At 42.5% G+C, this 144,179-nt stretch overlaps 2 protein-coding genes and 3 long non-coding RNA genes across 6 annotated transcripts; 2 read left to right on the top strand and 3 right to left on the bottom strand.

Annotated features, from left to right (window-relative positions):
- Positions 1 to 4,239: 4,239 nt before the first annotated feature.
- On the bottom strand, positions 4,240 to 4,989 carry LOC115589244 (uncharacterized). The gene is made up of 2 exons (XR_003985501.1): positions 4,582 to 4,989; positions 4,240 to 4,489 (listed from the first exon to the last, which is right to left on the bottom strand). It is a non-coding gene; the product is annotated as an uncharacterized LOC115589244 (long non-coding RNA).
- Positions 4,990 to 72,368: 67,379 nt separating this feature from the next.
- On the top strand, positions 72,369 to 73,515 carry LOC115589429 (uncharacterized). Its single transcript, XM_030430269.1, has 4 exons — positions 72,369 to 72,752; positions 72,836 to 72,974; positions 73,173 to 73,293; positions 73,369 to 73,515. Exons 1-4 carry the CDS (start codon positions 72,479 to 72,481, stop codon positions 73,513 to 73,515), a joined length of 681 nt encoding a protein of 226 aa, XP_030286129.1. The 5' UTR covers positions 72,369 to 72,478.
- Positions 73,516 to 88,097: 14,582 nt separating this feature from the next.
- LOC115590640 (uncharacterized) lies at positions 88,098 to 91,315 on the top strand. Its single transcript, XR_003985794.1, has 2 exons — positions 88,098 to 88,363; positions 90,983 to 91,315. It is a non-coding gene; the product is annotated as an uncharacterized LOC115590640 (long non-coding RNA).
- Positions 89,071 to 133,921, bottom strand: htra3b (HtrA serine peptidase 3b). 2 transcript variants are annotated; one of them, XM_030432087.1, is made up of 10 exons: positions 133,191 to 133,921; positions 120,312 to 120,411; positions 119,749 to 119,881; positions 114,249 to 114,338; positions 93,588 to 93,782; positions 93,370 to 93,402; positions 93,009 to 93,123; positions 92,870 to 92,927; positions 90,474 to 90,569; positions 89,071 to 90,358 (listed from the first exon to the last, which is right to left on the bottom strand). In XM_030432087.1, the coding sequence occupies exons 1-10, from the start codon at positions 133,603 to 133,605 to the stop codon at positions 90,190 to 90,192; spliced, it is 1,404 nt and encodes a 467-aa protein (XP_030287947.1). In that variant the 5' UTR covers positions 133,606 to 133,921; the 3' UTR covers positions 89,071 to 90,189. The 2 variants fall into 2 exon arrangements, with proteins under 2 accessions (XP_030287947.1, XP_030287948.1); XM_030432088.1 differs by lacking the exon at positions 93,588 to 93,782.
- Positions 128,930 to 133,179, bottom strand: LOC115590639 (uncharacterized). The gene is made up of 3 exons (XR_003985793.1): positions 132,348 to 133,179; positions 130,133 to 130,279; positions 128,930 to 129,430 (listed from the first exon to the last, which is right to left on the bottom strand). It is a non-coding gene; the product is annotated as an uncharacterized LOC115590639 (long non-coding RNA).
- Positions 133,922 to 144,179: the final 10,258 nt, after the last annotated feature.

The raw sequence follows: 144,179 nt of genomic DNA, 5'->3' as shown, positions 1-144,179 counted from the left end.
TGTCTGCTGCAAGGGAGAAATACAGGAATAAGGAAGGTGTAACCTGGGGGGGCTGCAAGCTGTCATTTTTCCCCGACATGACTAAAGAGACGGCGGAGAAGAGGAGAAAGTTCACAGATGCCAGGAACCGGCTGCACAATCTGGATGTGTGCTTCACCCTTGCATACCCGGCCGAATTACGCTTTACATGGAAGGGGAAAAGGATGAAGTTTACTGATCACAGAGAGGCAGTGGACTTTATCAACAAGGAGGAGACGGAGCGTCTGAGAACAGCATAGAACGACACTTGAACTTTATCCCGGTGGACTGACAGTTTGACCAACACACGGTATAAGGATCCAGATTGCATGGCTCAATATTTACAGGACATGACTCTTAGTTTAATCATTTTTTAACCTGATTTCTGAACATGTTCAAGACGCAGTGAGTATTTGACTCCGTCCAACTGGTTGGGCATCAGGTTGGTCTCTATATCGGATCGAAACTGTGTAATGACCTCAGTGGTCCTCTTTATGTTTGCATTTTAAGCCAAAAGTGACGCGGAGTGTCATAATTTACTTTTTAAGTCTATTTAGAGCCAGCAATGTCAGAACAATGAAAATGCATAGACCCACGCTGTTTTTTTTGTTTGTTTTGTTTGTTTGTTTTTTTTTTTTTTTTTTTCTGTTTGGGTTACGATCCCGAGTTATGCAAATAACATTCTAAATACCGCTGTTTGGTTTGTGCACATATGTGCGAACTACATACAGTATGTGTGTGGCATATTGTAAAAAGAGACACATATCAAATTACTTTTTGAGGGGTGGTGGGGGGGTGGGGGGGGCTTCTAATGGGGACCACCTGAGTGTGATTCATGGACCGAGTTTGCAGTGGGTCTTTCAATAATGTGAGAGAAAGGGGGGGTGGGGATGCTGTTCTATGTATGGGGTTTTTGTTTAGCTTTCTGTGTTCCGAAGGGGTTTTATACAAGGTTTTCTCCGTGTTATTAACCTGGGTTGTGACAGGCAGCGGGGTGGCACCTCCTCTCTCCTTTTTTTCTTCTTCTTTCTTTTCATTCTTCACCATCCTCTATGTGAGTTATCATTTCAGTATGGTCCATATACAAGTTATCTATTAAATTATGGCTAATTGTGTGAGGATAGTATCCTGAAATGTAAACGGGCTACAAAATCCAATGAAAAGAAAGAAATGTTTATCAAACCTTAAGTCCCAACAAACCCATATAGCTTTTTTACAGGAGACCTACTTGACTGATTCAGAGGCTGCCAAATTGAAAAGAGACTGGGTTGGTCAGATATATCACAGTTCATATACGAGTAAAAAGCATGGTGTGGCTATTCTAGTTGACAAAAAGTTAAATTTTCTCATTGTTAAAGAACAGAAGGACGAACAAGGAAGAATGATACTTGTGGAAGCTAAAATTGATGGGAAAAAAGTTAATTTATGTAACATTTATGCACCGAATATAGGAGATCCAATCTTTTTTCATGGAATAAATAATTTAATAGGGGGCATACCTGATGGGCACACAATTTTAGCAGGGGATTTCAATCAAGTCTTGGATGGGACCCTGGATGAAACCACCTTTTCTAATAATGTACCAAAAGACAGGATGGCAATTAAACTCTTGATGAAGGATCTGGGATTGATTGATATATGGAGGCTTGTCAACCCGAGAAAGAGAGAATATACATTCTATTCCCATAATCACTAATCTCACTCTAGGATAGACAATTTTTTGATTGGCAAGGATCTAGTAGAGAGCACCTCAGATTGTACAATAGGACCCATAGCACTGACTGATCATGCTGCAGTGCAGCTAGATTTAGTAATTAAATCAGACGGGGCAAGGAAAAATAGGTGGAGGCTAAATGTATCGCTACTACAGGATCCATAATTTAATAGTTTATTAGAAAATGAACTTGCTAATTTCTTTCTGGAGAACACTGGGTCAACAGATAAGTTTGGGACTGTCTGGGAAGCCTCTAAGGCTTACATAAGGGGGAAAGTTATTGCCTATTCAAGCAAGAAAATAAGAGAGCAAAAACAACGATTAAAGGATCTTGAATCTCAGCTTAAAGAATTGGAGAAATCACTGTCTGAGAAACACTCTGATCCGTTGTTGAAAAAAGTATGTGACTTAAAATTTCAAATAAAGGAATTATACAACAAAAAAGCTGAGTATGCCCTATTTAGGTTGAAAAGTAATTTTTATGAGAGTGGAGAAAAATCAGGGAAACTGTTGGCTAGACAATTACACCAAAAGGAGACCAGTTATGCTATACCAGCTGTTAAAAACGAGAAAGGTGAATTGGTGACACAAACAGGGGATATTAATAAAGTATTTGCACATTTTTATGAACAACTCTATAAATCAGAGATCAATCTGGATGTGGGTAACTATGAGACATTTTTCTCAAAAATCAACTTGCCAGAAATGTCAGGTGATCAGAGAGACTTTTTAGACAGCCCCATAATGGTGGAGGAGGTTAAAAAAGCCATTTCATCAATGAGGGTTGGAAAGTCACCTGGTCTAGATGGCTTTCCCTCAGAATATTATAATAAGTATGCTGACAAATTGGCTCCTATCCTTAAAACAGTGTATGATGAATCATTCTCATTGGGGAAACTACCAGAAACATTTAATGAAGCGCTGATCTCCTTAATTGTTAAAAAAGATAAAGATCCCACTGATCCAGGAAGCTTTAGACCTATCAGTCTGATCAATGTGGATTGTAAAATTCTGACAAAGATTTTTGCTATGAGGCTAGAGAGTGTTTTACCACACTTAATACACTCGGATCAGGTGGGATTCATTAAAGGAAGATCATCTTCAGATAATGTTAGACGCCTATTACACCTCATTCAGCTTAATCAAGATGGAAGCACCCCAATAGCTGCCTTCTCCTTAGATGCCCAAAAGGCGTTCGATAGAGTGAAGTGGGGCTTTTTGCGGCATGCACTTGGGATATTCGGGTTTGGGGAAGGTTTTATCAAATGGGTGAACATAATTATTCGGACCCCAGAGCGACAGTGATATCGAATGGACTGACCTCGCATTTCTTTGGCATAACACGTGGGACCAAACAAGGAGACCCTCTTAGTCCTCTACTTTTTTCGTTGTTCCTTGAGCCATTGGCCACTGCAATTAGGACAGATACTGATATTAAAGGGGTGTCACAAGGGGGGGAGGAACACAAACTGTTTATGTAGGCAGATGACATTTTATTACTTATCCAAGACCCTATGGTGTCCATCCCTAATGTCTTATCAATAATTGAATCATTTTCAAAATTATCTGGCTATAAAATAAATTGGAAAAAATCTGAAGGTATGCCAATATCGAGAGGGTGCAGCCAATCAGTAATCTCTACCTTCCAATTTAAGGTTATCCCATCGGGTATGAAATATCTAGGGATTAGATTATGTTCAGATCTAGAAAATATAATTTCTATGAATACAGGTCCTTTAATTCAAAAAATTAAGACAAATCTGGACAAATGGAAATTGATAAACCTCACTCTGTGGGGGAAAATTAATATTATAAAGATGGCAGTCACTCCACAATTTAATTACATCTCTATGATGATACCAGTAACGGCTGGTGGTGATTTTGGGTGGGTGGGCTAACGAATACATTACATTGATCAATACTTCACACAGCAGCAACAGTAGCATCACATCAAGTTGCAGCAACAACAGTGTATGCTTTGTTATAGAATCAGAAGCAGAATCAGAATCAGAATCACAAATACTTTAATAATCCCAGGGGGAAATTACTTGCTTATTACTTAGGAAGTGCTCTATGGCAACACTGGGGAGACATATAAGAATGGCCTGATCCCGAAAATATCTCTCTCTCTCTCTCTCTCTCTCTGGTTCACAATATTGCCATGCTTTGGCAATAGTGTGAACCAGAGAGAGAGAGAGAGAGAGGATTACAGAACAAGTATTAACAATAATAATGATAATAATAACAATAACAATGGCAACTAGACAATTCCCCGCCGGGAAATCGCGAGAGTGGGCTGTGCGCTTTGCCCCGTGACGAAAAAACTATGAAAGCTACAGCAAAAGTTGAATCCCACGTTGATAATTTGGACTTTTATCTACATTTTAAAGTTTCAATGGTGTGTCTCGGTCAAAGTATGCCAGAGATGTCGACCTTTGAAAAACAAAGATTCATTTTTTTTCCCCCAGCTCCATTGTCAACGGGAAATGAGGATTGCCAATGCTTTAATATGATACCATGATACTACAATGCAATGCTACAATGTATTCATTTCACCACCTACCATTCATTCTCAGCGTCTTCATCTATGGTCCTTGTTACAAAGGAAAACTAAACTTGGAACATAATTAATAATAATTCAACAGGCATACACTGACATCTTGTAACAGAGATAACATTTATTTTTCTCCACAAAAAAAAAAGCAGAGGCCTTCTTCCTGGAGGTCTTCATCCTGAGTCTGTGAGTTGTTGTTCTTCCTAAAATATTAAACACATTCATTTAGTCAGGTAGGTTGGAAGTGTTCTCTAAGCACTTAATCAATGAAGATACAATGTTAAATGTCCCTTACTTCTCTGCTGCTGGGTTGACGTCTTCAGTGGAGAGTGAGCTGCTGCAGTCCTCTGGCAGTCTTCTTCCTGGATCACTGTTGCTGAATTTAAAAAGAGACATGAATTAGTTTAAAATCATCGCATAAACATTTGAAGAGAAAACAATATTACTTCCCTTATTTTGCTGCAGTCCTCTGGAGGTCTTCTTCCTGGATCACTGTTGCTGAATTTAAAGAGACATGAATTAGTTTAAATCATCGCATAAACATTTGAAGAGAAAACAATATTACTTCCCTTATTTTGCTGCAGTCCTCTGGAGGTCTTCTTCCTGGATCACTGTTGGTAGATTTAAAGGACATTAATTAGTTACAGGTTCCAAAGATTGATGTAAACATTTGACAAGAAAATGTAAACATTTTACAAAAATATTACTTCCCTTATTGTTGCTGCAGTCTTCTGGAGGTCTTCTTCCTGTAGTCTGTATAAATGTTGCCAGATTTAAGACATAAATTAGTTACAGATTTCAAAGACTGATGTGAACATTTGAAGTGAAAGTTGAGAATTTCATGAAATATTACTTCCCTTATTGTTGCTGCAGTCCTCTGAGGTCTTCTTCCTGTAGTCTGTATAAATGTTGCCAGATTTAAAAGACATAAATGAGTTACAGAGTTCAAAGACTGATGTAAATATTTAAATTGAAAGTTGAGAATTTAATGAAATATTACTTCCCTTATTTTCTTCTGGGTTGTTGTCTTCGTTGGAGAGAGATCTGCTGCAGTCCTCTGGGGGTCCTTCTCACTGGATCATCCAAGAAAGACAATGACATCGTCATTGAGTTAAATCACTCAATGCAAGTGAATCACTTAAAAAAAAAAAAAAAAAAAACAAACATACTTACTTTGTGATGGACCTGGGTTTGACATGCAGCTTGGTCTGCATCTCAGCTGGACGTTCAGCTTCCTCCCTGCAACTCCTGCACTACATTGGCTAAGATTATCTTAGTTAATGTAGCTCTTACATTAGCTAAGACAATCTTAGCTAATGTAAGAGATTATCTTAGCTAATGTAGTGACAACAACCCAGCAGAAAAAAAGAAAAAGGAAAAAAAAACCCATACAATAAAAAATACAATTACATTACAAGATAAAGAATTAAAAAACTAAATAAAAATACATACAAAATAAATGATTCATTAAACATACATCCTTAAATTACATAATTGCATGATAACTTATGTAAGCTTAGCTTAGTTAATGTAATAACTTACATTAGCTTAGCTATTACATTGCAGCTTACATTATATCTTACACATGCCATTCTCATCTAAATAGATGAGAAGAACATGAGTTAAGATATTACAAACAATGTCAATAAATACATACAAATGAATATATATAAAAAAAAATGTTGAAAGGTATTTACAAAATGATTAATTACAATACATTTAACACACTGGCCCAGTTGTTCTCATCATCTCGAGAGATGATAAGAAGGACATGAAAAAAAATTGCTGACTCCATTTTAAAATAAATACACAAATATATAAATACAGATATAAAGACATTTACACAAGATTAAACTATTTCCAGCCAAGACATGCCACTTTAACAACATACATATGAAAAACAATTACATTAAGACTACACACTAAAGACTAAACAAGACTAAATCCTGAAAAAAATTGAGAGCCCATTAGTCAGTCAAAATACAATAAACTGGACTGTGGTAACTGTAATACGTTTGAAGAACACCTGATTGAAGACATTTATCAGGATGTGAAATGTAAATGTGGTCAATCAGTGTGTTCTTTTCTGTTGTCGAATTTGCTACTAATTGAGTGTAACCTCTGGACTGAAACAAATCTTTGATACTTTTTTTTCCTTTTGAAAGGAGGTCCTCATTAAAATCGCCACAAACAATGATGGGCTGGTGATTTAACATGTCCAACGAGTCCAAGAGGTTTTTCAAGTTTTGGAGAAAGACTCCCAGTTGAAAACTTGGCGGTTTGTACACAGTCGCTATTAGCACTTTGACTGGAGCCTCAATTTTAAGGACAACAAACTCCAAATCAGTGACCTGTTGCATGTACCTGCGAGGCTCTGCTTGAACAATGTCTCTACAGTACATGGCAACTCCACCTCCCTCTTTTTTGGCCATGTTCACACAGCTGTTGTAAGACAGCTGTCTGCTACGTGTGAACATGGTGTACCCCTCCAATTGAAAAATTTCAGCTACAGAGGACCCCGACAAATGTGTCTCTGTAAGGCAAAGCACATCTGCTCGTTGGAGCTCGTGATGTGCTTTGAGGTCCACCATGTGACATGGCAGACCCTGCGTGTTGTGGTGGACAATTGTCAAAACCTTTGGAGTTTGTTGTACAGATTTTAAAAGCGTTAACAATGGTCTACAGCTCTGGAAAGATGCATGAGGCATACTTTCCAGAGCTGTCTTGATCTTGGGGTCAGCGTAAATTTTTTTCTCATCAAAGTCAAGGATGGTGAGACCTTGAAGCGAGGTTGTACGGCTGAGCGCGACGTACGCCATACCAGGTTCAAAAACACGCTTCAGACACACGACCGCCGATGGCATGGTCATTCCTTGAACTTTGTGGGCCGTACAAGCAAAAGCAAATTTCATGGGGAACTGCCGGCGAACAACCCCTTTCTTGTTACTTAGGTTCTCCTCAGATCTTTCAATGTACACCGAGTTATCTGAGGGACCTAAAATTTTTTTGCGGAATCTCTGTCCTGCTGTATGATTGTCCAGCAGGAGACCAATCATCTTCACGCCTCCTGGTTCTCTGATTACAATGTTAGAAATGGTTCCAAATGTACCATTCACAAGGCCATCTTCCACATCTAAATTTCGGATCAACATAACGCGTACTCCTTGAGCAGCCATTATGTTGTCGGGCAAATCTCGCTTGTGTCCTTTAATTTCCCCAGACACAAACGTCATGCAGCCAGTTCTGGGGTCTTTTCGAAAATCACGAGCTGCAATGCCAATCGCATCCTCGTAGCAAGCAGTTACGATGTCGGCGTTGTGACGGTCTACTTCTTTGTTTGTGGCGTAGATGTGTAGAGTCAGTCCTGGACAATGCTGACTATTAGCCACTGCCTGTGTAAGCAAGAGCCTGTCTTCATCTAACAAAGGATCTTCCTTTTGCTTCACCCTGAGACGGTTCAAGAGTTCAGCAAAAGCTCGATCGTCTTTCTGTCGCATGATCTCTGTCAGGGTGACCATTTTGAAGTTATCCTTCCAGAGATCAAACTCGGTCTCCTCGTACACACACAGTGGCTTGGCTTTACCAAGGGGTGGCAGTTGATAAAAGTCACCTACAGCAAGGACAGACATGCCTCCAAATGGCTTCCGATTACCCCTGATCTGCTGAAATCGCCAATGCACGTAGGCAAATAGCTCTTTAGAGACCATGGATATCTCATCGATGATGAGAATCTCAGCGTTGGCCAGTGTTGCTCTGACTTCGTCAAGTGCATTCCCAAGACCTTGATAAGGTGGCTTCAAGGACCTTGGTAATTTGAGAATGGAGTGCAACGTGTTGCCTGATATGTTAAATGCTGCTGTACCTGTAAATGCGGTCAGCAGCACTGCGGGTTGGGACATGTCCGCGTGGTCCCGAAATCTCGGGAGCTCACGCAGAATTCTCGTTGCCTCGTGGTGAATGCACTTAATCACATGCGATTTGCCACATCCAGCCCCTCCCGACAGGAAGTAATAAAATGGTTCTGGATTGTGGCCCCAGACTTGTTCAAAGCACCACTGTCGAACACTGTAGAAAACGGAAGCCTGAGTTTCGTTCAGACTTTGGTACATTTTCCTAACAAAGTCTGGACTCAACTCTGGAGCATCTATTCTAGGCATAGAGCTACCCTTATCCTTTTTAGTGCCGAATTCTGGGACATCTTCACCGTTTTGATCTTGATCGCGAGGTTCGCATTCAGCCAGGCACTCCAGCCGGTCCACTTCAATTTCGGGCGCAAAAGAGTTCCAAGCATTCACGAGAGGACCGCACACCTGAAGCTGTTGAAACGCAGCTTCCATGTTTTTTCCTTGGCCCTCATAACGTTTTTTGTTGTGCCCCACTATTACCTCTACTCTCGTACCCCACTTCTCGCTACACCTATAAAACTCTTCATAAGTGGGGTACGCTTCATCTCTCAGATCGGCGTCGGATCGATGTGGGAGATAAAGTTTCAACAATCTTCTATAAAACTTCTCTGGAGTTTTTTCCTCTGAGAAGCGAGTAAATCTAATGATTGCTGGTTTTCCTACAGTTCGTTTTTGAATAAATCCTTGATCATTTAACAATAAAATGGCATTTGGGCTCTCCCTTTGCTGGCCGTAGAGTACCCTGTAATCCGACGCGAACTCGGCCAGACACATACGTTCAAACTCTCGAGTGAGAGGTCTGTTGACGTACTTTTCAGGCAACCCCGACATCCATACGTCCTCTGATCCGGGTTCCATTCCTACCAGTCTACTCATAGGGTGACTCATTTTCAGACCTTCCTCGTCGGTCTGAATAAACAACACGGATCGGGAGCACTTCTTGAGGCGTAAGCTGCAGGTACGGGCTACGGCCTCCTGAGCGCTGACCTCTCTGTGTTTAGAGTAGGCCTGCATAATTTGCTTCATTTCGTCGCGCTTGTTAACATCAGATTTCTTTACATCTTTGATGACGTTCTTAAGGAATTCCGTCATCTCGTGCTCCGGTTTCGCTACATATGACATCATGTACATGATGCAGCTGTAGTCGTCTATGACGTACTGGATGTCCATGTTTGTGTTCCATGCTCTAAGCAAATCAGGATTGTAGGCATTAACCCAACAATCATTTGGATGGCGCCTCAGCATCACGACATGGTTGTTTGCCAGGCGCTGCGCGGCGGAGAAGTATTGCTCATAAGTTAAGTTGCACTGGCAAAGCAAGTCTGTCAAACTGCTGAACGAAGCGCCTGGATCCATAAGCAGATCTCTAACTGGTTGGAGCGTTCGCTTAGCCAATTTTTGGTTTTCTGCAAGGGCCTTTTTCTGCTCCGCTATTTGCGCTTCGAAGTCTGCATCATCTTGATCCTCTTTTTGGTGGTAATTAATAGTGGGGGGCCTGATGATGAATGTTTTATCCATCGGTAGTTTTGGAAAGCCGAACCTGCAGGCTACATTTCCCTTCTTACAGGACTTTGAATGTTTCCTGCTGTGCACCTGTACCTCTGACACTATTTTGTGGAGTTCCGGATCTGTGTCAGGGTCGGGCATTTTGCAACTAATGTATTTATCTATAAATTCCATGATGTGACTATCGGGGTCGTCTTCAAATTTAGGTGAATCTTTAATCCAAATTAGCATGTGGATGTGCGGGCTTCCCCTGGCTTGGAACTCAACGCGATAAAAATAATCTTCTACTTCACCAATGGGTCGTGCAGGAGAGAGGATGAGGTTTGTCATGAGAGCCTCGACTCTCTTTTCAAACATGCGCATTACTGTGACGGGGTTACTTCTCAAAATGTCGCATTTTGTTTTCCAATCTAAATCTGAGAACAGCCCTTCTTCTCCCTGCTGAGCTTTGATGACCTCTATGAACTCAGGCCATCTCATCTCAGCAGCGGAGAACGTGGCAAAAAATGTTGGCTTTCCAATTTGAGCGTGCACATCTTTAAGTGTTTTGTTCCAATAGGCTGGAGTGCCTCTAAGAGGCTGCATGAACCTGGTCGCATCTTGGCTCATAATGAGCCGTTCTACCTCATCCTTGTCCTGGAGCATGACATTGTTGATGCGACGTCCGTCTTTGGTTTTCGACTTTCCTTTGCGCATTTGTATAGACATACTATTTGTTGCGAGGTGAGTCTCTGTAACAAACTGCGCAAAGAAAAGATAACTCTGGTCACTTGCAAAACGCGTGTCTGCAGCAAAGAGCCTAGAATTAAAGTAAAGGCTCGGGGACAGGGAGACAGTTCTAGCTTCGTCTAATGTGTTCTCTCCTGTCGGAAATTGTACAGGAAAAGCCATGGCCTCCAACTTAGGTATGGTGAAAAAACCAACCGGTTTGTTGCCTTGCGCGGGTGCAACACTAAATATTCCGTCGCCATATGAAAGGATTTCCTGTGCAATGTCGGGGGGCTGCATGCAAGTGTCCAGGGAGAGGCCTGGTCTCAGCTCCTCCTTATCTTCCTCATCTGCCTCTAACTGTCCCGGCTCGTTTTGGCTTTTAAGAATGTCCTCCAAATCTACATCCCTATCTTCCTCTGGGATGCTGGGATCCTCGTCGTCAATGGGCTCCTCTTCTTGTCTGGACTCCTCTTCTTCGAGCAGACAGTCAAAAGTGGCAGTCTCATCGATAAACACGTCTTTATATTCGGAATGCGTCTCTTTCAACGTTGCAAGGCCAGCTAGCACATTCTTCATATTAACGGTGTAAAAGTGCTGGTAACCTTTGTATTTGATGTGCCTTTTCAATTTCACTTGAAGCAGCTGCGCTTCTGCTCTGGGCCTCGGGAGACTATTGACGGTCGCTTCCACTTCTGATGGAACGCACACAACAGCTCCGTGGACTGCTCTCTGTTGGCCTTTTGGCAGAGCAACAATTTTTGCAAATGGCAGGATTTTTGCAATCAGCTGCCTCTCAAGCATATTAAGTACAGCCAATTTTGAGGGGATGGGCGCCAACTCCAAATTGTTTATGACTGCCATGGGTGGTATGCGTCCTCTGATAAGGTGGCTGTCGCAGGTGTAGCATATCCACTCATGCAGTCTCTCTTGTGGCACAGAGCAAGGGGTAGAGCAGTCACTGTCACAAAAGTGAATATAGTTTCCTGTCAAGCATGCTGCTGCCACTTTTGCATGTTTACTATATTTTTGCCTTTTGCATTCTTTGACCTGATTAGGAAACAGGGCTCTGTGACAAACAGTGCAAATGTATGTGGGTCCATGTCTAATGAACTCACGAAAGGCAGCTATGGCTGCTTCCATCAGCGGATTAATCTGGGGCTGGGGGTGGTGGGGCACAATTTGTCTGTATTTTCTCTTCAGTCTAAGCGCTCTCTGCATCTTGTAAAATATGCTAAAGGCAGCATTTGTGGCCAATTTGGTTGCTCTCTGCTGGTTACAACGTTGATTAAAACGACGTTTAAATTCTGTATCGTTGTGATATCTAAGATTGAAATCTTGCTTTTGTTTTTGGCTATAGTTTGGATCCGTGTTGTACCTCTGAGACATGACAAATTTTTGTCTGCTCCGAAACACTGTATTCGACTTGTATCTATCTGTAATGTGTTCCTTCTGTCTGGTGCGGAACGTGGCATCTTCCTTATATTTCTTTGTGATGCAAGTCTTCCGTTGTCTCCTGAAACTACCATCTTCCCTGTATCTTCTGGCAAGTTCTTCCTTCTTCTTGTCTTGAACATTTTCATAATAACATTTGAAGGACAGTAATAACTCGTTTCTGATGGAGACTGTCTCGGCCATATCTTTTCCTTTGGGCTTTGAGTTTTTTTCTCCTAAATTCCGGACAGCTGCTGTACTTTTTCCTTTCATATTGGGCGTTTTTCGCTGGCTCTCCGCATCGCTCTTCGTCGCTGATGCTTTGGTTGCTGCGGCTGTGAGAAGGAGGTATTTTGAGTATGCTGAAGATTTGTTTTCTGAAGATTGCCACTGGGGGATAACTGCCGTTGATTGAGCAGGCCAAAGTGGTCAGTATTACTCTGTATTTTTATTGGTGTTAGCTACCGTGTTAATGCTATTTCTGTAATCATCATAATATCTGATGTTGTTTTTTATTTGTCTAATTGAACTTCTAGTTCTACGGTGTTAATAAACATCAGTGAAGGAAAATGGAGTCTCGCTTCAAATCAATGGGTGGCATATTGTTTGTGGTCAGCTTGTCCTTCAGCTCCGATATGGAGCACGAAAAATTCTCCAGGGCCTGTCTCGTTTTGAGAGAATCTGTGGTCCGTTTCTGAAGAATGTTGTAGAGAATATCTACATGCATGAGGGCAGAGTGGAAAAAAGATAAAAAGAAAAGAAAGCTATCGTCCCCCAGAAGTGCGGACAGGCCGTGCGCTTGTTGGACTGACACGCTGTCCCAAGACTGATCATCCCGTATTTTTCCAAAGCACACTTTTAAAGTGTCCTGGTGGTCAAACACGGTGTGGACGGTGCGGCTTTTAAAGTTCCACCGTGTCTGTCCTGACGCTGGGATCCTCTTGCCACACACTTCATCCAGGACTGCAGTTCTCTTTGGGGACTTGGAGAAAAACGTCGCAAAAGCTGAGACGTTGGCAAAAAATATTCTGACGGGTGTGTGAGATGAGCAGGCCTGCATCATGATGAGGTTTAACTGGTGGGCATAGCAGTGCACAAAGTGTGCGTGAGGAAACGTTTCCTTTAACCTGGCCTGCAGGCCGGATGATGCACCGCTCATTACAGCTGCCCCGTCATATGTCTGTGCGATCATTTTGTTCTCCAACTTATATGGCTGCAGCTTCTCCAGCAGCAGTGTCTCGAGTCCCGCCGCAGTTCTGTCCACTAACGGGGAGAAAGTGAGGAATCTTTCCACCACCATGGAGGCTTCAGTGATGTACCTGAGCACAATCACGCACTGGTTTACACAGGCCACATCTGTTGTCTCGTCAGCTTGCACAGCCACAAAAGATGCCTGCGATATTTCAACCGCCAGTTTTTGTCCATAAATCTCTAACATACAGTCAAGCAACTCGTTTTGGCTGGTCTTGGATGTGTACTTTGCAACCTGTTTGTTTGACAGGTGATCGGCTAATTGGCTGTCTAAAAAAGAGAACTGGTCGACGAGGTCCAGAAACACGCCCCGCTGGAGTGAAGTGGGAGATTCGTCTGACCCCCGCAGAGCAAGCTCGTGTCCCCCACAAAATTTAATACAGTCCACAATCCTTGACAGTGAATGTCTGTTTTTTTTACCAGCTCGTTGTGTCTCTGTACAGCGATGCGGTGACCCTCATTAAGCTGACAGGCGATGTTTACTTTACCCAGCAATGACAACTTTACGGCATTTCCAATGTGGCTCGTGCTGCATTCATGTTTCCTTATTTTGTCAGACAAATGTTTCAAATCCACAATTCCTTGTTGGGTCCAAGCCGTGTCTCCTCCAAACAGCAAACATGGGAAACAGAAAAGTGAATTTCTCGCTACACTTGCCGTTAGCCAATCCGTTCGCTGAAACCATGTAACACAAAAGTTACGATTTTGCCGTTTGTCCTTTTGTGTTATTTTTACATCGTTTGGATGATGTGCTCCCAATCTCTTCACTTCTAACTTTTCCTCCAAAGACATTAAAGAACACTGATTAGAAAGTAAATAATCCACTTCGTTCATGTTCATGCTAATGCCTGCCATATTTCAGTTGCTCTCTTCATGCTCTCCAACTTCTACTACGAACTAGAACTGCGCTGTGACAGATTGAAGGTCACTGTACTGTTGCTACCCCGCTGTGATAGGTCGAAGGTCACTGTACTGTTGCTACCCCGCTGTGATAGGTCGAAGGTCACTGTACTGTTGCTACCGTGCTGTGATTGGCCGAAGGTCAGCCTTTGGGCTGAATTAATTTAGCCCAAATGGGCAGCATATTAAGGGGGCGTGACAGGGCACCTGTGAATCAAACGTCAATGGAAGCTTACCCTACTGAGTTTGGGCTGAATGAATTTAGCCCAAATGGGGGCGTGTCACGACACCTGTCAATCAAAAGTGAATGGAAGCTTGCTACTGTGCTTGGGCTGAATACATTTAGCCCATTCACAGGAAAAAACCCAAGATATATCATATATCCTGGGTTTTTTCTGCCACTTTTTGGTGCTGTTGTTGCTTTAGGTTCAGCCAAAATTTAAAACAAATATGTTCGAAGGTTTTTAATAATATTTTTTCATTTTTACTGTAGAAGGTAGGGAGGGCTTAGCCCTGTTAGCCCATACATACCAGTCGCCCCTGACCGTATTTTCAAACAATATAATCGTATGATATCAGACTTCTTATGGAACGGGAAAAAACCCAGAATTGCTTTAAGGAAACTCTGCGCCTCAAAAGATATTGGGGGGCTAGCTCTTCCAAATATGGAATTATATAACATAGCATTTGAAATGAACAAGCTAACAAATCACTGGACAGATTATGGGTCAAGCCCTAGTTGGGTTAAGATCGAGAAGGAACTTGCCGCTCCATTTAATATTGTGGAATTATTATCACAGAAGAAAACAGACAGACAGACAGAAGAAGAAAACCTAATCTTATAACACTCTCGATGGGCATGGGCAAGAGCACATAAGACCTTGGGGATTTCACAGTATAGACAGGGTTATTCTTCTATATGGAATAACCCTTAAATATGTATAGGGAGAAAGACATGCTTTTGGGGTACATGGTTAGCAAAAGGGATACGTGTTGTCAATGACCTCTACAGGGACCAGTCATTTGTATCATTTCAGGGGTCCGTTTCACAAAGCAGGTTCAACAAACTCTGAGTCTGACCCTGAACTCTGAGTTGATCTACTCTGAGATAGGAAACTCTGAGTTTTCGGTTCCAGAACAGCTGATTTGAGTTAGTTTGATCAACTCGGAGTAGTTTAACCTGGAGTTAAGCACGTGCACCACAAGTATAAAAAGACAGCATCAATGGAGCCCCGATTTGACGAGTCACCATGGCAACGGGGAAGAGGAGGGCTACGTTTTTCACTCCACTGAAATTGTAAATATTAATGCGCTCATACGGTGAGTTTGAGCACGTTTTTAGAGGGAAGTGAAACACCGCTGCAGCAGCAAAGGAGAGGGAGACGGCGTGGGAGAATATTGGTGCTCGGGTCAATGCGTAAGTTTAAATGCAGTCCTTTGCAATCACAATAATATTACAGGGGGAAACTTGAGTGGTTGCCTATTAATTTATTTCATTTAGGTGCAATCCCGCGGGGGAGAAGCGCACTTGGCTGCAGCTTAAGATGAAACATAAAAACATTGTTCAAACAGGTAAGACCTCGGCATAATCTCATGGGGGTAACTCATTTTGATCATGTTTTACATTGTAAAGTAAATATTAAGTGGCTGTTTGACTGTACAGTTGTTTTATCCCCAACATAACTGTTTTCACACACAAATGTCTTCTCATCATTAAATAATTAAGCCTATTTAAACTAACAGACTTCTACTCAGCCAACAGAAAGAAAGCAGATGCCCGTAAAACGGGTGGTGGCCCAGCACCGCCACCTCTAACGGAGGCAGAGGAGCTGAAAATGATAAAGATGGTAGTAGCCATTTCAGGGCGAGGCACACTTTTCTGACCGCTCTGCATACAGTTGCCTTGCTCAAGTGCTCTGCATCTCCGACGTTGTATAAAAAAAACTCCCATTTGCAAAAAAACGCAGCGCAACACACAATATCTGCTGGGATGTGAGAGCATGACTTCGGTTGGTAATGTTGGAAATGTAAGGACGGATCAGGTTTTGTATGTAAATAATGGACTGTGACGTGAAGCGGTACCGCTCAAAAAGATAATTGTCTGGAAATGCAAGAACATCTATGCACTGTCTGATAATCATCTCCCGACGAATATTTAATTTTCTGCGCAGTAATGCTGCACCTTCATCCACGGGATCATTATCAAAAGGACATGCCATGGTAGTGAAAATAGTCGCCACCTAATATAACTTCTAATGTAGGCCTACTGATTGATTTTTGCAATGATCAATGAGAACTATACTACGCCAAAACTCGCCTGCTGACTGAATGAATGAGGAAATCAAATACCGTGTGTGGCTGAAAGAGGGCGGAGACAGAGAGAAACTCAAGGTTTGTTGAGAGAAACCTGGTCCCGACCAGGTTAGGTTCACAGAGTATGTTACCATGGTAACTGACCGAGAGCTTAAGTTACCTCTCTCTGTGAAACAGGCTAGAGTTACCCCTCTTTATCTGGTTTGAGTTACCTCCCTTTGTGAAACGGAAAACTCAGAGTTTCCCTCATTTCAGGGTTAACAGACTCAGAGTTTTCACTAAACCTGCTTTGTGAAACGGACCCCTGGACCTTTAAAGAACAATATGATCTAACAAACAAAGGGGATTTCTGGAAGTATTTACAGTTGAGGAGCAGTGTGAGTTCTACTCTTGGATGAGAATGGGCAAAGGAGGGAGAAAATAAGGTTCAAGAATTTCTCAATTGTCGTCATACTCTGCACTCAGCCTCACTGTTGTATAGAAAAATGTCAAATGTTCAAACAAAAATGTGTGAAAGCTTGAGATTAATATGGCAAAAGGATTTTGGTGGTGAGATTGGTGAAGATGTATGGCAGGATGTGATCTCAAATGTAGGTTGGGCTACAAGGGATGCAAGGAGTAAGTTCATCCACTATAAGATCGTACATAGATATTATTTTACACCACTGAAACTGTTTAAAATGGGATTAACTCAAGACAGTAAATGCTGGAAATGTCATAAGGAGTTGGGCACATTCCTTCATGCTATATGGGACTGTCCTATGGTACTGCCCTTTTGGAAGGTGGTGCTGAAAAACCTTGAAGGATGGCTTAAACGACCTTTACCAGAATCCCCACAATTATGCCTGTTAATGGATAAGGCTCTAATGCCACCAGGCCTTACCAAAGCAGAGGTCTGGGTGACAGTAACTGGTTTTATTGTTGCAGCTTCGGCTCATACTACGCAAGTGGAAGAGCCCACATAAACCAGAACTTGTGGAATGGTTAAAACTCATGACAGAGACTGCTGCCTTTGAAAAGATGATTGCTAGGGTTAATAATGTTCCAAGTAAAATGAGTCAGATATGGGAAGTCTTTGTGAACTACATAGGGGGTGTGACGCCATAGAGGGGTGTAAGGCATGGTTGGAAGGATAGTTACATTGAATGTAATTGTATTTATGTATGCTTTGAATGTGTATGAAGCATGAGGGGTGCCGGGGTGGGGGCTGCCTTTAAGTTGTAAGATGAGTGTTTTATTTTTATCAGTGTTTTCTTTTTTTTGTCTGGTTTTCTCTTCGTCCTATCTATCTATTTCTCATGTTTTACTTAATTAAACAGACTATTAATTTATGTCATATCTGTAACATTTGAAATGTCCGTAAAGTTATGTTATATAAACAAATACAAATTTGAATGACCAAAAAAAAAAGTAAATGGGAAAATCTTCAAATCCTCTTCAAAACTCACCGCTTTCAACCTCTTCTTGTTCCTCATGCTTTGAGCTAAAGACACCTTTCAAACTCTGAAAGAGTCAGAATACCTTGAACTATTGACCATGTATTCAGCTTTTTAAAATCTTTTACAGTTTTATAATCGTCGCAGTTTTAGTTTTAAGGATTTTTAGCTCCTCTTCTGATTTTATAATGGGTGTGTAATGCGTCAGCTAGAGTGCGTGACATCATCGCTAGAGTGAAGAGCAGCTGGAAAACTGGAGAAAGAATTCTCTTCAGCTTGATTTGGATCCCAAATCTTTAACTTTACATAGACCAGGGATTCCCAAAGTGTGGTGCGCGCACCCCTGGGGGTGCGCAAGCCGCCACCAGGGGGTGCGCGAGATGAAAAATGTAATGGTGGTCTGGTGTAAAAATATTACACAGTGTCTGTGCGTTCAGACCGAAAGCGCACAAAGAGTAAAATCCACCTTGTCCACTCCACCTAAGTCGCTTAGTCACCCTGTTCGTTCTTGCTTCTAAATTTAAAGGGCCCGCGTTAAACACCACCACGCAACTACTGCTGTAGCACAGCCCATCCATTTACCGACATCGTTGATCAGGGAAAGTTACTCATTGAACAGTAACTTGATAACACACACACACACCTACACACACACACACACACACACACACACACAGCCACTGGAGAAACTGCTATTGCAGGGGTGGACTGGCCATCGGGAGTACCGGAGTTTTTTCCGGTGGGCCGATGGACGGCCGTTTTTTATTTTATTTTTATTCATTTATTTTAGAGAGTGAGAGATTGGTGAAAAAATCAAACTGAGCTTCAGTGTCTGTCCGAGGAGGAAAGCAGCAGGACCAGGCTGCCTGCTGGAGGGAGGAAGAAGTCTAGCGAGAAGCTGGAGATAAACATGCGGGGATGGGTGATCAGCAAACGGGCACGCCATGAGAGAGTGTCCCGCATGATGATCAAGGCGAAACAAATGTCCGCCACCGTGAGTGACAGCAGAGATGAGGAGTTTGCAGCGAGTGCTGGTCGGCTGAATCGTTTCCTCCGCCACAACAACTTCACTTGCAGAAAGATGCCAGAGAATTCACCGAGAAGCTGGCGAAGTGTGTGACATTTTCATCCTGGGTTTTGAGAGGAAGGAACTAAACTCCTGTCACGCATTGCCACCTAGTCCCAAATAAACGCCCTGGCTATTATTCGGTAATTTACGGTATGATAACTCTCCCGGCCGGGGACAGAGACATGCATCACAGTGCTCAGCTGCAGACACATCAGAGAGGTGACGAGTTTCGAGTCCCAATTTCTCTGGGACCGACCTGACTGAGGGACGACAGCAGAGCGAGACATTCCCATTGAATATCGCATGGCTTTTCCCCCTTTTCCACCGAGACACGTCATAGCTCATTACATAAATTTGGAGGATTTTTAATTTTTTTTTTTTACTCCCGCCACCGCCTTTTCCACCTTTCCCTCCTTGTCCACCTGGCTCCCATCCATTGCATTAATATGGGTAAGTCTTTGTCGGTATTGATATCATTGCTACAAATATAGGCCTACTGGGAATACTCACACATCCTCCTCCCCGTCTCTCTCTCTCTCTCTCTCTCTCTCCCTCTCTTGCTGCAGGCTGAGCGACTTTTGCGCCGCGCTTGAAAAGTTCCAGATGGATCCTCTTTTTTCCTCTTTAATTTAGGCCTATCTTATGATTCTGAGCCCATCCTCTTTGTTACTTATTTTGTGGATCGTGTGTAATTTTATCTCACTTGTAAAGTTTCAGATTGATCCTCGTTTTTATTTATTTATACCTGTTTCTGAGCCCATGCTCTTTAATGTTGTGGATCGTTTGTAACTTCATTGCAATTTAATTCAATGTTCTGTCGTTCTAATTTCCATAACTGTTGTGTTATGATGATGTTGATGTTAGCTCCACGGTTATTTAATACTGCTGCAATTTTTCTTTTACGCGGCTGAAAAAATAACATTTATGTCAAAATCGTGCTTTCTGTTACTGAGCCTGCGTCAGCCCGGTTGGGACGTAGAAGGGGGTGCTCCGCAAAAAAAGTTTGGGAACCGCTGACATAGACAATGTATCCATACAAAATGTAGGAAATCTTGTTGGCTTTCAGCCGATGGTCTTATTTCAGATGTAGGACTTACAGTTTTGGATTTAGAAGCCAGAGAAAGTGACAAGAACTCCCACTCCAGCAACTCCCCCATAAGCCGCAATGTTAATTTTGAGCCTACATTTCTGGAGGAGAGCAAACAGTACCTGATTTGTCTCTCGCTTTTCTGCCCTCATTTCTCACTCTACAGAAATAAAAACGACATGAGCGCGTTCAGCCATGTCTCCTCTCACTCACCATATACAGTAGATATTTGGGCAATAACCATTACAGTTTTTTCAAGAGTCAGCAAAATTTAATTTGAAACCGACAACGCCACCTAGGTATAAGAGCCTAGGACTCTTTTAAAACACACAGGTTCTTCTAAATCGGGGGGAGTAGAGTTAAAAGGCCATCCAGAGAGTAACATTCATTTAAAAAAGATTTATTACAATAAAAAGAGATGGTACCACCTAAAACAATACTAAAAATAGAAAGGAAAACCCCTGTTGTGGTGATGCCTGAACAGTCTGTAATTGTCCATAAAATACAGCGTCCCTGGTGTCACGGCGCCCGCTGCCCCCGGCATTCCCAGCGCTAACCGTTCTCGGCGTCCGCTGTCCCGGCATTGACGTCCTCAGCTTTTTCACCTTTTCAAGCTCTTTCAGCTTTTAACTTTTCACCTTTTTAGCCTTTTTTCACCATTCTTCCAGCCCTCTTAATCTGCAGATTTTCAGCTTTTTTCACCTTTTTAAGCTCTTTCAGCCCTCTTACTGTACAGCTTTTCAACTTTTTTTCACCAGTCTTACAGTTTTATGCATTTTCAGCAGTACATTCAGCAGATTTCCAAAATCACTTCAGCCTTTAGCATTCACACTGTATTTTCGCAGGAAATGCAATTTTTCTAGTTCTTTTTTAACTTTGTTAGTCATGCAACATTAATCATGAATCATGGATTATCCTGTTGAGGTTTTTGCATTATTGGCCAAGTAACGTTCGCTGTAGGCTATTATCTCCGGGACAGTGCTTCAAAGTTCAAATGAAGCAGGACTCGCGTGACTAACGGCTGTTAGCTAAAGTTGGCGACCTTTAGCCAGCTAGCTTATGGTCGATAACGTTATCTACGTTATTCGCCTTTAGCCAGCTAGCTATTGTTAGCGACCATTAGCTAGCGCGCTAAAGGCCGCTAACATAGCTAACATTAGCGACTGTTAGCTAGCGTGCTAAAGACGGCTAGCGTGCTAAAGGCCACTAGCGTTAGCTATAGATATCTATGAACGTAAGCTAGCTCATAGCTAGCTAGCTAGTGACTAACTGTTGTTAGCTAGCTAGCTACTTCAGAACCCCTCACACATTTTTTTCCATTCTGAGACACCAAAAATGAGCAGAGGTGTATTTTGTTTATTTTTGTTTACATGTTATGTGTTTACAACTTGTTTAGAGTCCTGTTGTGGTAAATTCGGTGGGCCATATTTTCCAGAAATTCCATCACTCTTTGCAGCTGTGAAGACCCTCATTTCGGACAAGGTCACAGAAAGCTCAAGCTACGAAGGTGAAAGCAAATATGAGGCCAGTGTTCAGTGTTGTGCCTGAACGCGTTCAATGAACGACCGTTCTTGAACTTGTTAATATTTTGGGCGAACGTGAACTGAACGTACTGTATTTCTGCCTGATAAACGTTATGGTGAACGCGTTCATTCTGGCGTTTGTGAACGGCGCGTTCTCACAGTTTAACTTCGTTAAAGACAGTGCCAGATTTCCACCGAGCCTTCCAGGTGAAAACCGGCTAAAACACATCGTGATCAGGTAGCGAAAAAACACCCAATCTGGCTGTTGTGTATTAAAAGGACGCTGGACGAGAGTTTTGTGCACGCAACTCGCTTTACTTTCGGTCAAAACGAAACTTAACTAGTTCAGACAGAATCAGCTGCATACCAAACATGCAGTGAGGCATTACCAAATGAACACAGATTAATTCATCCTGGACGGACATAACACTGGCAATACCAGCCACCACAGAGTTGCACCGCCGCATGCGTCATCAACATGTGAAGCATGGAGGCAAAAACAAATGAAGGCAGCAGCACTACCTCAGACTATGCCTCCACCATTAATACGCCATCTATGATTGATGATGATATGTATGATTACTTAAAACTATTTTATGAAAAGGTCAGTCATGATCCAGGTGGGAAAAATCTGACCTTTTTGTGTAAACTTTGCCCGCCAGGTTTCAAGAAGCAACTCCATACATCAACAACGTCAACAGCGAACCTGAAACGGCACATTGTACTAAAGCACCCGACGAGCCTTTCAAGGTCTGTGCAAGTGAATGAAAAATCAAAAGACAGGGCAACAGCGAGCCAAAACAGATCCTCTACCACCAAAATCACATTAACGGTGTACAGTAGCAGCTCCGTTGTCTTCATCTCCCAGCCGCAGCTGGACAACCTTCTTTGCAGTATATTGTGGGAGAGCTGCAGTTTCAGTGTTAAAACTGATAGAACAATTGCTGTCTGTGGTTCTAAATGGGCTGTGGCAATAATTTAGAAAAATAATAGCTTGCAGCAACATATTGAAAAAAAAGAACTATGAACTAGTTCATTTTTGGAACTGTGAACTTGGTTCAAAATTTTGAATTATGAAGTATGAACTGAACTTTGAACTAGTTCATGTAGAAAGTGAACTTTCCCAACACTGCCAGTGTTGCTCTACAATCACCATCTCCTTTAACTTTAACCCACATCTCCCAAACCAACATTTTTGTAATGATCAATTAAAAACATAAAACATTCTGTCACTGGTGATTTTCTTTGTTTTTATTCCTGTGTTTCTTTCCTTCTTACAATTAATTAGGTGCAACTAGGCAACTAGGGAATGATGACTCCACCGGAGTGTCTGCCCATTGTTGGGAGACTGCAAAAGCACAACCCACAGTGAAAGGAATGGCCCGCACCCTTCTCCTGAGCCTGTTCAGCATTAATGTCCTACTGAAGTCCAACCTGACGGGAGGGGTCAACAAGGTTGATCCATCTACAGAGAGACGCCAGCCGCTGGACCCTAAGAAGCTTAAAGCTTTACTCTGTAAGACTGTCAAAACATTTTTTAATGGATTAATATATTTTGCTCAAGTTATTGTAAATGGTAAAGGGTAACAAACACCTTAGAACTTAAATGTACACAACTAATAGCAAAACAGATAGATGAAGAAAAAGCTTTAACATCTTTGATATTCTTTCAGATATTAAGCAATTTCTCTATCTAGTTAGAATACATCAACCATTTTATCAGCATTAAAATGGATCCCCTGTAGTACCTTTAAAATCCCAGCACCAATTCACCTCCCATAGGCGGACGCTTGGCTACAGCAAAGTACAGTTGCTCTCACTGACCACAATGCCTCCTGGTAAACTTAAAGTGGATACAGTAGTGTAAGTAGTAATTTCCATGTGCCTTTGCGCGTGCATGTGTAAAAAGGTGTGAAAACTCACACATGCACGCTCGTAAGTGTGACCACACCTCCTGGGTGTGTGTAACCATACCTAGTGGGTGTGTGGCCACCCCTACTGGTTGACCACACCTCCTGCCTTGTTCCCTCCGACTATCTAAATTGTATATAAGCCCTAGTCATTTGGGGTCATTTCACCCTCGGATTTCTTCTGAGCAACAAGGGACCCCTTCGCAATTATGGCAAACGGTGGATGCATTGCTCTGGACGAGGTCTGTGGTGTTGATGGTATGTCGCCCTGTCAAAACCCTAATGCTGCCTTTGTGGGTGTCCGGCCGTCCAAAAAGAAGCGAGTGGTGTCCGGTTTGACTACCAGCGCTAATGCTAGCCCTGGGACGGGGTTGGAACTAGAGTATGTGGGTCTAAATGGGTATGTTTATTCTTTGAAATACCACGATGGAAGAGTCAAGATGAGTGTTGACTGTCGCTTGGACTATGGTTTTGGGGTTGATGTAGCGTCGTGTGGGATGACCACAAAAGACTGGAAACTGTTTTGCTCTGTTGTCTGCTCAGACCTTGACCAGCCTGGCTATCCGGAGACGGTTTATGTATCACAGTTGGTCAGTGCTACAGGCCCTGAGCTTTATTGGATCGTGGGCGACCGTTTTTTCCATCAGCTGGACGATTTTGTTTTTATCAGTGTGTGTGAAGACAGGAAGAGGTTGATTGCAACCAGAGGTCGTGAAGAGTGGAAAAATCAGCCGTATCCGCTCAATCTTGAGGAGCACGACTTTGGGTTCAAAAACATTTTCTTTATCCAGTGGTGTGACTGGCGGTCTCTGCAAAGTGTGTTTAGAGAAGTTGACGAAGCAATCAAACGGGACAGAATCATCAATAGTTATGAGAATATTAGAAAACATCTCGTTTTTGACGATATATCGCCTGGTATTCAAAGTGGTCTCCTGCCTGCCTAGTGTAGGCACTGCTAATAACAAATGGTAGGCAAGTTATGAAAAATTTCAGTTTAATCATACTCACAAGTACAATTGTTTGTTAATTTCTGATCTATACCTAAACGTAATGTCATTTATTTTTTCAGACTACAGTCCAGTATCTCCAAGCCTTTTACCATCACTCACCTCATCTCCCTATAATCCGGCCTTGGTTTGGCCGCCTCATGGGTCGCCTCTACCAACTACTCAACAATCACCTAATGGGTCGCCTCTACCAACTACTCAACAATCACCTCCTTGGACGCCTCACACATCTCCTCAGCAGTTTTGGCCTTGGTCGGTTTCACCGTCTCCAACAACTCAACAGGATCCGATGTTACACCCACCATCTTTATCTCCCGGTGCTCCTGCTCTGCTGGATGAAACCCCTCCATCATCTCTGGCTCCTTATGACGCGCAAGATCTGACTGTCATCCAGTCAGATAGAGTGTTGTCTAATGGCTTTATAGACAATGTAAACACTATCATCCTTCACCTGCTCAATTCAGTGTTGTATAAGTATCTGGAGGAAATCTGTTATGGTTGTCAGATCAATCACCCCAGCCAGAAACAGCATGACTGTGTGTGGGGGATCCCGGAATATTTCTACGATACCAACTTTGATCAGCTTACAGAGAGACTGTGGAATGATCGATTTATTTCGGCCATTCAAACATTCTTAACTACAAAGGGAATCTTTGTTGATGATACGAGAATCCAAGGAGCTGCTGAGGCTATACTATACGAACTGAAATCGGTAGTGAGGATCACAGACAAAATCACCAAGATGTATGACACAAAGATCGGTGACGACTATATAAAAACAGTGCAACTGTGTGTTATTAGCGACTATTGGAAGGGGGAAGATCATTGTGTTGGACTGTAACAACAACTATGGGATGTTAAATGACATGACTTATATATATATATATTTTTTTTTTCTTTTCTTTTCCTTTTTTTAAAAATTATTATTAACACTTTCTTCAACGTGTGTGTGTTTAATTTGTATTTCTAAGAAGTTTGACATTTAATTTGGCTCCAAAATAAAAGTCTTTGCAAGAAACACATATGTGTCATTCCTGTCTTATCCTTAACATGGAAAGTACGATGCATAAGATCTATTACGACCCTGCTAATCCAGGGGGTCTTGGAAGTATCAACAAGCTTCGCAATGCTGTGAGGGATTCTACGGGTGTTGCCCCCACGGTATCAGATGTGAAACACTTTTTACTGGGACAAGATGTCTATACACTTCATGCCAGAGCTACTATACATTTTCCTCGGAACAGGGTTTTGGTTAGCGGTGTTGACAAACAATTTCAAATTGATCTAGTAGATATGAGTGAATATTCTGGTGAAAACGATGGCGTGAGATTTCTGCGAATGTGTATTGATGTGTTCTCTAAATACGCGTGGGTCAGATGTCTTAAGAATAAATCAGGCATTAATGTTACAAAAGCTTTTAACAACATACTAAGTGAAGGTCGTATACCTGCAAAACTTCAAACGGACGCGGGCACAGAGTTTTATAACAAACACTTCAAACAGCTATTGGATCAGTATAATATCCAACATTTTTCAACATCAAATGAAACTAAAGCCAGTGTGGTGGAGTGTTTTAACAGAACCTTCAAGACTCGCATGTGGAGGTATCTATCGTCTGTTAATTCACGTCGATATGTGGACGTGATTCAGGACCTAACTGCTTCCTACAACAAATCTCATCACAGGTCGATAAAAATGGCCCCTAATGCTGTTAATAAACACAATGAGAAAACGGTCTTTAACAATCTATATAAGTTAAAACCTCAGAGATCGGTAGCCTTTAAATACAGTTTGGGGGATAAAGTGAGAATTTCAAAACTTTGCGGTGTGTTTAGAAAAGGTTACGAGCAAACCTTCACAGACGAATATTTTACAATAGCCGAACGTGTAGCAAGAAATCCGCCTGTGTACAGACTATGAGATTGTGGGGGTGAGCCCATGAAAGGCACATTCTATGAGCCAGAGCTTCAGCTAGTAATTATTGATAAAAACAAAACTTTCAAAATAGAAAAAACATTGATGAGAAAAAAATGAGGCCGCAAAAACATGGTCCTTGTCAAATGGCTGGGCTGGCCTGAGAAATTTAACTCGTGGATTCCTGAAAAAGATATTGTTATTGTGTGATAAAAGACATGCTCAAATGCTGACAAGCACACATATTGAACAGGTGCTCATATACATCAGAGCTATGGAGAAGAACGGCTTTTACATCACCCTCCCCAGTAATGCATCATTACATATATACCCAAATAACAAGATATGGCAATATCGGACTAAATTAGCTAAACCAATAGTTTTGAACGAGCCATATGAAGTCGGTGTTATTGAAGTCCAGTATCCCCGTGTTTGGAAAAGTTTCCTGGAAGAAGATGCTGTTGTGGACATCTATGACTCTAAAACAAAGAAAACATGTACTATATCTCTGGCGGTTGGATTTTATGATACCATACCTAGAATACTTAAGGAATTTAATGCAAAGTGCATAGTAACCCCACAAATATCACGCATGAGTCTAGTGTACAATAACATCACAAATAGAGTCATTTTTTCAGGCGCCGAAGGCTACAGTTTAACATTTAAAGGCCGTTTAGCTGTGATGTTAGGTTTCAATCCGGGGGAGGCGGCCAATATACCTGCCACCTTAAATTTAAAAAAACAGCACACTGCTCCACATCCTGGGGATATACACGCAGGAATGTATATTTATCTATAGTGATATTGTAAATTATCAACTAGTGGGGGATAGTTATGTACCACTTCTCCGATGTATAAATGTGTCAGACGAGCCAAGGCGTATGTCTACTCTGACTTATGACAAGCCGCACTACACATCGCTCTCCAAAACAGTGATTGACGATATTGAGATCTCCCAAAAAATGATTAAAACCAGTATATCCCCTTTGCATTTGGATCTGGAAAAATGACACACATTCCCTTCACTCGTGATGATGCTCGATATATGTCATATTATATGAACCAGGCAGGGGGAGAGTTACCGGGTTTTATAGGGGCTAGTACTCAATATGATAATGGGTTAGGAGGTATATTTCGTAGTCTATTTAGGATGGCTTTGCCTTTGTTAAAAAGTGGGTTCAGTCTGGCTAAACCCCATTTAAGGACTGCGGCTACAAATATAGCAGGAGACGTTGTATCGAATATTGCCAGAAATACCCTGTCAAGACATCAGGATTGGAGTGGCATGTTGGTGTACAGCAGAAGACCTCTGAAAAGGCCTCCTTCCAGACGTGGGCGTAGCCGTAGGTTAAAAAAACGTAAAACAGCGGTTAAGAAACGCAAAGCAGTCAAAAAGAAGTCAGTCACCAGGAGTTACAGAGTGCCGAACAGACGCTCCAGGACCTTGTCTAAAGACATATTCTGAGCTATAATTCTAAAAAGACAACCATGGCCCTCATTCATAATCAGTCTGAAGAATGTGTGAAGACCGAGTTGGATCTGTTCATTGTTCCCTACACACAGACATCTATTGAAAAATCTACTTATGTTGAAATCCCTCCGGTTTCCGCGATTACGGACACAGGTCCTCTGGAATTTTACATATCGGCTAGTGGGGAGGACTACCTAGACCTGAATGAATCGTATCTTTACACACGTGTGAGGATTACAAATGCAGACGGTACAAATCTGGCACCAGCAGCGGATGTTGGATTTATAAACTATCCAGGATGTACCTTATTCTCGCAGGTTGATATCATGCTGGGAGATAGGCTTATAACACAATCTTCCAACACATACCCATATCGCGGCATAATTGAATGTTTAATTAACTATGGAAAGGACACTTTGGACACACAGTTTAGCCCTGGTTTGTTTTGTAAAGACACCAGTGGCCATATGGATGCCGCATCTATAGTTGGAGTCAACACAGGATTGGCGACTAGAGGTACATATACTGGAAACAGTCGGATTCTGGAGTTAATAGCCCCGATACACGCCAATTTGTTTTTTCAAGAAAAACTGTTGGTAAACGGTGTTGATATTTCTCTGAAATTTATACGATCAAAAGATGAATTCTCTCTTATGACTACTGCAAATGCACAATTCCATGTTAAGATTATGTCAGCCAGCGTATTTGTAAAAAAGGTGTCTGTGGCCCCCACTGTGCGCTTAGCTCACAGTAGAGCTGTACAGCATACTAATGCTAAATACGCTATAGACAGAGTCGCTTTGAAGACTTTCTCCATCCCTGCTGGAACTAGAGTGTGCAACCAGGAAAATCTTTATATTGGTCAGATCCCTAAATTTGTTATTGTAGCATTCGTCGATAACGAAGGATATTGCACGAGTTCCCTTGCCACGTACAGTTAATTTGATTTGTTATTCTGTCTTTGATTCAGTTATCGAGATATCAAACAGGAGACAAGTACTGATGGATTACTATTAAGATCACGATGAAAACAATTGAATTAACTAGCATTGTTAGAAATAGAATTATTAATGGTACAGATTTCTTGGGGGTTTTAGCCTGTGATCAACTCCCTAAGCATGGTGTTTATAAATACTCTGCTATGTTAATTGTAAACACCCAGCCCTCTAACATGCCTGGTGAACACTGGCTGGCAATGTATATTACAAAAGACAGACAGGGCTATTTCTTTGACAGTTTTGGTAATTCACCTGACAAATTTCCTAAGGAGATAAACAGTTTTCTGGTAAAAAAAAACAAACTGTACAAATGTATCTTATTCTAGAAAACAGGTTCAAAACAACCTTGCTGTAACCTGTGGTCCACATTGTATCTTTTTGCTTTGTCATGCGCAAAAAGGGATGTCATATACACGGCTGTTAAATATGTATGGTATGTCGAAACAAATGTGTATTTCAATGATAAATGCTGTGTAAAACATATCACATCAAATAAATATAGAACACAATTTCATTTTAAATTGTTGTCATTTTTTATTTATACTGTAAAAAAAAAAGCATTGTTGTATAAAATTGATATAAAAACAAACAAACAAACAAAAAACAAAACAAAACAGGGGTTTATAAACACAAAACATTCATTGATGTAAAATTAAAGAGGGAAAAAAAAAAAAAAAAAAAAAAAAAAAAACACAATAATGTACCATCTGGGGTAAGAAGAGAAATTACAACCATCAAAACATTTGCACAACAAACAAGGATTTCATAACAAAAAATACATTGTACATAAGATGACCAAAAATATGATAAAAAAAATAAAAATAAAAAAAATAATAAAACAAAATAAAGTAAAATAGAATTTATCGTTATCATACAAATTACAGCATACACAAAATGGCACAAATATATAGAAAACCTAACCAAGAGGTATACCGGCTGTCTGACTCCAACCCAGGTGTCCTAAGAGGTGTGCTGGTTCTGTGTCTACTGCCAAGACTTCTCTTGGGCTTGGCTAGTGTTACGACTCATAAAACCCTCATTATCAAATGTGTCATCGACCACTTCATACTCGGTAATAGCCCGTCATACCATAGTGTTTGGGATGGCAGATAGAGGAATATTTAAACGGGCAATAGTCTTTAAAAAAGCGTTCCAGCCTATAGGTCTTGAAACATCTGAAACATTATGTGTTGCAGTGACACTTTTTCTCACCCTGACCTGTCCACGAGATCAAATTTTTTGCCCGGGCTGCAGCTTCCAAAATGTGTTCTGCATTTTTCCTGCTCCTTTTAGGCATGTGTTTTAATACCTCTTCAGCGATTAAGTCTTTTTTATCGTTGTCATCGATAGGCGGCACAAGGTCTGAAGCGTTCGGTATCGATAAAGTCAAAATGTTTTTTTCAAGCTCATTCTGTTTTGTCAACACCAGGTATCTCTGTAGAATACTTGCATATTTTTTAGCCTTTTCATATACATCAGTGTCTGGTAGGTTTAGGACATCTGTCATGGCTTTATCCAATTCATTTTGAGCCGTTTGTCTTATGGATTTGTTGTTCTGGTCATACTGTTGCGGTTGTTTTAAGGCATCCAACTGATGCTGTGGCACCAGGAACATTTTTTGTGTATGTTCCATATCACCCTCTGTTAAAAAGACTGGCTATAAATGGTATGGCAGCTCCTAGTAGCGGCAATAGAAAACCTCCAGACTGATTGATACTTTTTTTCTTTTTTAAAAGTCTGACTTTTTTGTCAGCTACTAATCTGATGACGGCTTTCTTTTTTTTCCGCTGTTTGTACTGCTTGTCAGTCAAAGGGATGTTACCGCTTAGCACGTTGAGAGCTATTTCACACAGAGCATTGATAAAGTCTGAGCTAGCTTTCCCCACTATGACCCTTCGCATACTTGGCGTTGATTTATATAACAGCTCCAACAGGCCCAAATTCCTCTGCATGCGTGACGACATGGTTACACCTTCTGCTTTTTAGAGATGTATACAACCGGGCGGTCAGACAGTAAAGCTTTTCTAAATCTTAAATGATCAGGTGTCTTGGCTTTATAATCAATAAGAAGATAACCATAAGTTGTACTGGTGGCATCATTAAAAGCCTCTAAAATTTTTTTAGAGTTACCGGGAAAAATTTGTCTGCCTATTAAGGCGACCTGGGGTCTGTTTCACAAAGCAGGTTCAACAAACTCTGAGTCTAACCCTGAACTCTGAGTTGATCTACTCTGAGATAGGAAACTCTGAGTTTTCGGTTCCAGAACAGCAGATTTGAGTTAGTTTGATCAACTCGGAGTAGTTTAACCTGGAGTTAAGCACGTGCACCACAAGTATAAAAAGACAGCATCAGTGGAGCCCCGATTCGACGAGTCACCATGACAACGGGGAAGAGGAGGGCTACGTTTTTCAACCAACTGAAATTGGAAATATTAATGCGCTCATACGGTGAGTTTGAGCACGTTTTTAGAAGGAAGTGTAACACCGCTGCAGCAGCAAAAGAGAGGGAGACGGCGTGGGAGAACATTGGTGCTCGGGTCAATGCGTAAGTTTAAACGTAGTCCTTTGCAATCACAATAATATTACAGGGGGAAACTTGAGTGGTAGCCTATTAATTTATTTCATTTAGGTGCAATCCCGCGGGGGAGAAGCGCACTTGGCAGCAACTTAAGATGAAACATAAAAACGTTAGACCTCGGCATAATATCATGGGGGTACCTCATTTTGATCATGTTTTACATTGTAAAGTAAATATTAAGTGGCTGTTTGACTGTACAGTTGTTTTCTCCCCAACATAATGCTGTTTTCACACACATAAATGTCTTCTCATCTATATCATGTTCTGTTAAATAATTAAGCCTATTTAAACTAACACAGACTTCTACTTAGCCAACAGAAAGAAAGCAGATGCCCGTAAAACGGGTGGTGGCCCAGCACCGCCACCTCTAACGGAGGCAGAGGAGCTGAAAACGATAAAGATGGGTAGTAGCCGTTTCAGGGCGAGGCACACTTTTCTGACCGCTCTGCATACAGTTGCCTTGCTCAACTGCTCTGCATCTCCGACGTTGTATGACAAACTCCCATTTGCAAAAAAACGCAGCGCAACACACAATATCTGCTGGGATGTGAGAGCATGACTTCGGTTGGTAATGTTGGAAATGTAAGGACGGATTAGGTTGTGTATGTAAATGATGGACTGTGACGTGAAACGGTACCGCTCAAAAAGATAATTGTCTGGAAATGCAAGAACATCTATGCGCGGTCTGATAATCATCTCCCGACGAATATTTAATTCTCTGCGCAGTAATGCTGCACCTTCATCCACGGGATCATTATCAAAAGGACATGCAATGGTAGTGAAAATAGTCGCCACCTAATATAATTTCTAATGAAGGCTTACTGACTGAGACTACAGACGGCAGAACTATACTACGCCAAAACTCGCCTGCTGACTGAATGAATGAGGAAATCAAATACCGTGTGTGGCTGAAAGAGGGCGGAGACAGAGAGAAACTCGAGGTTTGTTTAGAAAAACCTGGTCCCGACCAGGTTAGTTTCAGAGAGTATGTTACCATGGTAACTGACCGAGAGCTTAAGTTACCTCTCTCTGTGAAACAGGCTAGAGTTACCCCTCTTTCTCTGGTTTGAGTTACCTCCCTTTGTGAAACGGAAAACTCAGAGTTTCCCTCATTTCAGGGTTAACAGACTCAGAGTTTTCACTAAACCTGCTTTGTGAAACGGACCCCTGGTATTTATCTCTAGGGTTTTTAAACAAAACAAGGTAGTTGGTGTTCAAACTTATAGTCCGGCTGGCCTTGCCTTGAATAAACAGGTTTTGGACTAGATATATACAACTCAGGTTCCTATGATGCACGTATTTGTTGGAAACATTTTGTACTTCTAAATTCTTACTGGCATCATTCATTAAATCATCTATAATGAGCAGGTTGTTTTTCTCAGGGGGTAACAACGCATCATCACACAGAGATTCGGGTAGACCATTCACAAAATGTATGTCTCTTATCTGCAGTAGCTGATTATATAAAGGTTGCCAACAGGAGTATATGTACACAATATTGTCAATATTATGTGATATGACTGACGATGCTTTTTCGACAACATTTTTGACAAAATATGTCTTCCCACAATTTGAAGGCCCGCTCACCACCAGACTAAATGGATGTTGTAGTCTCGCATCAAATTCTTGATCTGGTCTAATAGCCATAAGGTAGAGTGGTGTAATCGCTCAATACCCTGCGTTTGTTGTAGACAACATGAATTTTTTTGTAACTGTGTCATTCTTGAGATGGAAGTGCTTTTTGTCTCTTTTAATGGTTTCAGAAACAGTCATCACGTGTGCGTCTGTATTCTGATTGGCGACAAAAGCTTGAACCAGACCCACCAGAGACTTATGGGTGACCGCCGCTGTATTTTTGGAGTTTAGTGTCACACCCTTACATTTGACCATTGTTTTGCCGCAAGCTGTGTGATAGGCATAACATTTTGGACCCCCTGACACAAATTCGGTGATATAGTCTTCTTCAGGGAGGTTACACACATCACCATCATTCAACTCATCAGTCAAATCACCCAGGTATTCAACAAAAGAAGGTACCCACCGCCGTGAAGTAAAAACAACACTGTCCGTATCACAATACAACACCCGCCGATCTAGCTTCTCCATCACATCATAAAGCATGAGGCGCGCATGAGCCGTGGTAAAGGCGCCAATAAAGACATTTACGTCTTTCGTTCTGGCTGCTTTAATGTCAGCATGACACCACTGCACCATAGCCACATCATCTGATATAAAACAAAACTGGCGCATATCATATTGATCACCGAACATAAGCTGCGTGAATCTTTGTGAATCTGTAATCAACTCACATGCCGGCAGATTATTCTGCATGCTAAATCTTCCCCACAACGAGTTCAGAAGAAGCTTGTTACAACTCCTCACTGCCTTGTTGACACAGATTTTGTCTGGGTCTAGCCAGATACCCTCCTTTTTGAAATACTCCTCAATGTGTCTCTCCGTTTCCTCAGGCGTTTTGACATGCCCTGGATAGCCGGAGGCCTCCTGTTTACATTTGAGAAATGTCTTGACATAGTCCTTGAACAATGTGTCTGTTTTGTTAGGGAAATGCCACACCTCGTCAGTGTTCACAATCTTGTATCCTTTTTCAACCGCTTTTTGAAGCTCAAACGAGACCGACACACCTGACAACTGCCTGTCTTTGTCACTGTGTGTACAGTCACGGGTTTGGTTCAACTCCTCAGCGCATGTACGACATAATGGGAACATGAGTTTTTTGTGACACCTGTAGGGTAGGACTGGATGGGATAATCCTCTCAGTGGGAGCAGATCGCACTTCACAAAACCAAAATACTTATCAATGGAATCAAAATTCCTATAGATAATCTGTCGGTGTCCAATCGGATACTGTTTTTGTGAGTTCACAGCCGGGTACAAACTAGTGAAGTCGTAATATAATAATAGTCGTAATCATCTTCTCACCATCTGACACCTTGTGATACAACTTCATTGCATTTGTACGACCCCCAAACAGAGCCTCTCGGGGGTCCAGACGTTCTGGTTTCCTGTAACTCTGTAGAAACGTTTGAACGCTTAAATCATTCTTTCTACGTTGGAGCCACTCACACTCCCACATCACTTCAACTTCATGACCATATCTAGCCTTCAAATCGTTTACCTTCAACATGAACTGGCCATAGAGCACACTGTAAGTCTCTCTGGTCACAGGATTCAAACCAGCTTGAGCATAACACTTGACACACCCGTGGTAGAAACAGCCTGCAAACTCTTAACACTTTTTTGTATCAGGTTGATAACCATCCACAAAGTATGGACCTATCTGATGTTCACCATGGTTGACAGCATGTTTTACCTCAACCTTCCGAGTGTGACTCAGATATTCAAGTCATTGTATAGACACGTCTGAATGCGCCTTATACTGACCTACGTATGCACCGTCATGCGTGAGAGCGAGTGTGTCTTTCTTCAGAAACAATGTTTTAAACACGCCCATACAACTAGATGCCAATGTGGTAAACACAAAGGGGTCAAGTTCTGTGCATTTCAGAAAAGTATCCTGATAGATACTACATCCTCTGAGTAAGACATCCACATCATTGACGCAGTACCGTTGAATCTCTTTCTCAAAGTCGAAGGTTTCTTTGCAGACGGTATTATACCAGACCATGAATGTGGTTTTTCCGCTGTCATTCATACTATCATAACCGTAGTAGTACAGTTCTGGATAGGGGCCCACATACTTCTCATTCCCCCGCGTGTTAAACTTGTGAGGGAAATAACCTTTCATCATGTCCTCAAATCCTAGTGCTGATGGTATTTTTGACAAACGCATGGGTACATCACGTCAGTTCTGGCGTAATCCCTTGTTTTACCATGTATTCTAGCAAAATATAATTGTCAAACCCTGATGCATTGTGTGCAATGAATGTGTATTCATGATATTTGGGTTTTCGATAGCGCTCCACAAACGATTCCACACAATTTAGGCCGGGGAAACAGTACATGTTTTTACCGTTAAGGTCTTTCACAAGGCAAAAATTTGCTTCATGCCTATTTTGATATCAAGTCTCAAAATCAAATACCAGGTATTTATCTGTTGGCTTTTTCTTTTTCATAGGTTGGATATAACACTGGTGGGGTGCCTTGACATCCATTATTTCTTCATTGCAGTGACGGCACCTAGCAGGTCGACATTTGTGTGTTTTACCATTTTTTCTCACTGTGTAGACACTACCATATGCCCCACAATACTTAAGCCTATCACACGGTATTGTTTCATGTGTTTTCTCCAGCATTTTGTGTTGCTCGAGACAAAAATTAGATCTGCATATATGTTTGCACTCACTACATTTCACAGTTTTGGTCAGATGTCTGTGACACGCATCTGTAAAACAGACATTGCATCTTTACAGTTTACAGCTGTGACTCAGGACTGCTTCATATGTTTCGTAACAATAATTGCATACGTATGCGGAGCCAAAGAATCCTGTCAGCTTTTCTATCAAATAATAATGACTATTCCTCAGGTATAACCAGACAGTATGTTTGTTGATCTCGTCATGTGTTTTGTAACAATCCAGACGTTTGCGACCATCTGTGTGGTGGAATATTATGATTTTTGCTTTTATCTCCCTCTCAAAAGCAGCTACTTTATCAAAGGACACACAGCTTGTGAGATTACCCATAATTTTCAGATGAACGTTTTCTGCATATGTTGATTCATTCATTGGTTGTTCAATCAATCTTTGCTCATCCGATGTTTGTTCAGGCAGTTTTTGTTTCTCCTCTTCTTTTTGATTTTTCTTAAAACGAGCAAGACAGAGGCTGAAGCACAAGTTATTGTCTCCAGTGTTGTCAGGATTGTACAGAAAACGTGTTTTCTCAGACAAAATCTTATCATACGGTATTTTATCAATACTCTTACGCCTTCCTCCGCTTCTATTTTGCACTGTTGTGACAATAAACTCCAATTCGTCATCAGACATGGACGTGTCATTACTCTGCAAAACTTGTGAAATTTCTTCCAGAAACAAATCAGCATTGTATTGATTGTCAGAATTTAAAATAGCCTGCACGTCATTGGCAAGGGATGGCCCTCTCAACACAGCGGTTAAAATACTACCGGGATGTACCCTATCTAATGCACGGTCAATCACACCAGACAACCTCTCTCTAATTCTCATAGGAGCCAACGCTGGGTTTTCAAGACTGATGTCTCTGAAATTGAGACACTGGCGCAGCTCGAAAGCGTTAAAATGAGGTATGTCACGGACTTGTATCGGCGGTCTCACCTCATCATCACCAGAGAAAACGGACCCCAACTCACGCTCAACCCCTATATTCTGTTCTACTTCTCTATCACAGCCACCACCGCCTATCTGGTTTATAGAACAAGAACAGCCAAAGCTGAGGGAATCTACATGGCTCTCTAACATAGCACTGTCAGACTGAACAGTAACATCAAATGTATCGGTAGTGTTAACAGTATCAGGCTCTGTGCTACCGCAACTAACATCAACATCATCACTGTTTATCTCAATAACTGCGTCAGCGTAAGTATCAACATTAACACATGAACACCCTCGCTAGCAATAGGCACAGCTCTCTCATCATCAGAGTCCCAATCATCGTCACTAGCGCCGTTGTCTACAACATGCCATGCTCCATCTATAAGTTTGAATTGTTTTTTAAGAGGAGGCATGTTGATTAGCAATAAACGATAAGGAGAAACAAGGTCAAATTTAATTTAAAAGTCTTTGCACCAGTGTTTCGAGCAAAATGGAAATGGATGTGTTACATGATGAGTGTTCCCTCAACAGATGCCTCACCGCTGCAAGGTCCTCTTTATGCCAACCCGGACTGTACGCTGCTTCCCTAATAATAAGCCGTGGATCACCAATGACCTGAAAGCCCTTCTTAACAAGAAGAAGAGGGCGTTCAGGTCTGGAGACAGGGAAGAACTGAGGAGAGTGCAGCATGAACTCAGGGATATGCTGAGGACCTGTAAAGACGCCTACAGGAGGAAGCTGGAGGCCAAACTCCAGCAGAACAATGTGAGGGATGTGTGGACTGGTATGAAGCAGATCACTGGGTGTAAGGTGATCGGCAGACAGTCATCGGGCAGCCTGGAGAGGGCAAACGAGCTGAACAGATTCTTCAATAGGTTCAGCTCACAGCCTTCTGTCGTCTCCATGACACCTCCAGACCCCAACACAACACACTCTCCTGTGCAGCACCTCTCCTCCTCCTCCACCTCTTCCTCCTCCACCTCCTCCTCCTCTACCTCCTCCACCTCCTCCTCCTCTACCTCCTTCTCCTCCACCTTCACCTCCTCCTCCACCTCCTCGTCCTCCACTGAAGACACCAGCAGCCTCCCCCGCATGACTGTGACTGCAGGCCAGGTTAGGAGACAGCTGGAGAGACTCCACCAGCAGAAGGCTGCAGGCCCTGACGGTATCAGCCCCAGGATCCTGAAGACATGTGCCATCCAGCTGTCTCCTGTCCTACAACACCTCTACAACCTGAACCTGGGTCAGGAGAGAATACCGGTGCTTTGGAAGACTTCCTGCCTGGTTCCTGTTCCAAAGAAGTCGACACCATCAGACCTCAATGACTATCGACCAGTGGCCCTCACATCTTACGTCATGAAGGTGCTGGAGAGACTGGTTTTGGCCAAGTTGAGGCCGCAGGTGAGAGCCCTGCTAGACCCTCTGCAATTTGCTTACCAGCCCCACTTGGGAGTTGATGACGCTGTCATCTACCTGCTGCAACGAGCCCATTCGCACCTGGATGGTGGAGGAGGTACTGTGAGAATCACATTCTTTGATTTCTCTAGTGCTTTTAACACCATTCAGCCACTGCTACTGGGGGAGAAGCTGCGGGTGATGGGTGTAGACGACACAATGATCTCCTGGGTTACTGACTACCTGACAGGCAGGCCACAGTTTGTCCGTATGGGCAGTGTTCTGTCTGATGCGGTGGTTAGTGATACAGGAGCTCCACAGGGGACTGTACTGTCTCCTTTCCTGTTCACCTTATACACCACTGACTTTCAGTACAACACCGGGTCGTGTCACATGCAAAAGTATTCTGACGACTCGGCTGTTGTTGGGTGTATAAGCGAGGGACAGGAGGAGGAGTGCAGGGCACTGGTAGACAACTTTGTGGAGTGGACTGGACAGAATCACCTGCGGCTGAACATCAGCAAGACCAGAGAGATGGTGATAGATTTCAGGAAGAAGAGGAAGACGGCTTTCCAACCTCTGTGCATTCTGGGAAAGGATGTGGAGGCGGTGGAGGATTACAAGTACCTGGGTGTTACCATCAACCACAGACTGGACTGGAGATCTAACACTGAAGCTGTTTACAAGAAGGGGATGAGCAGACTTTACTTCCTGAGGAAGCTGAGATCCTTCAACGTGTGCAGCAAGATGTTGGAGATCTTTTATCAGTCTGTGGTGGCCAGCGTACTTTTCTTTGCTGTGGTTTGTTGGGGGAGCAGCATCGGAGCCAGCGACACCAACAGACTCAACAAACTGATCAGGAAGGCTGGCTCTGTGATTGGCTGCAAACAGGACACTCTGGAGGCTGTGGTGGAGAGGAGGACACTGAAAAAACTGTTATCCATCATGGATAATCCTCTCCACCCTCTCCAACTCACACTGGTCAGACAGCGGAGCACCTTCTCTGGAAGGCTGCTTCAGCTTCGCTGTCGAAGCAACAGATACAGGAAATCTTTCCTGCCACAATCCATCACTTTATATAATAACTCTCTCACCTCTGCCTGACTGAGAACTCTGGTCTCTCTACTGTTTTGTTGCATATATTATTATTGTTATAGTATGTTTTGCATATTTTGTTTTGTTGTATATATTATTATTGTTTATTGTTTATAGCACACTGTGCACTGTATATATACACTATGTATATATTGGATTCTATTTATGTGTTTTAAGTGTTTTATTTGCTGACCCACTACTGCTGTAACAAAAATAATTTCCCAGTCTGGGATCATTAAAGTAATTCTATTCTATTCTATTTATACTGTGCTGTAGAACTAGCTAATTGTTGTACAATTTCGATTAGCTTTTCATTTTGTTTTTTTAACAAGCGTGTATTCTCACTCACAGATTTTTCCAAAACTATGTGTCGCCGTTTTAATTCTGCAAATTCGGTATTTACTGCAGCAGTCAGCTCATCAACTCTGCTATTTACAGAGGTCTGCTGATTAGCCGGCGTCTGTGTCTTAGCGCCAGCTTGTTCAACTAGACTGAGATCAGTGATGTTTAGCTCGACTCCATAATGACTCCTTAAATCAGGTAACTCAAATCCCACTGAGACAGCAATTTGCTCTGCCGAGCCACCCTGAATAGTATCTCGATGATCATCTAACACGTGTGATAAAGCCAGAGAATCACCAAATTGTAGACACGTCAAAGGAACATCGGATACACCATTCACACTGTTATTAGGACCCCCTGATGGTGACACCTGTATACCGTTGGTCGTGTTCTGTGTTTCTATTTGCTCAGATAGAACAGGCAACAAATCTGCTAATGTATGGTTAGAAGGCGTACTCGACCGAGGTGTTACATTGATGATACCGATGTCAGACACAACGTGTTCTACAACACCTGTTTGAGAAGACACGACCACAAATGCAGTTGCTGGTTGGCTCTCCTCTCTCTGTGTCGCTTTTTGTTGTACGAGCGTCTGCGCTGCCTCATCCGCTTCTCTGTGCAGCGCTACAAGATCGATCCCTGTTTCGGTCTCTTCTTCTCTTGAGGTGGAGGGTCGCGACTTCTTGGATGCCCCTAGTGGTTGCAATGCGCTGTTCACCAGCCTGCAATAATAATTTAGAAAAGCAAATATGAGAAGTAAATTACAACAACAACAAAAACAACAACAACAACAAAAATGTAATCAGCAGCAGCAGTTACATTATAATAATGATAACATCAATAACATACACAGTATCTATTAATTCAGCCTAATAGAAATAATTATCACGCACCGTGCATTATTGTCAGGCTGTATGATCTCACCCCCACAACGTTTTCGGCGCAATAATGACTTCGTTCCAAAGCCTTTAACACAAGCCAGTCTTTTGGGTTTTTATGAGGGGGCTGGAAATCTACACATGAAAGAAAAAAACAAAAAAAACAACAACAAAACAAAACAAAAAGTTATCATAACTGTAAACCCGTTGGTATATTGATCATTTCTATTCAAGCATAAAACAAAATTCTGTTTTACCACCAAGGTCTTTTAGATCCTCCTCAATGTTTCCAAGCAGCTAGCCGATCATCAAGTTTCTTTTGCTCTGCCCTGAGGATTTCACCAGGAGACTGTGTTTCTCCCTGGAAAACTATACAAAAGAAAATAAAGAAACCAATTTAAAACACATGTTAGATTTAATAAATTATGACAAATTGAAAAGACAGCATTTGGATAACCCTCAAGTAGATGCCGATCGCTACTGTCTCATAGCGGTAATCTCATACCTACATAGAACTTCAGAGAAAAGTAATGAAATGAGTTTTAATACATTAATACATTAATACATTTTCATAACTGTTTTAACAAAAATAAAAAACTGTGTTACACACTTACCTTGATTGTTAACATCCAAATTTTCGTCAGCATCCGACACAGCAAACCCAGAGTGGCCTAATAAACACAACCTTTAAAAAACAGTATGTAAAAACATTATCCTAAGATTAATAGAACCATCAAAACAATCTTATCCGGATTAGGATAATGAAATAACAAGAACTCACCATTCAGAGAATCCAAATGGTAATACGGATGAAAGTTGTCTTTTCCAAAAATATTTAAATGTAGAAATGGCTAGAAATACCAGATGTAACAAAAAAAAAAAGACCTTAGAGACAAAGCTGATACAAACCTACTAGCCTCAGCCCAGTACAGCAAGACACCAGTAGATCAGGAGAAAAAGCTAGCCATTCTTCATGGCTAGCTATATACAGGCTCGGCTAGCCACACCCCTTAAGCAGCCCCCTCCTGACCGAGCCCAGGTGTTGACAAAAGGGCCGGGTCAAAAGATGTGTTGATTTATCTAAAAAAGGTTAAAGATTAAAAAATTTTACCAAACAATGCTGTCCCGATAAACCGTATGAATACAGAATTAAACAAATTAAAACATTAGTATATATATTTATATATAAAAGCCTTTTACATAGACACCAAACATCTGTAGGGTCTATTATTGCATTCTTTATAAAAACACTGAATGATCAGAGGACTCCCATTGTATATGAGCTGAAAAGTAACTAAAACAAACTAAAGAAACTAGGGGAAAAAATCATGACTCAGGCCTTTATCAACTTTACTGTGGATAAACAGCATTTAGTGGCTAAAACAAAATCATCAGCTAGCTATTACCACACAATTCCTTTCTTTAACTAGGATCAACATGTATGTGTTTCTTATATTGAACAATACAGAGGAACACCTAAAGCTGTAATATTGATACACAGACTCAGGTATCTCAACTCACACAGAATGTGACTACACATCCTGTGAAACTTCAAAGGCTTAGGGGGTCATGTAGCCTGGGAAAAAAAAAATTTGTTCTCCCTTCACCATGCAAATAGGATACTCTTGGCGGGGTCTAATACATATGCGCAGTACATGGGGGACTTGACGGCTCCCGACGCAAAACAATACAGAGGGCTGAAGGGCAGTATGAACAGTGCGAACGATCTATCATTTGGGTCTTTCTACCAGCTATCTGTCTTTGACCCACAGACATTGTCTGATGTTATTTTCCTGTCTGACATGAAGGTGACAAACATCTTAGAAATACAAATTAAACACACACACACACACACGCACAATCAGAATTGAAAGGGTTTTCCTGACTCACATGAAGGTGCCAAACAACTTAGAAATACAAATTAAACACACACACACATACACACGACATGCTGTTCACAGGAGTGGAGGCCAAGTGAGTGTCAAAAATCACATATGGATGAAAAAATCACATATGGATGTCATAAATCACATTATCAAATTAGGACACACGCACTCATAATTTCACACCTTTCTACATGTGCACGCGCAAAGGCACATGGAAATTACTACTAGTGTAACCTCCTCGCTCTAAAAGCCCCTTGGAGAACCTTGGTTCCTTGAAAAGCCAATTCTGATTTCAGACTGAACTATTTACAGGTAACTGACTGAGGAGCGAGGACTAGGCATACAAGAAAAATATTACCAATATTGGAATCCACCTCATCTTACTTTTGCAACAATCAGAGGCTAACATTGTGGATGTCTCTCTTATTTTATCATCTTTTACAGATGCAGTTGTTCAACAACACCCAGGGGTGAAGATTCCAGACATACGGACGGCCATAAACAAAAGTATCTGTGAGTTAAGACACTAGGAGAAGAAAAAGTCCAAGGACAACTTTGAAGGACTGGCCAAGGCTGGCCAATCAGAGCGGGTCTTGATGTTAGCATGTGTCCATGACACTGCACTAAAGGATTGTTGTCCTGTTTGTTCCACTGATGACTGTTTTATTATAATGGACAGTTGTCCTATTGGAAATGTTATTGGAAGTTTTTTTGTCGATTTATTGTTGTGTTGCCATCGATTGGATCTCATAGAAATATAATATGTTTAAAAAACAAAATAATTTTATAGCCTGGAACTATGATATGGCTGATGCTCAGCTTCAGATGGAACCATGGAGACATGCCTTTAATTCTGTGTGTTCTAAAGTAAATGTCCTTTCAGCTGCTGCTTTTGAAATAAACTTATGTAGGAACATGCCCTTTGTCTCATCTTTATATCACAGGAGATGCGATCTTCATGTCCATGTAGATTCCCCTCTGGCCTACTTTCTGTGACACCATAATGGCCTGGCTCTCTTTCTCCCCCTTCTCTGTTCACACTCTGATAGTGAGAAGACAACATTTGCTGGGCAATAAACATTGCCTGCGAGAAGAGACTGCCGGCTGAGTTCACAAGGGGGGGTGGGGGGGGGGGGGGGGTCACCAGACCTCCAAAGCCTATCACTAAAGGCGGGAAGACGACCATTTGCCACCTTAAGTTCCCCGCTCCCTTGACTTATATAGAGCCTATGTTAAGAGACTATGGACATCCGAGACTCAAGAAAGGTCTCATTCAAGCATCTGGACTGCATTTATTTTGACGGACTGTTTATAATTCAGTGCGCAGTGGTCACTGGATCAAGTCTGCCCTTCAAGTGGTTATAACAGACTTGTCACCCACAGATCTCCTCCACATCTGGCATGAGCCATCAAAGTGTCACACGTGTAAATTACGACACTCAAACCAGCCAGAGTGTCTCTACATTCACAGCAGGAGAAAGGAAGAGCCTTAATTTTTGTCTTAAAGAAGTACTGAAATGTAATCTTATCCTTTGCAGACCTCAAACATACGTTTTCCCTCCCTTTTGTGAGTTAAAGGACACTACAGTTAGGGACTCCAAGTTTAATGTCTTTAAGTTTGATGGATTTTACTTACAAATATGATCACCTACCTCCAACATATATTTTTGGATAAAAAATTAAGCTAACACTATACGAAATGTTTTTAAGCCATCAGTGCTGCTTCATGACGTATGTACTTGTGTGTGTGACTTGTTATAACCAATTACTTCCCTTTTTCCTATTGGGCAATTTCTGTCATGTTCTTCGTTTTTTTGTTTTCGTATAACAAATGTTGATGTAAAGACCATGGTGGATTTCGGTGAATAAGACGATCGCGATCTTAAAACTTTAAACCATTATTATATTTCATTAAGTAATGAATCCGTAATATGAGCTGTGACGTTACTGGAGGAAGTGACGTGCCAGTCCGCCCTCAATTCTGCCTTCAGCGTAAGCATTAAGAAGAGCAGTTTCACGTTGCTCTTCTCTTCTCTTCTCTTTTTCGTAACCCCTACCTGCTTAATCTTTTCTGCAACGCGTGTAAACTGATATTTTTCAAACTTAATCTCCGTACTTTGCTTTGTTTGCGGCTCCGGACTTTTTCTCCGGAGATTTGAATCGCTTATAAGCCTTTTTCAAGCAACGCACCGTTATTGTGAAAATACCTTCATTTTGAAACCGAAGCAAGAACGAGAGTTTGACTTTGAAAACTATCTTGTCCTAGAGCTTAAACACTACAGTCTTCACATTAACTCAATATCATCTTCATGCCTTGAAGAACAAAAGTTATTAAAATCTTTCAACTGCGTCATACTCTAGTGGGCGGGACGGTGGAAACCATTTTTTCCCCTCGCCGTCAAGAATCAAGGATTTATAACTTCAACATACAATTTCCTATCCACACCAAACTGCTCATAAATGTAGAGGCTGTCTTCCCGAATAAATCTCCGCATCAATATTTAGTCAGCCATTTTGATTTTGGCCGCCATTTTGAAATATTGCCAATCTTCGTACTTAAATGATCTCCTCCTACAAACGTAACACCAGTGACTTCACAGTTACTCAGTTTCATCCTCTGACCCTGAAGATGAAAAGTTATGGAAATCTTTATCCTACGTCATACCTGCTGGCCGCAGTGGAGCAGTTGAGGTATCTCGAGGGCAACACATTCTGATTCTTTAATTTACTTAGTGTAGATTGAATGATGACTAATTGTTTCTCCTCATGTGAGTGAAGGAGTGCAGACAGAGTGAGGCTCACAGCTCCAGGGGTCCTAAAGTAGTTTTTCAACTGGTGAAGGCTAAAGGTTAACACACGGCAGACCATCATAAAGTACTAAAACCTGAGGTTGGCCACTGCCAAATGGTGGGAGATGACCGAACGTTTATGTTCCTGTAGAGGGATGGGAAACCCATTTGGGTCATTTTGGGGACAAGACCTACAGTTGACAGCAGCCAGGTCAGATGAGTTAGGGGAGAAGAGAAGAGAAACAGGTCAACTCCTCTTTTAGTCTATTGGATAATATGCCAAAATGACCAATTAGAAGAAGTGGGTGTTTACTGGAAAGGGGGCTCTAAAGGCCGGTGCAGGGGAAGAAACGGGGGTGGCACTTGGAAAAACCTCCTAAGAAGCAAAGGCTGGGGTTTTTGAGGGAGCAGAGGGCAGAGCATTTTTGGCATTGTTTTGTCCACAGATTTGGTGATACCCGGATTCAAGGCGCTAGATTCTGTTTTAATAAAGATTGCTTCTTCATTCCAACCGCCTTGCCTCCGCAGACTCCTTTTATGATCAAACTACACGCCGACACCTTAAAGGAAAGAAGCCCAGAAACCACAGGTGGCGTTGTCGGCAGGATTGCTTTTGACTACTTGGACACACGACAGGGGTCCAGAGACTGACTTTTACCCCAGCCGGCAAACAAGGTGAGCATTTTCGCTCTTGGGGTCAAACTCAGGCCCTGAACGGGACTGTGTGTGTTTTCCAACGTCTGTCAAGCTGAAAATTACCAAATTGGGGGGAAAACAGGCAATAGGTGTGTAGTTTGATGATACGGGTCTGTCTAAATTCTCTAAATTAAGGGAAAGAGAAACTTATGCAGTAGAGATTTATGACCCAATTAGAAATACGGTGCTGGCAATAGAAAGTATGACGCTAAGCTTATATTGTCCTAAGACATGCGTGAGATTGGTCATTATTTCCTACGCGCTAAAGTTGTCTCAAATAGAGAAGTGAAGAAAATAAATAAGGAATAAAAGAAGATAAGAAGAGAAACTGCTGTGGCGGAAGTGATAGAACTGGTGACCAGCCGCTGAAGATATGTAACAGGCAGGGCGTTTAGCTTATACTATCGGACTTGCGAGGCATTAGTCGTTGTTCTGCGTGGTTCAGTCTCAAAAAGTAGAAAAGAGTAGAAAATAATGGGAAAAGCCTGGCCAGGTAGAAAAGAAAAGTGATGAAGACCACGAAGAAAAGTTAGAATGAGAGAGAAATGTTATGTCAAACCAAACTCAGGGTTGTGACATTAGAAAATTCGGCAAGTCCACGGGACGCTCGTGGACTTTAAAATAATAATGTGGTGTGGCACTTGGTGGGCTGTTAGAGACGGTTTACCGTACTCTGAGTCCAACATACCAAGTTGCAGTAGATGTGCACGAGCTCTGATGAAATTCAGCTGAATAATTGTTTGTGTTTATGAGTAGAAGGAAAAAAGGGGGGCCTGCCCGGTTGTGTTAAGTGTTCAGTGTTGATCGTGCTTATTGTGTCCTCCGAAGCTGTGTGTGTGGGGGTTGAGATTTAGCTAACAGTTGATGTGAAAGCTGATTGTTTGTCGATGGAATTAATTATAAGTAATCTATATAAATGCGCATTATTAGAATATATCGTATACGATGCATAAGTATTGCAATTGATAACGTGAGGTATAACGGATATAATAATAGATAAATAAATTATGGGAATGTACTAAAGAGAGATGTTCCATCTAACCCCCAATGATGGGATGTGATTAAGGGGATGCACTTTTGCCTGGCAACTGAGGAGCGACAGTTTGAGTCTTGTCACTGTCACATGAGAACAGAGGTGAACAGCTGTGAAAGATAAAAGATTTCACATAGAAGAACTATTAAGTGGTATAAATTGGCTGGTTAATAAAGGAAATGAAGATTTGGTGGTATGATACGGTACCTATTAGTATAGTTAGTATTTATATGCACAAATAGCACTATTACTCACATAAAAGAGAATGAGTAGAAGCAATAAGGAAAATCTAAGGGGATATGCAGAGAGAAGATGAAGAAAGTAGGTGAAAAATGATAGCAAGTCGATTATAAGATTGAAACACACATAGATGATTTGGGTGACTAAAGGCAATGCATCCTTGGTGAATGTGAATCAGAGAAATTCAAGGGGGGTTCTTTGTCGTCATCAAGCGGGGAGATGTAATTATCTGGGGATGATGCGCGATTTGTTTCAAGGTGGAGAATTTCAATGAGTACGCTAAGTACGCATTTGTGGATGCACGGCCAATTGTTTGGGTGGTTGACCGGTGTAGCGGGTCAGAGTATGAAGTTGGCCTCTCTGCACGGCAGTCCCCGCATAGTAGAGTGGGAAGTCATGAGGTAAAGTGACGTTAATTGAATTGAGCAAGCAAAAGCTAAAACCAAAGTACCGGTACAGGAATTTGACGCTAAATTTGAACATATGCATTTGTATGGATCCAGGGGCATGAAAGAAATTAAATGCATGATTAGAGTAGAATGAGTCACGGTTAACTAAAAATACTAACATGACGGTGTATGTAAATGTATAGAGACTTTTTGGAGTACCCGAAGGCCGTTTTCGTTAGGCTTCTATGCAGCAAAGTGCGGATATTTCCCGTCGGAGATTGAAGTTTAATCATAGCGCATTTGCTCTAAACCACCTCCTCAGAGCAAATAATTAAATTGAAATTAATAAATGACGATAGTGGTCGGGAGTCTAACAGTATTTTCCGTTTAAGGCGGGGTTTTTGATCTGAAATGCCTGTGTGACTGTTAGCAGATAATATGGGAATTTATAACGGACAATGAGCCGACCCAGATCTCTTTAGGCTCTCTGCGATGTGAGGAGTTCAGAGTGCGCGTGTCCGCGGAGCAGAGAGAGAGAGAGGCAGAGAAGGGGGGCTAAGCAGCTGGTGTATGAACGCGCGGACACACAGACAGCGCCGCTGCGAGTGTGTAAATACTCCCCATCCCACACTTAGATATAGAGGAACAGCTCTGCTGAATTTATGTCCGAGTTCTCCGACATAAAACCGGATTTGGAGGAATAAAATAAGAATGATGCCAGGCGATGCTTATGTTACTTGAATGTGAATGAGGAACAAGAAACACTGTCAGCTTGCTTCCGTATGAATGAAATAATGAGCTCCATTTGTGTTTCTCTTTTCCTTATTTCCATGCCCCTGGGTCACGTGACCCCGAGAAAGAAGGCATAAAACCTAAGGCCGGAGCCGACAGAGGGACGGAGGCAGCCACCCGACACCTGGCGCGTCTGCCAGCGCCCACCGACTGGGCAGCTTACATCAAATCTGCCAGGCTAGTGTGACTTTATCCACAAACTCTTTAAACAGACACTCAAACACAATCCCACGCAAACACCCACACTAAATAACAGCCACGTGCAACCTCATGTATACACATACACGTGTGTAATGTAAAATACGTGCAGGCACACATAAAGGGTTTTTACATACATGTGGAGCACTGACCAGAAGATAATAACGTGCAAAGCTTGGTGACAGACTGACCAAAGGCTGTTATCTGTGTTTTTGTTCTTGGGGGAAACCGTAGCCAATGTTGGAACGAGGGATACCTGCTGACAGAGAGAAATTGCAGTATTAACTGTAGGGCGATTTGAGTAAAAGCTAGAAACAATTGTTGGTTCTTTGGGGGAATTAATGAACTTTCAGTTCTCTATTTCCATTGTGGTCTTACACTTATCCCGAGCTCTGTGCTACTTTAGCCGCTGGAGCAATACAGTACTGGTCTTCTCTGGAGTTGGCAAATAGACTTTGGGTTCGTTGAGAAGGGGCCGTTGTGTTACAGTGTGTAAGAACACAGCATTCATAGATTTTATTTGATTCAAGTGACATTCGGAAACAACGCAATTATTTCATTTAGAAAAAGAAAGTAAAAGAAACACGTCCACAATGCCAAAGACGGGCGCTAGACCTTCAAAAGTAACTACCCCTGTTGACGTGGTCCAGAAAAGCAACCCACTTATTAAAGAAATCGCAGAAGTGTCAAAGAAATGGCATAAGCGCTGGCCTAAAATTGATCAACCCTGGCCAGTGGAGGGAACCCTCAATCTCGAGGTAATTAAAACACTGCAGGTTCTTGTGTCCACATATAAGGCAGAGCAGAAGAAGGGCAAAAAGGGACAAAAAAGAAAGGAGAAGAGGCAGACAGAGCTAGGGATTCTGGAATTGTTCGAAATTGAGGGACAGAAATGGCTCACTACAATGAAGGAAAAGAAAGAGAAGCTTGCGGAGGACTTAGGGAGACATGTGGAGGTTACTGGGAAGCTGCTAGCGGAAGTCAACATACCCTTTTCACACACTGCTCCAGTTAAATGTCCCCCTCCCTACGAAAAAGAGGTTAAGTTTGCAGATGTGTACCCTCAGCTCCCTGTGATATGCCAAAAGGGCAACTACCAAATGGTGGATGACTGTGAGCGAATAATAGAATCTTGTAAGGCGATAACAACCATAGAAATGCACCCGAGTCCCAAAAGTGGGAGAAAGAGGGGACGTCCAGGTAAAAAGAGTGACCGGGAGTGCAGAAGGTTGGAAATAAGAAATGACAGTCAAAGCGAGACCGAGGGTGCCCGAGGGGGTCATGACCCAACAGTCAAGCGCGTGTTGGCCAGAGCTGAAAGAAAAGGAAGGATAACATCAAGGAAGAGTAGTGAAGATACTGAAGATACTGAGTATCGGGGTCTGCCCTCCAACTGGATGAGGGGTGAGACGTCAGTCAGGAAGCAGGCTGAAAATAGCGGAGAAGACAGTGAGGAGGAATCAAAACACAATAACACCCGGGAGCTTTTGGATTACCTATTGACGAAAATAGAATTGAATGAAGCAGAGCGACGGAGAGGAGGAGCCGCCAGTGAAAGCACTCCAAGAGGTAACCGGCGAAGTGGACACACAGATGAATCCAACACTATGCTCCCAGTGATAGTGCGAGGACGGAGTTTGGAATATAAGCCCTGGCAAGATACAGACATGTCACACATAATTGAGAAACTACCCATTGTACAAGAGGGGGCTCATCCATGGATTTCCAAATTAGAAGAAATTCTGGTCGGAATACAGCCCGCTATGGGTGATATCAAGAGGCTTTTAGCCAGCCTCCTCGGAGTCCCAACCATGGAGGAAATCTTGGTGAAAGCAGGACTAAACCGATATGTGGGAACTGCAGTTAATGATGCAGACCTATTTGCTGCATGCAGAGGACGGCTGTGGAAAGCATTGAGAGAAACATACATCACCAACGTGCACCCAGACAACATCCTCATCGAGCCCTTGGGGGAGAAGGAGAACCCACGTGCTTACGTGTCAAGAGCGCATCAAATGTGGAGAAATGTCACTGGAAATTATCCAGATTTGAACCAGATGGAGCGGTCGATTCTGCGAGCCAAACTACAAGAGGGGCTTCCTGTACCAGTGAGAAGTAAATTAGCGGAGGTGGTAGGACTGCGGAGTATGACAAAAAGTGTCTACACAGACCATGTAGCTCACCAAGTCGAGCTATACCGAAAGAAGGAACAAGCTCAGCGAGAACAAGACCACGAAGTTCTCAGGAAACTCAATCAAATACAATTGACTGACAATAAAAAGAAGGAGAAAATGCAAGCTGTAATCATACCGGACCAACCCCAGCAAACTCAACTAAATCAACCACAGCTACAGTCAAGTCAACCTCATTATCAGCTGCCGCAGCCACCACCGTCTCTCCCAGTCGCCCCTGCTCTGCAGCCAAATATCAATCGGCCGCCGACATGGGACGTGGAAACTTTGGAAGAGGAGGAAGGGAGAATTTTAATTCAAGTGATCAACAACTGCCGGGAGCATGCTATAATTGTGGACACTTTGGCCATCTTGCCCGGGAATGTAACCGGCCAGGCAGGGACTATCCCAGAGGAGGTTTCAGAGGAGGCTACAGAGCAGGATACAGGGGAGGATTCAGGGGTCAAGTGCAGGCACCCCGGGGACCGGCGAACCCTTATAGGGGCCCGGAGCCTGGATTCTAGGGATGCCCAGAAGATCTGACGGGGAGGTGTCAGCTGGTAGTGTCAGGGCCGGAACGAGATCCAACAATATCGGTGAAAGTTAACAATCTGCCAGTAAAAGTGATGGTGGATAGCGGAGCAGCTTTCACCTGTATCCGACCTGAAGATGCTACACATCTCCCCATGTCCGGCAAATTTGTACGGACAGTTGGGTTTGAGGGCGTGAAACAGCTGGTACCCTCCACAAAACCGATTGAGCTCTGCTATAAAAATCAAAAGATTACAATACCCGTACTGGTTTCAGAACACACTCCAATCGCACTCCTGGGAAGAGATGCTTTATGTAGATTAAACTGTAAAATACGATGTACACCAGACGGCTGTCTGATTGATGTGCCATACGAAGCCTTCCACCAGCTACCTCTGACAGACCTTCCGTATTTTGGATTGGAAATCTCAGCGAAGAGCTACTGGAACCAGTCAGATTGTGGTGGAAATTGCTCTCGGCAAACATACCTGAAGCTCAACTCCCGGAATACCCACATCATTGCACACTCAAGTACTTTAAATATGCAGTACAACCAGAAGAGGATGAATGGTTGAGTCGACAACCAAAACAAGCTCGGCTCAGCTCGGATTGCATACTTGTGGGACCACAAGGAGCAGCTATGAAAATAAACAAAGATGAGTATATTGACAAAGAATACGACATTAAAGGAGGCATCCCACATGTGACACTAATGATAGCCAAACATTATGAGCAAAAACACCTAGCAGAAATGGTGGCAGAATCAGAAGCAGCCACATTTGTTCCAACGACAGAAAACCCGGCTATCTGGGAAAGTAAAGATCACAGGTTCATAAAAATTATGATCTCCGCCCAAGGAGTGGGACAGCCGCAGGCCATACAATTGACACAGGAATCAATGTCCAGTGTTATGTCAGATACAGATCGCCTTAAAGACGACATGATGCAGAAGGTCCCAAAAAGCATGTGGTCACAACACAGCACTGATATTGGATTTGTGAAATCAGCTCAGCCGGTGACAGTTGAGCTCCGACCCTGGAGCCCGGCCTCCATGGAAAGAACAGTACCCCCTGAAGGAGGAAGCCATCCGGGGAATTGAACCACAAATTAAAGGGCTGCTGCAAGCACAAGTTTTAAAGATTACTCAAAACCCTCAAGGCAACACGCCACTGTTACCTATAACAAAACCAGATGGTTCTTACCGCTTGGTGCATGATTTAAGAGCAGTAAATGAGGTGGTGGCTGACTTTACGGCAGAAGTACCGGATCCACACACATTGTTGGCCCAGATTCCTCCACAAGCGACGCATTTCACAGTGTTAGATTTGTGTGGAGCTTTCTTCAGTGTTCCCCTAAGTATCGAATCTCAGGGACTGTTCGGTTTCACCTATCAGGGACAGTTTTATCAATATCAAAGGCTGCCTATGGGATACAAACACAGCCCTCATGTTTTTAACAAAATATTGAAAGAAGATTTAACGGGTATAGGTCAGATATTGAACAGTACTGTTATCCAGTACATGGACGACATTATCATTTGCTCCCCAAACAGAGAAACGTGTCATGAGGACTCAATCAAATTACTGCAAATTTTGGCTGAAAAAGGACATAAGGTTTCCCAGAAAAAGTTACAGTATGTACAGGAACAGGTAACTTATCTGGGCCAAACAATAACACAGGGACATCGACGCATTTCAGATAGTCATTTAGACACCATTCGAAAAATCCCAAAGCCCAGGACAGTGAGAGAAATGATGACATTTCTTGGTATTGCCGGTTATTCTTCAGCATGGATAGAAGAATACGCTAAGCTAGCCGGACCGTTGAGAGCAATGATCAAAGAAACAGGGAATGATAAGCTCCATTGTAATCTTACTTGGACACTTGATGGCCAGGTGGCATTTGAAACAATTAAACAGAGATTACAGGAAGCCCCAGCACTTGCTCTACCAGATTACTCTAAGAACTTCGTATTATATGCATCCACATCAGCTGGGGGTAGGTTTGCATGCGCAGTTCTCTGTCAGCCAACAGGGACAGGGACAAGTCCTCAACCTGTTGCCTATTATTCCACTGCTTACTCAGAAGTGGAATTGGGGTTACCATTATGTCATAGAGCCATGGTAGGAGTCTATTTGATGTATGAAAAAGCATCAGCCGTTACGATGGGTTATCCTGTGACAATCCTGATGCATCATAGTTTGAGGAATCTATTAAATCATGGTAAATACTCTTTGACAGACTCTAGGCTTAGAGACTATCACAGGCTACTAGAACAAGAAGATGTCACTTTAGCCAGATGCAACACAATAAATCCAGCTGAACATTTGCCAACTCCAGAAGACAGAGAACCACATGATTGTGTACAGGAGGCAGAAAAATATTCAAGGCTTAGATCAGACTTGCAAGCCCTCCCATTGCATAGGCAGAAATAGAGTACTGGACTGACGGCTCTTGTTATCGGATTGGAAAGAAATTAAGTGCTGGCTATGCAATAGTCAAGGCTCAAGAATCAAAATTTGTTGTTGAAAAAGCTGAAGTAATACCTCAGCCTGCTTCAGCACAACTTGCTGAACTAGTGGGATTAACAGAAGCGTGTCGGTTGGCAGAAGGCAAACGAGTGACCATTTATACAGACTCTGCGTATGCGCACAGTGTTTGTCATCTTTTCGGGTCTGTGTGGAAGAACAGAGGATTTAAAAAAGCGGATGGTTCTCCAATACAACACCATGAACAAATACTGAAATTATTGCATGCTATGATGAAACCCAAAGAAATAGCCATAGCTAAATGTGCAGCACATAAATCAGATATGTCTCGCATTACACAAGGAAACAAAGCTGCAGATGAGGCTGCAAAGGCGGTTACAGGAGCAAACACATCAAACAAAGTACTTTTGGTCACTCATGTGGTAGACCTAGAACACAAAATTACGCTCAGAGAAGTGATTCTTATGCAGGAAACAGTTCAGGCCATAGACAAACAATTATGGGTAGACAGAGGGGCGAGCCAAGATGCTGCAGGGTTATGGAGGAGTCATGAGGGGTTAATGGTCGCACCCCCAGATCTATTGGGTCTGTTGATTCAAGAGGCACATGGGCAAGCCCATGTTGCAAGGGGGGAGGTCAAGAGAAAAATCCTAAAAGAGTATGGTTTTTGGGCACCATATTTGCTTGAACAAATTGATCATGTCATAAGCAGATGCACAATCTGCTTAAAAAACAATGTCAGAAAAGGGGTGACGGTCCCTCCTGGCTACATTCCAACTCCAAAAGGCCCCATGCGTGAGCTAGTTATGGATTTTGTTGACATGATAAGACCAGTGGGAGGTAAAAGATACATGCTAGTGGTCGTAGACAGATTTTCACGGTGGCTTGAGGCTTGTCCTACCAAACGGAAAGATGCTCAGTCGGTTGCCAAGTTCTTATGTCGAGAGGTCATAAGCCGATGGGGACTCCCAGATCGCATATCCTCAGATAATGGGAAAGAGTTTGTGGATAAAACGGTGAAATTGATCCTACAGAAATTAGGAATTCAACAGCGTTTAGGAGCAGTCTACCACCCCCAAAGTCAGGGTATTTGCGAGAAAATGAATGGCGTTCTGAAAAATCGCATTGTCAAAATCTGCCAGCACACAGGTCTAAATTGGGTAGCGGCGCTTCCGCTTGCGTTGATGGCATGTCGCTCGAGCACGCTTCGAGATCTGCGCATGACGCCCCATGAATTGGTCACAGGTAGACAGATGCCAACAACTTGTTTGCGCACAAGTGGAAAGGGTCCAAGTCTATCCCTGTTGGAAGACGAAATGAAGGCGTATGTCAAATATTTGACTAATTTACATCGAAGTATATTCACGTATGTCTCCGACAGGCAAAAGCAGGAGGAGGTGCTAGAGAGGCTCGAGGAGCAAAAAAGAGACAAAGTGAAACCTGGAGACAAAGTTTTTGTGAAAGTGTTCAGAAGAAAATGGTTCAACGAACGCAGAGAAGGTCCGTATGAAGTTGTTCGCTGCACTGGAACAGCAGTTCAGGTCAAAGGGTCACCGACGTGGTATCATTTATCACACTGTGTCAAGGCACCACAAGAAGAAATCCTACCTCCCGAAGACCAAGATTTTGAAAGCACAGGAGCACCAGAGGAAGAGATCAGAGAAACAGAAGCTCGAGAAAACCCCCACGCTCAAGATCCAGGAGGAGGGGTTGAGGATGTCGTGGATATTCACGATGGCGATGTGTGTGCTCCTGGCGAGACCGGGAATGTCCTCTCAGACAAAGGACAGGAGAGAAGATTTGATGACATCAATTCACAACCCGGTGCAAGGGCAGCAAAACATACTGTGCCAGGAAGTGACTCGCCAAAAATTCCAGAGAAACACAGCCGTGACGCAGAAGAAACGGGAGATCCAGTCAGAGCAAGAAGCCCAAGGCCTGTTAGACACAGAAAAAGGCCCAAACGGTTCGAGGACTGAGGTCGAAGGAACCGGGAGTTCACGTAGGCCCCAATTAACTACCAGCGTGCCTGAGACATCCCGTGCAACTTTAGTTCCTGGATGGACAACAGTAAAGGCTAGGATAGGACATTTGGCTAAGTTGCCTTGCATTTGTACTAAATGGAACACTGTTAGTAGAATTCGGCCGGTGTGGAGAGACAATCAGGGTAAAAATATGAAGGTGACAGGAACTATGGTTGATGATGTATCTACTAGGCAGGAAAAGTATTCTTTGCTTACCAAAGATACAGGATTCAAGGCTGAAGATGACTGCTCAGTTGTATTGATCGATGCCCAGTGGGAAGACCAAGGGGAATACACTTGCACCTATTTTGCTCCCTTGGATCGATTTATCCCAGAGTCTAATTTATGGGTAACAGGTTATATAACTCGTAGAATAATATTGTTAGTGAAAGACGGGCTTTCCATTCATCCCTCTACAGAGGTTGAAATGATCACTGAACAAAGCAATATAGCAACCAGTTCTCCAGGAGATAGTAGACGAATGACATCAATCTCCTCAATGTTAAAAGCCACTAAAAGCATTAGCACTCCGACTCAAGATATCTCTTTGTTTATGATTTTAGAGGAAATAAATGTAACGCAGACAACAATAACCTCCACTCCAGTCAAGCCAACCTCTTTTACACATAAGGCAGCAGAAACAGAATCCCTGAAGAACAAAACTGCCGGTGAGATGGAAGAACAGATGCAATTAGCAGGAAAAGGAGTTGCGAACAATACAACAATGTTATCTTTGGTACAGACAGAGGTTGTCGAAACAACACCAGATTCTATTATGACAGCCCCAGAGCCAATTAACTTTATAAATGTAACGCAAAAGTCCATTCCAGGAGTAGACACTATTCCGACTATTGTTAATAAAAAATTGGTGAATACTTTAAACTCGTTTGTTGGTACACCAATGTCCGGAGAAAAAGACTCAAAACTGCCTGTTACAACTTTGTCAACCATGTCTGATGAAGCTAGTGATCTAACCGACATTGACTGGTTGCAAGATGATATGATTGAATCTGTTCATACAGTACAGAAACGAGAAGCTCAATGGAAGGCATTTGGGTTTGATTCTTCGGTATTACAGATCACCGATCCGTGGGCAAGTAAGAACATGTGGTTCCAACAGCTAACACACTCTGTAAGAGCATCTACCAGACAGGGTTGTCCGTGTGTAGTTAGGATACCAACACCAAATACCTGACCGTCAATCATGGAAACAGTCCCTGAGCCACTGAATCGCATTTGTCAATCTTATGCGTTGTCATGGTTAATGTATAAACAAAATTCACCACAAGACATGTGGATGTCTAAATCAATCGGATTATTTAGACCCCAAGGTGCATGTCGGTGGTTAGGTCAATTACCATATGTGAATTTGCTGGATCAGCTTGAGGATGTCACAAAGGCAGTCCCTGAACCAATGGATGTTAAAACTGTGAAAGCAGAAGATTGTTTTTGTTCGAATGACACTCATGGGGGAGCAGGCATGTTTATGGGAATTTCGGAATGTAACGGTTACATAATGCGATTTGGTAAGCACGGACGACGCATGGATAGAGGTCCACATCAAGTAACCCTTCATGCACCAGATCAGCGATTGAGTAAAACTTTAATGGTGATAAATCAAGAAATTCCAGTTAATGTAACTATAGGAAGTTTTAAAGACATTTGGTGGGTTTGTGGCAAAACAGCCTACTTATTCTTACCCTATGGATGGACTGGATGTTGTTATATGGCAAGATTAAAACTCCCATAGGAGGTTTTGGCTGTCGGGAAGGAACAGGAATTCAACAAGACAGTCCCGGTAGCAGAAGAAAGAGAGAACTGGCACAATTTAACAATCTGGCGGCCTATCACTGGAGGATAAGCCTGGGAGAGAAATGGGGACTGGGCTTACTTCCATGGTACGGTGTAACATTTTTAGCTGATCATATCGATAATATCACCTACACCCTGCAAGGTTTCGCAAATGAGACTATAAAGGGCTTTGAGACGTTGTCTAATACACAGAGAAGTCATAGATTGACATTATTAAAACATGACATGGCTCTGGATTACATTCTGGCCAAGCAAGGGGGCCTGTGTATGGCTTTAAATTTGACGGGAGATGCTTGTTACACTTTAATTCCAGACAATTCAGATAATATGACCAGCGTGTTAGATGCCTTGCGTCACATCAGAGATGCGTTTGGCTCCTCTGAAGGATCAGGATGGTCTGCAAACTCTTGGCTACAAGCTAAATTCGGACCAATGGGGGCTATGTTGGCTCAATTGCTGGCGGTGCTCATCCTGGCCTTGTGTGTAATGTTTTGTTTTTGCACCTTGCTGTTGACTTTTGCTAAGGCCATGATACTGCGTTGGGTTGGAGTAGTGATGCCGGGAGATCAAACTCAGATGCCATTACTGGATAGGAATGATTCAGAGGAAGAGGAGGAGGAAGGAGTGATAGAAGGCGAGATGATTGATATGTACCCAATCTGAATATTTAACCTTGGTATATTTTATCATTTGTTTTGAAGCTATGTAATTTTTACCTTCAAGTATCTATTATTCAACTGAAGTTATATTTCCTTTTTTTTTTTGGTTTCTATTTTTGATAAAAGTATGGTATCTAGTTGTTATAAAATGATATAACAACTAGAGAAAACAGCAGCGTTGCCTGGAGCAGAGGTGTCCAAACACTGAAACGGGAATCAGAATAGACAAAGGGGGGAATAGAAAGTAACAAATTGGCAGCATAGATTGAATGCAAAATTGAAAATTGAGAAGTTGAACTTTGGAAAATACAGGATATTAAAATGGGAGAATAGTATGACATGCTGTAAGGGCTCTGTTCCAGGAGTAGGGGTCTGGACACGCCTGATCTAAAATTACAATAACAATGGTAGATGTTTTATTTCATATATTACTTGATGCTTTTGGCGGCAAAAATACTGGTCAGTGTTTTCTCTCTTCTCTCAGCAGGACAACAGAGAGATTTACCTGTCCAGGGACCCAGGGGGGACAACGAATGGACTCAGAGATTCAAACATGGACAGTAGAAAGACTTGCGGGCCCTGGACAGGCGAAGACAAATGGACTTAGAGAGAATGCATTGATTTCAGAACGTTACAGATAACATGCCACCCTAAAAAAGGGCAATGCTGCTGAGGAGCGAGAGTTCAATTGATACTGCAAGATGATATATCTGTGATGTTAGGTAGAATAAGACTGATTTCTATGTTCTCGTATATATGTATATCCATATGTCATGATGTGAGAATTGTTGTGTCTTGTTGCAATCTTGTTATAATCACAAATGAACCAAGGAATGAGCAATAATTTTAATAATATAATTGTTTAGATTGTAGATTGAATGATGACTAATTGTTTCTCCTCATGTGAGTGAAGGAGTGCAGACAGAGTGAGGCTCACAGCTCCAGGGGTCCTAAAGTAGTTTTTCAACTGGTGAAGGCTAAAGGTTTACACACGGCAGGCCATCATAAAGTACTAAAACCTGAGGTTGGCCACTGCCAAATGGTGGGAGATGACCGAACGTTTATGTTCCCGTAGAGGGATGGGGAACCCATTTGGGTCATTTTGGGGACAAGACCTACAGTTGACAGCAGCCAGGTCAGATGAGTTAGGGGAGAAGAGTAGAGAAACAGGTCAACTCCTCTTTTAGTCTATTGGATAATATGCCAAAATGACCAATTAGAAGAAGTGGGTGTTTACTGGAAAGGGGGCTCTAAAGGCCGGTGCAGGGGAAGAAACGGGGGTGGCACTTGGAAAAACCTCCTAAGAAGCAAAGGCTGGGGTTTTTGAGGGAGCAGAGGGCAGAGCATTTTTGGCATTGTTTTGTCCACAGATTTGGTGATATCAGAAAGCGGCCGCTTTCTGACCCAGATTCAAGGCGCTAGATTCTGTTTTAATAAAGATTGCTTCTTCATTCCACCCGCCTTGCCTCCGCAGACTCCTTTTATGATCAAACTACACGCCGACACCTTAAAGGAAAGAAGCCCAGAAACCACACAGTCAATTCAAATCATTCGCAGTAAAGCATCAAGTCCTCATAACTTCTTCATACCATTTCCTATCTCGGCTAAATCTCTCAGGCATGCAGAAGGAGTCTCCCTGAAAAGATCTGTGTTGTCATGGGGCGTGGTCGTGACCTGCGGGCTCTGTAGCGCCCCCTATTGTGATGCCCCGCCTCCTACTTGCACATACACGGACGAAATTTGGTATGCACATTCATCATGACCAGACGCACAAAAAACCTATTTGGACCCATACTCTCAGTCCAACAGGAAGTCAGCCATTTTGATGTCCTTATAACTTCCACATAGATTGCCCCACCTCCACAGAGTTCCTCATAAATGTAGACAGTCTTGCCCTGAATACATCTACACATCTCTTCAAAGTCGGCCATTTTGAATTTGGCGGCCTTTATGAAATATTGCCCAACATCATACTTTCACGTCTTCCTCCTACAGATCGGACACCACAGACTTCACAGTCAGTCAGTATACTCCTCGGACCATGCCAAAGACACGCTAGGACAATCTTTATCCTACGTCATACCTGCTGGCAGTGGCGGTGCCCCCATTAAAATCCTTCGTCATGAAGCATCAAGTCCTAATAACTTCTTCATACTATTTCCTATCTCAGCCAAATCTAGAGGGAATCTAGAGGGAGTCGCCATGAATAGATCTGGGCATCAATACTGTGTCATATCCATAGCACCACCCACTGGACACATGAAGTAAGTTTTATCTCAGTCAATTTTGCTTCCTACATGCACGTACATGAATGAAATTTGGCATGCATGTGTGTTATGACAAGACGCCCACAAAACTCATTTAGACCCATACTCTCAGTCCAACAGGAAGTTGTCAATTTGGATTAGAAGCACATCAATATATGATGTAAGTGATACAAGTCGTCCACTAGATGGCATTGTTGTCTTTCAAGTCACATGTACCCTATCTGAATAATCTCTGAATAATTCCATTCCTTTCCAGGAAGTCAGCCTCATATTTATCAGATTTTATTGAAACTTCAAAATGTGGCAGCACGCACTTCACGGAATAAAAACTAGCAAACAAAGCAGTAATTATATCAAAAGCTAGATTTGATAGAAAGCCATGAATACATTTTTGAAAGAAGGCAAGTGAAGCATTATTTTATACTCATTTATGTGCAATGATGACAAACATAGTCAGATGTACATGGCATTTGCAGGTAGTTTTGTCCAAATTGCACATTACAACATGGCATAATTGCAAGGTAATGTTTAGAGCCACATAATGGATAAGTCAGTGGTAGTAAGCCACAACACACAATTTTCAAATAAGCCAATTTGCTAAGAATGCCATTTGCGTGTTGTGTCTGCCCTGTCAATGTGGCACACAACAAGATGTGTGTAGCTGTGATTCTGCCCAACTTTTCCGCGATGAATGCAGTGGCTTCCCCTGCGATTTGAAACAATTGAGTGATTTCTTTGGTTAGATAACACAGAACACAGCTGTGGTTAACAGTCAGTATGTCAAGTCATTATGCTGTTTAGCATGCCTATGCTAATGTTATGTTGGACATTGTACTCCGTATTCCAACACTAATAATATATTGCATTCAGCTTTTCAGCCTTTTCAGACATTCTTTAATACCGACCGGAGGAACAGCCCACCAAATCATAGGAAAAACTGAAACGGAAGGTGTTGTGCGGGCAAGCCCGATGGCAGCGTGCATCGACAGCAGCATGCCCCGACGCGCGCGGACTGCGAGGGCCCGTTCATCACTGCTTGCAGTTTTAATTAGGGGGCCAAGCCCGAGGGGATGAGGGAACGTGTATGCAAGCAAACGCGTTTCCTAGGACCAGCGGTGCTAGGAACCCTATTGTAATTGTAAAGATTTTTATTTCTATTCTGCTCTGGCTAAAAGTGGTGCTGCAGGCTAAACCGTGCAAAGAAGGGCGGTGCAATTTGGAGGGTTGGTCCAGACTCCTGCAAATATCTCAAACACAAAAAACTACATATATCCGCCTGCAGGGGGCGCTATAATCTACGCCAACGCGTTTTTGCGTTTAACTCCCACACCCTATGTCGCACATTCAAAAACATTGTATCCCCAGATTCCCTGAATGGAACTGAATCACTTTGCGATCAGCCACGCCCACTTGCGCCTAGAAAGTTTTTTAGCAAATTCGCAAATACTGGAAAACCTACTTTCTCAAACTCCTCCTTGGGATTTTGTCCGATCTGCTTGAAACTTGGCACGTACACTCTTCAGCTGGACCTGATCTAAAGTTATCAAAAGAATTTTGCTCGGTCAAAAAATGCGCAAATTATTAACAAACAAATTTCTGTAGCTAGCTATAAAAATGTAAACTGTTTGATATCTCGGTCAAACTAAATGCTATTAACACCAAATTGGTTTGCCTTGGTTGCCATGACACTGGGAAGGGATGAGCCGAATTTGGCAAATTTTGGCCACTAGGGGGCGCAAAAAAGAAGGGAAGTTTATATCTCTTGAACGGCTACACCGATTTTAGGAAATTTGGTCGTATGAAGTTGGGCCAATCCTGAGGCCATATCTTGAAGGTGGTCATGACTGGTCAACGTGGGCGTGGCTTATTATAACAAATCCAAATCGGCACACATTCAGCCTTTTGCACTTCCGGTGCACTTCCCATTACAGTGAATGCCACAGCTCAGACGTTGGCCTGTGTCCTCACTTTTGCCCTGAGCCAGTCATCCTTTGGGGCCAACTTCCGTGGGCTCTGCAGTGCGCGGGGTCCAAGTCGCACGGGGGGCTTGGCCCCTGTTCATAACTGCTTGCACTTCTAGTTGTTTTTGTATTTAGTGACTAAGAGAGACTCGTCCGGCCAGCGTTTTCTTTCCCAGTTATTTTTATGCAAGAAGCCCAATCGATTTATGTTCGGAGCTCCGTAATAACCAACTGAAGAAAGAGACTCTGACCAGAACTCTTAATTATTATAAAGTTGTTGCAGTTTAACTGCTCAAGAGACCTTGAAGAAATCCACAGCCGAAAGAAGAAATAGCCTTCAACCGTGCCCGGACCACCTCCAGCGCACTCAAGCAAGAACACTGCTGGGCCAGAAGCTGTCCTCAGTTGAACCAAGACGGCATCGCTCTGCAGTGGCTCACCGCCGCTGCCTCCCTGCGAAGAGACGAAGCTGATCCAGACAGTCCGGAGTCCGGGACCCCTCTCTTCCTCAACCAAAGTAGGCTAAACATTTCACACGACAAGAGTCACACCCGAATGAGATCAGAGTTGGTGTTTGTGGAAGCTTCGAATATATATATATCCCAAATTCAAAGGCATTGAAGTGGGAAATCGATGGGATCGTAAAAAGAATTCACGGCTTCAGAATAGGGGCAAATATAGATATTGAAATTCAAAAGATCGATTTGAGACTGATCTTTTTCCGTTCAAGCCAAACTTGGACAGTTAATATTTCGACTAATTCCCTCCGAGTTAGTCGCACATGGAGACATCGGAGGTGGTGCCCCATCTAAAAGTGTATAATTAATCGCCAGTGATTAATTACCCCTTTTATCAGAGTAGTGTCTCCTACACTTAATTCAGTTAATGTAAACTATATTGATGTTTACATTAACTGATATTAATATATTATTTATATTTTCAATTATATGACAGACATTAGTCATGAGATTATTTTATATTTACCATGTATACAGTATATAATATAATTATGTATAAATTATTTAATGTAAATCAATATATTTTTCAACACACTTAAGACATGTTCCCATATAGATCTTGATTATATTACCTTGTACATTGAGGTATATTATCTCATATAATTGTACATATATATATTTACAAATATTCACAATGTCTCTTCCAATATATAATCTTATATCTAATATGGGACGTATTTCAATATTTATAGCAATATATTATATAGTATAACTATGTATGTATTCAATATATGAAAAAGGCAATAATTGCAGTATTTTCCCATTTATTGCAATATATGACCTACATGTATATATTATTCTATAATATATTATGGCATATTAATATCTAAATTTCACAATATATGAATACACATGAAAGATATCGTCAGATAACATATTGAGAAATATATTTTTTGTTGCGTAAGGGCATGCAAGTCCAGTCTTGCCAGTTAAGGCATTTCTATTACTAAAACAGATGAAATGAGGTAAAAATGTTCATGACGTTCATCTGTAATTTGTTAGTTAAGAATAGGTCTAAAAGCATGTTTCTATCAACAGGAAGAAGATCAGTACAGCAGTGAGTTGTCCTATCACATGTCAGGCCCAGGATTTTCTGCAGGATGAGCCACTGGGGTCATTCAGGTAGATTCAAGGTAGAAATCAGGTAGAAATAAAGTAGATTTTACCCTATTCTTCATTGTGTAATATAATATAAAAAATCTGGCTAAAGGTTTAGAATTATTGTTTTAATATCACAATTTGTGTCTGTTCATTTACCAGGTGACTTTACGCTTAGGACAAGCCAATACAGTGAACAGAGGTCTAGAGAGGAGGAGAGATTGATGAGTTTGAGTGCTGGTGTCATCAGGGAAAAAACAGTAGGCCTATTGTGTTATGAGATGGTCATGTAAAAACTGCAACTTTTAGGACATCAAAACGTCTAGAGCTCTTTGTTGTGTCGGCTCCTAAACTATGGAATGATCTGCCTCTGCACATTAAACAGGCCTCTTCCTTGTCGGTTTTTAAATCACTTCTTAAAACCCATCTCTTCTCCATAGCTTTCGACACCTAGTAAGAGGTTGACTTGATCTTCTTGATTTTACTCCTTATTTTGATTATTTTTATTGCATTTTTTACTCATGTTTTATGCCTTTTAATGTATTGTTGTATTTTGCGCGCTATGTTAGCAATTATGTCTTTCTGTTTGTGATGTCTTATTTATTTTTTCTGTACAGCACTTTGGCCAACTTTGGTTGTTTTTAAAGCACTTAACAAATAAAGTTGGATTGGATTGGATTGGATTGGATTAAAGCATTATAGATTGAAACATCTCCACACTGGCCAAGGCCAGTCACTACCCTGCTTGTACCCAGATTGTCCTTGTTCATTTAAAGGTTTGGGTGCACTTCAGACACATTTGTCTAGAGATCATGCACAAACTGAGCAGTTAGGGCAAATAGTTTCATTTCTTTTTCTTATATGTAATTCATATAGTTTTGACACAGAGAAGCAATATTTTGAACACCTCAGAGCTCATCTGAAAAAGCACGAAAGTGCGCATTGTGTTTTTAAAGATTCTGACTACAGTACTAATTATATTCAACGTTTACCTCACATAAAAGTTGGAAGCACAATCCTCACTGCCTTGAAGATTTCAAACATTCGGTATTTCAGACGCATTCAAATCAAGCAGAAGATGGTTGTTTGATAGATGAAAGTGAAGTTACATCTGATGAAACACGTGTCAATGAGGGTGAGGATTTACTTAAAGTTATTGTTGATGAGCTTGGTTCCTTATTACTTAAATTAGACTGCATATTCAACATGCCGACTAGATGTATCAATGAGATACCTGTTCAGCATCTGCACCCGTTTTTAAAAACATTGTCCATAACACACTAGAAAACCATAACTGCATTGTTGAAGAATTGGTGATCACAAAAATGGTAATTAACATTTGCCAGTCAAATCCTTTTAGTGCAGCCCTTAGTGAAGAAGGTCCTCTTGGCACAGCATACAGAAGAAATAGGTACTTAAAGGGACATTTCTCTATTGTTGAACCGTTAGAGTACATACTTGATGCGAAAGAGGGAAGGACGTTCCAATATGTACCAATTTTGCAATCCTTGTCACAAATATTGAAATGTAGTGACATTCAGGAGAATGTGTTGAAAAGTGCAAGACATTTTGGTACTTCAAGTCAGTATAATAGTTTTCATGATGGTTCCCACTTCAAGGAAAATACATTTTTGTCTGGAGAAGAGTTAAGACGTTCCCTTCTACTCTACTCAGATGAGTTGGCTGATTTTCCATCTGCATTGACATTATCATCAATTTACTTAGCTGTTTTGTGTAAGGCACATGATGTTAAGAAATTTGGTTACCCTCGAGCTCTAGAGCCATTATTGAGTGATTTGAAAATCTTTGAAAATGATGGTCTTTTTGTGCCCTGTTTAGGAAAAATCATAAAGGGCGATGGGCGTAACCACGCATCCTTTGGGGGGCAATCTGTCCCCCACAATATACAGTAAAAAATATGTTAAATATGCGCTCTTTTATAAACCCTGTCAACAGATCTGTCTCGTTATTTCATCTTTATTTTCCATTTTTAAGGAAAACACAAGTGTGTGAAACCCCCCCTCCCCCCCCCCCCCAATTGTAAACTTGGCTGAGCCCATTAGAGACTGACATTTGTTCAGGAATCCCACGGGTCACGGGGAAAAAGTTGACAGGAGCAGATGGGAGCTGGAACTAGGGGTGGGTGGATCGAATCTAAATATTGATAACATTGATACCGGCGTTGGTATTGTTATTTAATTGATACCAGTGTAATGAGATCGATACTTTAGTTTCAGTTTTTCTCCCTTATGCACTGCGGCGGTTTCATTAAAGTGGCAAACTGGCTGTCTGTGTCCGCTGCTTTCAAGTGATGCTCATCAGAGAGCGGAGCAGCACACTGAAGCAGCTCAGCCAGCAGCATGCCAGTAGCACATAGACGGAGTCAAAGAGTGGCAGAGAGGAAGAGGAGCTGTGTGGGCACATTTTCAGGCCGAAAATGACACAACGGCGACCTGTATCATTTGTAAGAAGGGAGTAAAATACAGTGGTAACACTACAGATTTGTTCAAGCATATGAGCAATCATGCGGAAGAAAACGAGGAACTAAAGACACAAAGAGAGGAGAGAAACCCCAACCCCTGACCCTGACAGACCCAGACCCTGACCCAGAGGCAGTTCAACTGGTCATTTATCATTTGTTAGCCAACTCAAAAAGTATAAATTAGGCTTAGACCATGATAATAATAACAAGGTTAATAACCTTGATACATTCCCATTGAAACGTGTATTTAAATGAATACATTTACTGGAATTTAAATGAATATACTGAATACGATATGTTATATAATTTTTGTATTGTAGTTGTGTTACTGTTATGACCTAAACAAAAACTTTGATAATAAAGTTTTTTCAATTTACGTATAAACTTCGCTCAAATCCTGTCCTGGTTTTTAACTTATTAATAATTTAAAGGAGCAATCACAAAAACATGTCATGAAAATTCATTCAGATTTAGCAATTTGATTTGACTTAGCAGGTGGTCCTCCATAGAAAAACTATAGGCACCACAGGCCATGTATTATTTATGTTTTGTGCCCGTTAGTGAAGGTTTTTTGTTTGGAAATGCCTCCCTATATTACCACAGATGAACTGTTCATGTTGCCATATATTTTGAAGTAACAATGCAGAATACAAAGTAATCTAAAAAGAATGGGGAGAAGATCAAATCAAATTCAGTGTATTGCCTAAAAACTAGAAGGAAAAAAAATGGGAGCGGTACAGGTGTGGGACGGGACAAGAATTTTTTCTGTGGGATTGGGATGGGACAGGAGTGAAAATTAAAATGATCATCAAGGTCAGTCATTGTTCTTCTGGTAAAATAATTTTCATATATAAAATATCATAGAATTGTGGAAAATGTAAAAAAATTCAGGGGAAGGCCTCTCATTTGGACCCCCCCAATATCTATACCATGGTTACGCCCTTGAAGGGCACTGTATTTTGTGTGATTGCTGATAACTTTGGCGCCCACTTAGCTGATGGTTTTGTTGAAGGTTTCAGTGGGTCATACCTTTGCAGATTTTGTGTTGGAGAGCGATCCCAGGTTCAGCAACTTGAAGTCAGGACAGGAGCATTCCCTGGTAGAACAAAATGGCAACATCAGTTGGACATTGAAGAAGCATTGGCTAGTAACACCCATAGCCACAGAATTAAAAGGCATTGTGCAATTACTCAAAGATTGAATCATTTTCATGTTACAACAGGTTACCCACCTGATTACTGCATGATTTGCTTGAGGGTACTGTACTTTAGAATTAGCATTGTGTTTAGATATCCTGATAAAAAAAAGTATTTCTCTCTTGAAGAGCTTAATAGAATAATCAAACAGTTCCCAAATAAGTGGAAAGATAAATTGTCCCCTAGGTATACCACCAACCTATGCCTCCCGTAAAACCATTGGTGGTAACGCACATGAGAATAAGTGCTTACTGAGGCTGCTTCCACTAATGGTTGGCTCCAAAGTACAGGAAGAGGAACAGGCATTGCAGTTGCTGATGACGCTCAAAGATGTTGTTGAGTTGGTTATGTCACCTACCCACATAGATGAAAGCACTGGTTACTTAGCCTTATTGCTGAGCATAGACGTAGATTTTTCAGTGTTTTACCACAAGGGAAATTGATTCCAAAACACCATTTTGTAGACTATTACCCACAGCTCATTAAAGCATTTGGCCCAATAGTGTCCTTATGGATGATGAGGTTTGAAGCTAAGCATTGCTTCTTTAAGAAAATAGTGAGACAGACTAGTTGCTTCCGTAACATTCTGAAGTCAATGGCAAAAAAAACACCAGTCCATGAACCGCTGTTCCTGAGTCTGTTGGTTCTTGTTTTGATGGACCTGTAGCTCCTGCCAGAGGGTAACAGGTTGAAGAGTTGATGTGCGGGGTGGGTACTGTCTCTTGTGATTGCCTCAGCTCTGCTGAGGCAGCGGGATGAGTAAATGTCTTTGAGGGAAGGGAGGGGCATCCGATGATACTCTGTGCTGTCTTGACCACTCTCTGTAGCCTCTTCCTATCTGCCTTGGTGCAGTGGGCGAACCACACCGTGATACAGTAAGTTAAGATGCTCTTTCTGGTAGAGCGGTAGAAGGTCACCAGCAGCTTCTGACAGATGTTACTTTTCCTGAGCACTCTCAGGAAGTGTAGACGCTGCTGTGTCTTCTTGATGACAGCTGAGGTGTTAGCAGACCAGGAAAGGTTTGCAGAGATCACGGTGCCCAGGAAGGTGAAGGTGTTGGCCCTCTCCACGCAGTCCCTGTGTATGTAGAGGGGAGATGGATCTGTCCTGTGTTTCCTGAAGTCCAGGATGATTTCTTTTGTCTTCATGGTGTTCAGAGACAGGTTGTTTGCTGAGCTCCACTCAGACAGTTTCAGGATCTCGTCCCTGTAGGCAGACTCATCTCCCCCTGTGAGCAGTCCCACCACCGTCGTGTCGTCTGCGAAATTGACGATGGTGTTACTGGAGTGGGCGGGTCTGCAGTCAGTGGTGTAGAGGGTGTAGACCAGTGGGCTCAGCACACACCCTTGTGGGGAGCCCCTGCTTAGTGTCCAGGTGGAGGAAAGGTGGTGTCCCAGTTTGACTGTCTGGGGTCGGTTTGTGAGGAACTTGAGAAACTTGCTGAAGCAGTTTTCCCCTACATTGCCTATCCCACTGGTCTTCAAATACTGGCAGTTGTAGAAGCTCTGATAAAAAAGCATCCATACCTTAATTAAACAGCGATAAAACTGAAATTCTTTTAATTGGCACCCAATCTACACTATCCAAAGTTGACTGTTTCCCCATTCTCATCGACAGCTCCTCAGTTTTCCCCTCCCCTCAGGTTAAGAGTCTGGGTGTCATCCTGGACAGCACTCTATCCTTCAAATCCCACATCAATAACACCACTCGTTCTGCCTACTACCACCTACGAAATATCAACCGACTCCGTCCCTCCCTCACCCCCAGCACTGCCTCCATCCTTGTCCACAGTCTTGTCACCTCCCGTTTAGATTACTGCAACTCTCTTCTTCTCGGTCTCCCTAACAAGTCCCTCCATAAGCTCCAACTGGTTCAAAACTCTGCTGCACGAATCATCACCAAAACCCCTTCTTCCCACCACATTACCCCTATCCTACAGCAGCTTCACTGGCTCCCGATTAAACAAAGAATTAAATTCAAAATCCTTCTGTACACTTTCAAAGCTATTCACAACCTCGCCCCTCCTTATTTGTCTGATCTCCTTCGCATCTCCAATCCAGCACGCTCCCTCAGATCCTCCTCTTCCCTCCGCCTCACTATCCCCCCAGTACACCTCTGCACCATGGGGAGCCGAGCTTTCAGTCACTCTGCTCCCCAGCTTTGGAACTCCTTACCAACACCAACTCCCTCCCTGCTTTCAAAACCAGACTCAAAACCCACCTGTTTAAAATTGCCTATTCACTCCACCCCTAACTGTTACACCGCCCTACCTCTATTGTTGTTCAGTTTTGTTGCACACTGTATTTTCACTGATGTTTTTGAAATGTTGTTAATTGTATGTTTCTCTTTCTTTGTATTTGGATGTTTGAATGTTGTCTTATTGAATGTTTTAAATTGATATTTGTTATTTTTATTTTTTATCCAATGTTTTTCGGATGTCCCTCTTTAAAGTGTCCTTGAGTGTTCTGAAAGGCGCTTTGTAAATAAAATTTATTATTATTATTATTATTATTATTAAGGAGCCTGGAACCTCATTTTCAGGCACATATGAGTGGCAGCAGCGTCTTAAATACAAGATGGCTAATTACCGTTCTAAAATGAGAAGGTGTGAAGTACCTTGTCCTGAGCTTGATATCAACTCCTTGAAAAGGAAACCCCCTGGTGAGAGAAATCCTGCAAAAAACTGCAAGAGACCAAAGAGAGCAGAGGTGAACTACCTTCCTCCACATCCAAGCGGAGAAACGAGTGACAGTCTGTAGATGGAAAGACAGGAGCTTCTTAACGAGGTAAAGAAGAACAGCACCAAAGTGACTCAAGAAAAAATGGCCAAAACATTCTCCTATTGAAGGCTTGAGGTTGTAAGTGGTAGTCCAGCTGCTGATGACTTCAAAGAGCGATGGCCTGCTTTGTTTTGTGAAACTGAGGTAGGTGAATCTATAAAGCCATAAAAGCTTGCACACCTGCTCCATTGGGCAATAACAATTTGTTTTTAAAATATATATTATGTTGTACTGTTCGTGATTGAACATGTGAACATAAATAAACCTGAAATGCACTTCTGTCAGAGTTAAAATTATAAGCCCAATTAATTTTCCTCTTTTTAAGTTGATCATTAAAAAAAAATGCTTGCATGTTTATTCCATTCATTATAATATCTACAAGGTTTAAAATGCTTATTTTGCAGCAGATCATTTCTACAGTTCCTGATGTTGTACTTGTGAATCTTTTGCCAATTCAGATCAAGGAGGAATTTAGGAGAATAACAACAATTTCTCTGGAGCAGTGCTTCATGTACAAACTCGACCACTACGCACCAAAACGTATTGCCCTGATGAAAGCCAAGGGAGGAGTCGTGGGGACCAAGCTGAGGCCATTCCTGGATAAACTGAGTCAGGTGTGCTTGTTCAAAATTGTGCTTGTTTCATATTTTTTTGCAGGGATATGGACTAACTGTCTCTCTTACACTCACACACACGTGCACACTTCCCCATGTGTATGCACACACAACACAAATCCACTTCATCCTTCCAGACAAGGCTCTTGCTCCTTGCAGTCAAATAACTGCTCTTTGTATGCTCTTGTATTATCACTTGACAATTCATTGGGTATGACTAATGGTTTAGAATTGACACATATTAATCTGTTGACAGAACCAAAGCATTGAGATGAGACGTGAAGCTGTTATCCGCAGCCTCATACTGTACCTTGGCGAGAAAGAAGAGGAACTTTTTGAAGATTGCCTTGTAAAGCATTGTTATTATTTTGAATACATGGTTCCAAATTTGACAAAATCTAATGAAGTTAGAGTTGAATAATTCAGATGAAGTACAATCACAACAATTAAACTGGGTTTTCAAAGCCTTAGTTTTCTCTTTGCACTATAAAGTTGCAAAGGCACTTATGGCTGAAAGCAACATTGATTTAGGGGTTACAATATGTGTATTACAGCAATCTTGCACCATGTTCTATAAATGGATTACTAATCCTGGTTCACTGTAAAATATATTTTATTCAAAATTGTAATCTGATCTATGTTTTAAGATGGTCATATTTAGCATGTGTTCACTCTGCCCTGATTATGAAGGTACTTCACTTCAAATGGTTAATGCAATTCTATGTTTGTCTTGCATACCCCTCAACACTGCGCTACACTTTTGAGATGTTTCAGGAACTTTTCCTAGAACTGGATGGAATTAAGCTGTCCCCCAAAATACAAGCTCTAAAGTCAAAGTTACTGCTTTAGATGCTATCAGCATGGCAAGTACTGTACAATCTTGGCTGCTGGTACACCTCAACTCACTTCTCCATCTTGGAAATGACAACAACTTGTAACAACTTGAAAAGACACGGTCAGCTCTTTTGGACCCTCTGCTTGAATACAGCAGCTTGATATTAAGACTTGAAGTGGATCTCTTCAGTTTCACTCTCCAAAAGACTATGCTGGATATGGTCAGATATGGCCAGGACTTGTTGACCATATTGCTGTCAGGGGCCGTATTTATCAAGCTTCTTAGAATTACTCCTAAGAACCCCGCTAAGAGTTGACTTATGACTAAAAAAATTCTTCGCTGAAAGCTGCACTTAAAAGTTAGTTATCAAGCGTCTTACTCACACTTTCAGCGAAGTGTAGGACTGAATCTTAAGTGTCACTCTCAGAGCTGAATTACGACATTACTATGTGCCGTAAACGGAATTTTAGGTGTCGTCACTTCTGTGTCCATAGAAATAACCAATCACAGGAGGGAATCTGTTGTCTCAGAATAAAGAAATATCTTAGAAATATTTAGGTGGACAATGGGAGTGTATATTTTGACAATAATTTACAAAATAATACAAAACAAACAAACAATATTGGCAATGAATCAAAAATAAATGTTTCCTTTTCTTTCCAATTCATTAATTAGGCAACTAATTTGAAACTGGTGTGGGTGGCTCTATATATACTAGCCCACTGCAGCCACATGCAGAAATCAACATGGAATCGAAAAGAAAACCAAACTGGCGAGAGGAGGAGACACTGTTGTTAGTAGAGCTAGTCGAGGAAAGGAAGCTCATCATTAAAGGCAAGTTCAGCCCGACGCTTACCAGCCATGATAAAAAACAGGCATGGGAAGACATATCAAATCAACTTAACGCCTCTCAAACCTTCAGCCATCGGTCACCAGCTGACTGCGAGAAGAAGTGGTATAACGTTCTCTCGAAAAGCAGAAGTGAAATCGCAGCTTTCAAGGCCTGCTCCATGCGCACTGGTATGTAGTGCTTCTTTTTCATTTGCTTGCATGCCACCTTATTCGCTCATATCGAATTAATTCGTTTGTATATTCTTATGCAGGCGGAGGACCACCTGGCAAAGATTTGAGCGCAGTTGCAGAAGTTGTGCAGCGCATTCTTGGAGAGGATAACCCCAGCATCTCTGGGTTGGACGGCGGCCAGGATCCAGCTGCGATGAAGCTTGAGTTGCTTTCAAAAGGGTGAGTTCACAAATTATTGCGGTTGCAACCCTATAGGGATATTGCGCTGCAGCCTAGGTGCGTTTTGGTGAGAGATACGTGCGTGATTGTTGTTGGATATGCAGGCTACTGTTAAGTAAATATCTAAAATGTGTTTGTTCACGTCATAACAACAACAGGACCATTTCTGATATTTCAGCCATATTCTTTATGTTTCAGTTTGGATCGAGATGCATTAGAGTCTCCTGTGTCCCACTCCCCTGCGCACTCTCCCTCTGCCTTTGACGCGGTGCAGCCAGGCCCAAGCACTTCGTGTGAGGCAACAGGCAACAATCAAGTGGTGGGTGAAAAAGAAAAAGAAGAAATCAACTTAAGTTTATCACATCTTGAGCATGCCGTCTCTTTTGTTTTTCAGGCCGAGGTGAGTGATTGCGACTCAGCAGAGGAGACGGATGATCTGCAGGCACTGCGGAGACAAAAAATTAAGCTGCAAATTAAAGTGCTGCGGCTCCAAGAGGAGTACTACAGCTTGGCTTTAAAAAAAAGAAAAAATACCGAGTGACTAATAAAATGAATTGATAAAAAGCCGCTGTATTGATGATTTATTGTTCTTACCCAAAGTGGAGGTTGGCGAAGTGTTGTCTGAAGGCTGCCCCATCACATGGATGGATGTTGCCAGGGACGCTCGCGTCTCCATCTCCTCCCTCATCGTCATCATCGTCTGCTGGTGGAAGTGGGACATTGCGCTCCTTACAAATGTTGTGCAGTATTGCACATGCCATAATGATACGGCACACTCTGTCTGGAGTGTGCCGTATCTCTACTTGCGTGTTGATGCTGTGGTACCTCTTCCTATTAACAAACACACTCTCGTCCACACTTGGAGCGATGATCCTTACATGTGTACCATCGATTGCCCCGACCACTCCAGGGAAGCCAGCTACCTGCATGAATGCAGTTTGCTTCTGCTGAATTATCCGGGGTGTAGTTGGAAAGTCAATGAAACGCATGACGAGGTGAGGAGCAGTAAGGGCCATTATTGTTTCCATAACAATTCTGCTTACTGATGGTTGTGATGGCCCCAAATCATCAGCGTTACACTGTTGCATTTTCCCAGTGGCAAGATATCGAAGCATTGTGATGACCTTTAGTTCTGCTGTGAAAGCTCTGCTGCGTGATGTTGCTGATGAGATGACGCCCCTTATTAAATCTGTGACAAAAATAATACCCGCTCTGTCTAAACGATACCGTTTGATCAGCTGCTCGTCATCAAACAAAGCCAGGACATCCTTCCGCTCCCTGAACGTTCGCGCACGTCTCTCTCGCCTCAGTGCCATCCCCTGCTGGCAACTCCTAACCACTTAGGACACCTCTGGAGGTCTCTTAAATATCTTGGAGAGTAGGAGTGATTCTTAGACTTAAGAAAGTTGATAAATAGCTTTTATTCTTAAGTTTGAGAGTAGGACTAAATTTCGCAAATTCTCAGGACTTAAGTGTAAAATGGCACTCTAAGACGCTTGATAAATACGGCCCCAGATGGTTCAATGCAAAAAAAAATGCTTATATGGAAAAATTATTGCAGTGATATATTAATGTATTGTGTGCCAGTGTGAATATTGATATCCCTTTCATTGTAAACACTTGGCCCCAACAGGATGTTTGGCACTTAACAAAAATAGTAATGTGGGGCTTTAGTGACATTGTCCTGCTCGCAATCTTATGGAGAAATGTCACAAATTAGCACCTTACCTTGGAGTTGAATTTCCTCCTGGGTAACTCATTGTGCAGTTGTGTATATGAAATTCTTTGCATTTTGTGTCATTTAAGGCACCTGGTCCTTTTAGGTGTTGTTCAAAATGTTTTAATGCATTAAGGTTTTAATGGCATACTTACAGTGCACTAGTCAGAGTGCTGGTATGAAGGTTGTAATGCTTGGTTGTTAATGTTGCTTATTCTAAAAATATTGCTATTTAGAATTTTGGTTATAGCAATACCACCCAGCTCTGTCAGGTTGAAACCTAATCTCCTCTTGTTTTTGTCATGTTATTCCTCCTGGGTGAAAAAAAAACCCTTTTGAATTGCAGTGATAGTTTTATTATTTTGGATAAGTTCATGTTGGTGACTGGAGATTGAAGTGCTTTACAAAACAGCAGCCAATGATAATTCAGTAATACTTACTTTTCAGTAGGACAAAAATGGGCATTCTATATCTGCATGTGTTGATTAATTGACTTTTCTGTCAATGAAAAAAATTAATTGAATTTACTTAATTAGTTTAGATAAACATCAATTATAACTTAAATATAATTAAGTAACATTAACTTAATATCTTAACCAATGTTAAGTTAAGTGGGAAGTACTTTTTACTTGATACTGTCAGATGAGTTGTACTTGATATTACAGCAGAAAAATTTACTTAAAAAGAGTTAGTGCAAATTGTTAGAGGGATTTTATCAAATAAATCGTACAAGTTAGTTTTTCAGTGTGGACTTGCTGGTGTCACTCACCCTTTTTTGTAGATGCAGTTCACATTGTCCTGAAAAGTGAGCTGATTGTCGAATATTGTTTTATTACTACAGACTGTATGTAATTATCTTTTGTACATTATCAATATATTTTAAGGATAAGCTACATAACTAATGAGTAAAAAGGCATGCCATTATGAATGCCAAAGTAGTCAAGTTCATAAGGAGTCAGCAGATCACAAATATAGGCAGGAGCTTGACCATTCAAGGCTTTAAAAACAAGCAGTAAAATCTTAAAATCAATTCTAAACCTCACAGGTAACCAGTGAAGGGCAGCAAGGATTGGTGTAATGTGGTCACATCTCTTAGTACGTGCTAAAAACCTAGCAGCAGCATTTTGTATCAGCTGCAGTCTTTGGATGTTTCGAGTGCTGAAACCAGAATAAAGTGCATTACAGTAGTCCAATCTGGAGGAGATAAAAGCATGGATGACCTTTTCTAAGTCTGCAGAGGACAGGAATGACCTGATCTTCATTAGCTGTCTCAGTTGGGCACAGCAGCACTGCACCACTTTAGTCACCTGGGTATCAAAAGGTAATTCTGAGTCAAAGATGACACTGAGATTGCGGGCCTCTTTTCGAACATTGTTCGATAAGGCACCCAGACTTGAGGAGAGATAGGTAATGTTACTAGTGCTGGGGCCAGAGGGGCACATTATAACAATGTCTGATTTGGAGTCATTCAACTGCAGAACATTTTCAGACATCCAATTTTTTATCTCAGCAAGGCAAGGCAGGACAAAATACAAGAAACATCAGTTTTACCAGGCTGTAGCGGGATACACAACTGCGTATCATCTGCATAGCAATGAAAGTCAATATTGTGTCTACGCATGATTTGCCCCAGGGGTAGCATGTAAACAATGAATAGAAGGGGACCCAAAACAGACTCACAAGAACAGGAGGCTCCTCCAAGCCTTACAGAGAATGACCTTTTGGACAGATAAGAGATGAACCAATCCAGAGCCACATCACTGATACCAACATAATTTTTTGATTAAGACATTATGGTCCAATGTGCCAAAAGCTGAGCTGAGGTCAAGGAGAATTAAAATTGAATACAGGCTTGTGTCGGCAGCAAGCAATAAGTCATTGGCGACCTTGACCAGTGCAGTTTCAGTGCTGTGAAGGTAGCGGAAACCAGATTGAAATGTTTCAAAACTATGATTGTCATTCATAAGAGATTGGCCTAAAATTACTTAAAAGAAAGGGATCTAGAGAGGGTTTCTTTAAAAGAGGGTAAACAGTGGCATGTTTAAAGTAGGAGGGGAAAGTATCAGTAGATAAAGAGCAGTTAATAATGGCTGGACCAACCTTCTGAAATACAGCTTTTAAAAACCAAGTAGGAATGCAGTCTGACAGGCAGGTGGATGATTTTGAAAATGCAATAGTACGTTCCAGGGTAGACAGAGAGATTTAATGGAAGTGGGTTAACGTTGAGAGAGGGCAGGAGTCAACTACCATCTCCTTAAAATCAGTCTTAAAATGCTGCTGAATCTCCACTATTTTGTTAAAAAAGTGATTACAAAATTCTTCACATTTGTCTGGGGAGGATTCAACTGGCTGGCTGGGAGGGGGAACAACCACAGAATTAACAGTTTTAAAAAGAATTCTGGGATCATGACCCTGCTTGGCAATCAACTCAGAAAAATAGTTGTTTCTTGCTTCTCTGATTGTACACTGATGCGTGAACATTAGCTCTTTCAGAGAAGCAAGTGAGACACTGAGTTGATCCTTTTTCCATTTCCTCTCTGCCATCCTGCATCGTCTCTTTAAAATTCTCAGTTCTTCGTTCAGCCATTGCAGAGAATGAGGTTTCAGCTTTTTGAGTCAGACCGGAGCTATAGAGTCTAGAATATTTGTGCAAGAGCTGTTAAAACCACTGACAAGTTCATCTACGGTGAGGCCATGTTGTTCATCTGTATTATGAACCCTGCTTGAGGACATAAAAGCTTGGCTGAAGCGAGGAACGGACCGTGAATTTAGGGGGAGGGAGTGAATCAGTGTGGGGTGTTTGGGGTCAGGAGAGAGGAGCGGAACCTTGAAAAGCACTGCCTTGTGATCGGAGACGACAAAATCAACCAAATTCACTTCATCCACACAGAAACTATGGGCGAGCACAAGGTCAAGCGTGTGCCCTTTGTCATGGCTGGGCTGCTTCACATATTGGGTCAAACTAAAAGAATCTAAAAGTTTCATAAAATCAGAGGTAAATGGGGAGGAAGAAGGGCAACAAACATGGATATTAAAGTCACCAAGAATGAGAACTCTGTCATATTGTAACATGATGACTGATGAACGGTCTGAAAATTCCTGAATAAAACCGGAAATTAGTTTAGGGGGTCGGTAAATTAAAACACATAAAATAGGCAATTTAATCATTAAAATACAGATAAGACACTCAAAGGTAGAGAAGCAGCCAAGCGGGACTTGAGAACAGTTAAAATCATTTATGTGTGAGCAGAAATTAACTGATTTTAAAGCAGGGTTTAAAGAAGTGGTTTTAACTGTGATGAGGTTGTTTCTGTGTGGACTTTGAGTGGATATTGGTAGTGCACGCTGCCTTTCAGTGATCCTAACTGGAATCTTGATAAAACCAACACCACCAGCACAAGCACCACCAGCACCAGCACCAGGGCTGACAGAGGATTCAACATGGGTGAGAGAGTCAATGGAGGAGACAGATCCAGCCCCAGCTTGACCCGCACAGGGTTATGGGATGCCAGGTTAGGACACTGGGCAGGGTCTAGCTGGGGAAATTGTCAATTTAGACTGAACACGGTGAAGCTGATGAGATTGTGAATCAACCTGCTGGTACCCATCCTATTTAAATGTAACTCATCACGTTTAAACAGGTCCTGTTCAGTCCAGAAATAGTCAAAGTTGCTAATGAACCCTAGTCCAGTGGCAGTTGTAAAGTTCTGCATCCATGTATGCAGGCTAAAAAGGTGACTGAAACGCTCTGAGCTTTTGGTCAAAGCAGGAATTGGGCCAGACAAAACACAACATTTCCCAAGACTCTCAACTGTATTGACCAAAGACTCAAGTTCTTAGTAGAGTTTTGTGGATTGTCTAGACTGTTAAAGTCTGCTACTTCCTCACAAGAACTGTACACTGTTCTTTCTGCTTCACCCCACAGGGTTGCAAACTTTATTGAACTTTAGCGTGTAAGGTACATTCAGCTCGGTCTGGTAACTCATATGGTGTCCCTTCACAACAACAGCCCGTGTGTCACCTGGAACTAAACAATCGTTCCTAACAATAGTTCCTATTGTTACATCCTTTCTCTTTTGAGAGTTAGAGCTGTTATCTCAAAATTTGACTTAAGTCAACAAAGAAACTCAAATACTAACAGTGCTTACTCTTAAAACATAAACAGTTCCATGTGTTCATCAATCAAAATCTTTTATCAGCAACTGATGAAAATAGCAACTAACAGAACTGAAAACACTTTACACATAAACAATTTCACAGTTTGTATTTCTCAACAATTAAGTCACATAACTTGAAATGTGCAAAGAACCACAATGTCAATATGAACATATGCAAACCATAACTTTTGTGCTGGTTTACTTTCCCAGAGTATAAAGTGCAAGCAAACAACATAATATCACTTTATCTATTTTCATGATAACATGCAGTCCTTATATCGCTGTGGCTGCGCCACTGTGCGACCAGCTCTGGTCGTGACAGGGTTGTCTCTGTTACCAGTGTCTCTGGGTGTGTGTCCTGCTGTGACACTGTGAGGAACAGGAACAGTCTTTGAACGTTCATATACCACAGCCTGTGGCTGACTGGGGATGCTGATCTCCATATCAATAGGGTCACTGAAGGTCACTCCAGGTGACCCCACGCCTGAGGTGTCTGCGATTTCTCCTTATGACACTTCTAGACTGCAACTGAACCTCATAGGACCTCCCATCAACTGGCTTTAGCACCCTGCCTAATCTCCACACAGTGTTGGGTGGGAGTGGTTGTATCCTCACACAGTCATCCATGTTAAGTATGCCCAAGTCTCTAGCTGATCTGTTGTTGTATGTACTCTGACATTGCTGCTTGTTCTTCAGATCATGGCTGACTCAAACAACTTTTGGCCTTAGCAGACTTGCTTTCGTTGGCAGCAGTGTTTTGGTACGGTGACTGAGTAGTTGCTGTGCTGGACTGCTCTCCAGGCCCTGTGACGGTGTATTGCGGTGGTCAAGAAGTGCAAGATAAGGATCCTGCCCGGCTGTTTTGGCTTTGATAAGGAGTCTTTTTGCTGTCTTGACAGCTGATTTTGCTTTGCCATAACTCTGTGGGTAGCCGGGTGATGAGGTCACATGTTGAAATCCCCACTGTTCGCTAAAGTTTTTGGAAGTCCTGGGACACGTACTCTAGGTCGTTGTCTGAGATCACTGAATCTGGAATACCTTGGCGGGCAAAATGAGTTTTCAGTTTCTTTATCACTGTGGTAGATTTAGTATCTGCCAGGTAGTCTATTTCCCAGAAGTTTAAGAAATAATCCACAGCAATGAGATAGTCCTTGTTGTTAAACTCAAACAAATCTGTGCCCACCTTTGCCCATGGCCTGCTTGGCACTTCATGTGACATAAGTGTTTCTTTTTGTTGTTTATTGTCCATTGATCTACAGATGTCACACTTGGCTATATACTTTTTGATCTGGTCGTTCATGCCCAGCCAGTAGACACACTCTCTAGCTCTGCATAGACATCCTTCAACACCCAAATGTAATGACTGTAATCAGCTGCCCGACATGCCCCCCCCCCCCCCCCCCCCGAAGACTATTTCATCTTGGTGGCTTAATTCTCTTTGTAATGAGAAGTAAGGCCGGATTTCACTCGGTACTTGTGCCTTATCCTTGGGCCATCTCTGGCTCATTGTTTTGATGAGAAACTGCAATGTATTGTCTTTTTCTGTGGCAGACCTTATGTCATGTAGTCTGTCTGATGAGATCGGTAAGTGTTGCACCATGTTGACAGTCTCTCCTTCAGCTTCCTCAGGTGTACTCTCAGGAAGATAGGCTCTGCTGAGGTTGTCAGCCAGTAACATGTCTCTTCCTGGCACATAAATGACATCCAAGTTATATTTCTGTATGCGCAGCATGATGCCCTGCAACCTTTTAGGTGAACTCGATAGGTTTCCGCACTATGGTTTCTAATGGCTTGGTGTGGTCTAATGACATGAAACTCAGGTTACTACTTCCCCATGAGCCCCTGAGGCTCTGTGCAAAGTTAGTACAATCATTGTCAGCGCCCTCCTGAGGACAGCTGACGAAGGGTTTACCGATCCGCCACTAGGTGGCACTCTGGTTGACTTGTAATTTAATATTTGGCACTGTGCCCACACCATAACCCTTATGGAAATGAAATTCATAGAGATGCAACAGAATGGCGCCTGTAACTCACACACCAAAAATGACCATCAGGTGGCACTATTTTTAATGCAAAAGCATTTTGGGCCCATAAATCCACATTGTTGAACGTTATATCTACGTGTTCCCTCAATTCATCTGAATTGTGTGGTGTAGCCCACGCCCACTTTCGCGGTAACTTCCATTCCCAAAATCACAACAAATGAAAAACCTGCTTTTTTGAGGATTTTTAGCTTGTCTTCTCATTTTATAATGGGTGTGTATTGCGTGAGCTACAGTGCGTGACATCATCGCTAGAGTGGAAAGCAGCTGGAAGAGCTGGAGAAAAAATTCTCTTCAGCTTGATTTGGATCCCACATCCTTTAATTCACATAGACAATATACGCATAGAAATGTAGGAAATCTTGTTGGCTTTCAGCTGATGGTCTTATTTCAGATGAAGGACTTACAGTTTTGGATGTGGAAGCCCCAGAGCAACAAGCACTCCAACAACTCCCCCATAAGCCGCAATGAGGAGGAAAGCAGACAGTACCTGTTTCGTCTCTCGCTCTGGCGTCCTCATTTTTCACATCACAGACATAAAAAAAGACATCACAGAGTTCAGCAATGTCTCCTGTGACTCAATATATAAATGTTTTGCCGATAACCATTCAATTTTTTTCAAAAATGGCAGGAGTTTGGAAGGCGTTTTCCCATTCATTCTTATGGAGACATTTTCAACTTTGGTTCTGCTACTGCTCCAGCATATGTGCAGCCAGAGAAACTGTTTTTACACCTTTTTAAGCTCTTTCAACTGTCTTACTTTTCAGCTTTTCTGCCTTTTCAGGTTTTTAAAATGTTCATATTTCTGCCTTTTCTGCTTTTTCCATACATTCAGCTTCATGACCAGCCAGAGAAACTGTTCACCTTTTTAAGCTCTTTCTGCCCTCTTACTTTTCAGCTTTTCTGTCTTTTCAGCTTTTTAAATATTCATCTTTCTTCCTTGTCACCTGCTGCAGCTTTCATCATGCAGCAAGTGACATCTCACATCCCATTAGTTAATCAGTTCTTCTCTGACCTGGCTGCATTCTCTGGATTTTTTTTATGATCTCCCAAGAGAACCAGTGTGTTGATAGAGTGGTGGCACACAGACTCCCAAGAGAAGGCACAGTAAGATGGAACTTCCATATCCATGCCATGAGCACTGTGTTTGAGCACAAAGTTGACATCATCCAGTGTTTTGAATCCATCAGGGGAGTTTGAGCTTACCACTGTGTGGGAAGCTGGAGGGTTTGTGAGGCTACTGGACGTTGATAATTTCAGCTTCTTCCTGAAACTATTTTATTGTATCATGCCTCCTGTGAACATTTTCTTCAGCCAGCTCCAGAAGGGGACCATCGACTCAGTCTTTGTCCGGGGAATCATGCAGCAGTTCACACAGTTTTTCTGACTTCAGCGTACATTATTTAATTATTTGGTTTTCTTATTCTTATTCTTTTTTTCACACACACACACACACACACACACACACACACACACACACACACACACACACGCACACACACACACACAAAAGGTTGTGGCAGTGTATGCCAAGCAAGCCAGCCAGGTATGGAATCAAGACATGGGTGGCATGTTACGCAAAGTCAAGCTACGCGTGGAAAATGCAAGTCTACACCGGGAAGCCGACCGCTGGCGGTTCAGAGATAAACCAGGGGATGAGGGTTGTGCTTGATGTCACAGAGGGACTGACGGGTGGCAACAAAACTGTCACATGTGACAATTTCTTTACCTCTTACAAGCTCGGAGAGCACCTCTTAGAAAGGAACATCGCCATGGTTGGTACAGTCAGAAGAAACAAGCCCGAACTCCCGCTCGCGCTGCTCACGTCCAAGAACAGACAAGTCTTTTCCTCAAAGTTTGCATTCACGCCCACCACCACTTTGGTGTCCTACATGGCAAAGAAAAACAAGAACGTTATGCTCATGAGCACGTTACACACAGAGGCTCCCGACGACGTTGTCGCTGGCCATCGCAAAGACAGGAAACCGGCCATCGTTCTAGACTACAACAGCAACAAAGGAGGTGTGGACAACTTAGATAAGGTGATTGGAACATACAGCTGTAGAAGAATGGCCGCCCGTTGGCCCTTGGTCATCTTTCACAACATCATCGATGTTTCTTCGTACAATGCCTTTGTGTTATGGTGAGAGATCAACCCTGGCTGTTCCTGGAACAACTGGGAAAGGTGCTGGTGACTCCACTCATCCAAAGAAGGGAGCGTCTGCCTCGGTTGTGAGAGCTGTTCAGAGAAGTAGTGCTAAATGTCGTGATCGGCCTGAGGAGGAGGATGATGAGAATGAGGAGGCTGCAGAAGCCTGCCATTGTCCTGGGGGGGTCATTTTTTTGTGAGACTGTCTCGTGAGTGACAATGACGTATGCAGGGCTGAATGCATTCCGGCGCCGGGTTTGCCCAGACAGTTCTCTGGATCTAACAGAGCGATGGGGGCGGGCCTTGGCCAAACAGATTGGTCCAGAAAGCAGTTGCTGTTGAATCTGGATTTTCCATACTGGCAACGAGCAGTATGGAAAACTAGTAATGATTCAGAAAATCCTTTGAATCGCAGCGGCCCCCGACCACCCGCTGTCCCTTGCCGGTTCCCGCATCCAGCAGCTGGAAGCGCCTCGCCCGTGATCTCGCTTGAGGGTCGGAGGGTGATGCGCCGCGGAAACACCGTCGGAGCTGCGGAGGCAGGTAGCCGATGTCTGACCTCCGCTCTTTCGGAGACTGTAAACTCCCAGTGCAGCCAGTCTCACAGTGGCCGCTGCACCATGCGCCCGCGAGTAGCACTCTCCTCCGGGGAGAGAGGGGGCTCAGTGTCAACGTTTTACCCCCTTGCGTCTAGCCGGAGGGCGGAGGGACAAAAGTGTACCATGCAATCCCAGAAACAATGGCACTTTCTCAGCTTAACTATGGTTGCATTATTTTATAACTTAACACATCGTGTGCCTTTGTTTACATTTCAACTAGAGCTTCCTAGAGGAAAGATTTATAATTGAAGATTACTTTTTTGAATTTGAAAACTATCAACAGGTACTCTAATGAATTATTTGTTTATTACTGCTTATTATTGAATCGATATCGAAGCATTTGAATCGAATCGATATTGAATCGAATTGCGACCTGAAGAATCAAAATCGAATCGTGAGGTTCTTAACAATACCCAGCCCTACTAGAAGAGGTGGGTAGTGATGCAAAGCCCTTTGGGAGCTGTGCTACTGTAATATTGGCTCACACTGGGTTTGTTTATCTGATGTCTGACTGTTGTCCATTTATTTCCCGCTGCCACGAAAGGTCTATTGCTTTATAGCATATTCAGGTTGTGCATCATGTTTTTGAAAAGTAACTTAGTAAAGTAACTAGTAAAGTAACTAATTCCTTTTGAAAATAAGTAATCAGTAAAGTAACTGGATTACTTTCTTGGAGAAGTAATCAGTAACTAATTACTATTTCCAAGTAACTTGACCAACACTGGTCCTGGGGGGGGTCACTCTGACCTCTGTCCTCTACAATCATTTTAGATTTACTGCTGCAATACTGTGTATAGTCTCTAGATGGCGCTACAATGATAAGACACCAGCCCTGCCACATTAGCATTGTCCTGGGGGGTCACTGTGACCCACTGTGGACACCAGCCCTGCCCCAGCCGCATTAGCATTGTCCTGGGGGGGTCACTCTGACCCTCTGTCCTCTACAATCATATTAGACTTACTGCTGCAATACTGTGTATAGTCCCTAGGTGGCGCTATAATGATAAGACACCAGCCCTGCCCCTGCCACATTAGCATTGTCCTGGGGGGTCAATGTGACCTTCTGTGGACACCAGCCCTGCCCCAGCTGCATTAGCATTGTCCTGGGGGCTCACTGTGACCCTCTGTCCTCTACAATCATATTAGATTTACTGCTGCAATACTGTGTATAGTCTCTAGATGGCACTATAATGATAAGACACCAGCCCTGCCCCTGCCACATTAGCATTGTCCTGGGGCTCAATGTGACCCTCTGTGGACACCAGCCCTGCCCCTGCCGCATTAGCATTGTCCTGGGGGGTCACTGTGACCCTCTGCCCTCTACAATCATATTAGATTTACTGCTGCAATACTGTGTATAGTCCCTAGGTGGCGCTATAATGATAAGACACCAGCCCTGCCCCTGCCATTGTCCTGGGGGGGTCACTGTGACCCTCTGTCCTCTACAATCATATTAGATTTACTGCTGCAATACTTTGTATACTCCCTAGGTGGCGCTATAATGGTAAGACACCAGCCCTGCCCCTGCCACATTAGCATTGTCCTGGGGGGGTCACTGTGACCCTCTGTCCTCTACAATCATATTAGATTTACTGCTGCAATACTGTGTATAGTCCCTAGGTGGAGCTATAATGATAAGACACCAGCCCTGCCCCTGCCATTGTCCTGGGGGGGTCACTGTGACCCTCTGTCCTCTACAATCATATTAGATTTACTGCTGCAATACTGTGTATACTCCCTAGGTGGCGCTATAATGGTAAGACACCAGCCCTGTCCCCTGCCACATTAGCATTGTCCCGGGGGGGTCACTGTGACCCTCTGTCCTCTACAATCATATTAGATTTACTGCTGCAATACTGTGTATAGTCCCTAGGTGGAGCTATAATGATAAGACACCAGCCCTGCCCCTGCCATTGTCCTGGGGGTCACTGTGACCCTCTGTGCACACCAGCCCTGCCCTGCCACATTAGCGTTGTCCTGGGGGGTCAATCAGTGCGTTTACATGCACAGCTTAGTCAGATTACAGCCATAGTTCGACTATGCTGCTCAGTCGGACAACTGCAATTATCCGAGTATACATGCCAGTGAGAAAATCGAATTACTGGCAGAAAGCATGTCATACCCCGGTAAGCTAGGTAGCGCTGTACCCATTTCAACTAGTGTTAACGGCGCACCTCCGGCTGACCTCTTTACGTCACCAGCTGCCTCGGCATTCAAGAAAGATGGCGTACGAAGAGCGAGACGAAGCTACATCTTTGTACACTTCGTATATGGTGTACATGATAATTACACAAACTAGGTGCACAATGGCGCTCTTTCTTGCGGTGATTTCGGAGGAAAGACGCCGTCGCTGTCCGTCTACTTCCGGCTCACGGCCCCGGGGAAAAATCTTGCGCCTGCGCAGAATGCAAAATCCGATCCGATCCGCTGCAAATGTATACATGCAGGAGAAATGCAACTATCAATCGAATAATCCACGTGGTGTAATTCGACTATGAGAAATCCGATCCGGTCCGATTTTAGTCAGACAAAGGTGTATACATGCATCTTAAAAATCTGTTCATAGTCAGACTAACGCAGTAATTCGGTTTTCTTGAGTGTCATGTAAACGCACTGAATGTGACCCTCTGCCCTCTACAATGATATTAGATTTACTGCAATACTTTGTATAGTCCCTAGGTGGCGCTATAATGATAAGACACCAACCCTGTTCCTGCCATTGTCCTGGAGGGTTCACTGTAACCCTCTGTGTGGGGTGAAATGTAAAGACAACACAAGGGTTAATACCGGCAGTAGCAGGCCACCGAATTATAAAGGAATGACTTTCCTCAGCAGAAGGTGTTGCGTGAACAAGCCCTAACGGCAGCATGCCTTGATGCGCGTGACTGCGAGGGCACGTTCATCGCTGCTTGCAGTTGGAATTACATACTGTAATTTCGAGCTGCTTGCGAAAAAAATTGCCAGCAGTTAATGTTACTTCAGAATCAGAATTAGAATCAGTATACCTTTAGTGTCCCACAAATGGGGGAATTTGTGGGACGCAGAAGCCAAGGAACAGAACATTACAAAAATAAACTTGTGTATACATATAGACATGATTTTGAAAAAAAAATAATTATTGAAAATTAACAGTGTGGCAATGGATGAGAATTTTTATTTACAAATACATATAATGAATTTGGGTATTGATAAAAAGTAGTATTAGTGGTAGTATTGCACAGTGCAGAGTGAGGTCTATTGGGAGCAGTGTTGGTTGTAAAGTCTGACAGCAGCAGGAAGGGAGGACCTGCGATAACGCTCCTTCACACACTTAGGGTGTATCAGCCTGTTGCTGAAGGAGATGCCCAGAGCTGTGAGAGTGACCTGCAGGGTGTGGGACTCCTGCACCAGCAGCGATGACAGCTTGTCCATCATCCTGCTCTCTCCCACCACCTGCACTGGGTCAAGAGGGCATCCCAGGATGGCGCTGGCCTTCTTGGTAAATTTTTCAAGTCTCCTCCTGTCTGCTGCTGAGATGCTGCTGCTCCAACTCTAAACCATAGAAAATGGCTGATGCCACCAGAGTCACAGAACTTAACAATATGACCAGCCTGTCATGGTGGTTTAACCTACCTAACTTCCTGAAATACCAATAACTGTTTACTCACTGGCAATGATGCGGAATTAATTAAACTTATTATACAGTGACATTACTAGCAAGGCAAGGGTTGTAATTTCACATTTTTTCTCTTACCATAACAATATATGTAGAGAGACCACCTGAAAGCCAAAGTGTTCCATCTGTTTTTATTTTTATTTGGTTGTAACCAGAATGAAACACAAAAACTGGCTTCAGCCCTGTGAGAGACTGCCCACTGTCAAAAATAAACTCATGATCTGTCAAGAGCTGGGAATGGAAGAGTGATTATGGCTGAAAACAATCACTGTCTGTCTGCAGTGACTTTATCACTGAACCTTAAAAAGAGTTTCCTCTGTGTTTTCTTCCTCCACATCCCATCATGGGAGACGTGTTTCCCCTCAGTAATGTTTATTACTGGCCATGAGATGAGTTCAGCTGTGTTCCACACAGTCAAGTATTGCACTACTCTGCAGCATTGCTCCTAAATGCCTGACTGGTGTAGCTCTGGGTCACAGTGTTCTTAACTTTGTTCATGTTTATGTAATTTTGAGCTGCTTGGAAAAACAATAGCCAACAGCCAATAGTGAAGCAATATGGTGTGTAATGATCTGAAGATACTGATTTGATTTTAACATAGTCATGACCCACAGTCTAGATACAACCAGCCTAAAGGGGAATAAAAAGCAGATTCACAATTTGTAAGGCTACCCTTAGAAGAAATGGGAATGATAGACATATGGAGAATTCTCAACCCTCTTGAATAAGACCTCCCACATTATTCGGCATCTGAATGCCAAGAAAAGACAATGTGAAGACTTTTTTTTTTTAATACAGGCTTTGACGAGGAAAATAAGACAACATATGAAAGAAAACAGCAATGGCGAGGTCAAATCGCATACAAATTTGGCTTCCTTGGAAACAATTGTTTGAAGAAATATGGAAGAAATTATTTAAACAATTCATTAAAAAATAACAAATCCCAAGGTAGTGATGGCAACCCTGTAATATGGTACAAAATCTTTAAGGAAGAGTTGATACCACCACACCAGGCCTCTTTTAATTGGACTCTAAAATGAAATAATACACCACCAACAATCTGAAGCCAGGTAAGGACTGATGTGAAAGTTATAGACTGAACTCAACACTAAACATAAATGCCATAAAGGCATTTGATTGTATTAATTTGACATTTCTTCATCAAGTATACGAGAATGATTCGGATTCAATAACAAACCTGCAAAAGTGATAAAAATGCTGTAAGCTGCTCTAGAATTAAATCAATTGAAATCTGATGGATATAATATGGTTGCAGAGATGGACAGGACAGGGATGTCATCCATCCCCAATTTTATTCACAATCTTTATTGAGCCTTTAGCCCAAGCAGTCTGGCAAAGTACAGAACTCAATTAGCATTCAATTAGATTCCATCTTACAACCATCCAGGAATCATATGACATCAATTGGAATCTAAAATCAATTAAATATTTTGGTGTGATGATCACTGAAAGCATTTTTTACTTGTTTAAAGCAAATTATAACAATTCAAAAGAAATACGAAAGGATAAAACAAGATGGTCTACCCTGCACCTAAACTGAATTGAAATAGTTAAAATGAATATATCATAGTTTAACAGATTCAGACTGTTTAACAAAGTCCCACACATCTCACAATGGTGCTTCGTGTCATACAACTTACATACAGTAAAAATGACATAACATCCAGTATTTGTGCTTATGAAGGACTCTCAAGTATTAAATAGCATGTTGATGTGGAGGTTCAAAAAAACAAGTTGGCTTTAAGTTTTAAGTTGGCTTCTGGAATTTAATCAACCCAAAGAGACGGCCTACATAAAGCAACTGTGCAGTCTTTTTTTTTTTTTATGACCAATACTGCTAAGAATAATCTAAACTCCTTGAGAGAACTCATACATGAATTAATAAAAGCAGAGTTGAGGAAGATAATTCAAGAACAAAATTGCACTTCATCTTTATTCAATAATATATCAGTCATTTTTTAATTCATCATTCATTCATTGACCAACAAGCACCTGGTGGTCAGGCTCACTTGCAAGGGTCAAGAGTAGGGTGCTGCCAAGGCTGAGGAGTTAAGATGCTGACCATGATCTGCAATATCCCTACTTTAGATACAGCCAATGACAAGTCAGTCCTTTGTTCCCAGAATTTCCAAATTAGTTGCTATACTGACATCAGGCTAACCAATGTGGATTCTGTCCTGGCCATCAAACAGTCAACGAAAAACAAGTTTTTTGAGTGGCTGGTTGAATGCTTATGAGCATATTCCCCAGTTATAAGAAACCTTTTTGGAAATAAAAAAAATGCTTAAGAGCGAATACCTTGATTTAATTATTATCATTTCATAAATTTACCAGCAAAAGTATCAATTTAATAGGAAAGAACCTTCATCAATTTTGCACTTGTCTTGTAAATTTTGTGGTGCACCTTGAGATGCTGACTGACCACCATTATTACCTCACATTAAGAACATATTTTCTTGGTACTTGAGGTTGAGTAAGGTTTGGTCACAGTAAATGTGTCTACAGGTTGAGTAAGGTTTACACATTTACTCTGTCTACAGGTGTACTGTCTCTACAACGTGTAGACACATTTACTGTGACCAAAGTCATAAAATCAAGTATTTCACATAAATTAAATGGGGTGGGGGTGGGAAAGGAGTACATGTTTCCATTTTGTTCCAATGGTTACCTGGTCTGAACATGTTAGGGGCACAGCTACAAATACTTGATACCAAAACTGCATTGTACCATGTTGTCTATGGGCTCTTATTACATTGGTACAGTTAATAGTTAATGTGAGCACTTGACAGACATACCACTGCACAGAGCTTCCACTGAGTCATCGTGTGACTGTTCCTTCACAAAAAGAGATTCGTCTAATTCAAACATTACATGTCTACTGCATAATGATGTCAGGTTCAATGTTGAAGAGAAGGTCATCGTTGTCCCTCCTGACCTCCAACAACAGGGCTGTCTCCTCCTGCAGTGCCTTTTGCAGATCAGCTGTGGTCTTCAAAGGTCTGCCATTCAGTTTCACAATAATGTCACCATCTTTGATACCACCTCTGGAGGCAAAGACATGAATGAAAAGAAACCATTTTGCTCTACTTAAAAATGAAAAAGAAAAAGTAAACTCTGTAATACTTTTGTTTGAGAAAATAATAAATTAATTAAACGTACTTATGTGCAGGTGAGTGAGGAACGACCTCATGAACAAAAATTCCACTGGTAACATCAGGGAATTCTGAGTTCTGCTGTTTTAGCTCTTCAATTAACCTGGAACAAACAAACACAAACCTTTCTCACAGGTCTATTATCTATCCAAGTTTCCCAATATTTGTGAGATTTAACTATTTCAATTTAGGAACCAAGAGTTGAATAAACGAGTATTGTAGTCAAAACCACCTAAACCAAAACCAAGTCATGATCACAACCAGAGTAAATAAGATCAAGAGAACCAAGACAGGAGAGGTTGAGACCAAGTCAAGGCAAAGATCAAGGCAGCAAGAGACCAGGTCGAGACCACATGCCCTGCAAACCATAGGCACTCCATAAATGTATCCAAAGACTTGTCAGAAAAGTTGAGATCCCTTTACTACTGCCAAACACAAATACAAGTTATGGACAGAGGGTATCACAGAGGGTGCTGATCAATAACACCTCCTCCGACGTTTTGGTCACCTCTACAGGTTCCCCTCAGGGCTGCGTCCTCTCACCTCTGCTCATCATCCTTTACACCGATGACTGCAGGTCCACCCATCCAGACTGTCATCTGGTAAAGTATGCTGATTCCCCTGTCCCTGCTCTCAGGCCCCTCACATCATCACAGCTCAGTATAGCATGATTTTGTGGAGTGGTGTGATAAATCAGCCCTGAAGGTAAACACGGAGAAGACCAAAGAGATGGTGGTGACCTTTTGCAGCAGGCAGAGAGAGCTGGCTGCAGCTGCCATCAGCACAATCCACGGGAGCAATGTAGAGCTTGTATACACCTATAAATAAAAACATTCTATGGACATTTTATTACTCCTTCACAGAGTATTTCATCCCTTTTCCCATCACCTGCTGGTTGCACTTCATAAGCCTGCAAAGCAGGACACCCCTGCAGAGCACAGTCATAGTCTTCTCTAAAATCATTGGACTGCTTGTAAGAGGACTGCACTAACTTGCTGCTGCCTCTTAATGCACAACCCAACTTAGCTCAATGCTATTTTGCCACCTCATGTAAAAACTGTACATTTCTTATTTTATCGTTTAGTCTGTGCTATTCTATTCTATTCTATCTGACTTGTTTTGTGTCTGTGTACAACTACTATGTGCCTTGAATTGGCCCCCAGAGAAAAATAACATTTTTTGCATTGAATTGAATTGAACTGAATTACTGTTCTATGGCCCGAGCACTAATCAGTGCAAGAACCTATTGAATCCATTAGGATTATTAGGGCCCAAGCACTGACCAGTGCACGGACCTATTGGAATAACTACGATTCTTCTTATTATTTTTCTTCTGCACATTAAACGCAGTTTTGGAGCACTGAACATACCCCAAAACTCACCAAACTCGAAATATACGTCACATTTGGTGAAAAATTTGATAATTCCACATGATTCAGGGGACTCTATACCGCCCCCTGCTGTAAATCCTCACCTCCTACATGCACACAAATTTACAAAATTCGGTATGCATATGTGTCATGACCAGACGCACAAAAAATGTCCTTGGACCCTCAGTCATACAGGAAGTCAGCCACACCACAGACTTCACATTCAGTCATTATTATCATCAGACCTATAACATGAAAAGTTATCAAAAGCTCTTGCCTCCTTTATACCTGGTGGGCGTGGTGCCACGGTCCATTTTGATGCTTCACCATGAAGCAGGAAGTCCTTATAACTTCTACATAAAATTACACACATGTAGAGGTTGTCGCCCTGAATACATCTATGCATCAATACTGTGTCATATCCATAGCGCCACCAACTGGACACAGGCTGTCAGCCTCATATCAATCAATCACACTTCCTACATGCACATACATGAAGGAAATTCAGTATGCATATTACCAGACGCACAAAAAACCCATTCGGACGCATATCCTCAGTCCAACAGGAAGTCGACCATTTTGATTTTAGCTGCCCTTTTCACCCATTTCCATGCCTTGTACTTTAACAAACTCCTCCTACAGTTTTTGCACCACAGTCGTCACAGTCAGTCAGCATCATCCTCAGACCTTGAAGATGAAAAGTTTGCCTACGTCATAACTGGTGGGTGACTGCGCGGGACTGCAAGAGTGTATCTGGACTCAGCTGCCGGTTGGGCTGCCCTACTGCTACAACTTCACCCAGCTTGTCTCCACTTACAGTAATGAGCCCAGAAATACTGCAGTGACGGTGTGTTTACCAAGGCAACTACGGCCCACTAGGATTGTGGATTAGGATTTTTAAAAGGCATTTTGAAGCTACACTATCAGAAAAGCACAGTGAAGCGAACTAAGTGAAGAGCAGATGCCAACACTCTATTTTCTTGGTTTGCCAGATTTCCAATCAGCACAATAATTATCATCACATCAGACTTACGCTGGTGTGATGGTCAGCATCCTGATCCCGATAAAACGCTTCTTTGTTGATATTTCATCTGAAAGAGACCCCAAAAAGTTTCTATATTTTCAACAGTATACTCACAGATGTTTAAACCTAGCCTTGTGATAATACTCACCTTTGCTGTGCTTGTTGAGTGAATCATTGAGGAAGTGAGTAATCCTGTCAGAGGGAATGGCAAATGAGATTCCTGCTGCAACCTTCAGGGTGTTAATGCCGATTACCTCGCCATCCTAAGTAACAGATGCATAGTAGGGCAATGTTAATAATGGCTTTTCACCTTTTGAGGTTGTTAGGATGATTTTCTGCCTCAGGGCAAATTTAAAAAAGTACAACTGAGGACAAGATTTCTGACGGTATCTGGAGTAAGAGTAGAATGGGCCTATGTATGGATGCCTATGTGCACAAAGACAGTTGCAGTGGTTGTTCACTAATTATCAGGTATTTTTGCAGCAGTTATGAAAGCATCAGAAGCTTACCAAATTGACAAGAGGTCCACCCGAATTTCCATACTGTGAATGAGAACAGAAAAAAACAGTAGTGTGATGTACAAATGTCACAAACACCTTAAAATATGCTGTTTACAACCCAACAAAATGAAATAGAACAACACTCCAGACTGAGTGTTTCTGTGTAAAAGAAGAACATCTACTGCTTAATAATGGCTGGCATGTTGTCTGGCTTGCCATATCCTCACATTGATAATAGCGTCTGTCTGAATGTAGTCCATATCCGAATCCCTGAGGCCCAGCTCCTTGCCATCTCTCTGAGTGGTGCTGACAATGCCAGTGGTGACAGTGTTCTGTAGTGCAAATGGACTGCCGATTGCAACCACAAACTCCCCGGGCCTTAGGTCTACACTGTGGCCCAAAAACAAAGTAGCCAGCTTTGTCTAAGAAGAGGAACAGAAAAGGGGAAAGATAAAGCTGTAAAAAGATAGACGTTATTTGTGGAAAACGCTTCAATCATTCACACTCACATTCACACCAGCAAAAAATGTTTCTTTCACCTAACATGCTCTGGACCAATGGAAGGACATTCTGTTAAATAAATAACACATTTAGGGCCATCATGAAGCCAAAAACACAAAATATATATTTCTGAATTTTGGATACTGTTTTTCTTCTTAGAGGATGTGAAGTAGAGACCAGGTTAAAATGACATTCAATTTAATTTCAGTTGGAATCTTTAAAACTAGCAAGCAGCATCCCACTGTAAATAAAATAGAGGTAGCGATAGGCTGAAAACTAGATGTTCTACTGCAATGTTAATGACAGTCATAACAGATTATTGGGGTAATAACCTTTAATGTTCACCTCCAAATGCTTTTGTTAGTTAGGCTTCTGTTAGGCCGTTTCCAGCAGAGCACTTCTCTCCAACAATACTGGTGAATAGTATTTGTATATTTTCATACAGGCATATACTGTAGAGCAAGTACAAAAATATGATTGTTTGTAAAAGTTTGAACGTCTGCATCTGTGCTACATTCTACCCAATTCATTCTTTCACAGCCATGCAACCTCTGATTCTCTACTTTTACCTTGTGTTAGAAATGTATGTTTGCCTTTCAATAAAACTTTTAGATGGATGCTTCACAAAGATCTTCCCCTTTACTAACCTTTGATATTTAGTGGAACCACAGCTGACATGTTTTTGTTAACAAGTATTAAGCTAGAACTAGAAAAATATGTACAGGCCATCAGTTTGACTGTATATTCCTGTGTGTTTTCTTTGATGTTTGGATCAAGTCTTTTTTTGAAAAATGATATCAGTCCTGTCATATTATTTCATGTAGACAAAGTCCAGCTATTTAGCCATGGGGAAATTCTGGGAAAGGTAAAACATGATCTGGAAACATTAAAAACGATCCCTTGAGGTTTAACTTATAATATTGTCAGAGGAGTGATGCTGTCAGCCCCCCTTTGGTTCTGCCTGCCAGACAGAAGAATAAAACTGAGAGAATTCGCTCTCTCTCGCTCTCTTCTTTTTAGATTTTCATCCAATTACTTTTACTTTTGCAACACACTCTAAGACAAGCGATCCCTGCAGATATCAACTACATGTTGATCTTCTCAATTTTATAATTTAGGGCCGGGCTTTTCAATTGGTGGCCCCAGGGCCGGGTCCGTACCCTGAAGAATTTTGTACCGGCCCTTGGAGTGAGGTGTAGTTATTACATATGGGTAATCTCATATAGTGCATGACTATGATTAATTGTGCATTCTATCATGCCGTAGGTGGCGGTATACACCCCTTTAAGCCATGGTGGCAAAACAAGTAGAATATCTACCTGTCTCGGCCGGACATTTATTTTGGGGGACCACACATGACCAATCAGTGTCATTTGCACTTTAGTGCTGCGCTCTGACCACTGTGACCGCTCTCGCTCTGACTTGCTTCTTTCAAGCCTAGCAGGAAATTTGGCTAGCAAGAAAAATGTCTCTCTCTACCTTAAAAAAAAGAAAAGTTGACTCAGAGAACGTATGGTTACATTGTAACCTTGGTTCTCTGAGTGAAGAGACTATCTCTCCACTCCGTTACATATTCCATATGTACGGGGATATGACCCCCGCTGCTTGTCAGGGCACTTGGATATTTCTTTAAGACACACCGGCTTGCCTGGCCACGCCCCATTGCGTAGCTATAAAGCACCTGCGCCGGCGTGTAATCACTGATAGTTGGAGTGAAACGTGTCTCCGAGCGGCCCAAGGGCTGGAGAGATAGTCTCTTCACTCAGAGAACCAAGGTTACAATGTAACCATACGTTCTCTATCGTCTCAAGACTATCTCTCCACTCCGTTACATATTCCATATGTACGGGGTAGATCTTTAAGACACCCCGTGAGGAGACGGTGCAACCCACAATCCCATGTGCAACAAACGAACTATTTACAAATGAACACTATATACAACTCCCCGGAGCAGGCCCTGCAAGTCGCTAGGGCCGGCCATGGGAGGGAAGGACTGCCGGGGGAGCCCGCAAGATGCAAGACTGACCCAAGGGGGACAGGCGAGGGCCCCGCAAGACGCAGGGGCCAGCCTGTTCACGGAGCAACCACTCAATCAGCACACAAGACGCAAGGCTGAGGGAGAGACAAAAATGCCTACCGTCGGGCCACGCCCAGCACACTCCCCAAAGGAGGGGCTGGTGGCCACATTCAACCGGTAGAACCTGGTAAAGGTTGACTGAGACGACCACGTGGTGGCGGAGCATATGGAAGCAAGGGAAGCCCCCCGCCACAAGGACCATGAGGCTGCCGCACCCCGAGTGGAGTGGGCCCGGACCCCTGGTGGAACAGGCGCACCTGACAGCACATAAGCCTGACGGATCGTGTCCACAACCCAGTGCGACAGCCTGGATTTTGACAAAGGCCTGCCCAAATGCCCATGGTCGTAACACACAAAAAGCTGGTCGGACTTCCGGACCGCCTGAGTACGACGAATGTACGCCATCAGGGCCCTGACCGGGCATAGTGCGGACTGGCTCTGCTCAACCTCCTCGCCAGCGCTGGGCGAGGAGAGAGACTGGAGCTTGACTGACTGAGCCAGGTGGAACTCAGTCAGGACCTTAGGCAGGAAGGCAGGGTTGGGGCGGAGAACCACACTCGAGCCGTCTGGGGAAAACCAACAGCAGTCACCATGCACCGACAGGGCATGGAGTTCACTCACCCTTCTGGCCGAAGTGACGGCGAGCAGAAGGGCGGTTTTCATAGAAAGCCATTTGAGGTCAGCACCCCCAAGAGGTTCAAAGGGGGAACGCTGAAGGGCCCCAAGGACGACATCCAAGTCCCAGGGGAGAACTGCAGGACCGGCGGTACACACCGTAAGTCGCTGGGCCCCTCGAAGAAACCGGGAAATAAGCACACAGTCCTCTGTACTCAGTGCGATTTCCCCGATGCGCACTGCATTGATTGCTGCCACCAACCCTCGCAGTGTTACAGCGGCCTTATGTGCCTCAAGCTGGGACTGCAGGAACTGCAGGATCTCCTGAGCCGAGGCCAAATGGGGGTCCACCTGGTGAGACACACACCAGGTGGTAAACACCTGCCAATGGTATGAATAGGCAGCCCTCGTGGATGGAGCCCGGACATGCTGGATTGTCGCCACCACAGGCTCCGGCAACCCTAAGGCCAGGAGCCTGTCCCTCTCAGGGGCCAAGCCACCAGCCTGAGCCCCTCTGGAAAGGGGTGGAACAGGGCTCCATTCGCCTGGGAGAGCAGGTCCCTCCGGTGCGGGAGCTCCCATGGCAACCCCTCCAGCAGGGGTGGAATCGCTGAGAACCACAGCATGTGGGGCCACAGAGGAGCCACCAGTATAAGCCGCACATGCTCCACCAGAACTCTTCGGAGAAGAGGCTGGAGAAGAGTGAAGGGAGGAAAGGCGTAGAGCAGAACCCGGGGCCAAGGATGCGCCAGAGCATCCCAACCCATGGGGGGATCGTTGTTCCTCAGGGAGAAAAAGAGCGGGCAATGCGTCGACTCCCTGGACGCAAACAGGTCGACCTCTGCCCTGCCTAGGCGGCGCCATATCTCGGAGACCACCTGAGGGTGGAGTCTCCACTCCCCCGGCTGGGGCCCTCCCCTCGACATGATGTCCACCGCGGAGTTCAGTGCCCCTGGCACCTGCACGGCTCTGAGCGAGAGGAAGTGTGGGTGAGACCACTGCCATAGGATGGTTGCGAGCTTGCACAGGGCAGGGGAGCCGAGGCCCCCCTGTCTGTTGATGCTAGCGGCCGTCACTGTGCTGTCGGTGCGGACGATGACGTGGTGACCCCTTAGCCTTGGCAGGAAGCGACGCAGAGCAAGGAGAACCGCCCTCAGCTCTAGGACATTTATGTGCTGGCACAGCGACCGGCCGGTCCAGACCCCGTTGACACCATAGCCTTCGTGTACGGCGCCCCACCTCGAGGAGGATGCGTCTGTGTACACTAGCTGGCGATAGATCACTGGACCCAGGGCTTGGCCCAGCTTGATGTTTGCTGGGACCTTCAACCACTGGAGGGCCCTGTGAAGCCTCCGAGAGACCACCACTTTGGTCTTGTGGGACCTCTGAGGGCACAACCCCAAGCCCAGCAGACACCTCTGCAAGGGCCACATGTGTAAGAGGGCAAGGGGGACCACCTGCACCATGGCTGCCATTAGGCCCATAAGGCGAAGGCAGAGTCCCCAGTTGACCAGAGCCTGCAGCTGGAAAAGGGCGAGGCAAGTCCTGAAAGCCTGCTGCCTCTCCAGGGTCAGAGCAACCGTCACCCTGCTTGAGTCCAGGACCATCCCCAGGAAGGTGGCCACCTGGGAAGGCTCGAGCCTGCTCTTTTGTGCTGTGCACAAGAGAGGTCATTGTCATCAGAGGAAAAGACGGTTTCCACATCCACGTCCTTCTCCACGGCTTCTTCTTCCTCCCTGCCTGACCCCGAAGCCGGGGGCGGGAAAGAGCTAAGCGGAGGCCAGACCACCATAGGCTGAAGAGGAGGCAATGGAGTCTGCCAGGCTCCTAGATACTCCCTCCTCCCCTCCGAGGCTGTCGCCATTCTCCCAATTTTCTGTCTCGGCCCCTCAGAAACATGGGAGCCTGCACGCTTTGCAGCAAAAAAGCAACAGCGAGCCTCCCTAGTACGTGCAGGCAGAATAAAGCAATCCATGCACAACTGAGGATTTTCCTTAGAGACCAGAGCATGCTCATGTCCCAAACACAGCACGCAGTTATCATGCCCATCCTCTAGGGGCATGGCCACCCCGCATCCCTCCTGGTCTGCCATACTGCCAGGGGCCGGAAACCGGAAGTACTTCGCCACTTCCTGTTTACCTGCTAGCCGGCAGCACCGCAGCTCGCTTGCTTGTTATTTGTTTTTGAGTGTACTCTGCGTGCCGGCCGCTGTGAGGGCCGTACGCTCACGAGGGGATGGGGGAGAGTGCTTGAACTGGGAGAGACGTTCGCCGCCGAGCGCGTCAGCCCAAGAGCCGCGGGCAATACGCCGGGGAGAGGACGCCGCCGAGGCCGGGAGCCAGAGACCTCCGGCTCCCAGACCAGGTACGCGATGTGTACCACACTAGCGCGTCAGCTTGCGAGCCGCGAGCAATACACCGGGGAGCGGGAGAGTGCTTGAACTAAGAGAGACGTTCGCCGCCGAGCGCGTCAGCCCGCGGGCCGCGGGCAATACGCCGGGGAGAGGACGCCGCTAAGGCCGGGGGCCGGAGACCTCTGGCTTGCCCAGACCAGATGCACGATGTGTAATTACCCCACCGAGCGCGTCAGCTCACGAGCCGTGAGCAATACGCCGGGGAGAGGACACTGCTCCAACACTGTCAGTACTCGGCTCTATCCACTGAGCGCGTCAGCTCACGAGCCGCGAGCAATACGCTGGGAAGAACCCACAGCTACCACTGCCGGGAGCCAGAGAACCTCCGGCTCGACCAGGCAGGATGATGGCTCTGCTGAGAGAGGACAGAAAGAGTTCTGCACAGCAATCCAGGGAGGCTGCCAGAGACAGACGCCCCGACTTACTCTGGTAAGCGGATACACAGCTGTACAGTCTCCTCTCTTTCCTTACTTTCTTTTCTTTGTTTTTTGTTTTCTGTAGATTGTGTGACACTGCACCCTGACGCACAAGTGGAGATCAAACAATCAGTGATTACATGCCGGCGCAGGTGCTTTATAGCTACGCAATGGGGCGTGGCCAGGCAAGCCGGTGTGTCTTAAAGAAATATCCAAGTGCCCTGACAAGCAGCGGGGGTCATATCCCCGTACATATGGAATATGTAACGGAGTGGAGAGACGATAGAGAACAGGCAGTTCAACAATGAATGGACAGAGAAATACGTGTTTATTGCTGTTGATGCAAATCTGGTGTGCTTAATCTGCAACGAGTGCCTCTCCATGTGCAAAGAGTATAATTTGAGAAGGCTTTTGAGGACAGCGCATGCTAACTTTGATGCTATTTTCCCACCGGGCTTTGCTGCTCGGAGGCAGAAGATAAGAGGGCTTACATCTTGTTATGAGCAAAGACGTTGCATTTTTTTTCAGGCCTGTACGGATCAAGAGAGGGCAACTGCGGCATCGTTACGAGTGGCATGGATATTGGCAAAAACAAAAAGCCATTTACAGACTCAGAGACAGTCAAGGAGTGTATGCTAGCATCCATTGGGGAGGTGGTAACAGATGAGAAAACCTGAAAAAGCATCATGGATTCGATCAAGCAAATTCCAATTTCTGACACATCAAGTATGAGGAGAGTCGAGTCCTTTGCATCGGACGTTTTTGAGTCACTTTTGGACAAGCTGAGGAAGGCCGAGGTGATGTCTTTGGCTGTGGATGAGTCGACTGATAACAGTGATGTTGCACAGCTGTGCCTCTATGTGGAATTTTTTATGGGGAATGTTTTCGTGAGGATCTGCTTGGACTAATTCCCATGGAGGAGCACGAATTCTCTTGGTGACGGATGGTGCGCCTTTGATGGCGGGCAGGGATCAGGGGCTCGCCGGGAGGATGGCAGCCGCGGCTCTGCAGGTGAAATCTCTACATTGCCTCATCCACCAAAGCCTCCTGTGTGCCAAGCTCAGTGGTGAGTTAAAAGAGACTATGGACTCTGTCATGGCCATTGTAAACTTTATCCGCTGTACCTCCAGTTTATAGCACCGCCTTTTCCGCAAGCTGTTGACTGACATGTCTGCTGAATATAAAGATTTGCTCATTCACAATGACATTAGGTGGCTTAGCAAAGGAAACGCTTTTAAACGTTTTGTGATGTGACGTTTTCTGTGTTGGTACAGTTATGTGCAATAGGGCATGTGAGCGGAGCGGAGCGTGCGAAATATAGTCGGAGCGCAGAGTGAGTTATAATCCAAAGGCTAGAGCGATGGTTCCGTTTCACTCCAGTTCCGCTCCGATTCCGCTCTCCACGAGTCTAGGGCATGCACAAGTCCACACAGACTCACGTGTGCCTTCAAGGAGGTCATTCGTTGAGAGATAGAGTTTGTAAAAGCAAGCAGACAGGTCATAGAGGTGCAACGTCAGGAATTGCTCCCTCTTTTAAATTTGAGTGAGCGTGGAGCGAATGAAATTTTAGCGAGCGGAGAGCGGAGAGCGGTCTTTGAGCGAGCTGTCTGGTATGACTTTGAGCGATGGAGCGAAGGAGCGAACACCCACGTAAGCGGGGAGCGGAAATTCTCGCCGCTCAGCTCCGCTCACATGCTCTGATGTGCAATTAACTGGATGTTTTCTGTTAGTTAATTGCATTTCTCTAATAGTCTGTCTCTCCGTTTTTTCAACATTTTATTGCCATTTGAATGTAACAATGCCTTGGGCCTATGTGTCTTAGTGCATCACAGTGTGTGTATTTTGTTCTGCATTTACAGAATAGAATATATTGACTCCTTCAGTATGTTGTTGTAATTTCTTTATTTGTTACCATAATTACTCATGGCCCCTTATTCTGCCTCAGTTTCATGAACTGGCCCCAATTCCAAATTAATTGAATAGCCCTGATTTAGGGTATTGAATCACTTCCTCTAAGTGCTTTCACTTTTGTTAAAAGCTCTAACCGTACAAAGTTCTGTTGTTGTTTTTGTTTTTAATATAACGTTAAGTATCATTGCCTGATTCAGAGGGAGTGAATTTAATTTAATTAGGGCCCGAGCAGGTCTAGACCTGGATGTCTTTTTCATCCCAAATCATCGCATTTTTCACTGCCTGAACATACCCCAAAACTCACCAAATTTGAAATACACATCACACCTGCTGAAAAATGTAATAATCTATTGTCGTCCTCAATTTCCACCACTAGGTGGCACTATAGTCAAGGAAAGTGCATTTTGGCTTATAACTCACATATACTTTGTCGCACATTCAAAACCCCTATATCCACTCGTTCACTGAATTGTGCTGAATCTCGTGATATAGGGCACGCCCATTTACGCCTACCATTTTTTTCCACAAATTAGGGAAATGTCGCAATCCTACTTTTTCTAACTCCTCCCGGGCAATTTCACCGATTTGCACGGAACTTTGCACACAGCATCTGTGGACTCTCCTGACAAAAATGGAAAGGTGACACTACACCTGCACGAGAAAGTTTTCAATCAGCACTGTGTGTGTGTCTTGTGTGCGTTTTTTGTAGTCTTTAACTGACTCTGTGACTGTGATTTTAACTTCCAGGTCAAAAATGATGGGCGCGCAGGTAATCAAGTCATAAGAGTGCATGCCCCTTCCCTGCTGTTCAAAACAGTTTTGGGTCATTTTTGACCCGAAGACAACAGGAGGGTTAAGACCATCACCATTTCAAAGACATTACCATAATTGGCTGTTTCAGAAGCCGCACAAGCGTTTTCCAACGAAAGAAAGACATTTGGACAAAGCCAAAACTGGTTCTGCCCCAAGAGCTCTCAAGCGGATTTCCAGCTGGGCCGTGAGCCAAGAGTTTTGTCAACAGAGTACCGGACGACACATGACTTCCCTCTGGCTATTGGACCCGTGCTGCGAAGCTGCAGTCAAGCCAAGAAGACCTGAAGAAACCAAAGCCGCAGACTTCACCCCTTTCCAAACAAAGTAGGCTGAACCTCTTGCATACAGCTGGATTCACACCCATGAAACATGAGTTGGTGTCTTAGGTTCTGATTCCCATCTTTTGAGCTTAAGAGAAATTTGGATACGGTCTCATTAATATTAAAATTACTCCCATAATATTTGAAAGCTAAAAACCCCACCTGTAATTTCACCATCCACCCATGCTCACATAACCTTACTACTGTACTCTTTACAGTCTCCACATTTTCTGTTATCTGTTGTTATTCATCTAAATTGCCATTTCATTTATTCACCCTGAATTATTTAGTAAATAAACATATATAATTGTATGTTGTTATCTGTGAAGGTTTACTTTTAATGTGGAGAACCAATGCGAACTGTGTAGAAATCATGGGCTGATGTCTGATGATGATGTCTGTGTGTTTTCGAGGTCTTTCCTGGTGTTCCCCCTGTCAATCTAAACACGCGGACAGTTTATAATCATATGGATGCTGTTATAATGTGTAGTGATTGAGATCCTGACCCACCAAACACCCTCAAAAGTAACAAAGTTACTTTTTGAGCTCTAAATTACATAATTAAATAATCACCATCATTAAACCGGAAGCTGTCTTCTCGCTGGACGGAGGCTGTTTTCTGGGTTAAAGGTGACTGAAGTCTCGGTCTGGAGGGCTGACCATCGCAGAGATTTATTTTCATCACAAAAACTCGGTGAGTTAAAGTTATTTGCCGTTGACAGAAGCTGTTTTTCGGACAGAAATGTGATGAAGATTTGGTAGAACAGGCGGGAAAACAGACAGATGGACAGACGCTTCTTCACGTCTATCTGCGGTATATTTTTCCTCATATAAGTTGCCAAAGACAGTTACAGTTACTATGTTACTTTCGTTTGGTCATGTAACATTGCTTTGTAGGACATTTCTCTGTATTAAGCTGAGTGAAGGACCTTCGAGTTAACCAACCATCCGATTGACAGGCCCTCGATACGTGAAGCCGGCTTATCGGTTCACACTGGTTCGGTTCACCAATAATAAGGCCTTGATACTACCTCCAGAGGCGTGTCAGTGCTGGAGCAAAATTTCACCCCTTGCTTCCTCCGAGACAGTCACACTGAGATGGAAGCGTGGAATTGGTGCACTAAAGCCACACCTAAACGCCAGAGTGAATGGGGCTACTGTAAGCAAGGAAATGTAACTTTTAAATGAAGAACACATTCATTCTCATAATAAGCCAAAATAAAAAAGTTTATGAACAGTTCACCTATTTGCACTATTCCCCCTTAACAACTAAATTACCTAAGTAATTGTTTTATAATGTAAAACAAATACAAAAAAAAACAAAACAAATAAAAATATAGCCGCAAGCGGCAATCTGCGGGTTCTAGCCCCTTAGGCCCCAAACCGGCCACCCTGACCCTCTTCCCCCGCAGTTGATGGCATAGGCCGCCGTGTTCCTCAAAGATCCGCGCAACACATACCCATGATAAGCCACAGATTTCTCCAAATTGGGTTTTTAGCTCCATGCTAATTGCATTTCGTGTCTCTGGGTCCTTCCAGCTCGCAATGATTTAATAAAACGTAAACAATGATGGTCAATGACAAATAGGCCACGCCAACTTTCACCTATCAACATGGCGATCAAGATATCAGTTAATACTCACCCCTAGAGCATGCATACCAAATTTGGTGAAATTCCGTCCGATGGTCTTTCAGATACGCATGTGTAGCATTTATAGCGCCCCCTATAGGTTGAGCTCAACTTGCTTTGGTAGGCAGATTACCAGTCCTGTTGTGAACCTACCCACCAAGTTTTGTGATGATTGGACAAAGGGTGTGGGAGTAATGGTCAATCATTTCTAAGCCCCGGCCATTGCAAAAAGACATCGGTCCGTGGCCATGTTTTTTGACCAATCTGGCTTATTTATGGTAGAAATTTGTTGTTTCGTCCCCCAAAGCCGTATACCAAATTTGGTGTTGATAGAGTCAATCTTGAAAAAGGTCCATTCATTTTACTGTTTTTAACGTTATGCAAATTAGCAAAACATCTGTCATAGAGGCTTTCGTGGTGCAAGAGGCTTTTTGTAGAGGACTATCAGGAGGACATGTATGAAAAATTTCAAGTCAATAGCACTCATGGCTTGGCAGGGCGAGCCTTTCGAATAGGTGAAAATCAAGGTGAGAAGGGGAGAGCGGTATTGTTTTTTGACTGCACACACCCAGACAAACTTTTGTTATTTGTATAAAGAGAAAGTTTATGTTAAGACTGAGCACGTGCATTACAAATAAAATGGATATGATGCAATTTAACGAATCTCCGTGATTATTTGTAACAAAGAGCGGCGAGTCAGAAACCACATCTCGAACAAAGGCAAGTGTCTAAATCAAGAAAATACGCAGACGAAGACACTACAAATAGTCCAAAAACACTGCACACTGTGGTTTTAATCCACAATCGAAAGAGGACTCCACTGGACTTCTAAGGATCAATCGGATAAGAGCCTGAGAAGAGCGCACGGAGGCTGTGAGTAAACTGAGCTGGCGGTGTGCAGGAGAAAGTTATGAATGAAATTCTGAGTTTGGAGGAAGTCGCTATGTTAAGTTATGTGAGCGCCAATGTGCGCATATGAATGGATGGAAGTATGATGAAATGAAATCAATTTTGATGTTTGTGGAAACTGAAACGAAATGGGAAACTGAATATTGACATGCTGTGTACAGGCTGGTAAAATGCATAAATAAGATATGAACCTGCAAGAGGAAATGAAATGAACTGTATGGAGTAATGAATTAATGCTTTGCAAAGGAGGATCAAAAGGGTGGATTAAAGTGAGAAAATGTCTCTGGATGATCCCACAGTTGATGCAGCCATGGCAGAGGAACATTTCAAATCCCTCAGTGCATCCAGAAAGGGAAAGCTAGGTGCATGCTCTCGCAGGAAGAATGCAATTAAATCGTTACTGGGGCCCGGTGGAAATGCTGAAGAGGTGAATGAGGGTGCTGCATTACTTCGAAGTCACTTGATGAATTTGTTGGGGTTCATTAGTCTGTTCAGATGCTCTTGTCTGAGGAATTAAAGGAACAGAAGACAAGGACTTGGTTTGAACCAAAAATGTCAACATTTAAAGATTTTCTAAAGGATGTTGAAACATGGAAAGAATCTCAAATGGATCATCAGCTATTTATTCAAACTCAGGACAGTGTTTCCAACATATCAAGGCACTCCTCAAAGCACTCAAAATCAGGATCATAAGGATCAACAACTACTTCCTCTGCCCATCTCAAAGTTGCCACTGAGAGTGCTGCTCTCTTGGCCCGTGCAGCAAAACTGCAAGAAAAACATGCATTGGAACTGGAGGGAACTCAACTAAAAAGTAGGATGGAAAAAATGGAACTGGAACTGAACCTGGCTGAAGCTGATGCAAAACTGAAAGTTTTAGAAAACTTCAAGTCTGTTTCACAAACCAAGCCAGCATTGATTCAACCACAATCACAAAGCGATGGTATGAATGATTACCTGAAATACTATCAAGGAAAATATGATGAATCAGTGGATTCAGAACTCTATCTCCTGTTAAGTTTACTGAGATTGGAACCGTTCCCAAAACACCACTGCAAAGGCTCTTGAAACAGGAACCAAGGCCAATCAAACGCACTGTAAAGCCATCCCAAAGCCATCAACAAACATTAAGTGGAACTACAGTGACAAATAATGACACTATAATGCAGAGTCAAAAGGTTATTGCTGATTTATTGATCTTCCAGCACAAACAGACATCACTTCCTATGAGGGAAATTCCAGTTTTTAATGGCGATCCTCTTAACTACAAAACATTTGTGGAAGCATTTCAGCATGGCATAGCGGAATGCCAGAAGGTAAATGCACAGCAACATGAGGCTAAAATTGAGTTCCTCAGAAAAAATGGCTTATGTTTCGGATGCTTGCGAGTGGGACACATGAGCAAATACTGTGAAAGAAGAATGACACGTCAAACTTGCCAAGCGAAGCATCCAACTATTCTGCACATTAAGAGATCTCCCAAGCCGGGGTTGGATGTCTCTAAACCTCACATGATGGAGTGGAATATGGTAGTGTTAGAGCCTGAGGAGACATCTATCAGCAGTGCCCTTGTGTCACTTGAAGAAGGGGAAGGAACAGGGGCTGGTAAAGACTGCATACTGCCTATAGTGCCAGTGCAGGTGAAACTTTGCAACGGAAATAAAAGAGTACATACCTATGCCTTCTTGGACCGAGGTAGTACAGATACATTCTGTACAGAGAAGCTGATGAGGCATCTTAATGCTAGAGGCCAGAGAACAGAGGTTCTTCTACAGACCATGGGAACAGAGAAGACTGTCAAGAGCAATGAGTTGACTGGTTTGGAATTAGGCAATGTGGAAGATGGCACATTTCTGAAGTTGCCCATGTTATATACACAGAACAAAATCCCAGTTACAAAAAGAAACATTCTCACCCAAGTGGACCTTAAAAAATGGCCTTACCCACAGGAAATCCAGATGAAGGAGATTGATGCTGACATGGATCTACTTATTGGATTAAATACTCCAAAAGCTCTGGAACCATGGAGAATAATCAATAGCCAAGGAGAAGGCCCCTATGTAGTTAGTACACTGGTAGGATGGGTGGTTAATGGACCACTGAATGCTTCCGTTTCTGTGGATATTGAACGTCCTGTGGTATTGGTGAACCGAATCTCAGGGGTTCGTATTGAGAAGCTTCTGAAAAACAATACGCCCATGACTTCCCAGAGAAGGAGTACGAGGTAAAGAGGGAGATGTCAGAGGATGACAGAAAGTTCATGCAGACAGCCAGCTCAGCGATCTTTAAGGACGGTCATTACTACTTGCCTCTACCCTTTCATGATCAGAATGCCATCATGCCAAATAACTACCAAATGGCAGAACAGCGAGCATTACACCTTGAAAGAAAACTCCAAAAGGATCGAGTTTATGCAGCTGAGTATAAAAACTTTATGAATGACATCCTCTTGAAAGGATATGCTGAGAAAGTACCACCAGAAGATCACCTGGAAAATGGCAAAATATGGTACACACCCCACCCTCAGAGTAGTCTTCGATTGTACATCACCCTATAAAGGCACCTCACTCAATAAGGTCCTCCTTCAGGGCCCTGACTTGACAAACTTGCTTATTGGTGTGCTGCTCAAGTTCCATCAGGAGCCCATCGCAATCATGGATGACATCGAAGGCATGTTTCACCAAGTGCGAGTTAGCAAAGAGGATGTAAACTGGCTCAGATTTCTATGGGGGCCAGGTGGAAACCTGGAGCAATACCGGATGAGAGTTCATCTCTTCGGTGCCATCTCCTCCCCAACTTGTGCAAACTTTGCTCTACGAAAGACTGCAGATGACAACAGAGACAAGTTCGACAGAGAAGAGGCTGACACAATTAAGTCCAATTTCTATGTTGACGACTGCCTCAAGTCAGTAGCATCAGAGAAGCAGACTATAGATCTTTTAAAAAAATTTAGAGAAATCTGTTCTCTGGGTGGCTTTAAGCTGACAAAGTGGGTTAGTAATAGTCGAGCCATGCTAGCTACCATTTCTGAAGATGACAAAGCTAAACAAATGAAAAACTTGGATTTGGACAGGGAGAAATTGCCGAACGAAGGAGCCCTGGGCTTGTACTGGGACATTGAAAGAGACACCTTTAGCTTTCATGTTACTTGTAAAAACAGAACCCCCACCAGAAGGAACATACTTTCCACTGTGAGCGCGGTGTATGATCCCATTGGTCTCCTTGCCCCTTTCACATTAAAGGCCTAGCAAATCCTCCAACACCTCTGCAAAGCCAAGTATGGATGGGACGAAGTAATTCCAGTGGAATTCTCAAAACCATGGCAACAATGGCTCGACGATCTGGATCAGTTAGTAAGATTTCAAGTTAACAGATGTGTAAAGCCGAAGAGCTTTGGTCAAGTGAAAAGTGTACAGTTGCATAACTTCTGTGATGCCAGCGAACAGGGTTAGGGTGTAGTCAGTTACCTGAGGTTTACAAATGGCACAGGGGAGGTCCACATTGCATTTGTGATGGGGAAATCCAGAGTTATACCACTCAAAACAATGACCATATCAAGACTGGAACTCACTGCTGCTACACTGGCCGCACGACTGGACAAAATGCTTCAGTCCGAGCTCCAAATACAGCTACAGGATTCCATCTTTTGGACTGACAGCCAATCAGTGTTGAAATATTTTAGAAATAAGACCAGGAGGTTCCATACATTCATGGCCAACAGAATTGCAGTGATCCACAATCTGACAGACGTGAAGCAGTGGAGATTTGTCGACTCCAAACATACCCAGCTGACGATGCATCAAGAGGATTGAGCATTGAACCTTTCTTGAGTTCCAAATGATGGCTTCACGGTCCAGAGTTTTTGAAAAAGGCCCAATGGCCAAGAATCCCAGAAGAACTTGGCTCTATTCACCCCTGCGACCCTGAAGTGTGAAGGAAGCCATTGTTACCAGCATTGTTACTGGCATGACAGAGGAAACTCCAATGAACAAACTCATCAAATATTACTCATCATGGAATGGGCTAAAATTGTTATTATTGATGACAATGCACCACGAAACTCTTGGCTCCTGGGACATATAGCTGAGATTCTTACAGGATCAAAAGGACTAGTCCGTAGCATCTTGGTTAAAACCAAGACGAACATCATTCAAAGACCTATCACCAAGCTCTGTCTGCTCTTGGAGGCAGCTGACTAAGCCTATAAAAAACCCCTTTTCTTTCAGTCACATGCACCTCTGACTGTGGGAGAAGGGGGGTAAATGGACGCTTGGTCTCGGGCTCTCCAGCAAAGATTCCCTTTGCATAACAGAATGGCAGACTGACACATACATGCACTATGATCTAGCATTGACTTTTGAAAGATCACATACTATAGACTGTGGACTTGAGTAGGCAAATATGCCGTGAACAAATTTATGGATTAATTGATGTTTTATATCACGGTTCTATCTCTATTGTTGCACTGTTATCTGGTATTGCTATGTAATAAGCAATTAGGGGCTGGTATGTTGGAGCCATTCTACTTAATTCTGATTAATTCTATTATGCTTGTATGATATTATTGTTTGATTAATTACCTTGACAGCAGTAAGAGTATTTACTTGATTATTTTGAAATTATTTATGGATATATATGGTTGAATTTCTCCCTGCTGTCGTTATTATGTATTGCATCCATGGTAGCCAGAGGGGAGTGACCTAATCCTTTAAATGTCTGTGTAATTGCAGACACAGGTGAAAATCAAGGTGAGAAGGGGAGAGCGGTATTGTTTTTTGACGCACACACCCAGGCAAACTTTTGTTATTTGTCTAAAGAGAAAGTTTATGTTAAGACTGAACGTTCGCATTACAAATAAAACGGATATGATGCAACGTATCGAATCTCCGTGACTATTCATAACAAAGAGTGGCGAGTCAGAAACCACATCCCCAATAAAGGCAAGTGTCTAAATCAAGTGAAAATATGCAGAAGAAGACACTACAGTTATTTTGTAAATTTTTTCAAATCTAAAATCTTCTCCATAGCTGCCGAGCTTCCTGAGTGACCAACTACAGCTGCTGATCGTCCAGATGGAGAATTGGGGTGGAAACTGCTGGTCCTGCTCCCACAGCTGCGCCGGTCCTCATTCAGGCTCCTCTATATGCTCCACTGGCAGTCCCGGCCCCCCGTCAGCTCTTGCATCGGTTCCAGTTCCTCACCTCTCCGGCCCGGCTTTACAGGGACTCTGGGAGTTGCCGATCCTTCCTGGTCAAGTATGGGCTGCATTTCAAATTGCAGGCTTCTTTTTTCCCGACTGACCATGCCAAGGTGGTGTACATCACCTATGCCTTCCCAAGGGTCATACGACATGCTGCATCAATCTGCTTCCTGGGTTGTCTCTTCCCAGAGGTCATCTCTACTTGCTGTCTGCTATGCAGAGGGAAGCAATGCAGACGTACATCAACTTGTCTCTGGCAGCGGGGATCATCCTACTGTCTTTCTCGCCCGCTGGGGCAGGTTTTTTCTTCATGGAAAAGAACAGTAAGACTCTCTGTCCCTGCATCAATTATCAAGGCCTGAACAACATCACCATTCGAAACAGGTACCCCCTTCCTTTTATATCGTCAGCATTTGAACCATAACAAGATGCTACATTTTTTACCAAGCTAGATTCGTAATGCTTATCACCTGGTCAGAATAAGGGAGGGGGGGGAGTTGAAGACTGCTTTTAACAAAGTATCTTGTGATGCCTTTTGGGCTCACCAATGTTGCAGCTGTTTTCCAAGCTCTGGTAAATGATTTTCAATAGGGAGCTCTTGGCAGTTAATAATAATAATAATAATACATTTAATTTGTATAGCGACTTTCAGGGTACCCAAGGACACTCAACAAAATGGAACAAACAAAACAAAGAATAAATGGATAAACAAAAAATACATAAAAGATAAAAATAGAAAAGTTGATTGATTTGGCTGGATCTAGAGCTGATAGGCCTCATTAAAAAGATGGGTTTTTAAGTCTCTTTTGAAAGTCTCCAGAGAAGTCTGTTTGCGGATTTCAGCTGGGAGAGTGTTCCAGAGAGTGGGGGCTGTCACAGAGAAGGCTCTGTCACCAAAGGTTTGTAGTTTGGTGTGAGGGATGGAGAGCTGGTGTGTGCCTGATGAGTGCAGCGTCCGGGACTGGGTGTAGGGATGGAGGAGGTCAGACAGATATTGGGGGGCGAGGGAATGGAGAGATTTATAGGTCAGGAGGAGAATTTTGTAGGTTAGAAATTTGTAGGTTTGTAGGTTTGTAGTTAAGGTGGTGCTGGAGGCATGGCGCCACTGGCTGAAGGAGCAGAACACCCATCCCTGGTGTGGACTGACCATAAGAACCTGAAGTGCATCTGGACCACCAAGCAGCTCAACCCCAGGCAGTTTTAACTTTTCCCTGTCCTACAGTCCTGGCTCTAAAAAGCCTGATGCTCTGTCCCACCTGTTTGACCCAGATTCAACTCCTAGATCCCCTAGCTGAATCCTGCCACCTTCCTGCATGGTTAGGGCAGTCACATGGGGGATCAAGGAGAGGGACAGGCAACTCTGAAATACCAGGTGATTGCCCCCAAACTGGTTGTTTTCTCCCTTCCCTCTCCTGTCCTGCCATCCTTATCAAACTATGTTTCTGGTGGCCTTCCATGGAATGGGAGGTAGGTGAGTATGTGGCCGCCTTTCCTGTGTATGCCAGGAACAAAGACTCTCATCACCCTCTGCTGGGGCTCCTTTGTCCTCTTTCCGGTCCCCCATTGCCCCTGACATCTCTTTGTCACTAGGTTGCCCCCCTCAGAAGGTAACACGACCATCCTAATGGTGGTGGATAGATTTTCTAAGATGGTTCACTTTGTTCCCTCTTTCCAAGTTGCCCTCCGCCAAGGATACGGCGGAGGTTATGTTGCTTCATGTTTTCATGTTTTCCTTACGGATGTGGTGTCAGATCAGGGGCCTCAGTTTGCTTCACAGTTTTGGAAAGTTTTCATCTCTCTCCTGTGCACTACAGTCAGCCTCACCTCCGGATACCATCCCCAGTCCAACGGCCAGACCAAGCACCTTAACCAGGAGCTGGAGACCAGACTATGCTGCGTGCCTTCAGCTCAGGTCCTCATCTGTCACTGTCATCGTATCAGGAATGGGGCTTGTCAGGTGCTGCTTAGAAGTTCGGCCGGGACCAAGAGAGCCCGTACCTTTCCTATAGGCCTGGGCAGAATGTGTGGCTGACCTTCCCTTGCGAGTTGGCTTCTCGCTTCGTGGGCCCCTCAAATATCACCAAGGTGGTCAACCTGGCAGCTGTGCAGCTCAGGCTTCCCAGGTCCCTGAGAGTGCACTCAACATTTCATGTGGCCTGTTTTATATTGTAGTATTTACCTTTCCTCTCATTTCCCTTTGTTGTATATATAGTTCCTGTATTTCTCCTGTCCGTTGCCAGTTCAACTTTTGTCTCCGTGCTAAGCAATCCAGTGATAATCCCAGTGTTTGAGTGTTTTTTGTTTTGTTGACTCCTGCCTGTTTCCCTCAACCCTGTCTCCTGTCGCCTGAATTCTGCGGATTTGTTTGCCTTCCTCTGACTGATCACCTGTGTACCAAACCTTGCTAAGTAAAGACTTTACTCTAATCTGAACTCTGTGTTCGTTGTGCTTTTGAGTCCATTTGTTTGTTGTCAACCTGTCATGATAAGCATAAAGAAATCTAACAGTATACAGAACAAGGTCTCAGCAGTCACACAATATTTCAGTGCAACCTCTTGACTTTGTACTCTTTTAATCAAATATGCCCTTTTCCTTGCGTTACTTTTTTCTTGTCGACACCGTCAGACACCAGTAAAAGCTAAATATTTCTGTTTATTTAGTCTTACATCGATTCAGAGCTTATTAAGTATTGTGTCTATACCAGGGGTGCTCACACTTTTTTAGCTTGTGAGCTACTTTTAAAATGACCAAGTCACCAGGATCTACCTACATAAAAAAATACTAGACATCTATTTATTTCTACACATACTGAGTACACTTTATATAACACACTGCATATCTGATATTGAGAGAGGTGAAAAACAGCCATCAATGTTGTACACAATTTACACACTGGGAGCTCAGTTTTCTCCATAAAGATTTTGAATGATTGAAAAATGAACTCTCCCCGCGTGCGTTCTTTCATGGGCAGTAATAGCTCCTCTTCTTCAGTCATATCTGTAAACACTATCCAAATAAAAATGTAAAACTAGGCTGTATCGCTGGGTTCTGGAGACTCTTCTAATTGCAGTGAGAATCACTCGCAGTCTGCAATGTCTCTCTGAAGATGCTATGTCAAATCCTCTGCCATTACTTCACAGCGCTGTGTAACTGTACTTCTTGATAGCTGAAGAGCTTTGATTGATGATAATATTTCTGGTTTGTTTTTAAAATCTTAAACAAGGAGTCAGCTGCCTCAATGAAGGCCTCTTATATTATTTCTCCATCTTAGAAGGACTTCTTATGCTTAATGATAGAGTGACTCACTCTAACGATGCTTCGGTGGCGACCTTTGCTTGAGAATTCCACTGTGTAAAAAACGACTGTTGTCCGATTAACTGTGATTTCTGTTCTCCCTCAGCTCGCTTTTCGGAGGGAAGTCAGTGTTGTAGTTCGAAGTGCCTCTCAACATTCCCCTTCTTCGGAATAGCGAAGGTAGTTTGACAAATCCTCCTCCGATTCTGCATTGAAGTGGTATGCTTTGTGTTTTTTCCTTGGTCCAGCTGCCCTACTCATTTTTTTATATCCCCTTATGAACATACATATTAAAGACATAACTAAATGTAATTTAAGACCTATATTCAAAATATAGAAGTATTAAAGACTTTTTAAGGCCTTAATTTTAGATACATGAATTTAAGACTTTTTAAGGATGCGCAGACACCCTAAGTGAACACATCCGTTTTCTTTTAAAGCATCATAAGATAACATTTGAACCAAGTTTAAACAAAGGGGAAATTCACTCAGTGCTGAAGGCTGTAATGAAAAGTTCAGTATTGCTGGCTTGTATCTAGTTCAATTTCAGGTGACTTCAGTGGTCTCACTCAAGCTGGCAGCAAAAGTTAAAGTTTTTCATTAAGAATCTGTCAGATTTGAATAAATTTTTATTGTCTGCTATCTTTTCTGTCATTCACATGTCAAGATGTGTGTTGGGGGTTACTCACTGCATTGACTGAAACTTCTACATTATTATCCTTGTACATCAGAAGTTGTCTGAAATAGAAATTTCCTTCTTGTTAAGACCCCAAAGAGCTATGGACTCACCTGTGGATTGATTTTGATAGTAGCGATGTCTGACTTTTTGTCAATATCTTTGATATTGGCTTCATACACATCACCATTATGCATCTGGACCTACAGGAAAGAACAGAAGTATGAGATTTAAAGGACTTTAACGTTTAATATGAAAGCCAATGTATGATATAGATTCATGTTTAATGCACATACATGATGTAGGGCTGTCATGGTATCAGATGTTCCCTACATGATAATCAAGGCCTGAAGAAGTCATGGTAATGATATAATCACGGTATCTCTAGAAAAATTACATAAACTGGCAACACACCGACAATTAAACTTTTTTCAGGTGTGGATAGAGTGTCTCGCTCTCTGGAGAGCTTGGAGATTACTTTTTGACTTTTGGGCTAAAAGTCGATTTATTTTTTAACCTGTTAATTAATAAGGCTCAAGGTTCTTTGTTTGTCACATGCACAGCGCATACAAAACAGTGTGCATTAAAATGCATGTTAGGCCCTGCAAGGCTTAACTTATAGCTGGTAAGAGATCATAAATGAATTTATCATGAATACATGTGTGCCCATTATTCAATATGAATGACATAGACATAAGCACAAACTATTGTTTGTGTGTACACACATATTAATACAAATAGTAAAAGTGGCAAAGTATAGCAATACTATATGCAGTAAACCTAACTACAGCAATAATCCATGGAGGTGACCTCCACTGTCGGATGTTTATGTTCTGTGACGTTGACTGCTGACTGGAGCTTGAGGGGAAATGTACTTCATGAACGTAATGTTACAGAGAGGAGAGGGGAAAAAGAAGAGATAGAACCAGAGTCTCTGCTGAGTACTGAGCTCTGTCAGAGGTTGACCCGAATTTAAACACCAGGGGTGGACTGGGACAAAAAATCGGCCCTGGCATTTTTGGCTTAGACCCGCCCCTCATAATTAGCGGAGCACAACCGAAAAAAAAAAAAAGAAAAAGAAATTTACAGTTTGTCATCACTTTAGAAGTCTATCAAATAACCATTGTGGAAAGCAAATAAGTAAATCTACTCAACACATAGTTCTACCTCCTTAGGTATATTCTATTTCAAGCATGATGTATCATCAGCATCCTAAATCTCAGAAGTTAAACATCTTTTGTTAACTCCACCACTTTTGTCTGCTCTGTGTAGTCTTTCATCCTTTTTACTGAAATCGTCACTGATATGTATTTTCTGAATTTCCCTGATATAGCAGCTCAATTCTAATTCTTCAGGTTAAAAGGTGCTCTAAAGCTATAACATTGTTATATCAGGCTAAAGACAGGGCTGCTTTATGAACTCATGCAAAGCAACTATGTCTTAAACGCATTTGACACAGTCTTACTCTTATTTAATGTGGGCATACCTTTTGCTAATAATACTTTTATACTTTTTTAAACTTAATTTAGTAATGCTTAAATTCAGGGCCATTTCTGTCTTTTTGGGGGCCCTATGCAATATGCTGTTTGGGGGCCCCTATTTTGTCAAACTACGATGGATAGATTCCTAACCCTTTTGGGTGATCCATAAAGATGCAACAATCTGTTACATTTAAAGAGGAAAACAGGCTAGAGTTGTGAAAACCTCTCTCAAATTAAAATCAAACATTTTAAGCTGACCCACACTAGTAAGTTGAACTTATAGAAAATGATAATACAAGGTAAACAATAGGGATCCTTGATAGGTCAATAAATGAAACTGATGGAGTGTTTCTCAATTTTATTTTATTTTAAGTTGACATTAAACATATAACATACATACACCCAAAACTAAAGTTAAAGTTGTTGAGAAAATAAAATAGGCTATTACTTAGAAAAGAAAATCACAATGAGCCAGCATCCACATCAATATGCAAACAATAAAAACAAAAAAACTAACGAGAATAATACTGTTAGTAGTAGGTAGTAAGGAACCTTTCAAATGTAACACAAGCCCTTCAGGACCAACACAATAAACCAGCATACAATAAAAATGCAACAATGAAAACAATACTTTAAAGAACCCATACAGAACTATATAAACACAATCACACCATCTTGCGATGATTATAAGTATCATCTGAGTCTTGTGTTTTAAGCAGATCTACCCTAAGCCCCTCCTCAAAATCTCTGCTTCCTTGCCAGCGTATGAGAGCCGCTTGCCAATCTCTGGTGCTGAAGGCGGCAGTGCTGCTTCCTGTTCTGCGGCTCCAAAATACTTCAGAATTGCTCCTGCAAAGACGAAACTCCTCAGGTTACCAAGCAAAACAGATCCTAAGCAAATATTCATACTGTTTAGGCCTAATTGAGTTATGTTACACTAATGGAGAAATTCATAATCTGTTTTTATTTTAAACCTAGCAATATACAACAAAGTGTCCCTTTAAAGCATGCACCCAATTTCAAAGTTGTCCCTTTTAAGCAGTTTCAAAGAGTCATCAAACAAAGATAATTGACTGATGAGCTTTATGTGATATTGAAGGAATATCTTAGTTTATATTTCACAGAGTATTACAAAGTGAACTACTTGCTTAAATGATGATTTGGTCTTAACATATATTCTGTGGGCAGAACTAACGGTCCTATATAGTATAGTTCACTTTAAATTGACTTTAATTTGTGTTATTCTTTTGAATAAAACAAAGTAATAAATCAAAAACATAACTAAACTGTAGGAATGTAGGCAAATGTGTACAAGTTATATTGTCACAATAAATATTCCAATAAATGTGGAAAAGAAAGACGCAACTAGCTCAGTAGAGTTAACAATAATCCACTCAGAGCAATAATCTACTGACACAATAGTCCATAATCATCCACAGTTGGCCTGATATCACATTAGAGACCTATGAACTGAGGAAACACTAAAATTGATAAATTAATCATAAAAACAATCCTAAAGTGATGTTATGTGACAATATTGAAGAGCAGAGGAGGTCTATGACGGACCAGCAGCTCCACTGGATGAGGATCCAGCAGACATGACAGATATCTGCCTAACACACACACCCTCCCTTACAAATATAATGCCAACGAACTGGACCTGCTGTGATTCACCAAAACGGGTGTCACTTCAGTCAATTCTCATGGCATTCACATGTGAGATACATTTTATTTTAGCCCTCTCCTAAAGCAAACACTTAAGCTAGCTAAAAAAATCTGCATTTAAGCTAGCCCCTCCAACCCACATAATGAAAAAAAAAAAAAACCTTACCTTTGTCCTGCGAGCGTTTTTCTTCATCTTGTTTCTTCCTTTTTCTGCGCCAGATCCGCACAGTCCGCTTATAGCAAGAAATGGCTCTGCTTAAATTGCAAAGCTTTTACTATCATTTAGCAATTTTAAAATCAGTTTTTTAAAACATGTTTAACCACAGCATAGAGGGTTTCTGCACATTCAAACTACTATGCAGCCTTTCAACACACCTTTAACCTAAAATGCAATGATGGAGCCTAAAATGGACACTTGCTGCTCATCCAACACTTCTCAGTCTTGACCATTTGCTATTTTATCAGAATAAGGTGCCGTGGCTGTCAGATTTTGGGAAGTATGCAATACCAATTAATATTGATACCCGGCCCGCAGGTTTTAAGCCCGAACCCAACGCAGCCCGACAACACCCGCATGAATTGTCTGCCGCCCCCCCACGTGAACCTGGCCCGAGACCGCGGGTCCGGTCGGGTTTGTCGGGGGACCCGACCCGTTTATAACTCTACATGTAATAGAGCTAACGTTACCTCCATCACCTCACAGTCCCTGTATTATCCTAACATTACTACATGCATACCGGCTGTACACTGTCCCTGTCTGCATCTCTGCTGCTCCTCTCCTGCTTGCTGCTGTCTTCACCTTCGACCTGCTGTTGCTGGATCATTGCTATCACAGAGGACGTGGAGGCTACAGCAGCCCCTCCAGCCAACGTGTCTGTGATTTTTACACATTTTGCAGCATCTACAGTGAGATTCTTCACTTAGCACGCAACTTCTCCGCACCCAATTTCTTTCTCTTTGGTTGCTCCATGTTGCCACTCCTCGCGCTGAAAACTTTTAAACTAGCAGAAGTAACAGGAGACAGTGCAGGGAGGGATGGGGCCGCTGTCGTACTATATCCTGATTGGCTCAGTCCACTGTCTATATTGAAGATGGACCAATGGGCCGCCCCCTCTAAATTGTGCATTTAGAAAAAGAGGGGGGGCTGAGAGATTTCATTGGATTAGCCCAATGTCCTTCAAGAAAATCAACCAATGGGCCATTGCGGTCGATAAAAATTATCTATAACATACTTTTTTGATTAAATTATGACAGCCCGGCCCAAAAATGTGCGTCGGCCCACCGGGCATTGCCCGGTAAGCCAGATGGCCAGTCCATGCCTGTTAAATACACAAACACTCCCCCCAATGTGTGCCGAAAATTTGCTTTGCTGGTGGTAAACACACTGTTAGATAGCCACCACCTGATGCAAATCTGCTTGATGTGACTCAGGCACAAACATTCATAGTGTTAAAAGAGTCATCACCCGGAAATAGCAATTTCTCTTGTTCAAATATGCATATTGGTGTTGGACCTCAGTTGAAACTTGCCTGAAAAACTGGAGTTTGAAAGTGGCTCAGGGTGCGCATTCCAAAAGCACAAGATTTTGACTCTGCTCCTGTGGTGACGTTACCACAGGAGGCTACTTGCATAACTAACTGCTAACTCCTCACTGTGGATAAATTAGTAATTATCATATTGAGGTGCTTGTATCTAATTACAGGCAAGGTGAGTAGACACTCACTCGAAATGAAAAAGTAAGAAGGAAAAAAAAAAGAATTTACCATTCAGAGACATCCTGCTGTAAACGTGTCTCTTCCACCGTCTCTGCCCATTCACACTCCCATTCGGGTTCCGACTCCGGCTCGTGCATAAATGCCTGAATTCCGTAAGGTTCGTCATTTAGTGTATGCGCCATGACAGGGGGCTGTTTATGTTTTGGAGTCTGTGTACATGCAGGCTAGCCCCCCATTCCGGCTCTGTCCTTCCTGCGGCCAATCAACACGCGCCTCATTACATATTAATACCATGCACATCCGGACCAGTCAAAACCTCGCGCGTAATCTCGCGTGAGAAAGTCGCGGTATGAAAAAGTGTCAGAACAAGCTCTACGTTTGATTTTTTTTTTTTCCCCTAATAAGTTTTAAGAATTGATCCAAAGCGATCCAAGGGGGACTGGATACATAAAAAACCAGGTGATGACTCCTTTATTGTTTTAGTCTTATTGACGTTAAATTCAGCATTCAACATTCCTCCTCAATCTCTGAATCTAATCTGAAAGTTAGAGTTAAGAGCTATAGGCAACCAAATTAAGTGCATTCACCTTGGAATAATTGTGGTTTTCTGAACATTCTTCGAAACATTTTGGATAATGTATGTGCAAAACTTCACAAAATATAGAAATTATACATTTTTAATGCAGATATCTTCCATATAATAACTGAGACAAATAATAAATGGTCACCATGGACAAACAATATTTCTGTACCTTGAGGTGCTGTTGACCGGACACTGGTGTGATGCTGGAAACCACATGTGCATTGGTAACAATTAGTCCATTTTCTGACATCACAAACCCTGATCCACTCGACAGAGGGATATTCCGACCAAAGAGAGGATGCCTGCAGTATGAATAAACACATCACTGAATTAGAGAGCGCAACCATGATTTTACTAGTTCCATTATTGCAAGTTTGAGCCTTGAGAATAACTGGTTCCTAAAGTAATCATGACAAGATGTTGCACTAAATGGGGATAATTATGTTCTATCAAGAAAGCTTCACACATGATTCACCAGCAGTTGAAGGACCCTAGCAAACTAGCTTGTTTCTTTAAGACTTGAGCATTTTACTGTGCATTCATGTGGACATGACCCGAGCATGGATTATCTGTACTTTATGAATCTCAATTGCAAACCTTGAGTCGATTTTACATAGATTCTACAAGTTGATCTTTAACCACACTGAAATGGACATGATGACATAACCCCTTCAAATATATACACACACACGCACACACACACACACACACACACACACACAGCACCATTACCTCAGAAAAAGTTCAATGTGGACCACAGCAGGGGCAATTTTCTCCACAACGTCAGCTATGAAGTTGAACTTGTAACGTGGACTGGCAGCATTTGAAGGACCTATACTGGCAAAAAGAATTATGTGTTTTAATGACCAGTCAGCACTTTGATTTAGGAATAATTGAAACAAATTAATTAACATAAGCCAGAGGAAAGTGTGTAAACAATTATTTAAAACAGAAGATAGTTAAAAAGGCAGGGTGACTTTCTGTGAACTGAACTAAAAGGATACTTGATTTTCTTTAGCTAAGGACTCCACGTTACTTGCCTAAAATAAACTCACTGAAGGAAATTAAGGCTACCTACTAATCTCTCTATAAAAGCAAGGAATCTCTGTCTGTCTGTCTGTGTGTGTCTGTGTGAGTGAGTGTGTGTGTGTGTGTCTGTGTGTGTGTGTGTGTGTGTGTGTGTGTGTGTGTCTGTTCCTCAAATATCTCTGCAGATCAGGATCAGACTTTACCTGAGAATTTCAACATGGCTGCTGCTTGGTTCAAGGATGTGCGACGTTGGATTTGTTTGGACTGCAATGATACCATGAATAAACTATTTCATAAATGCTTTACAAATTCCGCAAGCATTGTCGACCGGAGCCACCACAGTCACGTGCGCACCAGAGCCAATCACTGCACACCGTAGCCACGTGCGCACCACAGCCAATCACTGCAGAGCCCACCGCCACCCCCCATCTTAAGAAACAAGCGGCTTTATACCTGTAGCGGCGCGAGCTAGACCTGGATTTTGCCGGCGGTTCGGTCCCGTTCTGTTCTGTGCATCTAAACTGACTGTTGTGGATTAATGAGATTAAACGAGTCAGGACCGAGTCTGTTCGGGTCTGAGGAAACAACAAAGTAGAATCGGAATATGTGGATGTTCGTGTGTAGCTAGCTGCTAGCCCACCAACACGGCCCACCTCTCGAGTCAGTGGACCGGACGCACCAGCATGTCCAAAACCGGACTTAGGGTAAATAATTTTTTCACGAACATTGCCGTCACGTTTGCTTTGTGTCTGGTGCAGGAAGAAATGGTAAAAACAGGCTTTTGTCACGAAAGTGTCCAAGCAGCAAGTTTGGTTGTTGAGGAACGGGGGAAGTTGTGGGAGGAACAGAGGCGGATGAATGACAGGCAACGACGGTCGGTGTAGAGACAGCGATATTGAGAGTTGAGAGATTTGTGACATTTAGCGTGTTTGGAGTTTTTTGTTTAATGAGTCAAAACAATGAGGAGACTGCTGAATGTGGAGCAGGCAGTGCAGCTCTTCATTCAGCTGGAAGGAGCTCAGGCAGACCTGAGCATTGCCTGCATTTAAATGTAAATAGTTACATTTAACTTTGCAAATTTTTAAAATGTATGCACATATTTAGCAAACAACTATTTATATTTGCATTATAAGTAATAAAAAATGGTTTGTTAAACATATTTGTAGTTTTCACAGTAAAAATTTGTTTATGTTTTTTTGTGATTTTAGGTCCATTGTGTTAAAACAGTATGTCAAAACAAAAAAATAACTGTACAGTCACACATGTGAGGTTGTGCTGAAAATAATGACACCAAGTAAATAGTTTTTAAGGTGAAATATAATGGCAAAATCAAAAATAGTCAAAAATGGCCAATTATACCCTGGAATATCGGATTTTACAACAAACCTAAATATCCCTGACGTCCCACCTTCAAACACAGCCTCATTTGGCCATCCATTAAAAAGCTACTTAACTTCCCACTTTTCTATAGGAATACATATTTCCTACGGGCACTGCACTAGTAGAATAGAAAATATTAGAACTAGAAAACAGTTTAGGACCAAGGTTGGGCCCTATGAGCCACTGGGTGGACAGTAGAAGAAAAACTGCCATTCCTGAAAGGAAACTTCACGTTAAAGAGTTACAAAATAAACCATGTGAGAGCAGAACCACAGACACAAACCCAGAGAATTTAACTGGTGAACTTCACAGCACAAACTTGGCAGCACTGGTGGAAAACAAAGTTAAATCTGCCAGGGTTGTGTTGTAACCTCCTGCACTGTTCATCCAGTAATATCAAGTTACACGTTGTCTCTACAGCTGCACTGTGCACTAGTAATGGGAACGGCAGTTCTTTTTACTGTACTGAATCTCTAGAATCCGTTCATTAAAATGATTCGTTCAAAAGATTCGTTCACCGAATCGTTCAGTGCTCTCCAACTCCCTGAACTGATAAGCAGCCAAATGATCCGTCATTCAGTTCATTAATCAGCCCTGAGGTTCACGTTCACTTACTGAGGGACGCTGCGTTCACGGACTAGTACACAATCATTCGCCAGAGACGCAGCGCTGCTTTGAGTGGTATACATGCACTAAAATTATTACACGGTGAAAGTGATGAAGTGATTCTGTTCACTTCGTTCACTCAAAAGATTTGTTCGTTTGAACGAAACGTTCGCGACCGACACAACACTACTGTACACTGTTGAGCCAAGTCAGCCTTTGAGTTAAAAGAGGTTTGTTATTTTAGCCTGAAAAGACATTCTGAAATGATCCAACCAAATAGTTTAAGTCTCCACAAATTCAAATGTCATTTTAGATACCCTTTAGATTAGTCTTGTTAGATACCAAAAATATGACTTCGGTACGTTACCTGCTTAAAATATCTCAATACCGATACTGAAACGACACCACGGCGGAAAACTAAAACATCATCAAAAGTAATGGAATAAAATATTAGATGACAGAATGTGAAACTTAAAATGACTTATTTCTTTTTATTAAAACACAGTAAAAAAAACAAAACTTTTTTTGTAAAAGCTGCTGAGCTTTATAGCTACTTAACCTGTTAGAACAACAATGAAATGATTATGCAGCAGTTTAACTTAGCTGCCAATCTGGTTACAAGCATCTCTGTATCCAAGAAGACAAGTGTCTTTTTGTTTTGTTCATTTGTCTCGTTTGCTCTCAGAGATTATTAAATAACCTGATTTTCCATAGTAGAAAAAAAATGAACAGCGCGTTAACTACAATTTTATTCAGCATAAAAATAATGAACATACATGACATTAACTGTAAGTCTGGCAATTCATAAAATAAGAGAATACTTTATTCATCCCACAAAGGGAAATTTTGCAATTTGCATTTCATGATGATAAAGTTCAAACCCTGGATTATTAGCCTGCAACTACATTAGTGCACTAAAGTGCAACACAATTGACCCAGACCTGGTGGAGGTCTGTGCTAATCAGACCATATTCTAATAATATAAATTACAATATACATTATAAATTATTGACAAAAATGTACATGATAAGATTATATTACTAGTACTGATTGACTTAGTGGTGTTGTTGATCAGCATACTTGAGAACACCAGCACATGTAATGGTAAAGTTGATGTTACCAGTGTGAACGTTGCGTTTGCATACAGAGATGTGAGGAACCACATCGGACTGTTAAACAGTTAGCTTTACCCCTGACTGCCTCGTGCAACTCTGATGGTAAAAAAAGTTCGCTCGTCACAAAAAAAAACTCGCTTGACTTCCATCCGAGGGATATTAATGCTACCTATCGCTAACCTGCAGCTCTTTGAACAAGTCCACATGTCTGTCAGCTACATGTTTCGCGAAAAAGTATTGTTTTTAACGGCTGGGTACCGCGGTACCTTTCTAGTATCGGTTTACCGTGCGACACTACTTTAGATAATTCATTTATGAAATATTTCTAAAAAGGAAAAACCTAGTCAAGTTATAACCCTTGTGAACCAGGCATGCAGACAATGGGGGAAAACAAACAAAAAAAATTGTTTGTGATCAAAGGGAAATGTAAATAGAGTCTGCCACAACACTGGGCTACTATGACTTCCAGTTTCACTAGTTGATATCTCTAATTGGGATATGTTTGTATGTGTGTGTGTGTGTGTGTGTGTATGTGTGTGTGTGTTTCAGATGGTTGTAACCACCTGAATGGAGCTTGTGGTAATGATTGTAGCACTCAGTACAGCTGCAATCTACTCCATCTGTCTGCCTGTCTGTGCATCTTATCGCAACAGACACTGACCAGACTGGCTTTAAATTTAATGTGGATATTAATGGTCCCTAAAGGATGACTCATGAACATTCAATTTGCATCAACACCACATTCCATATTCCACAAATAGTATGAATCTAACAGGAAAAGTATCATGTAATAGCAAGTCTTATTTGGATGCAATAGCTCATACAAACATTTCATGGCCTCAATGAAGTCAAAGCCCCATACAATGTTTATGGATATGCCCATGGGTAAGCATTTGCCATAGCCTGTCAATGGGAATTTAAACAAAATAGCATGAAACCTAATAGTGAATGTGAAATAATCAACTGGATGATGTCAATGCTAACAGTTCGCTTACATGTCTTATTTTTCTTTTTTTTATTAGTGTGAAATAACAATGCCATACATGATTAATTAACTAGAGGACAGTCTGCCCTCGACATTCTGTGGTATTGGCCCTGGTATTATGCTCCTCCTGTAAATGCACACTAATTGTGATGCTGTTTTATATAGGCCAAACTATGCAACTTTTGTGTGCACCTAGTTCTGTAGCACTCAGTTCACCTGTTGTTGTGAAGACAGAATCTTAGGTGTAAAATCCAGAATACATGTGTGATTTTTGGGCGACTTTATACAACATGATAACACTGCTGAAAAGCACCGTTATTTGTGGGCAAGCAATACTCAAATAGGTTTACATGTTTTAATTTTCAAAAAACAAATTCTTTGTCTTATAAAAGTAACTATAACCAAGTTTACCACCAAGAACCTCTCCACCTAAAACCTTATGGCCTACCTTTGTTTGGAAAAGTGTGATTATGTCTTTGGCTGCAGTCTGTATGAGAGACTTACACCAGGCACTGGCCATGCTCTACTTGTACAAGTTGTTTTACAGCAGTTAAGTTCAGACTGCACAGTGGGAGTGTGTGAGAGAGAGATGGAAATAATGTGGGACAATTGAAGAGAGGAACCAAGCATGCAGTGAAGGACAGATATTCATTTACCAGTAACCTTTCTACCTGTTTGGTTTGGAATATAGACTGTTAAGTCTATCCAGCAAACTGTTGAAACCAGCATGTATATCTATGCAGCAGAGGAAATTAGTAATGTACAGAAGTGTGGACAGGATGAGAATGGTTAAACTGATGGTGTTTTTTCAATTAGCTTTTTCTGGGTATTTATTTAGCTGATGCGATTTCAGTGCTTTCCGTTCCGTTCCGTTCCATTCCGTTTTCTTTCCGCTTATCCGTGAGGGTCGCGGGATGTTGCCGCTTTTTTCCCCTTAAGGGGTTGAATGGCTTACTGGGGCCAAATCCAGTTTACTCGTTGGACGAAGGCCAGGGTACACCCTGGATGAGTCACCAGCTCATCACAGGACCCTTACTGATGGCAGTGGCTGCCATCCCGATCATTAGTCCACCAGCTCTACCCACTGAGCTACAGCCGCCCCTGATTTCAGTGCTCTGTTGCTAATTAGCATCTGATGTTGGTCTGGTTTAGATGGTTCTTTTACATGACTGGAAAGCATTGGAGCACAAAGGATAGTGCAGTAGATGGTAGTCTTGGCTAGGGCTGAACGATATATCGTTATCGTATCTATATCTAGATATGAACATTCAAGATATTCATATCGAAAAAGCAACAATATAAACGATATAGATTACCCCGCTCGGCCTGCACGTACAGCTCTGGCAGTCACAACAAACATCCTTTTTACGATTGCCCTTGAATGCACCGCTAAGGCCAGCCAACCACAAACCTTATTTCATGCTTGCTGTGGATCGACAGCTGAAGCCAACCAATGACAAACATATGAGGGCGGGAGTGAGGGAGACTGAGACGCACATTTGGTGACTTTCTAGCTAGTTTAGCGACTTTTCAGACCCTCTTAGCAACTTTATTTCTGAAAAGCGACTAACAACAAATTTAGCGACTTATTTAGATCATCAGGGGAAAAGCGAGAAATAGATTATATTGTAATTCTCCTGCTGCTGAGAGTCATCACAGTCCACGGCTCGTCTGCAGCAGCGCCAGCTCTCTGTCCTGCAGGTGTGTGTGTGTGCTCTGTGGATTTGAGACCGTATAGCTGCCGTCTACTCTGTTTTGATCCGTTAATTCTCTGACTCCTTAGTCTTTTTAAATTCCACTGGTACTTTACCAGCAATAACCTGAATATGCTGAGTCTCAATCTCCACTCTCACTCTTTATCTCCAGATGAGAATGTCGTCGTTCATCTTGTAAAAATGCGCATAGTTCGTTTGATCTTCTTCCTCTGTTTACTGTTGTTACTTCATATATATTTGTCTCTGTAGTGAGTTTGTGATTATTTGGTAAAGATTTCTCTATCAAACATTTGAATATGGCTTAAAATAATCTCTTTATTTTTCTGAAAAATGCTCGGTTTTCACCGAATCCGTAGTCATATCGTATCGTATCGATATCGAGATATCTGGCATGAATATCGAGATATGAAATTTTGTCCATATCGTTCAGCCCTAGTCTTGGCTACTGTGCTTGAAATATTGAGGAAACCAATACATATTTTTCGGACCTGCAATCACAGTAGCTATGTCTGGGTGTAGCGAGTAGCAAACAGCTCATTTAGCTGTGGAACTAAGTGATGCTATTAACTGACTGAAGTCTGGAGTCCTCAAATGACAGGAGACCATGGTTGATTGGGATAGCTTAACCAGGCTCAACCACCTTCTGGAGAGCATAGTTGTCAACCAGACCTGACCTGAGCATACTCTCTGAGATCGACAGACAGAGCCGTTTTGTGCTATATGTGCCCCAACACTAGGGGGCCCTCTCAAGTTGCAAGTCTGGCCTCAATATCTGAGGACTGACGCGACGGAAAAGGTGTGAAAAGTACCTGGCACTTTTTTTTGTAGCACCTCTGCTGAGGCTCCAAGTAGGCCAAGGCGATATGTACGCCCACTTATTAGTCAGATCTGGTCTCTACCGAATGGTCAGATCCAATCACTACAGCGCCACGTAGCTATGACGACCAGTACTACTAAACGTGGAGAGGCGAGGTGAGTTGCGCTGAGCCGCCGGTACCGGTCATTCAGGGTCATTCTGCCCACAGAATATAGGTTAAGACTATATCATCAGTTTGGTACAAGTAGTCGACTTTGTAATACCCTGTAAAATATACACAAAAATACTCCTTCCTGTCAAAAACTGCTTAAAAGTGACAACTTTGAAATTGTGTGCATGATTTAAAGGGACACTGTGTTGTGTGTTTAATATAAATACAGATTATTTGTCTTTAAAGGAGCAATTGTGAAATATTTTGGTGCCACGGACCAGGAAGCAGCAAGTCCGCCTTCAGCACCACCGGACCAGGATGGAAGTTTAAAAATGCTTTACAATTTAAAACAAACATTTTTGAGGAACGCTGCATCAGTTTCATTTATTGACCTAAAGAGGACCTCCAAAGTTTACCTTGTACTATTATTTTCATCATCAGTTTAACTTGCTTAACTTAATTTGAGAGAGGTTTTCATGACTCTAGCGTGTTTTCCTTTTAAAATGCAATAGATTGTTGCATCTTTATGGATCACCTAAAAGGGTTAGGACTCTATCAGTCATAGTTTGACAAAATAGGGCCCCACAAACAGCATCTTACATAGGGCCCCCAAAAAGACAGAAACGGCCATGCCGACAGATACCAGTTTAGGATACAGTATGGAGGTGATTTACAGTACCTTCCGATTAGAAATGTGACTCTAGGGCAAAGATACATGTCAAACGGGGACAGGAGAGGTAAGAAGCGGCAGAGGAGAGAGTGACAGAGGCATAAATCTGTGAATTAAGGATTTATTTTCCAATGCCATGGTGATAGTGGAAGGACAAATTAAGTGTGTAATGATGAGGAAATCATAGCTTGTCTTTTTAGTGAAAGAGAAATTCTAATTCAGCGTACAGTTGTATTTTTCTGTTAAATAAGAAAAATGGGTGTAAAAATACTTCCTTTCTTGATTTGTTCTGAGTTACTATAAATATAAGTCTTTGACATAACGTCAACACTGATGTTTCGTAACACTTTGTTGATAGTGTCTTAGACTCAAATTCTGCCCATATGTTAAACATTGCACCTTAAAGATCACTAGCGAGTAGTAGCACTACTAGTGGCAAGTAAATGAAAAAAGGGATTAGCCAAGGGATAAGTGTATGCTTACAAGTCCACAAAGACAATGGAAACATGAAGTATGTAATGAAGTAGTGTTGTCATTGTACCTATAATTTGACTCTAATACCAATACTAATTTTAGCATCACAATACTCAACTTCTAAAACAATGCTTCAACTGAAACAATACTGTTTTGATACCTGTTACCTAATAGATCAGCCCAGGAGACAAACAGTATGCTGTTGCAAAACCAACCTCTCATTCTTATTTAGCATTATATTATTTTTCCTCCCAAGACTATACCTGGCAGCCCTGCACTTCAATGAAAATACAGACCGTCCACAGGCAACAACCTCAGCTGGTGAGCCACTGTTCAGGCTTCATTACCAAAGTGGAAGAAAGGAGGAGAATACACAGCAAAGCCAGTGAAGGAGCAACCAACCTTTCGTAAGTTTTAAACCTTTTTATTGAAATCACACAGAAAAATGAAACAGCCATTAAAAAATACTTGTAAAATAAATAAAATATAAATGAACCTGTGTCTATGGCTTTTTCTAGTTTTATTTTTAATAAATAATAAACAAGCACAATAAAGTACGCACAATATTTCACTTTTTCTAATTGCAGATTGGGTGGATGACATCTTGGACCTGGTGTTTGAGAAGGTTTTTCAGGACCCTGGTTCATACGCAGATGAGGTTTTGAAGATCTCCATTCCTGAGGCACTCTCTGCGCAGTTAGAAACGCTGGACAAGAAGGAGGTGATAGACCACTATGTGACAAGGTTCAGTCAAGGGCCGGTCTGAACCCCACGTAGATGCTTCGAGTGCCGGGGAACTCCGTCCGTATACGCAGCACCACACAGCTGGGCAGCGCCACACAAACTCTTCAGCCCAGAAAGCCCCAACACCAGCTCTCAAAACTCCTATATGCCAAGTATCTGTAACGGCTGTACAGAGTGGATATATTTAGACATAGTTTTTGATTTACCTTATATTTTTTTGTAAATATTTATATTACCTACTGTTTAACAACAGGCAATAAAAACTACTTGTACATTCAGTAACTTTTTGAATAGTTGTGTGTTGTTTGCTGTACTTGTATTTATAAAAATAAAATTATATAAGCTGTTTTCTGTACTTTCAGTGTTTGACATGTAGACATAAGAATTATGATCATCAAGAGACAGGTTCGTAGGAGTGGGATGAGTATCCAAAAGTACAAAACATAAATTCCTGCACAATATCTAATTTGTATTTCCACCATTTATTAGCAGCAAGATTGTCATAGACCTAGGTGTAGATGTTGCTAATAAATTGTGTTCTTGCAAATTGATTTTTTTGCAGAAATGTATCTTTTCTAGTGTTTGATATGTAACATTTTAACAATTGTCAAACTGCCTTTCAAAAAGAAAAATAAGCAATTTAACACAGTGGAAAATTTAATTTATTTCATTACTCATATTTTTATTACAATAACAGAATTTATACCGTATATTACCAAATAATAGCCGGATGTCAATTAACCAGGGTCTCAATTAAACGCCTGTCCAAAACAAAGGCCTAGTCTGTTAAGTGGTTGGAACAAACAAATAAACGCCCGGCTATTATTTGATATTTTACGGTATGCAAAAAAAAAAAAAAACACTTACTGTTCTATTCCCCTCAGACGTAAAGACCCATAGTCTGCTCTGTAGATATTTAGTGCATTCTGAAGTGAGAATGCACACTGGTACGAGGCCAGGGTGGTCTGCCATGCAGGAAGGTGAGTTTTGAAGCTGATTTAGTCTTCTTATAACCTGTAAATGTGAAAGGTTAAGTGACGTTTGATGACATAATATGACTGAATAGTTACATTTTCATTCAACAAGCAGACATTCTCAGGCGCTGTAGACATTGTTATGCATCTAAACATAAGTACACACCTAAACCAGAGGGGAAAAAGGGAACATATCAGTTTAACGTTTTTTTTATTTGAATATGTTGTTAGCAATAACGACTGGTCAGCTTGTGCAACGATGTAACGTTATTAATTGGAATTAGGGCTGGGCGATATATCGATATAAAACTTATATCGATATATTTTTGAAATGTGATATGGAATTAGATCATATCGCATACATCGATATAGTTCAAATTTGCGCTGTGATCCTTGCTCCGGGCAAGCTGCTGACCCGGAGCTCTCTGCACTGCTCCCCCCGCCCCTCCTCCCTCATGCACAGAGAGGGGAGGGGCTGGAACAGACACTCCAGCACTCTTCAACAAACACTTTGGTGGCCGCCGTTGCCCCACACTTTGGCCTTGATGCCCCGTGAAAAAAAATCATCGCACGGCACCGGTCAGCGTAGCGAGTTTGCCTTTAATTACAGCCACCTGAGTGCACAATAGTCACTCACAGTAACTTCAGTGAGTCCGCGGATCGCGCAGGTGGAGTCTCATCATCACGATGATCTCACGTGAAAGCCTCTCAAACACCAGCAGCGTCTCAAAACAGAAGAACGAAACTTACAGCACAGCGAGCGAGCTCAGCTGGTTTTGACATGATACGTAACTGACTTATGTGGTAGGATTTAGTCCGGTAAAGTTGGAAATATATTCACAGATTCGAACTTCCCGGATCAATAACCCATAAGTGCAACCTTGTTAAAACACAACTGACGGCTCTGTCCTACAGTAGTAAGGAAGACAACGAGCTACAACCGTATGTTAATCAAAACGAGCGTCTGGACATTAACTCTGGTCTGTATGGTCAGCCAGCTGTGAGACGAGGGCGCAGGGACCGTCTACAAAGTGCAGCACTGAAAAGAGAAACTACAAAAAATATTCAATATCTTCACTATTATTCAGAGTGTAGTGTTACCAAAATCACTCCACACATCAGTGGTCTCCTGCTGGTTATTCTACAATTTTTCTGTTTGGAAAAAATGTGCTTTGCCATAATTTTGGGGAATTTCTATTTGGGAGAAATATTCAATAACACTAATATTCAGTATAGTGTCACAAAACTCACCTAACCATATTTAAAAAAAAACTTTTGTAAAGTAACATTAACTTGATATTGGTATTTAAATAATGTTTTAATACATTATCCATGTTATTGTTATCCATCTTATTATAAATTAGGATGTTATGGTACAGTCTGAAAGGTAAATCAACACATTTTACTCAGTGGCCTTTGTGCCCTGTCATGTGGCCTTTGTGCCCCTGACAAAAAAAAAAAGTGAAGGCCAAATGGACTTGCCCCTAAAATGACGAAATTCCCACCCACATGTCATATTTGGCTTTGACTTTGACTGAACATTTGCTCTCACTTTGCATAAAAATATCGGGATATATATCGTATATCGATATTCAGCCTAAATATATCGGGATATGACTATTAGTCCATATCGCCCAGCCCTAATTGGAATTAGTGCATTATGTTGAAACGCAGTACAAACGGATAAACAGACATTACTATGGGGGATACGGAGCTGGCAGACTGTCGCCCCAGCCCGCACTACATCCCCGTTTCACAACTTGGTTGAAAAATTAGCACACACGTGAAAAGTGTATGGCTGTGGATAGTAAGTTAGATGTCGGACAAAATAATGACGTAACAGTTAACGTTATCATGGCGTAGCTGAGAATAAAAGTGCTACATTCCCACTCGTAGCCGCCGAAAACACATTGCGGACTTGTGAAATTTACTCGTGTAACGGGAATAGCATGCTACTTATGTTTACTCAACACAAATCTAGATTTTTAGAAGCAGTGAGTTACACATAGAGCGGTCAGCGGTCGACCGTATTTAGTCAGCGACCGTATTTACCGATGTATAAACATACAAATTTTTAAGAAAAAAGTAAAATAAAGATCATAACTCACCATTCAGAAACGTCTTGTTGCAGTCTACATTGAGCAACTTATTCGCTAGCTCCTTCTTGATCAGGGTCTGACTCTGGTTCAAACATGTAAGGTTGGACAGCAAAGTTTCCTCCTGCAGCCATGTTTCTCCCAGGGTTCACGCTCAGTTGTTGTCATGGTAGCATGAGCATGCCGGCGTCGTCACACCTCCCGGAAGAAGTGGGTGGATTACCTGTGTCTCATTTGCATTTAAAGAGACAGGCACTCAAAACCGACTGTTCTGAATAGGGCTGTTTTGGCAGGGTTATTGAACAGTTATGAACTGCTATTGTGCTTCATCCTTATGGTATTTTGACCAAAGCATGTCACAGACATTTCATTAGGACACCAGGGAACTAGATTAACTTGTAGAAATAGGGTATAATATGACTCCTTTAAGTTTGACCTCCAGCAAGTACAGAATGTTGGGAAATGGAACCATTCTTACCAGAAAAGTATTATAAAGTATCTATATTTCAGTATACAGTGAAACTTATATTGTACAAGTCTAATGTTTACCAAATTCTATCAAATAATTGATATTTTCACCATTTATAATCCCTTGATACAATACTCTGTTGAGTGTATGTGTTTTTTTTGTTTTGGGTAGATAATGTTGCTTACTCAATCTATCCAAATGCCTTGAATTTAATGTACATTCATTTATATGTTTGTTAATTCTGTACTGTGTGTCTATCATATTACTGTAAAAATTAAAGAGGGTGGCAGGAGCAGACTGAAAAGAGGCCTTGCTTCAGGTCCCACAAATACTTGCACTTGCACTCACTGTTATACCAAATACCCCCAAAACTTCGTAACTCGTACCTATACTGGTCTCACACGGTCCTTTATGGATCTGGGTGATGCCTGGCAGTCCCTGCTGCAGAGCTTTCCTGCTGGTCGCCTTCAACTGGCACACGCTGCTGTACGTCTTCCCGTCGCTGCCGCACACTTCGTAGCTTAATTTGCACAGACAAACGCTCTTGGAGAGCCGCTTGCCCGCCGGTTGTTTGCAATCCAGCCCGTCCCCGCAAAGCAGGTCGTCCTTACTGCCGCATGGCTCTCCCTCTCCCTGGGCGCATATCAGGCAGCAGTCGCATCTATCCGGTACGTAGCCGCGGGGGCAGATGGGGCTCGGACAGGTACTCACATTGCACTGCGTCGGACACTTGGCATTAGGCTCCGCGCTGACTGATTCCTTGAGGTAAAATAATACAGCTGTGTACAAGATGATCTGCATTTTAACCCAGGAGATTTTGAGCGTTTAGAAATGGGTGAGAGAAACCTTTGGAGAGGTGAGGAAAAGTTTATGCGGAGATCGTACCGCCTGCTTTCTCACTGCACATCGCTTTTGGGAGACTCTACAGACGGAATTCCACATACACGAAAGAGAGAAGGATAATTGTCCCCATAATATTGCAAAAAACACCAAAATAAAGAGTTCTGTGGCTGTGGGTTCAGCTGATGTATCCAGTGGATTGAGACTTGATGTCAATTTTACTCTCTCTTCTTTAGTGAACATCCACCTAGTTGGATCAGTGTGAATGTCTGTATCAGTGAAGCTGCCTGGAGGGAGGGAAAAAAGATGTGGGCGGCTACACTACTGGAGGCGTGGCGACAAAGCTCAGTCTTAGTTACACCACTGTAGTGTATGAGTTCGGAATTCACATTTAACGTCATATTCTCTATTATTTCAGGCAGGCAAGATTCCAGAAATATCCTCCTAGGGTCTGTGCGAGTCTCTCCATTGCACTGAGGAGCAGTGATGTATTGAGCATCTGATATATTTTACTGAACAACACTGCAGTGATAGGATGCATCACTGGCAGGGCGTTGCAGCCTACAGGAGGGAGGTGGCCAGTCTGGTGTCATGGTATGAGGACAACAACCTCACCCTCAACATGGACAGGACGAAGGAGATGATAGTGGACATGAGGAAGAAGAGGAGACCTCATCAACCACTGTACATCCGGGAGCTTGAAGTAGAAAAGGTGAGCAGCTTCAAATACCTGGGTGTCCACATCAGTGATGACCTCATTTGGTCATTCAATACCATACAGCTGGTAAAGAGGGCCAAAAGCGGCTGTATTTTCTGAGGAGGCTGAGGAAGTTTGGCATGTCGCCTGAGCAGCTTGACTGGTAAAGAGTGGTAAAGACTTTAGAGAAGATTACCAGAACTCCACTGCCCTCTCTGCAGGGCATTTACCACCGCAGAGTCCAGAGGAGAGCTGCCTCCATCCTCAAAGACCTCACCCACCCCCAGCACGGACTGTTCACACTTCTACACTCAGGCCGGAGGTACAGAGGTGCTAATTCCAAGACCACCAGACTAATGAACTCTTTCTCCCCACTGCCATCAGACTCCTAAACAGCAGATAGGAGTTTATTCTACCTCACAACTGTCCCTACTGTTTACATTTTTGCACATGCATAACTGCACAGTTTTCAGATTTGCACTGTTTTATTGTTATTATTTTATTATTATTATTATTATTATTGCTGTTTTTTCTGTTGTGCCATGTGTAAAATTGCTTTAAAAGAGCTTTACTTTCTATATTGTATATTTCGGGTGTATAAAATTCTTTATTACACTGTTGGCATTCTGTGGACAGCAAAGTGTGGCATGGTGGGAAAGGAGTTAATGTGTTGCAACAACGCCACCTGGGGTAGTTTCACCCCCAGGAAATACTAAGCTAACTTTTAAATAAGGTCACACAGGTTTCGTTAATACCACGGGGCAAGAGACGGTTTTCATACTAAAGAGTCACTTTATTTAACACATAAGTAAATCAGCTAAAATACTCAAAAGTTCACACACATACACCCACACACCAGAGGCCTGTACTGCGAAGGGGGCTCAACATAGCCAGGCTTTGTGCTCATGATGCAGCTCAACAAAGCCCCAAGTCCACAAATAGAGTTAAACGGTACTGCGACGGAGGTTATCAACTTAATTTGTCAAGTCCGGTTCTCTGCTTTGTGCTCTGCGCGCGTTCACATAAAAGGGGGCGTTTGACGTCATATTATTCTACTTCCGTGCGAAAATGGATCGATCCCGGGCCACATATTTAACTCAAGATGAGCAGATTCTTATTATGCAGGACAATGAAGAATTCAAGGAAACCATCACGGTAAAAAGTAACACTGTCGCCGCCAATAGAGCGAGGGAGGGCTGCTGGCAGAAAACTGCTGACCGTGTAAATGCTTAAGTTAACAATGATTAATATTATGATCAATATTATACTAAGCCCTTAGTGTTTTCATTTCTGAAAGCTCAACATTGTGCAACTTTTACATATTAACCCTCATCCATTTAAAAAATAAATACACTGAAGCAACAACTATCTTTTTTTCATTTTTGAATGATGTCTATATTGTTTTCACATTTTACTGATGTCAGTTACAGGATGCGCATGTGTGTTTTATTGAAAGTGAGTGTGCGTAGGCTATAAATGTTCAGTGTTTTTTATTTTGTTTTTTTTGTATTACTGTGTCGGGATGAACAAGCAAATGTAGCTACTGTCCCTGTACAATGACAATAAAGACCTTTTTGACAGTGAAAATAGCTCAAGACTGTAAGATTTGTGTTTGAGCGTACACTGCCCTACAACGGGTGAAACATTGATCAGTTGATCAGTTTATTCATGGCCACATCAAAGAAATAATTAACTTTACTCATTATCTGTGACAAATAAATACTAGGTTGGCCTAATTAATATGTCATATTGCATTTTATTAAGATGTGGAAGCAGCAGTCGGACATGGCAGCAAGTTAGAGCGAAATACAAAAACATCATTCAAAGTGGTATGTAGCCAAGCTCCCCCATCATTTTGTCAGTGTGTGTTCTTGCTCAGATTTTCTGCATCACCAACTGAATGTAAGTAGGTTCCCGTGGCAAAAAAACGAAGGGCTACACAAACAGTTTGCCCGACAGTGAGCGCACAGCTTCTTCGAGTGGCATTCCTGACACTCGGCTCAATAAGTGAGCAAATGTACCGTATTCCCTCGGCTGAAAATCTATATCGCTCATAGAGAATTTCATCAGGAAATGCCAGCGGATCAGCGCGATCTCGAAGAAGCCGCTCACGTCGTAGTGCTGCCCGAATTATTCTTGCTCCCAGGTCCACCGGGTTCTCAATGAGTGGTGACGCCATCGCCAACTCTCCAATAAGTTACACAGTGAAACAGTGGCGCTTTTATAGCCGATTTTAAGCTGAAACTCTGAACATAACCTGGTCGGGACCAGGTTATGAGCTAAGCATAAGTTACCATGGTGATCTAGCCGGGTTAAAAGAGAGCCACCTTTGTAGTACAGGGAAGCCTGGCTTTAGACTCAACATACCTTGCTAACCCACTAAACTGGCTTCGCAGTACACCCGTCAGTTGCCAATAATAATAATAATAATTATACATAAAATTAGCACCCTGCAGGAGCAGAGATTAAAGGACAGGGCTGTAGTTTACAGGCGGCAGGGCCAAACCAAAAGTAGGGAGGTCTGTAAATTAAAACACCTGTGAAACTGCACTCACACACACACACTGGACACTCGTGAAGGGGACCACCACCAGGGACTGAACTGCCGCCTTGGACCACAGCACCTAACCAAAACACACAAAAACAAGTTAAAACATGCAACAAGGTGCTACACAGAGCTGGTGTGGCAAAACAATGAAAACAAAATACAGAAATACAAAAAAAACACTACATCATAAAACAGAAACTAATTATTCGTTAAGGCACAAAATCAATGAAAACAGTGGAGTGCCCTTTAAACGGCTCAGAAGTGGGAAGCCTTATAAGGAGCTGAGGAGCCAGGCCAACGCCAAAGCGGCTCAATTGACAAGCTCAGGATAGGACATGTTCATGGGGAAGCCACAAGGCTGAATATTGACAACCTGAAAGTCATAAGGGTGAGCCAAAGACATCCAACAATTAAGTAGAGCCAAAACAGCAGCATAGATCCTGGCAAAGATGGCTGAACACAGGCCAACCGTTCACCATGGCCTCTACAGGAGAGGCACATAACTATAATTTAGCGCGCATATATTACATAATTAAAAACATTTCTAGCAAAATAAACGTGGCTGCCCCACCAAACCGACCCCACTTCCTTCCGAAAAAAAAATTAAAAATAAAAAGTATATTCAAATATATAATATTGTAATTTATTCCCATAAATGCTGCTCAAAGTAATCACAGTCCACGGCTCTTCTGCCAACAGTGCCAGGCCGTGCATACAGTCAGTAGCAGCGTCTCTCGGTTAGCATCACAGTTGGTGGTGGGGCAAAATGTAAGTGACAGACTGGCAATATTGAACATTGGCAGATGCCACAGGAACCACAAGCTTTTAATGAGCTGGCTGTCTAATTACTCTGTTTCCTGTCAAGCGTTATTCATAGGCTAAATGAATATGTAGTCTCTCCAATTCCTTTAAATCTGCTAAAACAATAATCTGATCACTATTTATATACCACATACAAGTCTCTATGTCACAATCATGGTTACCCTCTACAGTCACAAACTTTTACATCAGTCTGCATTCAACTTTCTTATTCAGATGTTCAAAAACGTGCATGGTTTGGAATAATACAAATCTACCTCAATTTTTTTATTTGATTATTTGTTTGCAAATAGGTTGGTTTAAAAGAAAATAATATTAGAATATATATGTTAAGAAAATATGTCAGTAGACTGACGTAAATAATTTGTTGGCCACAGAATTTGTGTTCTTTGTCAATCCAGAAACAGAATTCCCATTAGAGCTTTGCAGATGGAACCACGGCGAGTCTGGGTTGGCATCATAGACTGGTAGGCATACAAAAAAAACATCATCCCTATGGCTCTCAACACAGTAGCAGTTGGTGACCCATCAACATTTCTTACTGCCCCCCCAATCAAGGCAGTCTAGAACCAGGGGTGTATCCATGTGAAAGTTGTGGCAGAAAACCTACATTTATACAGTAAAATACCCTCAGCTTTCCATGACTCTAACACGCAACTTTAAAAAAAACTAAAAAAAATACACACCCACGTCACTGTGGAGGACTAAACCTGACATAAGTATAAATAAAAAAATAAATGCATAAATAAATACATAAATAAATAAATGCTGAAATAAATGAATAAATAAATGCTGAAATAAATGTATACATAAATAAATAAAAGTATAAATAAAACAATAGTTGCTTTTTATTTATTTCTACATTTCTGTTCATCTACATTTATTTATTTCTGTATTTCTGTTCACCTACATTTATTTATTTCTGTATTTCTGTATTTCTGTGTCCATATGTTAATGAAGAGGTAGGAGGTCCTAACCTCAGTCAAGAGCATGATTGGTTACAGGAGTGTGCTTGATGAGGGTCTACTACTTCTGCCTTACTAGCGGTGCAGATTCCTGTACACTGTACAGGAATGTTGCTGGCTACCAGCAAGCCTGCTCAGCAAACTGTTAGCTGCAGTTGTTGACATTTGTTCATGTAGCTCTGGTTTAGTAATGAATTTAACTGGCGTTCATTTTAACTTGCGAGGGTCCCAGGTGTGCTGGTGGTGTGGTTTGAGAATCCCGTCTGGAGAGAGAGGGGTCCTCAGCCATGTCCACTAACCAGGAAAAACAATCTGCTCATCGCTCCACGTCATGTATATGTGTATTCTAGACGAGCGCTACAGAGCACAAACCGTCCAAAAGTGCATGTTGTCGGGCTCATATCTTTGTCGTGAATCTCTGTACTCTCAAATAACTCATGGGTGGAACAAGCTGAGGCATTTGTTCACGCCGAGCAGCTCGAGAGCGGTGTGGAGACCCCTGTTAGCTCTTATGTTAGCTGTTAGCTGCTCACTGTAGTGCAGCGTCCGGATTACCTTGTGACACTGGTTACCATCAGGTATTTTTCATTCCGCACTGCGTTCAAATGGTTATTTATAGCCATCGTTCCGAGCCGCATACATCGTTATTAAGCTGAAGCTAAGTCAGTGTGAAAACTGTACACTGTCATACAGCCTGCTGGTCAAACAGTCTGCAGAGTATGTTGACATCCAGCCCGAGCTCAGCGTGAAGTCAATCAGCTGTGGCAAATCGTGAGACGTCCAGATCAACCTGTGATACAAACACCAGTAGCGACAATGGTTCATAGGAAAGCCCAGACATGTATCTCACTCTCGATGGTAACGGGTGTCAAAGCAGTTAACCTGGACGCTACGCTCTCAGCGCTACAGCGAGCAGCCAACAGCTAAAAGCTAACAGCTAACACAAGAGCTAACAGCGGTATCCACGCCGCTCTCGAGCCGCTCGGCATGAACAAATGCTTAATACTGTTCCACCCATGAGTTGTTTGAGAGTACAGAGATTCACGACAAAGATATGAGACCGACAACATGCACTTTCGGACGATTTGTGCTCTGTAGCGCTCCTCGAACAGTGGTTTGCAAGTCGCAGCCCCGGCATCTCCGTGTGGATAGAAGTGTTCAAGCCACGTCAAAACGAATACACATATACATGACTTGGAGCGATGAGCAGAATGTTTTTCCTGGTTAGCGGACATGGCTGAGGACCCCTCTCTCTCAAGACAGAATTCTCAAACCACACCACCAGCACATCTGGGACCCTCGCCAGTTAAACCAGTCGAGACCATTAAGCTAACTGGAGCTGGTTTACGTTACAGAGAGCGAGGCTTGGGATCAGGAATCGTTTGCTTTTGTCTGGCTCTCCGATTTGACCAATCATGCTCTTGACAGAGGTTAGGACCTCCTACCTCCTCATTAACATATGGACACAGAAATACAGAAATAAATAAATGTAGGTGAACAGAAATACAGAAATAAATAAATAAACGTAGGTGAACAGAAATGTAAAATAAATAAAAAGCATTTATTCTTTTATTTATACTTTGATTTATTTATTTATACATTTATTTCAGCATTTATTTATTTATTCATTTATTTATGCATTTATTTATTTATTTCAGCATTTACTTATGTATTTATGTATTTATTTATGCATTTATGCATGTATATATTTATTTATTTATACTTATGTCAGGTTTAGTCCTCCATACATCACCTCCAGGGCTCCGTAGAAATGAATATTAACTGACGTTGTCTCATAAATCCTACACTACTGCAACACCACATGAAATGACTGCATCATGGACAAAAGACCACATAATTGTCAGAGGCAGATAACCTATACCTTTCTGACATAAATGTACCAATACCATGTCAAACAAGACACAACTGGACACTGTTGGTTCCCAGATTCTAGTCTGAATCTCACCCTTATTCGATTTGGCTGGATTGCTGAGCCTGCACCCTCCCTATCTGCAATTGGCTAACCATCAGCCTGCTAGCTTTCTGCAGTTAGCCACCAGCCTGCCCAGCTCCAGTATCAGCTAGCCATTGGTCGGCTAGCCCCCTGCCAGAGATTGCTCCTGAGCTTGCTGGCTTACAGTCGGGTGACACTTTTGATGATTACTAGGAGTGTCCTATCTGGGACACCCACCTAGATTACAAAACAGCTCTCACAGGAAAGCAAGGCCCCTAATGATTTACAGGCTCCGTGTTATCCAGCTTCCCTCAGGGAGCTGGTTATTAGGATGGCCCCTTCTAGAAAAGCAAGGCCTCTCAAGTCCCTGTTTCTACATCGGTGGCCTGGCTGACTCCAGACACGGTTTATCCATTGTTGGCCCGCCAAACCGCTGATCCTGGTCTTTCCTGGGATTTCACCTTCGCTGCCAGCCTCCAGAGGGGTTCAACTATTGCTGCTGGCCACAGGGCTCCAGTCTCAGCTACTGGCCTCCTGCCCAGCCTCAACATGGCTTCAACCAGTGTTTCCCAGACAATAGTTTATTTGTGGTGGTCCTCCACGATATCAACATGGCCCGCTACATATTGATTTCTGTGTTTGGAGCTGTGCATCCTATTCTGACTCACTCGAGATAGCGCACCCATCAGTGAATAGCATGGTGTTATATAGCATGGTGCAGTGTGGTTTTTAGTCTGCCGTAAAACGAGGAGGAGGACTATTTAACCTGTTCACACCCACCTATTTTCGGTAATTTTCGCCTATTTAGCATACCCAAATGGAAAAGCTTATAACACAATAACTGTCCTAGATGGATGTATGATACTTCATTTGAAAGCTGACAACCTCTAGTTTCTGGAAATGGGCTTATTTACCATATACCATACACACAACCTAAATGACATCAGTTCAAACATGGCTCTAAAATATTTTTTTTGTCTTCGAAAATAATAGGTCATATTTGAATAACAAAAACTATGATGTGCTTTATGTGACGCCGCCCTCTCCTGGTCGTCCTTTGTTTGTTTTTCTTGCAGGCTCATTTTAGGTAGATGGGTGGAGCTGCTGACTTGACGAGATTCACCTGGGCAGCCTGAGCCCAGGTTATTTAGCTGGCTCCTCATTCCCATTCTCTCTCTCTCTGACCGCTTGCTGCCTGTTTGGTTTGTGGGTTTCTTTGATTTATCATCACCACACCTCACTTACAATCAACACTGCATACACTACTGATCCTACAGATTACAGACTACTTTATTATGTTGTTTTGGGTTGCGTTTAAAAAATAAAGTTTCAATTGAAAGTTGCTTTAAAAGTGTGTGGTCTCCCACTTTGTCTTGCTCTCTGAGCCAGGGCTATGACAAAATGGGGGCTCGTCGATCTATTTTGGAGTAGAATTAGACTTGCTGTTTAGTAGGTTTCAGTCAATTTGCGCCAGTTTGTTTGTTGGGATTGTTGTTCAGGGTGGTAGACTTCTAAGTTGCTGCTCTGTTTTGTTACTGGTGCAATTGTTGGGAGATTCACACATGTATTATTGGTTTGAGGTTTTGGTGACTCGTTAAGGGAGCTTTTGGTCCTTTTGATTGTTTTGATCCACTAAGGTATATATTTTCCAGATTTTCTTTGGTGTGAACTGGCAAGGGAGAGCCATTGTTATAGGAGATTTTCCCCGGGTAGGAAAAGGGGTGAGTCCTGTTTAGGGGGTTCACCTTTCTCATTTTTAGGCTGGTGGTCAACGTGGGTAGAGCAAAGCTCGGGAGCATCTCCGTGGCTGTGGGAAAGTGGCCAGTTGCTGGTTGTTTTCTTCACTCCGCCGGTTTAGAGTGCATAAGTACCCCCCACATGTGACTGCCAGAAGACTAGGGTTGAGTTGGTTAGGCAAGTTTTTTTTTTTTTTAAATTTTAGGTAAGGGTAGGGGGGAACTCTCCTTATAATTTTTGGCTTCTTTAACTGCTGGTCTACATAAAGTAATTGGGGACATATATTGTGGATTCTGTGTTTGCTTAGTTTTTTCCTTAAATCAGGGATTTGATAATGGCTTCGTTGGATGAGTTTTTTCATTCCCCTTCAGATCATCTTCTTAGTCAGTACACTAAAGAGCAGCTTTTAAAAGTAGCTGAGCATTATGAGACTGAGATTAGTGACACACGGTTGAAGGAAAATATTAGAGCCATTTTAAAAGCAAACTTGGTGGAGGCTGGAGTCCTTAAAAGGGAGGAGTTTCAGCCCAAGGTGACCAATGTAACATTGAGTTTTGAACAACAGAAAGAGTTGTTAACAATGCAGTTGGAACATGAGAAACTTGAACAACAAAAGGAATTTGAAATACAATTGGAACTTGAAAAAATGAAATTCAAAACAGAACAGACGAAATTAGAGTTGGAAAAGTACAAGCTAAATCTAATTTAAGGAGGTCAAGCTTAATGATGGTTCCAGCAGGGACAGTGTGGTGTCTAGTGAAACCTTTCCTAGATGTGACCAGTGGTGGACAGTAACGGAGTAAATTTACTTGAGTACTGTACTTAAGTACATATCCAGAGGATTTGTACTTTACTTGAGTATTAGATTTCTTTGGTACTTATTACTCTTACTTGAATACATTTCCAAGACAAATAATATAGAGTTAATTTCTAGGAAGGCTGAAAAGTACTCGTTACTATCAATACTATCGGACACAAGCTGTGTTTGTCAAAGAAGGAAACCTATCACAGTGCACGCTCTCCACTGGGATCTACGTAAAAGCGGAAATACGTCATCCCTCCCCATAAGGATACCACCAAAGTAGGTACGCTCTCGACTGCGTTTGTCAACACAAAACCGCGACAATGGCTGCATCAGATGTAGTTTTTTTGTAAAGCAGTGATTCTCAACGAGTGGTCTGGGGACAACATTGGTCTCTGAGGGGTTCCAGTTCCCAACTTAGCTAAATGATAGAGAGTTAGTTGGACGGTGCAGGTTCATTTGGTTAGTTTTAATGATTGTTAATAAACATCTGGATCTGCAACATCTGCTGCAGTGATGTTGCTAGGTACGCGTCCTGCGTCCCTGACGCATTAAAATCTGAAAGGACGCACTACACTCGCTATCCATGCGTCCCAGGGACGCACCTCATTTTTCCCATGAAAAACGATACATTGTGAACATTAAACAACTCGTGTTTAGTCTCAGTAACTGGCAAAAGAAACCTTGTTAGCAGACCGGACAAGCGCTGTTTCAACCCTCTGCGCATCTACTCGGCGCAGACGTGATCCCCTGTACAAAGTATCGCGACATGCTAATTTAGCCGCTACCAAAACAACTAGCCCGTCACTGCTGATTTCATTTCAACAAGCACCCGTGGGGGATGTGTGTGTTAACACCCACAGTTTTCCCGGTGAGAGGGTTCAACACCCACACTTTTTCTGCAGATTTACTGCAGTTTTGCACAAACGCCTTACTGCGGCCGGAGTCACTTTCTGCCGCCGCTTTAAGTCTGCGCTCGCTGCAGCTGCCTCCTCTCCTCCTCCCTCTCCTGT

Source organism: Sparus aurata, chromosome 10, assembly GCF_900880675.1.
Source record: "Sparus aurata chromosome 10, fSpaAur1.1, whole genome shotgun sequence".
Lineage (NCBI taxonomy): Eukaryota > Metazoa > Chordata > Actinopteri > Spariformes > Sparidae > Sparus > Sparus aurata.
Note: the sequence above shows the minus strand (reverse complement) of the source record. Positions and strands in the feature narration are given on the sequence as shown.

What these genes read in the sequence shown, in the direction of transcription:
- LOC115589429 (XM_030430269.1), top strand. Translation starts at nt 72,479, where the DNA reads ATGGAATCGAAAAGAAAACCAAACTGGCGAGAGGAGGAGACACTGTTG. An exon ending in GGCCTGCTCCATGCGCACTG is followed by an intron (nt 72,753 to 72,835) that starts GTATGTAGTGCT and finishes ATTCTTATGCAG; the next exon opens with GCGGAGGACCACCTGGCAAA. An exon ending in CTTGAGTTGCTTTCAAAAGG is followed by an intron (nt 72,975 to 73,172) that starts GTGAGTTCACAA and finishes TTTATGTTTCAG; the next exon opens with TTTGGATCGAGATGCATTAG.
- htra3b (XM_030432087.1), bottom strand. Translation starts at nt 133,605, where the DNA reads ATGCAGATCATCTTGTACACAGCTGTATTATTTTACCTCAAGGAATCA. An exon ending in ACCGTGTGAGACCAGTATAG is followed by an intron (nt 120,412 to 133,190) that starts GTACGAGTTACG and finishes TTGCCAGTATAG; the next exon opens with GTCCTTCAAATGCTGCCAGT. An exon ending in ACTCAACAAGCACAGCAAAG is followed by an intron (nt 92,928 to 93,008) that starts GTGAGTATTATC and finishes GGTCTCTTTCAG; the next exon opens with ATGAAATATCAACAAAGAAG.